At 35.0% G+C, this 128,222-nt stretch overlaps 8 protein-coding genes across 9 annotated transcripts; 7 read left to right on the plus strand and 1 right to left on the minus strand.

The window, feature by feature from the left end:
• Positions 1 to 731: 731 nt before the first annotated feature.
• On the plus strand, positions 732 to 4,154 carry LOC101895982 (uncharacterized). Its single transcript, XM_059121380.1, has 2 exons — positions 732 to 1,403; positions 4,143 to 4,154. Exons 1-2 carry the CDS (start codon positions 732 to 734, stop codon positions 4,152 to 4,154), a joined length of 684 nt encoding a protein of 227 aa, XP_058977363.1.
• Positions 4,155 to 11,233: 7,079 nt separating this feature from the next.
• On the plus strand, positions 11,234 to 11,983 carry LOC101896142 (putative gustatory receptor 28b). Its single transcript, XM_005191945.2, has one exon. It carries the CDS (start codon positions 11,234 to 11,236, stop codon positions 11,981 to 11,983), a length of 750 nt encoding a protein of 249 aa, XP_005192002.2.
• A 5,134-nt stretch (positions 11,984 to 17,117) lies between these two features.
• On the plus strand, positions 17,118 to 29,271 carry LOC101896313 (putative gustatory receptor 28b). Its single transcript, XM_059121381.1, has 3 exons — positions 17,118 to 17,815; positions 26,810 to 27,391; positions 29,212 to 29,271. Exons 1-3 carry the CDS (start codon positions 17,132 to 17,134, stop codon positions 29,269 to 29,271), a joined length of 1,326 nt encoding a protein of 441 aa, XP_058977364.1. The 5' UTR covers positions 17,118 to 17,131.
• Positions 29,272 to 29,436: 165 nt separating this feature from the next.
• LOC101901543 (putative gustatory receptor 28b) lies at positions 29,437 to 45,144 on the plus strand. Its single transcript, XM_005189886.3, has 4 exons — positions 29,437 to 30,072; positions 44,014 to 44,415; positions 44,538 to 44,696; positions 44,764 to 45,144. The coding sequence occupies exons 1-4, from the start codon at positions 29,443 to 29,445 to the stop codon at positions 44,887 to 44,889; spliced, it is 1,317 nt and encodes a 438-aa protein (XP_005189943.2). The 5' UTR covers positions 29,437 to 29,442; the 3' UTR covers positions 44,890 to 45,144.
• Positions 45,145 to 52,736: 7,592 nt separating this feature from the next.
• Positions 52,737 to 58,146, plus strand: LOC101901380 (putative gustatory receptor 28a). The gene is made up of 3 exons (XM_005189885.3): positions 52,737 to 53,564; positions 56,230 to 56,850; positions 57,807 to 58,146. The coding sequence occupies exons 1-3, from the start codon at positions 52,941 to 52,943 to the stop codon at positions 57,903 to 57,905; spliced, it is 1,344 nt and encodes a 447-aa protein (XP_005189942.1). The 5' UTR covers positions 52,737 to 52,940; the 3' UTR covers positions 57,906 to 58,146.
• A 2,122-nt stretch (positions 58,147 to 60,268) lies between these two features.
• On the plus strand, positions 60,269 to 68,442 carry LOC101901217 (U2 small nuclear ribonucleoprotein auxiliary factor 35 kDa subunit-related protein 1). 2 transcript variants are annotated; one of them, XM_011296825.3, is made up of 6 exons: positions 60,269 to 60,358; positions 60,450 to 60,535; positions 66,542 to 67,256; positions 67,315 to 67,418; positions 67,541 to 67,676; positions 67,735 to 68,442. In XM_011296825.3, exons 1-6 carry the CDS (start codon positions 60,339 to 60,341, stop codon positions 68,252 to 68,254), a joined length of 1,581 nt encoding a protein of 526 aa, XP_011295127.2. In that variant the 5' UTR covers positions 60,269 to 60,338; the 3' UTR covers positions 68,255 to 68,442. The 2 variants fall into 2 exon arrangements, with proteins under 2 accessions (XP_011295127.2, XP_058977165.1); XM_059121182.1 differs by lacking the exons at positions 60,269 to 60,358; positions 60,450 to 60,535 and adding an exon at positions 64,510 to 64,883.
• Positions 68,443 to 71,434: 2,992 nt separating this feature from the next.
• LOC109613894 (brachyurin) lies at positions 71,435 to 72,480 on the plus strand. The gene is made up of 2 exons (XM_020039057.2): positions 71,435 to 71,823; positions 71,889 to 72,480. The coding sequence occupies exons 1-2, from the start codon at positions 71,435 to 71,437 to the stop codon at positions 72,478 to 72,480; spliced, it is 981 nt and encodes a 326-aa protein (XP_019894616.2).
• Positions 72,481 to 75,084: 2,604 nt separating this feature from the next.
• LOC101901048 (uncharacterized) lies at positions 75,085 to 101,617 on the minus strand. The gene is made up of 3 exons (XM_059121183.1): positions 101,460 to 101,617; positions 89,567 to 89,711; positions 75,085 to 75,663 (listed from the first exon to the last, which is right to left on the minus strand). The coding sequence occupies exons 2-3, from the start codon at positions 89,709 to 89,711 to the stop codon at positions 75,101 to 75,103; spliced, it is 708 nt and encodes a 235-aa protein (XP_058977166.1). The 5' UTR covers positions 101,460 to 101,617; the 3' UTR covers positions 75,085 to 75,100.
• Between the last annotated feature and the right edge of the window lie 26,605 nt (positions 101,618 to 128,222).

The raw sequence follows: 128,222 nt of genomic DNA on the forward strand, positions 1-128,222 counted from the left end.
CATTCCTTATAATGCATATTTTGGTCTTTGGAAAAATTTTTTAAACAGGGCCTGGGCCACCTAAAAATCCACGCCTTGTGTTTGAAAAAGTTCCCCCAAAGGTTTTATGCTTGACCTTTGAATAAAGTTAAAATCTACTCTAGGATAATGAAAAATGTCGGGTCCTTATAAAAATTATTACAAAATACCAGCCTAGTTCTTAAAAATTTGCCTAGAGACTCATTCCTGTTTCTTCAAAAGAATTCTTTACAAATCAAGATTCATTTAACTGATGGTTATTAAAGGAAATCCTGACAATTCCTGGTTTATTAGATTGATGCTCCTTGAAAAAAACATTATTAACTTCTTCACGTTCATTTAACTAATGGTCCTTCAAAGTCCTTAAACATCCAACTTAATTAAACTGATGGCCTTTTGAAAAAAATTTTTCGTTTTTGGAATCCTTAAAGCAGTATTTTGATATTTATTTGGTCAACTGATTTCGCTTGTAATTACATTTTTCCCACAAATTAATCCAAAGAATCTGTTCGATTATTGCAAAAAAAGCCTGACTCGTCTAGCTCCAAAAATAAATCACAAAAATTAATTAATTCATTATCCAAACGATAAATCTAGCCCCAATTGAGCCAATTAAGATTAATGTCCTTCGATAACACACTCACCAAAAAAAAGGACACTGAGCACTGAGCAAATCCTTTTGCCGGCAAACAATGTTTGGTTCATTCGTGAAAATGTCGTTTGCGGTACCGGTACAAAAAACGCCATGGCACAAACGGCTCTTTCGCAAACTGTGCACATCGCCCAACTACTACAAGTCAATGCAACCGATGTTCTGGACAACCTTTGTATCGGGCGTAACACCGTTTCGCATCGCCAGTCTCCCGAATGGGGCGAAATATTTGAAAACTTCCTGTTTTGGATATCTGAATTTGTTCGTCCATTTAATTTTGATGGCCTACTGCTATGCCTATACCATGCTCCACAATGAATCTGTTGTCGGATACTTGTTGAGCACAAAGGTATCGAAATATGGAAATTATTTGCATGTCTGCATTGGGGTAATGGGCGCTACCATCCTCCCCGTGGCCGCCATAATTCGCAAAAAGACACTGGAGAAGTCATTCAACATCTATTTGGAGGTTGATCGTCATTTCGATCAAATCCATGTCGGTTTGGACTACTCGCAAATTTTACGTTACGTCCTGTTTGTGTTGAGTCTGGTGGCCATATTCGATTGTACCATCACCGTGATTTGCATTTATTGTTTGAATTCGATAAGTGTTTATCCATCGCCATGTTTGATCTTCATCGCCGTTGCTGAGGTGTTGGGAATATCGGTGACAATATCTCTCTTTTGCGCCATGGTCAGATCGGCTCAGAGACGTTTGCGTCGCTTGAATTGGGTGAGTAAAAAAAAGGTCTTAAAAATGAAAAATTCATTTAAAAAATCCACGGCCTTCAAAAAAAGTCCTTTTGGTTCGGAACGTCATTAAAAAATAATGTTAAAAAAATCGTATCCTGAAAAAATTGTCTTAGCAATCCATGTCCTTTTGAAAATATTTTAAAAAATATTCTGAAATTACTTGGAAAATATACGTCCTTTGGATAATATTATCTTAAAGCTCCACTGCCCTCTACAAAAACTATCATAATATTGAAAATATTTTTGAAATATACATTTTTATTTTCAAATAAAAAATCTTAAAAGCAGCTATCCTTCTAAAAAAAAATCCTTAAAAATTCACGAGCTTCTAATTATAAAAAAAAATCCGATAACCCATATCCTTCCCAAAAATACAATTGGAATACAATGGATTTAAAAATCCACGTCCTTTCTAAAAATAGTATTCTAGAAAAATCTACATCCTTCCCCAAAATAATATTCTACGAAAATTCAGATCCTTCTCCAAAAAAGATTCTTCGAAAATTCACATCCTTCCCGAAAATACAAATGGAATACAATGGCTTTAATAATCCACGTCCTTCCTAATAATAAAATTCTTTGAAAATCCAGGTCATTCTAAAAAAATTATTTGAAAATGTACGTCATTTCCAAAAATATCTTAAACAAGTAAAAAAGCTGTACATTCGGCCGGGCTGAACTTTGAATACCCTCCACCATTTGGTACAAATTTAACAATTTTCAAAAAAATAAAAATCGTTAAAAATTCAGTTAAAATCTTAAAGCCGTATAATGTAGCTAAAATCATCAAAATATCGAATATAGGGAGGTACCAAAGGGGTTTTAAAATGCATAAACAATTTTCCGTCATAGGCTGTAGTATCCATTACGAACTTCAAATCCGAAATTGGAAACAATTCCGGTAAATAATGTCGCTAAAATCATCAAAATACCGAATATCGGGGGGTACCTTTATATAGAAGCTATACGAAGACGTGGACCTGCATGACCCCTTTTCTGTCTTAATCCGTATTAATTTTGAAACAATTCCGGTAAATAATGTCGCTAAAATCATCAAAATAAAACATATCGGGAGGTACCGTTGTATGGGGGCTATACGAAGACGTGGACCTGCACAGAAAATTCTTTGTCTTAGGCTGCAGTATCCATTACGAACTTCAAATACCAAATTTGAAACTATTCCGGTGAATAATGTCGCTAAAATCATCAAAATACCGAATATCGGGAGTACCTTTATATGGGGGCTATACCAAAACTTAGACCTACATGGCCCATTTTCAATACCAAAAGTCCTTCAGACATAACATACATTTGAGCAAAATTTTATCAATCTACGGACATCGCTAAATCGACATAGAATTTTATGCTGATCAATAATATATATACTTTGTGGGGTCTAAAATGTATATTTCGAGGTGTTACAAACGGAATGACAAACTTAAAATACCCTCCATACTATGGTGGAGGGTATAAAAATGCTTTGAGAGTCTTTAAAAATCCACGTCCTTCAACAATTTTGTTGAAAATCAACATTCTTCTAAACCTCTTTCTAAAGAATCCTTACACGTCCTTCTAAAATAAACTTGAAAAATTCTTGTCCCCCTAAACATATCATTTAAAAAAATTCGTAAAAAAATCTTATTTTTTACTCAGAGTTTTTCCAAAAATTAAAATAGATTTCTAAAAAATACACGACCTTCTTCTGAACTTATTCTTTAAAATCCGCAACTTTCTTAATATTTTTTTATAAAAATCAATTTTTAAAGGAATGAAAACAATAGTCAACTTACCCCACACCTCTTCAGAGGAGATCAAATAGACTCTTCGCCTGTCCATTACATACCAAAAATCAGTCGTTATTAAAACGAATTAGATTTAAAAGACGAACTGGAAAATAATTAATTCTAATATAAAATTTCATTGATAGTCTGCATTTTTTTTTTTTTTCAATAAAATCCAAAAATATAGCTCTAAGTCTTGGCAAAAAAAAAACCTTATTAGACTCATAACTTTTCTCCTCACGACTAGACCTTGTGCGCTTACTCCTTACAAAACCATGCCATAAAAATTCCATGTTTAGTCCACTAAAAAAATCTCCAAAACAATCAATCTTAAAAAGAAAGAATCTTAAAAAGAATATCATTAAAAAATCTCTCAATGCTGAGAATTTGCGAAAATTCCATATGGTTCTCACAAACTCCTTAAAAAATCATTGAAAAATTCCATAAAAACTGATGGCTGGCCCTAGGAGAAGGCCTTAAAAACCTTTCAACAAGTTACAAAGTAATTGTCGTTTTTGCCGACAGATGTACGAGTTGGGTATACATTTGTTCGATTATTTAAATATATCCTAACTTCTGTTATGATTATTGAAATTGTTGACCCCCTATGGAGTAGGTTCTGAAGGCAAGGGCCAATATTGTCGGACCTAAATAAATATGATATAAATATTGCGCCTGGCCAGTTTTGGACTATTGTTAGAAAATGTTAAAATATTCGTGATGTGCCAGATATAGTCGACCGAAGTATTCCATTTTCATACTTCATCTATTACAAATAAAAAAATTGATATGAACAAAATTACAGGAAAAACGAACATTTATATCCAATTTTCTGCGAAATCATAAATTCCGATAAATTCCATATTCATCTCAGGTTTCTGGTTGAGAGAAATATTTACCTATAGCAAATTGTAAGGAATTGCTGTCTTGCTTCGCAGGTTGTGACATAAAAGTATTGAATATTGTGACCCTTTGTGGCTGAAACATATCTGGAAGAGGTACCAGAACAAATTGTCCTATTTCTCCTAACTTTATAACAGATCTTGTGTTGATAGAAATATTGAGATTTGCCAAGTCTGAATGGAATCGGATGTTGATTTCGCGTTATTGATATTCAAAAATTTGATCTTTGTTTGGGAGGTACCAGAAGGAGTGGTCCGATATATCTCTTCTTCACAGTAAAGCTTGTGAAAGTAGAAATAATATAATGTGTGAAATATGATAAGAACCGGATGCTTATTTCGAATTTTATAATAGTTTTGGTTATTCAAAATGTTGACCCTTTGTGGAAGAGGTACCAGAAGAAATGGTCCGATTTCTACCATCTTTATTACAGATCTTGTGTTGATGAAAATATGATGATGCAAAGTCTGAATCTGGAATCTGATGTTAATTTCGTGTTTTATGAACTTCATGAATATTTAAAATTTTGGGGTCGGTACCAGAAAGAGTGGCCCGATATATTCCATCTTCACACCAGACCTAGGGTTAATAAAAATATTGTGAAGTGTGTAATTTGAAGACAGTCGAACACTTACCTCACAATTTATAAGAGTTATAATTATTCAAAATTATGACTGTGGGTCACCCAGCACTGGCGCAAATATTAGGATTTGCACAGTTAGGCCAAAATCTGCTTAATCTTTCTCTTTCTGTGCAGTAAATTATTTTCTTTGAAAATGATAATATTTTGTGGGGGAAGTACCAGAAGGAGTGTATTGCCCATCTCCGAACTCGATCTAATTTTGACAATAATATTACGATGTACCAAGTTTGCACCAGATCGTATACTCCCTTCGAGAGTTATCGCACGCACCAGACAGACGGACGGACCTCGCCAGATCGACTCCAAATGTCTTGAAACGAATTTGGTCCAAAGATACCTAAAAAAACCGAAAGGTATAAAAATCACACCTGGTTCTTGAAAAATTTCTCTATAAAGCCCACGATTAAAGCTTAAAATCCATGCCCTGTTCCCGATAAAAATCTACGCGTAGTCCTTTCAAAAACACTCTAATAAGGCCACACCTGATTTTTGAAAAAAAATATATTCAACAAAATCAAATCCTGGGAACATAATTCTTTAAAAAATATTTAAAACATAGTCCTTCAAATATAAATTATAAAAAGTGCACGTCTGATTCTTGAAAAAATTGTAAAAAAAAAATCTTCAAAAGATCTACGCCCTTAGTGAAAAAAACTAAAACCCACATCTAGTCCTTTAAAAATCGTTTAAAATTCACTGAAGTCATCGAGAAGAAAATCTCCATAAAATTCATACCTAGTCCTTGAGGAAGATACGTTTTTTCCTCGAAAAGTTATTCAAATATTTAAGCCTAGAATTTGAAAAAAACAGTTCACGATTGGTCCTTAAAAAACCTAAAAAAGTCCTCGCTTGGTCCTTGACAATTTTTCAAGTTTTGTCCATAAAAAAAGTAATCCACTATTGGTCCATAAAGAACCCTCCTGGTACTTAAAAACAATCACTGACAAACCTTTACTTAGTCCTTTTAAAAATCGAACCCTCAAAATATTCTTAAAACAATAGATTCTTCAAAAATCCTCATAACATTAACCCTTTCAAAAGTCCACACTTAATCCTTGCAAAAAATACACCTTAAATACACTCATAGTCCCTAAAAAAGATCTTATATTACCTATACATGGCTGATGAAAAAAATATTAAAAATCAACTCCTGGGCATTGCAAAAAATCCGCACTAGGTTCTTTAAAATCTTTAAAAAATCACTCTTGGCTCATCAAAAAAAAAACAAAAACCAACTTGGTAGAGCTGTTGGTCCTTGGGGAAAAATCATTGAAAAGCCACGTTCAATAGGCTGAGAGTCCTTGAAGATTTTTTTCTGATAAAATCCAAGTTAATTAGACTAATGGTTGTTTAAACAACTTCCTTGAAATCCACGTTTATTGGCTTGATGATTTCACGATTGGTCCTTAAAAAACCTAAAAAAGTCCTCGCTTGGTCCTTGACAATTTTTCAAGTTTTGTCCAAAAAAAAAGTAATCCACCATTGGTCCATAAAGAACCCTCCTGGTACTTAAAAACAATCACTGACAAACCTTTACTTAGTCCTTTTAAAAATCGAACCCTCAAAATATTCTTAAAACAATAGATTCTTCAAAAATCCTCATAACATTAACCCTTTCAAAAGTCCACACTTAATCCTTGCAAAAAATACACCTTAAATACACTCATAGTCCCTAAAAAAGATCTTATATTACCTATACATGGCTGATGAAAAAATATTAAAAATCAACTCCTGGGCATTGCAAAAAATCCGCACTAGGTTCTTTAAAATCTTTAAAAAATCACTCTTGGCTCATCAAAAAAAAAAACAAAAACCAACTTGGTAGAGCTGTTGGTCCTTGGGGAAAAATCATTGAAAAGCCACGTTCAATAGGCTGAGAGTCCTTGAAGATTTTTTTCTGATAAAATCCAAGTTAATTAGACTAATGGTTGTTTAAACAACTTCCTTGAAATCCACGTTTATTGGCTTGATGATGATCCTTGTAAAAATCCTCAAAAATCCACACCCTTGGAAACTCGTCCCACCCTATTGTGAATCGAATATCCTATCAGACTTTAACCCTTCATCGATGACCATCACTGTGGCATTGTTACCTATGCTAAGGACCTTCGATAGAAAAAAGGATCATATTTCCAAAATAAATGACCATCACATCGATGATGAGCAAACCCACAAAACGGTGGAGTTGCGCACTGAAATATTTGGCCAAGAGCATTTCGAGACCGGAGAAAAACGAAAAAAATATGGAATGTTTAGAAAACAAACAAAACACCGACAATGATGACAACTAAAGCAATGTCGGTAAATTTTTGACCGGCCACAAAGTCAACACATTTTCGCACACTCACTAACACACACGCACCCAGACATATCGAAATCTTTGGAGACGCGTGCTACATTTAGGTGGGGTTGGTGGCAAATTATTCAAAATTTCGGTTTATTTGAACAACATTAGGTTTTTCGTTGTTGTTGCCAATTACCTGGCGAGGGACTCTATCATTTGGATACGATACGATGACGAACTATCAATTTTGTGTGTGAATAGTCAAAAAGTCGAGAATGCATAGACACTCACACACACGTGTGTTGACTTTCACCGGCCGAGTGTCATGTTCGTAATGTTGCCAAAGAGGTTCTGTGAGGAGGATGGGTAGTTTTAGAGTTGTCCATAATTTCATTTTAATACTAAAAATTCCATTTTAATACCAAAAGGAAATTCAATTAAATAACGAATAAGTAAAGCATTAATTATGGAAAAAATTGCACGACATAAAATGAATTAGTTTCAAAAGAAACTAGTATGTAGAAGACTGCTCAGATTCATTACTATTCTCAAGCGGAGTCATATTTTAAGATAACAAAAATTTCCTGATGAAGAATCCTAATAAAAATATTTAACCTTTGACATTTTTGCTCATGTTTAGCAATTAATGTCTTCCTTTGACATCTTATCTTACTTTGAACAAGTTAAAAAGGATCAGTTGGTTTTGCCGACAAATGTATCCCCCTTAGCCAATTTTCGATTATTTAAATATATTTTGACTTCTCTCATGATTATTCAAAATGTTGACCTTTTATGTAGTAGGTTACGAAGGAATGGGCTAATATTGGAAATATGCGTCTGGTAACAGATATAGCGGACCGAAGTATTCCATTTTCATACTTCACCTCATACAGGTAAAAGTATTGGTATGTACAAAATTTGAAGGAGATCGAACCATTATATTCAAATGTATGCGAAATCATAAATTCCGATAAATTATATATTCATATTAGATTTCTAGTTAAGAGAAATATTTATTTATTAAAATTGTGATCCCTTGTTGATGAGGTATCAGAAGGGGTTGGCAGATGTATATCATCTTCACAACAGATCTTGTGTCAGTAAAAATGTTTGTATGCAATTTGAGGAGGTGGATGGATGCTTATTTCGCTTTCGTTGAGCATTCTGTTTTTCAAAATCTTGAAAACTATGTGCGGGAGGTACCAGAAGAAGTGGTGCGGTCTCTTCCATATGTATAACTGATTTTGTGTTGATGGAAATATTGAGATGTGCCAAGTCTGAATGGAATTGGATGTTAATTTTGCGTTTTATGAGCTTCACGGACATTGAAAGGGTCAACATCCTTTTGTGAGAGAGGTACCAGAGGGAGAGGACCGATATACCCCATCTTCACAGCAGACCTTGGGTTAAACAAATTTGTGATGTATGTATCGGATTTTATTATTATTTTAGTTCTTCAAAATGTTAACCCTTTGTGAGGGAGGTACAGGAGAGAATAATTTGATCTCCACCATCTTTATAATAAATCTTGTGTTGATGGATATATTGAGCCTGAATGGAATCGGTGGATAATTTCGCGTCTTAGAAGCTTCATGGGTATTCAAAATGATATTCACATCAGATCTCGTGTTAGTAGAAGTAATGGGATGTGTTAAATATGAAGAGAACCGACTGCTTATTAGGAATTTTATAATCGTTTTGGTTATTCAAAACTTTAACCCTTTGTGGGGGTGGTCCCAGAAAGAGTGGACCATCTTCTCATCAGACCTTGGGTTAATAAAAATATTGTGATGTGTGTAAATTGAAGAGAACGGGACTCTTCCATCACATTTTATAAGAGTTATAATTATTTAAAATGTTGACACTTTTTGGGGGAGGTACCAGAGAGAGTGGACCGATATTGTCCATTTTCGCACCTGACCACGGATGCAAATATTAGGATTTGCAAAGTTGGAACAAAATCGGATTATCCTTTTCCTTTGTGTACCAGAAGGAGTGGACCTATATTGCTCATCTCCGAACTCGATCTAAGTTTGACAATAATATTACCATGTACCAAGTTTGAATAAAATCTGATACTCGCTACGAGGGTTATCTTGTGCACCAACCAGTCTTGAATCCGTTTCAAATGTCATAAAACGGATTTGGTCCAAATGGATATAGGGTATGAAACCGTTATTTGGATGAGGCACGTTTTGGCCGTATGAAATTTCATATACCCTTTGTATTCATATGGCTGAGGGTATAAAAATTCAGGTTTTATTCCTGCACTTTCTTCATAAATAGTTTTGAAGGTCTACAAATGTCGTAAAGTCCCTCAAGACCTCAGAAAATCCTTCTAAAGTATTCCCTAAAATACATATATATTCTTACATACATAATTTTTACATTTTTTCAAATTTTATTGAATGGAAGCAAAAAATGTCGGAAGTAGCATCACATTTTAGAATAAGTTTAGATTTGTTCGAATTGGTCACCTTTATCACGAGTTATGGCCTTCAAATGGCCAATGAAACCTTCACACACTGCCCGACTGTTGCTCTGCGGTATTTTGGCCCATTCACTTTGGTATTTTTTAATGCCAACCTTGCTTTCCAAAATACTCCAGGCGCAATAGTCCAACGGATTGGTATCCAGAGATTTTGGTGGCCATTGTGCGCTGGAAATGAAGAAACCACATTTTGTAAGCATTCTTGGGTAGCGCGTGCTAAGTCCGATGATTTTCGCTATAATATTCGGCATTTATTCTGATGCCATGGACGATTAATACGAGCGGAGAGCGACTATCGGGTGTTATGGCTGCCCACACCATCTCCATGGCCGGCGCTTGAGTTCTGATGGCCAACCGAAGGTGCACATTTTCAGCTGACCTATTTGTCAAGTAAACACGATCATTTTGATTGTTTACAAACTGCTGGACAACGAATGTTTTTTTATCGGAATAAACCAAATTTGGCAATTCACCATTTTCGGCCAGGTGAAGCAACTCTTTAGCACTTTTGGGTCTATTTTTTTCAGTTGCGGTGTAAGTTCTTGCACTTTTTGGAATTTCAATGGTTTTACCCCGAGCTCATTTTTTCAATGTTTGCCGAATGGTATATTGCGATATGTTCAGCTCACGAACCATTTTTCGACCACTGCGACGCGGGTTTCGATCAAGTCGCTTCTTTATTTTTCGAATCATTTCTGCTGATGTTGCTGTTTTCTTCCGTCCACTTCCTTGACGTCGGGCTGCGCTGCCAGTATCACGGTAACGAGCGATGGGACGAGACACAAAAGATTCATTCACATTTAAATGCTGGAGTGCTCTAACAATAGCCACTTGTGGTTTTCCAACCAAATATAAAGAAGTCACACTATCACGCTTGAATTCCATCACCAATCACCTTTTTTCTAGAAAATTCTCCCCAAAATGCTTGTGTACCCCTGTAAACAATATAATGAGCCGTGACTGGAATAATTTTAACAGCTGTCGGACGAGTGGCTTAGAAATGACATGAAGTTGGTTACAGTTTTTTCATCTCACCCTGTATTACTTGAAAATAAAACCATTTCTTAAAAATCCACGATTATATCCCTGAAAATGTTTCAAATATCAATTATATTAGAAGTGCGTGATTGAAATTCTGCAAGTCCTTCAAACATCATTTCAAGGTGATCCTTTAAAAATCCACGACATAAGGTTGAATACATTCAAAAATATATCTTAGAAATGCGCGATATAAATCCTGAAAGTCTTACAAACTTATTCCTTAAAAATCCACGCATAAAGTCCTAGAAGTAAAAAACAAAATATTCCTTAAAAAGCGACCCTAAAATCCTTTAAAATGTTCCTAAAAATTTGCGTCTTAAGTCTAGAAAATACTTCAAACCTATTCCTTAAAAGTCCGCCAAAAACTCATTTTTCGACCAAATGACAAACACATATGGCAACCCTAACCGACATGTTCATGATGATAACAATCACGATTATGATGGTAATGGTGATGATGTATTGTGATATGTTTTAAAATTGGCATGCTAGCTACATATAAGCCATCCGGCCAGTCAACCAGCCAGCCAGCCAGTCAGCTAGCAACATAAACCCCTGGCATATCCTGCCACACACCAACAAGGATTCAGTATTAATTTATAACTCTTTCGTTAAGGATCTTTTAAACGAAAAACAAAGAAGTCGGAAATCGAAAGCGTTTTGAAAAATGAATTCTGCATCGCGTTTGGAACGTTTGCGTCAGTGTTTTATTTCACATCAAGTTTTTGAGGCACTGCAACCGTTGTTCCTCATCACATTCCTCTACGGCCTGACACCGTTTCGGGTGGCTAAAAATAACAAAGGTGTTACGACGGTACAAATGTCCTTTTTCGGTTTCATCAATATCGCGCTCTACATCCTCCTCTATGGGGCGTGTTATATTGTCTCGTTGCTGCAGGATGAAACGGTCGTGGGATATTTCTTTCGTACCAAAATCTCAAATGTGGGAAATACTTTGCAGATTTGTAATGGCCTGATAACCGGGGCGGTTATTTACATCTCGGCTGTGACCCAGAGACGGAAGTTATTGCGCGTCTGTGAAATTCTCTATAACTTGGATGAGAACTTTGCCAACATTGGCATTAAAGTGAAATATTCGCGTATCTATCGTTTTTCGATTGTGATGATAATTTTCAAAATTCTGGTGATTGGTTGTTATTTTGCGGGGGTCCTGCATCTGCTGAAATCGCTGGGCATAACTCCGTCCTTTAGTGTTTGTGTGACGTTTTTCCTGCAACATTCGGTGCTGTCGATTGCGATTTGTTTGTTCTGCTTTGTGGCGAGGAGTTTTGAACGGCGTCTCGTGATTGTTAATAAGGTAGGTATGGATACTGAAGTGGACAATTATTACGGAACACAAAATTTTGAAAATAAAAATTTGAACCATATTAAATTGGTTAAAAATGTATTGTTGTAGCCAGAAATATATGGCGTTAGCTTTCATAAGATTGCCCGAGAAGAAAAGGGAGTTTGGTTTCAGACGCCTATTTTTTCAAACATACTTCGAAATTCTCATAATTTGCACATAGCCTAACTGAAGTGGCACTTAATTGACCCTAGAACAAAACTCTAGTTTGTTTGCCCAAATATTGAATGCGGTTAAAATGAAATGACAGGAACTTGTCGAAACATTTTCAATACAAACTATGTGAAGAAGACAAAACAATTGAAAAAAATTATCTGGCTTTTGGTTACAAAAAATTATTTATTAATTGTACCTTAAAACAAAAAAAAAAAGCAAAAACAAAGTTTTATTTCAATAAAAACGCCAATAAATATTTCAAACAACTTTAGTAGAGCACGAAATCATTTCAAAATATATGTATGTATAAGTCTCTGTAACTCAAACTCTATACAAATAACTAGTACAAACAAGCAGTAAATTCAGCCGGGCTAAAATTTGAATACCCTCCACCATTTGGAACGAATTTGGAAATTTCAAAAAAAAAAAAATCCGTTGACAAATCTGTAAAAATCTTAAAAATACCGAATATAGGGAGTTACCGATATATGGGGCTATACGAAGACTTGGACCTGCACCGACAATTTTCCTTCACAGGCTTTAGTGCCCATTATGAAGTGCAAATACGAAATATGAAACAATTCTGGTGATAGAACTGTCAACATATCGAATATAGGGATGTACTGATATATGAGGGCTATAAACCAAGATCAGAAAAATTGTTATATGAGGGAGATCATAACAAGTAAAAAAGCTGTAAGTTCGGCCGCGCTGAACTTTGAATACCCTCCGCCATTTGGAATGAATTTGGCAATTCTCAAAAAAAAATCTGTTAAAAATTATGTTAAAATCTGGGAAATACCGAATGTAGCTGTTATATTAGGGTCAATACGCTGACATGGACCTGCATAGGTAACTTTTATCATAACCCATTACAATTTTCAAATGCGAAACTTAAAAGAAAAATTTGTGAATAATGTAGCTAAAGTCTTTAAAATACCGAATATGGGGAGGTACTGTTATATGGGGGCCATTCGAAGACGTGGACCTGCACAGACAAGTTTCTGTCATGCTGTATTATTCAAAATACCAAATTTTAAATTTGAAATAATTCCGGTGAATAATGTCGCTAAAATCATCAATATACCGAATATCCGGAGATAACCTTATATGGGGGCTATACGAATATGTTAACCTACATAGACAATTTTCTGTCTTAGGCTGTAGTATTCATTACGAATCTCAAATACCAAATTCCAATTCCGGTGAATAATATCGCTAAAATCATCAAAATGCCGAATATCGGGAGATACCGTTATATGGGGCTGTAGTATCCATTTTGAACTTCAAATACCAAGTTTGAAACAATTCCGTTGAATAGTGTCGCTAGAATCATCAAAATACCGAATATCGGGAGGTACCGTTATATGGGGGCTATATGATAACGTGGACCTACATGCCCCATTTACGAACTTAACCTGCCTAATAAACATGTGTGCAAAATTTTAGCCTTCAATCTCAATTCATTCGAAAGATAGCGTGATTACAACAGACAGACGTACATCGCCAAATCGACTTAGAATTTTACGCTGAACAAGCATATATATACTTTGTTGGGTCTGATATGAGTATTTCGAGGAGTTACAAACGGAATGACAAAGTTAATATACCCTCCATAGTATGGTGGAGGGTATAAAAACGTATAAGTTTTTGTTGAATACAAATTATTTAGTTTAAAGTTGCATTCCAATAAAAATGGCAAACAATCAACTTTATTATAACAGGTTGGAATTCTCATGCTAATTAAGTATGAGTTCCATGACCTATACTGGCTCAAACCTTTTGGAGTCAAAAAAAGTGGTTCTCCCTCTCGCATATCTTATGCAATGGATTCAGATGTATATTAAAATACTTTCGGGGTGTTAAGCATTTCTTTTTTTTAAGGAGAATATTGTTTGAGAATTTGAGCGGAATTGGGATGTATCGTTATGTTGAGAATTGTACGCAAGACCATCGAAATAGAGAAGATCACGAGGTAAATTTTTCAGCGAAAAGGTTTTCTACTCCCTTAAAAATCAAAATGCTAAATACGGGGCACTTGAATTGAAAAATATGGTCAGACCACGGAAATAGCTGAAATCAGAGGATACATGAAAATTATGGCCAATATTTACCAATTCGTATCTGACCTAAGACTGATAACAAAATTACAACGTGCCAAATTTTGGACTATACGGCTACTTCCTATACTTTATATGAGATATGTGTAAACTTTTGGACCAATATGTGCAAATAGTTGAAGTATTCCATTTCCATACTTCTTCTAATACAGATACAAATATTGGTATGTGCAAAATTTTAAGGAAATCGATTATTCATATCCAATTTTATGCGAAATCATAAATTACGATAAATTACATATTCATATCAGATTTCCCGCTTGGAGAAATATTTAAATATAGCAAGTTGTAAAGAACCGCCGACTTGTTTCGCAAGTTATCACAGATTTATTGAAAATTGTGACCCTTTGTGGTTGAGCTACCAGAAGGAGTTCGCAGATATACATCATCTTCACAACAGATCATTCGTTAGCAAAAATGTTTGTATGTCTGAAATTTGAAGAGGGTCGGATGCTTATTTCGCTTTCTTTGAGCGTTTTGTTATTCAAAATCTGGAATTTGTTGCGGGGAGGTATCAGAAGAAACGGTTCGATCTCTACCATCTTTATAACAGATCTTGGAATCGGATGTTAATTTAATTTTATAAGCCTCAAGCATTATCAAAATGTTGATCCTTTGTGGGCGAGGTACCCGAAGGAGTGGATCGATATATTCCAACTTCACAGCAGATCTTGTGTTGGTAGAAATAATAGGATGTTTGAAATAAGAAGAGAACCGGATGCTCATTTCGATTTTATAATCGTTTTGCTTATTGAAAATTTTGACTCTTTGTGGGTCAGGTACCAGAAGAAATGGTCCTATCTCTACCGTCTTTACAACAGATCTTGTGTTGGTGGAAATATTGAGATGTACCAAATCTGAATGCAATCGGATATTAATTTTGCGTTTTATAATATACATGGTTATTCAAAATTTTGACCTTTTGTGGGGGAGGTACCCGCAGGAGTGGACCGATATATTCCATCTTCGCAACAGAGCTTGTGGTAATAGAAATAATAGGATGTGTGAAATATGTAGAGAACCGGATGCTTATTTCGGATTCTATAATCGTTTTTGTTATTCATAATTTTGACCCTTTGTAGGGGATGTACCAGAAGAAATGGTCCGATCTCTGCCATCTTTATAACAGATCTTGTGTTAAAGGAAATATTAAGATGTGCCAAGTCTAAATGGAACCGGATGGTAATTTCGCGTTTTATGAGCTTCCAAATTCTGACCCTTTGTGGGAAAGGTACCAGAAAGAGTGAACCGATATATCCCATATCCACAGCAGGTCTTGTGTAAGTAGAAATAATTGGGTGTGCGAAATATGCGGATGCTTATTTCGCATTTTATAATCGTTTTGGTTATTCAGACCCTTTGTGGGGGAGGTAGCATATCTTGTATTGATGAAAATATTGAGACATGCCAAGTCTGAATGGCATTGGATTTTAATATCGTGTTTTATAAGCTTCGTGAATTTTCAAATTTTGGAACATTTGTGGGGGAGGTACCACAATGCCTCATCTTTACAGAAGATCTTGTGGTAGTAGAAATATTGAGATGTGTGAAATTTGAAGATAACCATATGCTTATTTCGGATTTTATGATTGTTTTGGTTATTCAAAACTTTGACCCTTTGTGGGGGAGGTTCCAGAGGGCGTATACCTATACACCCCATATTCACACCAGATCTTGGCCTAATAAAAATATTGTGATGTGTGGTATATGAAGACAATCGGACTGTTACACCACATTTTATAGGATTTATAATTATTCTAAGTTTTGTGGGCAGGTACTTGATGGATTGGACCAAGGTTGTCCGTTTTCGCATCGGACCTAACACTGATGCAAATATTAGGATCAGCAAAATTGTAGCTAAATCGGATTATCCTTTCTCTTTCTGTGCAGTAAAATTGTGTCTTTGAATAGTTCGACCTTTTGTGGGGGAGGTACCAGAAGACATGTTCCGATCTCTACTATCTTTATAACAGAGTTTTTGTTGATAGAATCATTAGGGAGTGTCAAGTCTGAATGGAACCGGATGTTAATTTCGGATTTTATGATGAATGTCCCGAAAGGGATTTAGTCCAAAGAGACCTAGTGTCTAAAACCTTTATTTCGATGAGGCAGGTTTTGACCGTATTAACTGAAATATACCTTCTCTAGCCATATGGGTGAGGGTATAAAAAGTCTTTGTTCTATGAACAAATTATCCAAACTTCATACTTCTAACTTCGTCCGTTACGAAATATAGACTTTTATAACAAGAATCCCAATTTGTCCCCACTGTGCGAAGCCCTTTAAACAAATCTCTATTTTATGGAATGTTATGTTTTTGGTAAAAAGTCTTCATTACTTCCCGGAATATTAACATATTTTCGGAAGTAGTCCCAGTACTCCCCGGGGATATTCTATTTTTCACACCAAACACGCGACTTCTTAAAACACATAAAAACTTCTGTAGTTTCTTTCTTGTGAAAAAAAAACTGTCACATCCCAGGAGATCCAATAATGTCTAATTTGATGATAGCTTCTCGCGAACATATCATTTATAGCCAGTTCCCTTTAATTGCCACGCAAATGAATGGGGGGGCAATAATAGTCAAAGAGTCAAAACACTTGACATCAGCCGAGGTAAGAGATCATCCAAAGACGACACATTCAAATGTCTGTTATTAAATATTTATCTGGGGTATTAAAACAATTACATGGGGGGCCGAATGGCAGTCAAAGGAACAGCACATTCGTCATTGCCAGGCGAGTCGGCAAGGAGTAGCCTTCCACCCTTCGCATTTTACCAGACAACCAAAATGACAACAATAAAGAAAGCAACAGGTGACAGAAAACCAATTCGCTGCGATAGTGTTCGGCATGTAGTTGGCTTTTTTGTTTGCCTCAAATCAGTCAGTCGGTTTTAGTTTGTTGCTTAACCTCCGTCGAAATGGACACCGAAGAAGTTGTGGAAAGAATTCCTGTGGAAAGTCCGCTGAAAAATCGTCTTCGCCGTCTTTTCTCTGCCAGCCAGATGTACGAATGTATACAGCCTCTGATGTTCTTGCTCTACTGGCATGGCCTGAGTCCTTTCTACATAGCCAACGATAAAAATGGCAAAAAGGAGCTGAAGGAATCCATGTGGGGTTACATCAATGTCGGTGTCCATATTTTGGTCTACGGCGCCTGTTATATCCTGACTTTAACGAATGACCACGAAACGGTCGCTGGACATTTCTTTCAAACGGAAATTTCATTCTTTGGCGACTTCATGCAAATACTCAGTGGATTTATTGGCGTGACTGTTATTTACCTCTCGGCCATATTGCCGAAACAGTATGTCCAGCATAGCTTGGCAATTATCCAGTTTATGGATGACCAGTTGCGTGAGTTGGGCGTAAGGATACGTTACACGAAAATCATACGTTTTAACTACGTGTTCCTGGCATCGATGATTTTGGCAAATTTGTGTTATACGATTGGCTGTATCTTCATCTTGAGATCGGGTGAGAGGATACCGTCGTTTTCGTTACATGTCACGTTCGTAATGCAGCACACGGTGGTGTTGTATGTTGTAACGGTTTTCGGATGCTTCACCCGGATGCTGGATATGCGTTTCCATATGATGCAGAAGGTAAGTGGAAGGGAGGAGGGTGAAAATGGGGAACGTGAAAATTATTGTGGAAGTTCCGAAAAGTTAGAAAGAGTTAATCGGTTCCGACAGATATATATCCTCATAAAATGGAACCAGAAATTCACTTCTAGAAAATAACTTTTTCACCTAAAATTGTTCAAATGTGTCAAAAAAATACGTCCTATGAGAACTATTCAACCTTCTGTCAAATCTCAACTTTGCTTTAATTTTCATACCCTCCAACAAAGTATGGAGGGTATATTAAGTTTGTCATTCCGTTTGTAACATCTCGAAACATACATTTTAGACTCCACAAAAAATATATATTTTCTTGATCAGCTTAAAATTCTATGTCGATGTAGCGATGTCCGTCCATCTGTCCGTCCGTCTGTGGAAATCTCTCTAGCTTCCGAACGAAATGAAGTAGGAAGAAGAAGTAGTAGTGATAAATATTTACTTAAATGTGTATTATCTCTGCAGGACTTTTGGTATTGAAAATGGGCCATATAGGTCCACGTTTTGGTATAGCCCTCACATAATGCTACCTCCCTATTTTCGTTTTTGGTGATTTAAGCCACATTATTCACCGGAAATGTTTCAAATTTGGTATTTGAAGTTTGTAATGGATACAACAGCCTATGACAGAAAATTGTCGTTCCAAACGGTAGAGGGTATTCAAAGTTCGCCCGGCCGAATTTACAGTTTTTTTAATGGATATCAATATTTATTTGAAATAAAATTCTTATACATTTTTTAAGAGATAGTCCTCCAAAAAATCTATAGAAAATATATACAAATAATAGAAAAAATACCCGATTTGTGGCAATTAAGCTTTTAAGAAATATTTTTAGACGATTCTTGCCGCCGTTTTTCTGGCAAGGAAGGTCTTTAAAAAAACAACCACAAATATGTTTTTTTTTTTTTCAAAGGAGGCCCTTGAAGAAATTAATGTCTGGGGGTACTGTTAAAAGGGGTCTATAGCAAAATTTGGTCCTATATGTATAGTTCTCTGCAAAAATATTTCCTCACACTGGCAACACATACTGCCAAAGTAAGGTAAATTCGGTCTGTGTGGTAGAGTTATATGGGGACCTCTGCCAAAATGTGGACACAGATGAACCATTTTTAAACCAAAGATTCTACGGAGGACTTAAAAATCTAATGGCAAACTTAACATAACCTTCGCAATATGATAAAGGGTATAAAAATCTCCAATTATCTATCAAGAAGTCCTTAAAATATTCGAAAAAATCCGTAATTTTTTAAGAAATTCGTTTTTAATTTTTCCAATTTTTGTCTAGAAATCTTAAAAACTTTTTCCAAAGGATGGCTACATTGGGTATATGTTATTTAATACAGCCAAAACGTACCTCATCGAAATAATGGTTTTAGACCCTAGGTCTCTTGGACCAAATCTTTTTCAGGTCATTTGGAGTCAGAAAGGATATTCCGATTTTGCTCTAAATTTGCAAATCGTAATTTTTGCATTAGGTTCGAAACTGGACGATATCGGTCCACTCCATCAAGTACCTCCTCCACAAAGGGTCAACCTTTTGAATAATTATAACTCTTATAAAATGTGATGTCAGGGTCCGATTGTCTTCTAATTACACACATCACAATATATTTATTAACCCAAGGACTGGTGTGAAGGTGGGATATATCGGTCCACTCCTTCTGGTACCTCCCCCACAAAGGGTTCAAATTTAGAATACCCATGAAGCTCATAAAACGCGAAATTAACATCCGATTCCATTCAGACTTGGCAGATCTCAATATTTCCATCAATATAAGATCTGTTATAAAGATGGTAAAGATCGGACTATTCCTTCTGGTACCTCCCCCACAAAGGGTCAACGTTTCGCATAATCAAAACGATTATGAAATCCGAAATAAGCACCCGTTTCTCTTCATATTTCACACATCATATTACATCTACTAACACAAGATCTGCTGTGAAGATGGGATACATAGGTCCACTCCTTCTGGTATCTCCCTCACAAAGGGTCAAAGTTTTAAATAACCAAAAATATCATAAAATCCGAAATAATCATCCGGTTCTCTTCATATTTCATATATCCCATTATTTCTATTAACACAATATCTTCTGGGAAGTTGCGATGTATCGATCCACTCTTTTTGGTACCTCCCAAACAAAGGGTCAAAATTTTGAGTATCCATAAAGCTCATAAAACGCGAAATTTACCTCCGATTCCATTCAAACTTGGCACATGTCAATATTTCCATCAGCACAAGATCTGTTATAAAAGCGCTAGAGAGCGGACCATTCCTTCTGGTACCTCCCCCACAAAGACTCAAAGTTTTGAATAACCAAAACGATTATGAAATCCGAAATAAGTACCCGGTTCTCTTCATATTTCACACATCCCATTATTTCTACTAACACAAGATCTGCTGTGAAGATGGGATACATCGGTCCACTCCTTCTGGTATATCCCCCACAAAGGGTCAAAATTTTGAATAACCCAAAGTATAATAAAATCCGAAATAATTATCCGGTTCTCTTCATATTTCATATATCCCATTATTTCTACTAACACAAGATCTTCTGGGAAGTTGCAATATATCGGTCCACTCCTCCGGGTATCTTCCACACATAGTGTTAAAATCATCATAAAATCCGAAATAATCATCCGATTCTCCTCAAATTTCACGCAAGCTATTATTTTTACTAACACAAGGTCTGCTGTGAAAATGGGATATATCGGCGCACACCTTCTGGTACTTCTCTCACAACGGGTTCATTTGAAAATTTGAAAGACAAAACGCTTATAAAATTCGGAATAAGCAACCACCTCTATTCAAATTTCACACATCCAAACATTTTTGCTAATGAAAAATCGGTTGTGAAGATGATAGATATCTGCCAACCCCTTCTAGTACCTCACCCAAAAATGGACACAATTTTCAATACTTATATCTGTCATAACTTGTGAAACAAGTCAGTGATTCTACACAACTTGCTATATTTTAATATATCTCTTAACCAGAAATCTGATATGAATATGTAATTCATGTGAATTTATGATTTCGTATAATATTGGGTATGATTGTTCGATTTCCTTCAAATTTTGTCCATACCAATATTTATACCCTACACCACAAGGTGGTCAGGGTATTATGTCTTTGTGCATTTGTTTGTAACAGGCAAAAGGAAAGGATGATCTGCATAGAATCACATTCTGAGACGATTTATGCATGTCCGTCCGTCTGTCCGTCTCTCCATGTATTCTTTTGAACAAAATGCAGGTCGCATTTATTATCCGATTGAGATGATATTTTCCAAACAACATTTGTTTGGCCCAAGGGCGAACCCTATTGAAAAGGGAGATAATCGGTAAAAATTTAGATATAGCTCCCATATATATCTTCGTCCGATTTGCCTTTTATTGTCTGGCCTGAAAATAAGTATGCCAAATTTGATCGAAATCGATTCAGATATAGCTATAGCTCCCATATATATTGTTCATCCGATTTGTTAATTTTGTCCTCCGCAACCGTAATATGCACTCTGTAACAACAATATTTGGGGAAATATATCAAATGCAGCTCAGAAATACCTTTGCTAAATTTTATCGAGATCGGTTCAGATTTGGATATAGCTCCCATATATAAATTCGTCCGATTTACCTTTTATTCTGCACCAAACGTCTAATATTTGCACATATCTCATATAAAGTATAGGAAGTAGACGATATAGTCCAAATATGTATCCAAATAGGTCAGATACGAATTGGACAATATTGGTCAACTGCTTCGGAAACTCCCCCATAAAGGGTCAGCAGTTTGTGTAATCATAACTGAAGGCTGGGGGTATATATTTATCGGCAAAACCGGCTGATACTATTTAACTTTTTTTTTTTTTGATTCAGACTACAACAAAATTTCCGGCTCCGGCTTTTCTTAAGGCGTTGGTTTTGTTTTCTAAGTATTTTTCTCATATCAAACTATTAGCTATAATGTTGGTAATTTATAGAGACAAAGTAAACATGGAGTGATACAACCACACACACTCAATAATTTGCTATTTGTTTTGCCGTAGGACCTTCTAAGACCTTTCGAATTCTTTTTTTAACTCCATTAATGAAGTTTGCATACAATATGATTTTTAACTTTCAATTACTGCAATTTTGTCATAAACTAAAGGACTCAATTTCTACAATTATGGCAAACTATCATTTGTTCCTAAAATAAATACAATATTTTATTACAACTTTGGAAAGAAATACTACAATTCATAAAACTATAAATTATTTAATTTGGTTTCCACAAAACTTCTCAATTAAATGGGCCATCGGAGAGCAAAAGAGAGCCTATCGAGTCTATTAATCCAATCAAATAAACAACGCCACTTATTATATTCCTCAAAAACAACAATAATTGTGTTTAACCCATTCATCATCCATGAAACAAACAAGTGTCTTTATTTGTAACGAATACAGCCCATCCCCTACTCCTCAATTCTTGCCATGCAATTCTCAAGGGCATAAGTTAATCAGGTATTATGCTGGCAGAAGTAGTCTTCCATTCTCCCTCCCTCTTCGCTTAACTGGTCAAAGAATTGATGTATTGTTGTCAAAACAAAGCCGAGAAAAAAACAATAAAAAAGGAAACTAATTACCTGGATTGACATCAGGGATGGGAAGTTCAGAATTAAGGTATTATTTTCTGTGAGTTCTATTGATAGGTCTTGAAGTTTTCCCCCACTCATGGGAAACGATTTATAGGAATTCCATTCATGGTAGTACTCTTTGATACCTTTCAGGGATCTTCTACCTATACAGGGTGGGATAACAGGGTGGGTGCAACAAAGTCAAACGCCATAATTGGTGGCCATTTAGCGCTGGAAATGAAGCGAGGAACCTCATTTTGTGGCGCGTGCTGAGTCCTGTTGGAATGTCCAACACCATCACCATCCTACACCATCACCATGGCTGGCGCTTGAGTTTTGGTGTGTAACCGAAGGTGCACATATTCAGCTGACCTCTTCGGCAAGTAAACACGATCATTTTGTTTGTTTATAAATTACGGGACAACCAAATTCGGCAGTGCACCACTTTCGGCCATGCGAAGCAACTCTTTAGCTCTTTTGAGTCCATCTTCTTTCTGTTGCGGTGTAAGCTCTTGCACTTTTTGGAATTTCAATGGCTTTACCCCGAGCTCATTTTTCAATATTTCGCGAATGGAATATTGCGATATGTTTAGTTCACGAGCCATTTTTGGCCAATGCGACTTGGGTTTCTATCAAGTCGCTTCTTTACTTCTCGAACCATTTCTGCTGATGTTGCTGTTTTCTTCCGTCCACTTCCTTGACGTCGGGCTACGCTACCAGTAAAGGCAGCACAGTAACGAGCGATGGTACGAGACACAAAATAACTATTTAGATTTAAATGCTCTAATGATAGCCACTTGCGGTTTTCCAGCCAAATATATAGAAATCGCAATATCACGCTTGAAATCTGTCACGAATAACTTTTTTCTGGAAATTCTCATCAAAATGCTTTTGTACGCTTGTAGACAATATAATGGCCTGTTACTGCAATAATTTTAACAGCTGTCGGACGAGTGGCTTCGAAATGGCAGCAGTCTGAAATTGGTTGCAGTTTTTTTCATCTCACCCTGTATTAATAAAATAGTAAAGTAATTGACTGACTGATTTAACCATTTATCAACGCCCAGAAGAAACTGCTGAAGCTAGAATCTTGAAAAAGGATTCTTGGAAATTGTGGGAATCAAGGTTGAGGAGTAGAGTCGATGTAAGGAGTTATTTTTGGAAGTGTGTACTCATCTATACGAAAAGTATTAAAAGCTACTACATTTGGTACAATTCGAATTTGGAGGAACGAATGAAGCTGAAATCCTGAAATTTAAAATAAACATTAATGGTGGAGTGTATGATTGGGATATGATTGAGTTTTCGAAATATATATTTATGTTCACCAAAAGTACTAAATGGTACAAAATTTGGTACAATTTCGATTTGGGTGAATCGATACAGGTGGAATTCTAAAATTTAGAAAAATATTACTATTACATTCTAGGACTGAGGAACGTAGGTAGTCTTATTTTATTGTTTTCGTCTTTATGTGTACAAAATGGTACTAAATTTGGTACATTTTAAAAACTTTTGGGGAGAACTAACACAGTTGGAATCTTAAAATTTGGGAATATGATTACTCTTTCATTGTAAAACTGAGAAATGTAGATAGTTTTTGTAATTCGTACTTATGTGTATTAAATGGTACTAAATTTTGGTACATTTAAATTTTGGTGTGAACTGGTAGAGTTTGAATCCTTGAAATACCTTGAAATAAATTTTGAAATACGATTACCGTCGATTGGATTGGGATATGTAGGGGGTTATGAAATTTTGTACTTAAGTGTACTAAATGGTACTATATTTGGTACAATTTGGATTTAGGTGCACCAATAGAGCTGATGTGATGGAAATTGGAAATAAGATTACCGTAATTTTGGAAATTTGTACTTATATGTACTAAATAAAGTACCATTTGTATTGGGGCGAACTAACAGGGGTGGAATCCTAAAAATTTGGAATGGGGATTACGGTGGGACTGTAAGATTGGGGTATGTAGGAATCTTTGTATATTTGTACATAAGTGTACTAAATGGAACAAAAGTTTTGTTACAGATTGGAATTGTTATGAACCGCTGGAGCTGGAATTTTGAAATTTGGAGTGAGAGTCACTGATGGAGTGCAGGATAGATGCACCGAAAGTGTTTTAGGAAATCCGAACTTAAGATTTAGGAAATATTCTAAAATGTTACTAAACTTCTAAAACGGTGGCATTTGGTATTATGTGAACGGATAGAGCTAAAAACTAAAGATTTGTTATGAGAATCAAGTTAGGGAAGAAAGATTTATATATAATGGTGGTTTTGGAAATAAGTTATAATTTTTCGAACTGTACTAAATGGTACTAAATTGAAATAAGTTTGGTTTAGGGTGAACGGATGAAGACAAAATTTTCAAATGTTATATTGGGATCCCTGTGGGTATTAAGTTTGTGATAAAGAGGTGGTTTTGGAAATGTGAACTACAAATGCACGAATAGTACGAAATAGTACTCTATTTGGTACAATTTGGTATTACGGACGCTATTCATGTGTAGCCTGGACATATAAAGTTGGTTTCGGAAATGTGTACTATTATAGAAAGAAAAGTACCGAACGGTACTATATTTGGTATAGGGTGAAGGAATAGAGATAAAATTCTGAAATTTGATATTTAGGTTACTGACTGCATCTGTGTTTGCACTAAAAGTACAAAATGGTACTAAATTTGGTATTGAGTGAAGGGATATGGCTGGAATCTCCAGATTTGATATTGAGGTCTCTGTTGGTATCTGGAATTGATATATGAGGGGTGCTTTTGAAAATGTGTACTATAATGGTATGAAAAGTACTGAATGGTACTATATTTGGTATTGGGTGAAGAGATAGAGATAAAATTTTGAAATTTCATATTCAGATTACTAATGGTATCTGATTTTGTGTATGGTACTAAATTTGGTTTTAAATGATTGATTTTTCGGTCTCTGGGTATTTAGAATTGAGATATGAAAAAAGAAATAGAAACGTGCACTATCAGGGTGAGATGAAAAAACTGCAACCAACTTCAGACTGCTATCATTTCTAAGCCACTCGTCCGACAGCTGTTCAAATTATTCCAGTGACAGTTCATTATATTGTTTACAAAGTTTACAAAATTAAAGCCTTGGGTACGGAAACATTTTGGCCACAGACCTATGAAAATCTGTTGTAATCACGCTATCTTTCGAACGAATTGAGATAGAAGACTAAAATTTTGAAAACATGTATATTTTATCAGTAGGCAAGTTACGTTCGTAAATGGGCCATGTAGGTTCACGTTATCATATAGCCCCCATATAACGGTACCTCCCGATATTCGGTATTTTAAGTTCGAAATGGATACTACAGCCTAAGACAGAAAACTGTCTGTGCAGGACCACGTCTTCGTATGGCCCCCATATGAAGGTTCCTCCCAATATTCGGTGTTTTGATGAATTTCGCGACAGGAATTGTGTCATTTTTGGTATTTGAAGTTCGCAATGAATAGTAAATCCTAAGACAGAAAATTGTTTGTGCAGGTCCACGCCTTCGTATAGCCCCCAAGTAACGGTACCTCCCGATAATCGGTAATTTGATGACTGTAGCTACATTATTCACCGATTTTTTTCTAAGTTTAGCATTTGAATATTGTAATGGCTTATGAAAGAAATTACCTATGCAGGTCTATGTCGTCGTATTGACCCTAATATAACCGCTACATTCGTTATATTTAAGATTTTAACGGATTTTATTGTTTTTGAAAATTGCCAAATTCGTTCCAAATGGTGAAGGGTATTCAAAGTTCGGCCTTGCCGAACTTACAGCTTTTTTACCTGTTTTGTATATTTTACATCCCATCCCTGATGGTAATAATTCCAAAGCAAGAAACCTATGGAGAAAGGTAGCCAGGGTATGGAGGCCAGTCGTCCATCCAGCCAGACTATCCATGTCGACACGAACTTACACACACATACACACACTCTTGTTTATGTGATTAAATATTTAAACGGGTGTCGCGTAATTTTCAATAAAACAAATGACCACCTTCGACACCAAACCAGTTCCCTGATGGCGGAGGCGCACGCAAGCCCCCCAACCACCCAACACCCGCAGGACTAAATCAACAGGTTCATTAGCATTGCGGTGAAAATAGATTATTTACATAACCTTCAATAGGGAAATGATACTTGTGTGTGTGCGTGTTTGTGTGGGGGACAAGAATTGAGAAGAATTTCTTGCGGTTTCCACAAGTGGTCAGTTTTCTTTTATCCTTCAAACGAAATGGATGTTGAGCTGCAAGAAACGCCGGAATTGGAACATCCTGTTATCGGTCGTTTTCGGAGATTTTTCACAGCCAAACAATTTTTCGAATGTCTGCAGCCTTTGTTTTTCCTACTCTACTGGCATGGCCTGGTACCCTTTTACATCGATAGCGATGCGAATGGCGAGAAACGAATGAAACAATCCGCATGGGGTTATGTCAATGTAGCCCTCCACATCGTTGTCTATGCGGCCTGCTACACCATGACGTTGTTGAATGATTTCGAAACTGTGGCCGGTTACTTCTTCAGTTCGCACATCTCACATTTTGGAGATTTTATGCAAATCCTAAGCGGATTCCTGGGCGTAATGGTAATCTATTTGACGGCAATTATTCCAAAGCAGTATGTCCAACACAGCATGGCAGTAACGCAGGAAATGGACCATCTGCTCCGTGGCATGGGCATCAAAATAATGTATAGTAAAATATTGCGCTTCAGTTATATTTATATTTTGACTATGGTCACGGCGAATTTGGCCTATACCACGGGAAGTTTCCGACTGCTAAGGAAGATCAATGAGCGGCCATCGTGGTCGCTGCATGTCACTTTTATACTGCAACATACTGTAGTGCTGTCGGCGGTGGCAATGTTTTCCTGTTTTACGCGAATGATTGAAATGCGTTTCAACATGATGAATCAGGTGAGTGGAGGGGATAAAGTGGGAGGAAGGAGGTTAGATTTAATAGAATTAAAAGGGGAAAATTGAGTGAAATACTGAAAATGGAAGAATTCAGAACATCGGAAAGGCTTTCTGACCCTCGAGAAGAACTTAAAAAGGTCTTCTGGCTTCAAAAGACCCCAAAAAAGTCTTCCTGCTGTAGAAGACCTCGAAAAGGTTTTCCGGCTATAAAAGACCTTTAAGAGCTCGTTCGGTTATAGAAGACCTCGAAAAGGTCTTCCCGCTATAGTAGACCTCTAAAATGTCTTCTGGCTATAGACGACCTCGGAAAGGTCTTCTGGTTATATAAGAACTCTAAAATGTTTTCTCGCTGCAAAAAAGATATTCAGGCTATAGAAGACCTCGATCTTTATCCATAAAATACCTCGAAAAGGTTTTCTGCCTATAGAAGACCTCTAAGAGGTCTTCCGGCTATAGAAGACCTCTGAAATGTCTTCTGGCTACAAAAAAGATATTCAGGCTACAGAAGACCTCGACCTCTAAAATACCTCGAAAAGGTCTTCTGGCTGTAGAAGACCTCGGAAATATCTTTTGGCTATAGAAGAGGTGTTTCGGCTATAAAAGACCTTGACCCTGCTGGCTATAGAAGATATCCAAGAGTTTTTCTGGAAGGTCCTTTAAAGGTCCTCTGACTATAGAAGACTTCGAGAAGGCCTTCTGTCTATAGAACTCCTCCAAAAGATCTACTAGCTACAGAAGACCTCCAAATGGTATTCGATCTATAGAAGATCTCAAAACGGTCTTCTGACTGTAGAAAACCTCGGGAAGGTCTTCTGGCTACAGAATACCTCCTAAAAGGACTTCTGGCTATAGAAGACCTAAAAAAGTTCTTCCGGCTACAGAACACCTCGAAAAGTTCTTCCGGACATAGGAGACCTTGAAGAGGTCTTATGGCTACAAAAGACTTCGAAAAGGTCATATGGCTGTGGAAGACCTCGAAAAGATCATATGGCTATAGGAGACCACTAAGAGGCTATAGAAATCCTCGAAAAAATCTTCTGGACTTCGAAAAGATCTTCTAGATATATATGACCTCGGAAAAGTCCTCTGGCCTTAAAAGTCTCTTAAGAGGTCTTCCGGCTACAGAAGACCTCGAAAAGATCATATGGCTATAGAAGACATCAAAAAGGTCTTCTGGTATTCTTTTGGCTATAAAATACTTTGAAAAGGTATTCTGGTCATAGAAGACCTGAAAGAGGTCTTCCTGCTATAGACGAATACTAAGTGGTCTTCCGGCTATAGAATATCTCGAAAAAGTTTTTTAGCTTCAGAAGACTTCGAATAAGTCTTCTGGCTACAGGAGACCTCGAAGAGGTCCTCCGGCCGCAAAGGAAGACCTCCAAGAAATGTTCCGGCTATAGAAGCCTCCAAACCGTCTTTTGGCAATAGACGATCCCATAAATGTTCTCTGGATATAGATGCCCTTCAAAAGTTCTTCTTCAATAGAGGAGTCCTCAGGAAGGGATTCTTTCTATAGAAGACCAGGGAAAAGTGTATTTTTCAGAAGAGGAGAAGACGAAGGGGTGTTATTTTAAAGTGAAAAAAACGATAGGTCTACCATTTGACGAGAAGACCCAAAGGGAAGACCAATTTAGACCTACATCAACAGAACATATTAGATCTTCGATTAATTGAGGCTTTAAACAGTTCGGTCCAAAGTAAACTTTTTAAGGTCTTCAGAGGAACCTTGTAGTCTTTGTAAGGCGTCTTTCTCTAATTTTTACTCCTTCTATTAGTCACCATTCCTTTTCAATTTTTTTTCCTTTCTTCCTGTTTTAAAGGTAAGAGGGGGGTTGAAAGAGAAGACAACAATTTTTATTTCCCAAAAATCGTCCTATTAGGAACTTGTGATGAGTTTAACTGAAATGAAATGTCAATTAAACCACAAACGGGCAACTAAAGTGGTCAATCATTTTTAAATGAAATATGTCAATCATCTGAATCCACCCTCAACTATAAAAGCAAAAGGATACGAAATGAAATTCCACAGTATTTTCTTAAATCGCACCACCATGGCATTTTGGTTGGATTTCCTAAATCCGCAGGACACCTATGCCGCCGAGAAAACTCTACTCTTCGTGACCTTTATCCTGGGTCTGACACCGCTACGCATTGCCGGTCCATTTGGCAGGCGACGCATTTACATATCCCGTCTGGGCCTAGCCATCACCCTGCTGCAGAGTACCTTCTTTGTCTATTGTTTCCTGCATTCCTTTCTGCTGGAAGAATCCATTGTGAGATTCTTTTTCAAAACGGAAATTTCCAAAATCGGTGATATTTTGCAGAAATTCATAGGTCTGACGGGAATGTTGATTTTGTTTGGTATGAGTTTGCGACATAGCCGTGATTTGGTGGAAATGTACACGACAGTGGCCCAAATCGATTGGCGTTTTCGAAATTTGGGTGTTGAATTCAAATATCGTTATATTATGAATTTTCGCCACACCAAATTGGTGATGATGGTGGTGGTCTGTGGCAGCTACATGACCAGTTGTATGTGGATATTGTTCCATAATCAAATCTGGCCCTCGTTCCAGGCGGTGGGAGCGTTTTTTCTGCCGCATGTCTTTATTTTGAGTGTCGTGGTGTTGAATGTCTCATTTGCAATGCGTTTTGGTCAGCAATTTGATCTGCTCAATCGGGTGAGTTTCATATTTTTTTTTTTAATTATATGAAAATGATTCGAGGAAAATCAAACCTTGCTTAATCCGGCAATTTTTCCAAAGAATTGCGAAAGATAGTTGTCAGAAGTCTCTATAAAGTGATGTGGAAGTGAAATTGTTTTGGGATTTTAACAAATTTCAATCCCAGATGATGTTCGTCGATGCCGATCGAAATACTGGAAATAAAATGATGAAACCAAATATTTTTTAATACTACTGACCTCGGGCATAATTAAAAAAAAAGAAAAACAAAGCTTACAAAAAAATCCGAATAGTTTGCATTTAAATGTATTTATGATTATAATTTTGAAATAACTGTTTTTAAATCCATCTCTGATAAAACCCAGATTGTCTGTGACCAAATACAAATTCGTTCAATCTCTTTGGTATCCTAAAGGCAATAGCCTCAATTAATTTAATATGCAAAAATATTATAAAAAGCAATTAGTTAAAACTAAATAAGCTGAGGGTGCTGATGCCATAATAAAAGTAATATTTTTAAAACACGTGAATGGTAATAGCGTAGGACTTAACTGACTGTCCTACAGACTACTCAAATACTCAGGACTTTATAAGTTTGGTTTGGTTCCTCTTCTATGAAAAGCGATTGCTTTCCTCCTCTACGAGGGGTCTCCTTAATTTGCTTGTTTATCTATATTACAAGATCAACTAGTCTTCTTCCTTTCAATAAGTCAATCCTCTCCCAATTAGAATTTAACTATGAACAGAGCCACTGATATTTTCCTCTATGAGAGAACCCACACTTGACTTCTCCTATCTCTAGAGAAGAACCATTGTTATTATACTCTAGAGGAGAACCAATGAAGAAGACCCAATGGTCTTCTTTTGTAGATCTTCTTCTCTTTGATAGAACTGATTCCCCTCCGACCTCTACCATCTTTATAACAGATCTTGTATTGATTGAAATTTTGAGATATACCATGTCTGGAATTGAATCGGATTTTGATTTCGCTTCTTATGAACTTCGTGGATATTCAAAATGTTGAGCGTTTGTGGGGGAGGTACCAGAAGGAGTGGACTGATATATTCCGTCGTACTACCAGATCTTGGGTTCATAAAAATAGTAGGATGTGTGAAATTTGAAGACAATCGGACTCTTACATCATATTTTTTAAGAATTGTAATTATTCAAAATTTTGACCCCTTGTGGCAATGGCATTTGATATAGTGGAACCAATATTATGCATTTTGGCACAAGACCTAGAACCGATGCAAATATTAGAATTTGCAAAATTAGAGCAAACTTAGATTATTGCTTCCTTTTTTTTGTTTTAAATATTTCGAACTTTAGTGGGGGGGGGGGTACCAAAAGGAGTGGACCGATATTGTCCGTCTTAACACCTGACCTTGGGTTAGTATAAATATTGGGATGTGTGAAATTTGAAGACAATCGGCCTCTTACATCACATTTTATGGGAGTTGTAATTATTTAATATTTTGACCATTGTCCATTTTCACACCTGACCTAGCACTGACGCAAATATTGGATTGTCCTTTCTCTTTCTAGGATTTGCAAAGTTGGAGCAAAATCGGATTATCCTTTCTCTTTCTGTGCAAAAAATATATTTTTTAAAAATTTCGACCTTTTGTGGGTGAGGTACAAGAAGGAGTGGACCGATATTGCCCATCTCCGAACTCAATCTAAGTTTGGCAAAAATATTACGATGTACCCAGTTTGGGCCAAATCGGATACTCCCTTCGAGAGTTATCGTACGCACCAGCCAGACTGACAGACGGAGGAAGGACGGACATCGATCGACTCCAAATGTTCTGAAACGGATTTGGTCCAAAGAGACCAAATCAAATTGTACCGTATCAAATTGTATATACCCTCTGTAGCCATATGGCTGAGGGTATAAAAATCATGCATTCCTTCTCTATGTGAAAACTAATTTCCTCTCTCAGAGGATTTTTGGTGTTATCCTCCATGAAAGTATAAATTGGCCTCTTGTACAGGAAATCCCATTGCCCCTCTCTTGTATGAGAGGGTCTCTCTTTATATTGTGAGCAGGACTGCTCTATACTAATTTGAGTAAACCCGTTAGTTTCTTCGTGTTTAAGAAGACCCATAGAATTCCTTTTTATAGAAGATCTCCTCCTGATTGGGAAGACCGACTGGCATTTGCTTCTATTAGAAGATCCACCAGGAGAACAATCATTGGCATCCTCCTCAATAAAAAAAAACACCGGTCGTCTCTTCTATGAGAAGATTTGTTAGACTTCTTCTCTCCTTAGAACTCTTTCATATGGGGACACCCATTGATCTTCTCCACTTTGAGCGAAGGTCTGCCAGAGAACCCATTGGTAGTCTCTTAGGGAATTTTCGTTAGTCATATATTTTTCTTTCACATGGGAAGATATCTTCTTTTCTTGTCTATGAAGGAGCCTACTGATCTTTCAATGTTCTGCTTTATGAGAAGAATTATTTGCATCTTGAAAATCTGTTACTCTTCTCTTCTACAGGAAACCTGCTAGTCTTCCTATCAATGAGATAAATCATTTGTCTTCCCCCAATTGGGAGAACTCATTGGTCTGTGTACAAGAATCCGTTTTTCACCTTTATGGAACGACATTAAGGCTTTTCCTCTCTGAGAAAACCCTCCCTCTTGAAAAGGAGGTTATATTAACTTTGTCATTTCGTTTGTAACATACCTTAATATTCGTCGTAGAACCCATAAGGTATACATACAGGGTGAGACAAAAAACTGCAACAATGTCAAAAGCCATAATTTTTACATTTCTTTATAAATCTTATCGAATAAAAGCAAAATGTCAGAAATAGCATCAAATTTTGGAATAAGTTTAAATTTTTTCGAATTGGTCAGCTTTGGCACGAATTATGGCCTTCAAACGACCACACGTTGCCCGAATATTGCTCCGCGGTATTTTGTCCCATTCCCGGCGAAGTGCTTGCTTGAGGTGATCGACACTTTGTTATTTTTTAGAGCCAACCTTGGTTTCCAAAATACTCCCGACAAAATAGTGCAACGGATTGGTATTCGGAGATTTTGGTGGCCATTGTGCGCTGGAAATGAAGCGAGGAACCTCATTTTATAACCATTTTTGGGTGGTGCATGCTGAGTGCGATGGTGGTGAGTCCTGTTGGAATGTCCAAGGCCAAATTGTTTGCGTGCCCAAGGCTTTAATACACCCTTCAGAATATTTTCGCGATAATATTCGGCATTTATTCTGATGTCACGGTCGATTAATACGATCGGAGAGCAACAATCGGCTGTTATGGTGGCCCACACCATCACCATGGCCGGCGCTTGAGATCTGGTGACCAACCGAAGGTGCACATTTTCAGCTGACCTCTTTGGCAAGTAAGCACGATCATTTTGTGTGTGTACAAAATGCTGGAAAACGATTGTTTTCTCATCAGAGAAAACCAAATTCGGCAGTTCACCACTTTCGGCCAAGCGAAACAACTCTTTAGCTCTTTTGAGTCTATTTTCTTTCTGTTGCGGTGTAAGTTCTTGCCCTTTTTTGAAATTTCAATGGCTTTACCCCGAGCTCATTTTCTAATATTTGCTGAATAGAATATTGCGATATGTTCAGCTCACGAGCCATTTTTCGGCCACTGCGACGCGGGTTTCGATCAAGTCGCTTCTTTACTTTTCGAACCATTTCTGCTGATGTTGCTGTTTTCTTCCCTCCACTTCCTTGACGTCGGGATTTAAGATTTATTCACATTTAAATGCTGGAGTGCTCTGATATAATGAGCTGTCACTGCAAAAATTTTAACAGCTGTCGGACAAGTGGCTTGGAAGTGACAACAGTCTGAAATTGGTTAGAGGTTTTCCATCTCACCCTGTATTTAAATAATCGATCATTGGCTGAGGGTATACGTCTGTCGACAGAACAGACTAATGCTTTTTAAATTCTTAAATTGTCTTTTTTAAAAGGTTTTTGGAGGAGAAATATTAGCTTTCTACCTTCTTTGAAAATTCTTCTCAAAATTTCCGTTAAAGACCGAATAGGAAGATCGCTAATAGCATACTCATTATCATATGAAATTGTAGGGTATAAATATACTCATTTAAACACAAAAAGGGCTCCATAGAAATCCCTTTCTGAATGTGTATCTGTTTATGAGTGTGTGACAATTTGTGAACCATCACAAAAAATTCCGCATTCATAGACCACTTATTAACACGTATATCCAATTAATTAAACATTCTGGCTAAGCACTGATGCTATCAACCCTAATGTAATGCCATTAAAAATGAAGTTTGAAGTGCTTTTGGCCACTGCACTGGGGCCACTTCATTAGTGGTGTCGTCAGTTGAGTTACAACTTTCAAAGCGCAATGTCCTCGGCAATACTTCTACCACGAAGTGTACAAATATTTTGGCGTGATGTGCAAAAACCCGGAGATATTTATGGCAGTTTGAGAATACTTTTCCTCATCACCTTTCTGGGAGGTGTTCTCCCATTGGAATATCGTTCGAAACCAAAGAATCATTTGAAGCCAACAATTCCCTCCTACTGCTATGCCATTTGTATTTTCGTTTTCTTCGTTTTTATCTTCCTCTACGTGAAGACCACCGGCGAATCGGTAATGGAACATTTCCACGAATCGAATGTGTCGCGTTTTACGGATAACATGCGCAAATTTAATGGCATGATTGGTCTGTTGATTGCCCTCGGTCTGGGGCTATGACGTGGTCGAGTGTTCGTTAAACTCCTACAGCAGTTGGAGGATTTGGAGTTACGTTTATCCCATTTGGGATTGGCGTTCCATCAGAGGAATAATGCATTTTGGATAAATTTGGTGATTGTATCCCTGAGCTGTGCAAATTTGGCATTCATTTTGTATGGTTCGATTGTTTTTACTTTGAGTGAGATTTTCGTATCTCCCTGGGCTTGGATCTCATTCTATTCGCCGCATTTGATTGTCAGCTGTATTGTGATGTTGTTCAATGCTATCATGCAAAAAGTGACGATGTATTTCAAGAGTTTCAATAAGGTAATTGTGAAAATATTTTGAAAAATTATACCAATGTAATCATTACTGGTTTTCGGACTTTTATATACAATTTTTTATAAAATTTTGAAATTTGTGTGAGGTACCAGGTATAGTCGACCGTAGTATTTAATTTCAAAATACTTCAAATAATATTTTAGAAATATCCACTTCCAAAAATTATTTAATGTTTCTGTTTAGTATGGGTTTTTAAAAAATTATTTCCTTATTTTTGACCTTACCAGGAAATACTGGATTAAAAACCAGAAGAGTTCCTAGTCAAAAATATGGACTTGAAGCGAAGATTTTTACGTTTTTCAATTTAAAAAAAAAATAGACGATTAAAAATATTATATTTTTCGATCAAAAATTCCACATTTTTAAAAATTGTTTTTACTATTTTATGGGATTTAAAAATTATTTTTATAATTTTTTTTTTTTATAATTTCCTTACCAAAAATTGGGGAAAATAACCAAAAAAAAAAAATAGAAAAATATTTTTGAGGTTTCCTTACCATAAAATGGTGGATTTTTAAAAATTATTGTTTAAATAATCATGAATTTTTAGAGATGAACATTTTCTGACCAAAATTGTAAAAAATGGGTTGGGATTTATTTTTCTTTAAATATTTACGATAATTAAAATATGAGTTAAAAAAGTTATTAAAACATCCACGATTTTTAGCACGAGTTGCTTGAAGAAATTTTGTTAAATATATGATTAATTTGGTTATGAGTTCTTTGAAAAAAAACATTGAAAAATTTGAGGAGATCATTCGATAATTTTTGATATTAAGGTCGTGAAAAAAATCACGACTTTGGTCAGGAGGACCTTTAAAGACCTTATATTTTTGATCGATAGAACCTTGAAAAGATTTTCTGAAAAACAATCCACAAGTCTCGAGATGTTTTAAAAGATTTTATTAAAAAGAACAAGTAAAAAAGCACGGCCGAACTTTTTATACAATCCACAATTTGGAAGGAACTTGCAATTCCAGTGAAAAATATTTTTAAAATACAGAATATAAGGAGGTGCCCTTATATGGAGATTATATACTTAAATTTAGATCTATATAGAAAATTCTTTTCAGGGATGTTTCCTACATATATACATAACAAACTGCCAATTTACAGCAAATAATCTTCAACAAGAGGATTAAAGCTGCCAAAACACCTTAAATCTGGCGGTACAGTTATATGGGGGCTATATCGAAATTTGACCTATTATTAATACGGAAAACTTCTGCGGAACTAAAATGCATCTCAACAAAATTTAATCTACTTCATTTCGATCGTAAGCTAAAGTGATTTCCACAGATAGATAGACAGACGGACGGACGGGCATTGTTAAATCGACATAGAATCCTATGCTATGCTTTTTATGACGTATTAAAAACGCAATGACAAACTTAATATACTCTTCATAGTATGGAGGAGGATATACAAATACACAGATTATCGTTAGGAGGGATGTTGTAGTCAGAAGGTATTTGAAAATAAATTTTAAAAAATCAACACTTTTTGGTCAGGAGCTTTTTTATGTTTGCACTAATTTTCTTAATACACAGCTTTTTAATGAACGCTCCTTGAAAGAATTCTAAAAGTTCAAGTTATTTAGCCCGGAATTCCTTAAGAAATGTTCTTTACAAATCGTAGATTTTTTGTCAGCTCGATCTTAAAGGTTTTTCATTAAAAATCGATCCAATGTTTCATGGCTCTTTCAAACACATGGTTTTTGGACAGAGAAAAAAAAATCATGCATAAAAATGGAAATTAATATATTTTTTACGAGTGTCGGTTACTTCGTCAACGAAAAGCCTAGATTACAATTTTAGATTAGTTCCAAAAGTTCGTGTTAGGCTTTTGTAGTACCCAAAATGCACAATTTGTTCAGCTTGAAAACTTTTTAATAAAAACTTCATATCATTCTAACTTTTCAGACTTTCAAAGCTTTAATATATTATTCAAGTTGTTCAAGTTAACAAGAAAATGTTTGCCTTTTACACTAAAATCTTTAAAACCGTTAATTTTGAAGTTTACCGAGAGAGCTATATTTTCTTACCCAATACCATATTTAGTACTTATACACCCCCCCCCCCCCATGTCTCAATTCAAGATATCAACAGAGGCCACAATATTAAATTTAAAGTTTCCAGCCCTAACTATTCACCCAATTCCAAATTTAGTATTTAGATACCATTAGCAATTTAAATATCATATTTCAGAATGTTATCTCTATCCCTTCATCCTATACCAAATATAGCACCATTCAGTACTTTTCGTACAATAATTCTAAAGATTTCCAAAACCACCTTCATATGCCAACCACAGACACCAATCCTTCCTTCCTTCATCCAATACCAAAATTTTTTAGATTTTAGTACTTTCCGTACAATTACAGTACACATGTCTAAAGCCATCTCCATATCTCTATTCAATATACTAACAGATTTCAAAATTTCAAGATTCTAACTGCAACCATTTCGTCTGAACGTTGATTCTATGTCAGTCAGTTATTTCACTACTCTATATATATATATATAAAGATATTGGTCTCCGGTTTAGGCAAGACCTAACTATTCAATTTTTTATGACTCCAGATCCTAACAAGTTTTATACACATTTTTTTACTAGTTTCAGATTGCAAAAGACATCCAAACCCTGATCTCAATCGGGTTGCTTCTTGATATTTAACAAGTATATTAATAAGAGTTGTAAATAATAATAAACAAGTTAAAAAGCAGTAAGTTCGGCCAGACCGAACTTTGAATACCCTCCACCATTTGGAACGAATTTGGAAATTTTCAAAAAAAAAAAAAAACATCTGTTAAAAAATCTGTTAAAATCTTAAAAATACCGAATATAACCATTATATTGAGGTCTATACGACATGAACCTACATAGGCATTGTTTGTTATAAGCCATTACCATATTATAAACGGGTATAATGTAGCACCTTCAAAATACCGTATATAGGGAGGTACCGTAATATCGGAGCTATACGAAGACCTGGACCTGCATAGACAATTTTCTTTCACAGGCTGTAGCATCCATTCAACAATTTTGGTGAGTATTGTACCTAAAATCGTCAAAATACCGAATATAGGGAGGTACTGATATATGGGGCCTATACGAAGACCTGGACCTGCATAGGCAATTTTCTGTCACAGACTGAAATTCTCATTACGAACTCTTAATACGTAATTTGAAACTACTCCGGTGAATAATAACGCTAAAATCATCGAAATACCGAATATTAGGAGGTACCGTTATAGGGGGACTATACGACGACGTGTACCTGCACAGACAATTTTCTGCCATAAGCTGTAGTATGGACTACGAACTTCAAATGCCAAATTTGAAACAATTCCGGTGAATAATGTCGCTAAAATCATCATAATACCGAAAGTATAGGGAGGTGCCGTTATATGGCGGCTACACGAAGACGTGGGCCTGCACAGACAATTTTCTGTCATAGGCTATAGTATTCATTATCAACTTCAAATGCCAAATTTAAAATAGATGAAATCACCAAAATACCGGAAATAGGGTGGTAGAATAATAGGCTGTAGTATCTATAACGAACTTCAAGTATCAAAATTGAAACACTTCCGGTGAATAATGTAGCATAAATCGCAGAAATACCGAAAATAGAGAGATACCATTTTATGGGGGCTATACCAAAATGTGGACCTTCATGGCCCACATTCAATACCAAAAGTCGTGCTGACATAATATACGCTTTAGTAACATTTTATTAACTTATCTCATTTCGTTTGAAAGCTAGAGTGATTTCCACAGACTGATAGAGGACGGACATCGCTAAATCGACATAGAATTGTATGCTGATCAAGCATATATATACTTTGCGAGGTCTAAAATGTATATTTCGAGTTGCTATAAAGGGAGTGGCAAACTCCATACTATGGTGGAGGGTATAAAAAGGCCTACAACGAACTTTTAAAATGAAGCCAAAATTGTAGGGTGGATTTTTTGCTGACGAAGTAGCGGGCACTTGCTAGTATTTTTAGATATGAGGTTTCCAATTTAAGAATAAATTTCAGTATTGGTCCAATTTGTTTCTACATACTTTCAAATTTAAGTCAACAACGTCAAACATTACTCTCAGTGCCTAGGGACTGAATACTCTATCCCTTAGGACCATTTGAAAAAATTAAACAATAAAAACGTCCGTATTCTGTGTAATAAAAATTAGTACAAAATACCTCGTTTATTGTCCTAGAAATAAAAACAATGGCAACATTAAATATTTACCCTGTGCTAAGACCTGTGCCTTCAAATACAAGTAACGGTCGTTGAGGATAAAAACCATATAAATAACAAATGTCATAAACTGACAACAACAATAAAAACGATTAACAACTGGGTATTCAAATTAATTAATTAAGAACATTGATGACGATACCATCTTCGCCATAACTCATGACCATTAAAAATAAAAACAAAAAAAGAAAAAACAGGGAAAAACGGCTTTGGATCAACAGGACGACAACTTCTTTTAATGGTGTAAAACGCTTTAGTTTAACTTAACAACTTTCCCGTGTAATAGCCACCAATTTGGGTTAAATGTCATTTCTGCCGTTTGCGTTGCGCGTGTTTCTTCACGATTTACATAGGCCGGGTGATGTCTATGCCTGCTACCGTCTGATGTTCCTACTCACCTTCATGGTAGGGCTGGCTCCATTCGAATTTCACTCGCATCCGAGAAGACATTTGAGCAATACCCTTTTTGGCTATGGCAATACCTTGGTGCGCATAATCTTTTACATTTTGGTATTCGGCTATACTATGGGCCATGAACAATCCCTGCTCAGCCACTTTTTTGAAACCGAAGTGTCCCGCCTGACAGATAATCTGCAAAAATTCAATGGCATGTCTTGTATCCTGATGATACTGCTCTGCAGTTGGGTCCAAAGTAAATATTTAATGCGTTTGATGGAACAATTCGAATGGATCGAGTTGCGTTTATCTCGCCTGGGTGTGAAATTTTTGCAGAAGAATTGCTCCGCATGGATTAATTTGAGAATCCTTTTGACCCTCAGTGCGAATGTGGGATTTATTCTCTACGGTTCGGTGGGTGTGTTTTGGCGAAACGGTGTTGCAATATCACCGGTGACAACAGTGGCGTTTTATTCACCCCATTTGGTGGTCAGTACTGTGGTTGTGCTTTTCAGTTCGGTACTGAAGAAATTGAAGCCGTATTTGAGGGCCAACAATAAGGTAATTTATGGAGAACGAAGATTCCGGATTAAAAATTAAATTTTATAAACTATTGCACTGACGTATTCATAAAGGCGTTTCGAAACCAATAATTTGTATTTTTCAACGTTAAATTTGGAAAAAAAATATAATTTCGGGGGAGAAAAAGCTTGAGTCTTTCTGGTACTCCACACAAACTGATAAGATTTTGAAAACCCTGAAGCTATCAAAAAGTAAAAAACGAGGTACTGACTGATTCATTAACGCCCAGGCGAAACGGCTGGAGCTAGAATCTTGAAATTTTGCACGTGGGTCAATGTTGGTGGGCAGGGGTTAGATAAGTTTGGGTTTTCGGAAACTCCGACTAGAAGTGTATGAAAGGTACTAAATTTCGTACTTTTTGGTATTTTGTGAACGGATACAGCTAAAATCCTAAAATTTCGTATAAAAAATAAGTTTGAGAAGTAGAAGGTTTTGGTAATGCGTACTAAGTGTAACAACTGCACTAAATTGTACTTAATTGGGTACAGTTTTGTTTTTGTTGAACGGATTCATCTGGAAATTTAAAATGTTGGAATTGGGGTATTTGCTGGTGGGTAGGGTTATGATTAAGAATCGGGTTTGAAAATGTGTTCAGCAAGCGTACGAAAGGTACTAAATGGTACAATTTGAAAGTTGGTTTTGGAAATGGAAATGTGAATTTGACATTAGGGTTCATATGTAACTTAGACATTTGGAGGTGGTTTCAGAAATGTGTACCATAATTTTACAAAAGGTACTAGATGGTACTAAATTTGGTGTTGGGTGAAAGCATAGAGCTAAATGTCTGAAATTTAATTTTTAGCTTACTGTTGGTGTTTGAGCTTTGGCGGTGGTTTTGGAAATACGTACTAAAAAGTGCCACATGGTACTAAATTTAGTATTTGGGTAAGGGATTTAGTTGGAAGTCTAAAATTTGGCATTAGAATCACCTTTGGTGCGGTTTGGTTGATACATGGCAAGGAATTTGAAAATAAGTACTAAAAAGTACGAAAGGTACTAAATAGTAATAACTTTGGTGTTTGGGGAAGGAATAGAGCTGGAAATCTGAAATTGTGGTTGAGAGTCTTTAGAGTCCCATAGTGCGAAACTCTAGGATATACAAATTAAACGGTTTTTCGAAATTCTAACAATTTGTGTGCCAAATGTACTTAAATGCACTAAATTTGGTACCATTTGGAATTATGTGAACGGATGGTGGTAAATTTTTAAAATTTGATTTAAGAATCAATTCTTAGTAATGAGGGCGAATGTAAGGAGGTGGTTTTGGAAATATGTACTAAGAGTGTAAACTGTACTAAATGGTACTAAATTTGGTAAAATTCCGTTCTGGTGAACGGAAGAAGCTGGCAATTTGAAATGTGTGAACTGGGTTCCCTGTGAGAGTTAGACTTATGATAAAGAGGTGGATTTGGAAATGTGTACTACAAGTGCACGAAAAATGCTATATAGTACTTTATTGGGTATGTGTACTATTTCGGAAATGTGTACTATGATAGTGCGAAACGTACTGAATGCTACTATATTTGGCATATGGTGAAGGGATAGGCTGAAATCCTCAAAATTGGTCGCTCTCGGTATCTAGAATTGAGATATGGAGGTGGTTTTTAACTTGATACTATAATTGTACGAGAAGTACTCAATGGTACTAAAAGTACTAAATGGTACAAAGTTTGATATTGGGTGAAGGAATGGGACTGCAATTCTTATGGAAGTGATTTTGGAAATGTAAACTAAGAGGTACTAAATTGGGTATTGGATGAAGGGATGGAGCTGAAGTCCTGAAATTTGATATTGAGGTCTCTGTTGATATCTGTAATTGAGATATGGAGGTGGTTCTTGAAATATGTACTACAAGTGCCCTAAAAGTACAAAATAGGTGAACAGATAATATGGAAATATAAAATTTGATACTAAGATAGGTGTTCATATTAGCCTGGACATATGGAGATGATTTCGAAAATGAGTATTATAATTTTACGAAAAGTACTAAATAGTACTATATTTGGTATTGGGTGAAGGGATGGATATAAAACTCTAAAATTTAATATTTAGATGAGTGACGGTATCTATGTTTGAGATTGGCGGCGGTCTGTAAATGGACCTATATTTGTACGAAATGTTTTAAATGGTACTAAATTAGCTAGTAGTTGAATGGATAGTGCTGGAATCCCGAATATTGATATTGAAGTCTCTGTTGGTATCTGGAATTGAAATAGGGAGATGGTTTTGGAAATGTGTACTATAATTGTACGAAAAGTACTAAATAGTACTAAATTTGGTATTGGATGAAAGAACGGGACTGGAATTTTCAATTTTGATGTTGGTGCACGAAAAGTAGTAAATAGTACAAAATTTTGTATTTAGTGAAGGAATAGATCTGATATCATTAAATTTGATAGGGATGTCATTGTTGGTGTCTATGGTTAAGATAAGGAGCTGGTGTTGTGTATATATACTATAATTGTACTAAATGGTACTAAATTTGGTATTGCGTCAAGGGATAGGGCAGGAATACTCTAATTTGTTATTGAAGTCTCTGTTTTTGTATCAGGGGTTGAGATATGGAGGTGGTTTTAGAAATGTGCACTATAATTGTTCGAAAAGTACTAAGAGGCACTAAACTGGGTATTGAATGAAGGGATTGAACTGGAATCCCGAAATTTGATATTATGGTCTCTGTTGGTATCGCGAATTGAGATATGGAGGTGGTTCTTGAAATACAGGGTGAGATAAAAAAACTGCAACAAAGTCAAACGCCATAACAAGAAAAAAATGTCGAAAATCGCATCAAGTTTTTATGACTTTCAAACGAAATAGTCATACGCTGCCCGAATATTGCTCGGTGGTATTTTGGCCTATTCCCGGCGAAGCGCTTGCTTGAGGTGATCGACACTTTGGTATTTTTTAGTGCCAACGTTGCTTTCCAAAATACTCCAGACACAATAGTCCAACGGATTGGTATCCGGAGTTTTTTGCCATTGTGCGCTGGAAATGATGCGAGAAACCGAATTTTGTAACCATACTTGGGTGGCGCGGGCTGAGTGCGATGGTGCTGAGTACTGTTGGAACGTCCAAGGTCTGAGTCCAAAATGTTTGCGTGTCAAGGATTTAGTACACCCTCCAGAATATTTTCGCGATAATATTCCGCATTTATTCTGATGCCACGGTCGATTAATACGAGCTGAGAGGCGCTTGAGTTCCGTTGACCAACCGATTCGATCAAGTCGCTTCTTTACTTATCGAACCATTTCTGCCGATGTTGCTGTTTTCTTCCGTCCACTTCTATGACGTCGGGCTACGCTACCAGTATCACGGTAACGAGCGATGGTACGAGACACAAAAGACTGTCACTGGAAAATGACAGCAGTCTGAAGTTGGTTGCAATTTTTTTCATTTCACACTGTATATAGCGATATGCCAAGTTTGGACTAAATTGGTTACTTCCTTCAAGAGTTTTCATGCCATTAACAAATTAATCGACTCCAAATGCCACGAAACAAATTTCGTCCAAAGAGACATGAGTCAATCGCTCACTTATCTTTTACAATTTTATATAGAATATATTTATCCATCCAACACTAGAGTGGATCGACTATTATCAGATCAACAACCTTCTAAACAATCCTTCATTTAACATAGAAATTATTTTCCCTTCTTCTTCGCCTTTACAGGTTCTCAAAAATCTCAGCCATCAATGGGATACGCGCAACATCAAGGCCATAACACAGAAACAACGTTCGCTTCAGTGTCTCGACTCATTCTCCATGTATACGATTGTTTCGAAAAATCCCTCCGAAATTATACAAGAATCGATGGAAATTCATCAGCTGATTTGTGAGGCAGCATCGACAGCGAATAAATATTTCACCTATCAACTGTTGACCATCATTTCGATAGCCTTTCTGATTATTGTTTTCGATGCCTACTATGTCCTGGAAACCCTGTTGGGCAAGTCGAAGCGGGAGAGTAAATTTAAGACAGTCGAGTTTGTCACCTTTTTTTCGTGTCAAATGATTTTGTATTTGATTGCGATCATCTCGATTGTGGAGGGCAGTAATCGGGCTATTAAGAAGGTGAGCTTCAAAATTTAATTTTAATATTTTTAAAAACAATAATTTCGAATCTGTAGAGTAGCCAGAAGTTGTCGTTTACAATTTTGTTACAAATAAATTAAAAGTTCTTTTTATTCTTCCAGAGCGAAAAGACCGGTGGCATTGTCCATGCCCTGTTGAACAAGGCCAAGACCCCAGAAGTCAAAGAGAAGCTGCAACAATTTTCTATGCAGCTGCTTCATTTGAAAATCAATTTCACTGCAGCTGGTCTCTTCAACATAGATCGGACGTTATATTTTACGGTAAGACCGCATTTCCCTCTCAATTTCATTTATGGAGTTCAGAATAACATTTTGAATTTTATTTCAGATAAGTGGTGCCCTAACAACCTATCTCATCATTTTGCTTCAATTCACATCGAGCAGCCCTCCAGCCGTTCAGGCTGCCTGCGAAACTGCAAATTCAACGAATATTGCCAATCTAACGCAGCATTAGTGGAGGAGATTCTTAAGTGTGGAGCATCTAGTGGTTGTTTAATGAACTACAACCAATTTGGAATCTTTCATGTTTTTGAAAATGTCTCAAATATACATTCTCAAGTATACAATTTGAAAAATTTTTAATATGCAACCCATCCAAAACATTGAAGCCATAGTTCGATAATCAATCTGTAGATGAACTACCCCATATAAATATATCATTATTTTATATTTTATTTGTTAAATGTGATTTAAGCTATAATTATTAATAAATAAATATATACAACTGAATATTAACAATAACCTTATTAAGGTTGTGAAGTAAATTTAATCTACAGAAGAAGTCATGAAATGGTAAAAAATTGCCGAGTAGCAGGAATGTTAAAGCGGGTCAAGGGGACGGCTCAAAGGAAACTTTCCGAAATAGGGACTCTTGGGAATAATGTGTATTCTTTCTACCTGTTGGAAAGATTTCCCCTTTTAAATTTTTGCCTTTTAAGCAGAACACACAGAGATATTCAATTTTATATCAAACTAGCTGACCCAGACGGCGTCGCTGGCCCCTAGTTATACCCTCCAATCCCTACATATTCGTCATAGATGCCCGTGAAGATAAATTTTAAAATATAAATGCAAAGACACAAGTCACTTGTATTTTGTGTTGGTGCGCAAGGGGTTAATTGAAAAATAGTTTTTTTAATATTAATGATTTTTACCATTTTTTTGGATAAATCAACGTATTTTTAAATTAAATTAAATTAATTAATTAAATTAATTTAACAGGAAAATGACACAATTTCCCGACAAGGAGGAATAACCAGAGTGGTGTTGGCGGTAGGAAAACTGCATGGAAAATGCTGAATTGCACAAAAACTATGCTAGCATTGAGGCGGGTCTTAAATGAAAGGTCTCGAGGAGTACTTTCTGGCTATATATGCCTTATAATCCCAACTGATTTCAGATAATCGAATTTTTTCGATTTTCTAACCAAAGTGGGGGTTTCGGTAGGGAAACTGCATGGAAAATGCTGAATTGCACAAAAACTATGCTAGCTGCGTCATTGTATTCCCAACTGATTTCAGATAATCGAATTTTTTCGATGTTCTAACCAAAGTGGCGGTTTCGGTATACAATGCCTCAATGACGCAGCTAGCATAGTTTTTGTGCAATTCAGCATTTTCCATGCAGTTTCCCTACCGCCAACACCACTCTGGTTATTCGTCTTCGTCGGGAAATTGTGTCATTTTCCTGTTAAATTAATTTAATTAATTAATTTAATTTAATTTAAAAATACGTTGATTTATCCAAAAAAAAAATGGTAAAAATCATTAATATTAAAAAAAACTATTTTTCAATTAACCCCTTGCGCACCAACACAAAATACAAGTGACATGTGTCTTTGCATTTATATTTTAAAATTTACCTTCACGGACATTCGTCGTAGACCCCATGAAGTGAATATACTCATAATCGACATAAAATTTTAAGTCGATTTAACGATGTCCGGCTCTTTGTTTGTCCGTCTGTCTGTTGAAATCACAATATAGCCCACATTATGATGCAGAGCTTCAAAATTTGACAGAACAATTTGTATTTTGTCTAGGATGGTTGGTATTGAAAATGAGACATATCGGTCCACATTCTGGTATAGCTGCCATGTAACGGTACGATATTCGGTATTTAGATGATTTTTGCTACATTTTTTCAGGGATTTGTCTAAAAATTGGTATTTGTTGGTCATAATGGGTTGAAACTACGGTTGCGAAACATTGTATATATAGGTCCACGTTTTTGTATAGCCCCCATATAACGGTACCTCTCGACGTTCGGTATTATGATGATTTTTGCCACATTTTTTCACGGAATTGTCTAAAAATTGTTGTTTGATGGTCACAATGGTTTCTACCTCGTGTGACGAAACATTATATGTATAGGTCCACGTTTTGGTATAGCCCCATATCACAGTACCTCCCAATATTCGGTATTTTCATGACTTTTGTCAATTTTTTTTTTCACGGATTTGTCTAAAAATTGATATTTGTTGGTTATAATAGGTTCTAGCTCTAGTGCCGAAACATTGCATGTACCTCCCGATATTCGGTGTTTTTATGGTTTTTGCCACATTTTTTAATGGATTTGCCCAGAAATTGGTATTTGTAGTTCATAATAGGTTCTAGCTCGTTTGGCGAAACACTGTACGTATAGGTCCACGTTTTGGTACAGCCCCCATATAAGGGTACCACCGAATACCGAATTTTAATGATTTTTGCCACATTTTTTCATGGATTTGCCTAAAATTGGTATTTGTAGTGCATAATGGGTTCTAGCTCGTGTGGCGAAACATTGAATATTTAGTTCCACATTCACGCACATAATTGTTTCAAATTTGCTATTTTAAGAAGATTTGATAGGTGACAATCTTTGAAATTGTCTATATAGGTTCCCATTTTGGTATGGCCCCCATACAACGGCCTCACCCACTTTATGGTTTTTTGATAAGTTTAACTGCATTATCCAAACGGTCTTACTGGCATTTGTAGTTAAAAGTAGAACACGTTTGAATTCAGATATTTTTATAAAAAAAATGTTTTCTTTTCTTTCTGATTATGATGTTGCAATGATCTGGGGCTGAGATAGTTTGTACCCTATCTCAACCCCAGACCATGTCAAAATCATAATCAGTAATAAAATATTTTAAACTCTATTCATAATCTATTTCGACCATGTCATGGATATACAAAAAGCAACACTATCGTCTGTTTTGCTGCTGCGGTGTGACGAAAACTAAAGGAGATTTACTCCCACTCGAAAATGAGCTGTAGAAAATAAAGTATACTTAATACTGCGGTTCGAATTTGATCGAGTTTCGCTCTTTACTCGAATTTTAGCGATCTACTTATTTTTATCGATCTACTCTTTTTTAGAACTTTTCGGAATAAGCGACCATATTCAGGAGGCAAAACAGCAGATACTTAATTGTTATTGAATGGGTCAACTTTCTGGTATAGGTTTCGGGCCGTTTGGTGTTACTGTAATCCTCACTATCACATGCATTGTTGGTAGAGCTTGGCGATTATACTCTTGAACTTTTTTGTTTTGGTTTCATTTCCAACTAAAGCTTAAAAAATCTGCCCCATTTGAATCTTATTTTGATCCGACTCGAAAACGAGCGAAGCATTATAGCTTCTGAAAGATAGGGTATACAACTTTTTCCCTGATCTCTGGAAAACTAATGCTCGAATTTGAGAGTGAAACTCGCTCTCTGGTCTGACCATAGCTGACCACCACTTCCATTTCCGTATACTTTATGTATTTAAAATTTATTTAATATTACGTATACGACCGTTAGGCAATATCAAGATAACTTTGCCACAATGGAACTATAAGCTGATGACTTACTGACTTACAAAATAAATACAGTCAATTCCATTAAAAACCAATAAAGTCGAGTGGGGACCGACTTTATGATACCCTACACCACTTTACACATAACACAAAAGTTTTTAAAGGCAATTTGTGAGAACTAAATCATACCAAATTATGATTATAGTTATAACTTAAAGTCCAAAGGAACTTATATATGAGAAGAATATCCTCCACTGAATCGATTTCTACTAAATTTGCCGAAGCATTTGTGCCTTCTCAAATTGGGCCATTTGGGGCACAATTAACTTGAAATCGGATAAACATATATATGGGAGCTATCTCCAAATCTGAGCCGATCTCTATACAATTTGCATTTACGAGCTGTGTGTGATATATTTCCCCGAATATCGTTACTAGGGAGTGTATATTGCACAAATCGGATAAGAAAAATATATATGGAAGCTATAGCTATATCTGAACCGATTTTCACCAAATTTGATATAAATGTTTCTTGACTAAATTAAGTAAGTGCCAAATTCCATTCCATTGGGGTTAATATTACACGTTTGGTGCACAATAAAAGGTAAATCGGACGAAGTTTTATATGGGAGCTATATCCAAATCTGAACCGATCTCGATAAAATTTAGCAAAGGTATTTCTGAGTTGTATTTCATATATTTCCCTATCGTTGTTACCGTGTGCATATTACGGCTGCGGAGGACAAAAATAGCAAATCGGATGAACAATATATATGGGAGCTATAGCTATATATGGACCGATTTCAGTAAAATTTGTCATACTTATTTTCAGGCCTAATTTGGAAGTATGTGCAAAATTCCACACTATTTGGGCTGATATTACACGCTTGGTGCACAATTAAAGGCAAATCGGACGAAGATATATATGGAAGCTATATCTAAATTTTGACCGATTATCTCCAATTTCAATAGGGTTCGTCCTTGGGCCAAACAAATGATTTGTGCAAAATTTCATCTGGATAGGGAAATAAACTGTATTTTGTTTACAAAAATACATGGAAATACGGACGGACGGACGGATGGACATGCAAAAATCGACTCAGAATGTGATTCTATGCAGATCATCAAAAGGAACTATTGGTCTATCTCGTTTCCTTTTGCCTCTTACAAACAAATGCACAATGACATAATACCTTGATCACCTTGTGGTGTAGGGTATAAAAATAGAGTTAATTCCGTTAAATATTAATGTTCCAGTGTACCCTCGTTAAAACCAAAATTAAAGGAGGAAATGCTGTTTGTAGAACCTACCTTTAAAGAAAACTAATAATCCATCATTTCCATTTCTTGGGAAACTAGAGCCGGTGGGAAAAGATTGGAGTTGTCATTTGAAGTAGGGAGGCACCCAAACCTTTATTATAATTTCCTCACAAACAAGAGATAAACATCCGTTTTATCATTGGTAGGCAACACTACCCATCAAAAAAGAGTGTCGATTTTTATCTAAATATACCAAACCGAATAATCGAAAACTTTTCTAGTTCAAAATTTCTAGACTTCGTTTTAAAGGGGTCCAGTATCGTCTAAATTTATGTATTTTGTGGCATAGAATATTCTTCGACAAAACAAGGATCAAAGTTCAACCAAGATCTTAGATCTACGTACATCGAATTCAAATGCATTTCTGGACATCAAATAGGCATATCCCATTAAAAGGAGTCCTAAAGGGGACAAAGATGGGCGGTGTTACTTTTTTTGGCCTCCAAGACCGACAATTTGGGCAGCATTTAATAATAATTAAAAGGGAGTAAATTATCCATTTCTCATCCTTTTGACAAATAGTCTACACCATCCAATTTGTTATTTCTTCCCGATATTTTCAATCCAACTACTTAGAAAAAAATCTAAAATACTCATAAAAATTTCGAATTATAGTTTTTCAAGAATGTGTAAAACGTCACTTAACACTTTTTAATCATTTGGTATTTCAAGCGACTTGGTATTATTTTTTCAATTGGTTTTTCCTTTCCTTTCATTTCATTCCACCACATCCAATAAAAAGTCCATCGGTCACATGTTGACCTCTGTCTCGCTCTTAGCATTAAGTGTGTTAGTGTGTCTGCCATGGTATTTGTTTGATAGCGTAATTTAATAAACAATGCATTTAATGTGGCGGCATTCATTCTCAGAAGTATTTCATTTGTGGCAGAACAGTAACATAATACAATAGAAATATTTACCGCAGGAATGTTGTGATACCCATACTCATGCATTTGCACCACCACCACTACTACACACTCAACACACCTACATCGACACATCGACTTTTGTTGTTGGGAAAATTATGATTGTTTTTCTGTTTTTGCGTCTTCCTGGAAATTCTATTTGCCAGGGGTTAATGGAGGCAATTAAACGGCAGGCTATAAGTAGTTGTAGATTTTCTTGCAGACCAACAGTGTGGGAGGAAAAAATAGCAGAGGAAAAAAGTAACTCAATGGGGAAAACCTTGACCTTGTAGCCTTTCTGGCCTTCAGGAAGAAGACTTTCTGACCTCCTGGGAGAACACTTTCTGGCCTTCTGGGAGAAGACTTTCAAGCTTTCTGGAGAGGACTTTCTAGCCACCTAAAAGATAGAAGAAAATGTTCTAGCCTTCTGGGAGAAAACTTTTAGACTTTCTAGGAGCAAACTTTCTGACCTTCTGAAAGAAGACATTCTGGCCTTGTAGGAAAAGATTTTCAGGCCTTCTGTGAGAAGACGTCATGACCTTTTGGGAGAAGACCTTCAGGCCATCTGGGAGAAAGTTTTCTGGCCTTCTGTGAGAACACTTTCTGGCCTCCTGAGAGAACACTTTTTGGCCTTCTGGAGTAAAACTTTCTGACCTTCTGGAAGAAGATTTTTCCGGCCTTTTAGAAGAAGTTTTTCTGTCTTTCTAGGAGAACACTTTCTGGCTTCCTAGGAGAAGATTTTCTGGCCTATTGGGAAAAGACTTTCTGGCCTTCTGGGAGAAGGTTTTCTGGCCCTCTGTAAGAAGTCTTTCTGGCCTTCTGGAAGAAGGTTTTCTAGCCTTCTGGAGAAGGTTTTCTGGCCTTCTGTGAGAACACTTTTTGGCCTCCTGAGAGAACACTTTTTGGCCTTCTGGAGTAAAACTTTCTGACCTTCTGGAAGAAGATTTTCCGGCCTTTTGGAAGAAGTTTTTCTGGCTTTCTGGGAGAACACTTTCTGGCTTCCTAGGAGAGGATTTTCTAGCATTTTAGAGAAAGACTTTCTGGCCTTCTGGGAGAAGGTTTTCTGGCCCTCTTTAAGAAGACATTCTGGCCTTCTGGTAGAAGATTTTCTGGGCTTCTGAGAGAAGGTTTTCCGGCCTTTGAAGGAAAGACTTTCCGGTCTTCTGGAAAAAAGTCTTTCTGGCCTTCTAGGAGAGGCACTTAAAGTCTTTTGTGGGAAAACCTTCTGCTCTTCTATGAGAAGACCTGCTGCTCTTCGATGAGAAGACCTGCTGCTCTTCCATGAGAAGACCTTCGGCTCTTCTATGAGAAGACCTTCGGCTCTTCTGTGAGAAGACCTTCTGCTCTTCTATGAGAAGACCTTCGGCTTTTCCATGAGGAGACCTTCGGCTTTTCCATGAGGAGACCTTCGGCTCTTCTATGAGAAGACCTTCGGCTCTTCTATCAGAACCTTCGACTCTTCTATGAGAAGACCTTCGTCTCTTCTATGAAAAGACCTTCGGCTCTTCTATGAGAAGACCTTTGGCTCTTCTATTCTGGTCTTCAGTGGGAGACCTTCCGTTTTCTTTGAGAAGACCTTCATGTCTACTATGAGAAGATCTTGACGTGTTCTCCTATAAAAAGGACCTTCTGATCATTGAAAAGAGCTTCTTTTTCAACAAGGAGAGCTTCTAGTCTTCTATCAGAATATGTCTGGTCTTTTATTAGAAGACCTTCTGTCCTTCAGTGAGAAGTCCTTCTTGTCTTGTATGACAGAACCTTTTAGTCTTCTAGGAGAAACCCTTTGAGTGATCTTCTTCTTTCCATGTGCTATAAAAAGTATTCTGGTCTGCCATGAGAGGACCTTGCGATTTTCTATGAGAAGTTTTTTTTTTGGTTCTGTGTGCTAAAATATGAAACACTTCTTTACAAAATATCAATAAATATTTCAATTACTGTCTTACAAATTATAATCGTTCTTCTTTGTCATCTTAGAAAAAAACTCAGAAACTGATATCCAATTCCAAAATTATTTCTCCAAGTTTTTGTTGTTCATTTCGCTGTTGGCCAATTAAATAATTGGTCAAAATGTTGTCGTTTTATTCACTTACAATTCATCGGCAAAATTATTCGTGGGCTGAAGATAACAGGAACTAGCTAAGCAAATAATACATTGTAGCAAATACCGATATTAATAATAAATACGGAATTACTACGAGCCGCGTCCTTTCATTCACTGCTCCCAGCCACATGGGTGTGATGTTTGATGAGGAACGGGACACCTCCCCGTGGCCGTGTGTTGATGAAATAGCTATACCTCCCACTCCACAGAATACATTAACCGGTCACCAGCCATCTCCAGATATTACATTGTCGACTGACAGTGACATAGTGAACCATGCCGGGTCTTTGAAAGGATATCAACAATTAGTTAACAACAAGTGGCCTTTGGCAGCGGACGTGTCGTCTCGTTTTTCCAAGTATTTCCGTTCGAAGCTAATTAAAAAGTGGAAATAAAATGGGCATTAAAATCTGGGAACGTTTCACCAAAGCCGACAATATCTTCCAGTCGCTGAGACCCCTGACGTACATCTCAATAATTGGCTTGGCTCCATTTCACCTGAAGTCGCAGAATGAAGTTCGCACCTCGGCCCTGTCTTTTGTGGCCGGCATTGCCCATTTCCTTTTCTTCGTTTTGTGCTTTTTTATGTCGCGTCGGGAAAACGGTTCCATTATTGGATATTTCTTTCAAACGAATATCACGAAGCTCGGAGATGCAACGCTATCGCTTACGGGAGTTATTGCCATGTTTACGATTTTCGGTTTTGCTATTTTCAAACGGGATCGCTTGATTGGAATAATACAAAATAATTTGGTTGTCGATGAGATATTCGTACGGCTCGGTATGAAGCTGAATTATCGGAAAATATATTGGTACTCCTTTGCAATGTCCTTCGGAATGCTGCTATTCAATTTCATCTATTTGTGTGTGAGTTATATGTTGCTCCGTTCGGCTGAGATAACACCGTCGTTTGTGGTCTTCACCACGTTCGCCCTGCCACACATCAACATCAGCATAATGGTATTTAAGTTCATGTGCACCACCCACCTGGCGAAGAGTCGTTTCCACATGTTGAACGAGGTAAAGCGCAATTTAGGGTGAAAAATCGAGATATCTTATATTTAAACAAACAAAAGAGGGAGACACATAAGTTGACTGATTTAGGATAAGTTCTGCACCAATATAAAATATCCTGAATCGAAATTCTTCTAAAACGACCCAAGGTCATTCGATAAAGGCTGAGGGTATAAAATCGGGTAGCAAATGACCAGGGGAGAATATATACCTTAACAACTATGGATGCAGTGGAGGGCTATGCAGACACTTCGGATAGGCCTGTTAGTCTACAGAAGTGTTGGTCTGCAGAAAAAAAGGAATTTGTGGCTAGAGGCTCAGATTTGCAACACAGGACATTTCTCTCTGAATCAAAACACCACTCCTACCATGTCTTAGTAGATAAACGTATGAGAGGGGTATTTCCGGTGGTAGTACTCAAACACTTCTTTGGTCAAAAGAAGCCATTACTAGCACTGCCGACTAAAAAGGTGATATTTTGCTGTAATTTGTGATCAGAATGTTATAATCGGTATTTGAGTGTAGCTGCGGAATTAATGGAGGAAATTGACATATTCCTCAGAGAGAAATATGTGATTTTTTAGAAAAGTTAGGCGAGTAGGACTATCAGATTAATTCTGTACAAATTCCGTTGAACATTTTGAAGGTATATCTCCACCAGCCGAATTGTTATACGAGAAGTCTTTTTGGTCTTCTGTGAAAAGACCTCTTTTCTAGAGAAAACCTTCTGGTTTTCATTGAAAAGACCCTTCCGCCTTCAGTGAGAAGACTCTCGGATATTAAGAGAAGAGCTTCTGGTCATCTATGCAAACCACGGCCTCCCATGAGCAGACATTCTTGTCTTCCATGAGAAAAACTACAGATCTTCTAAAAGAGGACCTACGTATCTTTTATGAGAAAACCTACGTATCTTCAATGAGAGGACCTACGTATCTGCAATAGGAAGGCCTATCTTCTATGAGAAGACCTACCGATCTTCTATATCATTCTACGAGAAGACCTATTCTGCTCTTCTATGAGAAGACGTATTCTGCTCTTCTATGAGAAGACCTATTCTGCTCTTCTATGAGAAGACCTGCTCTGCTCTTTTATGAGAAGACCTGCTCTGCTCTTCTATGAGAAGACCTATTCTGCTCTTCTATGAGAAGACCTATTCTGCTCTTTTATGAGAAGACCTGTTCTACTCTTCTATGAGAAAACCTGTTCTACTCTTCTATGAGAAAACCAGTTCTGCTCTTCTATGAGAAGACCTATTCTGGTCTTCTATGAGAAGAACTGTTCTGCTCTTCTATGAGAAGACCTTCTGCTCTTCTATGAGAAGACCTTCTGCCCTTCTATGAGAAGACCTTCTGACCTTCTATGAGAAGACCTTCTGGCCTTCTATGAGAAGACCTTCTGGCCTTCAATGAGAAGATCTATTGCTCTTCAATGAAAAAACCTGTTGGTCTTCCATGACAAATCCTTCTGCTATTCTAAAAGACAATCGTAGGGTCTATTTAGGGAAGATCTTCTGTCCTTCTATGAGAAGATATTCTGTCCTTTTTTGAGAAGACTTCCTGTCGGAAAACCTTATGGTCTTCCATGAGAAAACTTTCTTGCCTTCTATGAAAAGTCCTTATGGGCCTTCTCGGTTGTTCCTTGATTATCTTCCGTTTTCCATGCTTTACAATTTCCAGTACACAAAATGCTTGCTTGCCTGTTATCCGAAAAATTCTTTGTGAATTCCTCGTTCAACCTTCTTCTTCATCGCCTTTGCGGAATAATCGTCTAGGTATTCTTAAAACTTTTCTTAACTACTAACTTCAGAACAGTTAACTGTTGCGTTCCCCGAAACTTCTTTTTGGTGGAGTCCTCCTTCAACTTGCTCCTCTTATGCTTTGAATATTATACATTGAATTTTTCGCCTATCTTCGAATCAAGGTGGTAAGAACCGTCAAATTTTGCGGGATAATGCAGCATGCTACTCTAATTCTCTGCCGCTTTTTCATCGCAATGTTTCACATTTTTTTGGTTTTTCTTTTAGTTTTTTTTTTTTACAGCGTTTTAGGTTTTTTTTCGCATCTTCTATTCTGTTGCTTGATTCTCCGTCGTCTTTCTGATACTTAATTTCATTGGCAGTTCTATTTTTTCAATTCTCGGTTATTTGATTAGAAACGTTTCGTTTCATCTTCGTTTCCTTTTTTAGTCGTCATAAGTGTTTTCCGTTATAGAAGTGAAGGCTCGAAAGACCAAATATGAAAATGATGAAAGTAAAGAAATATCTCCGAATCGCAGGACTAATTTTCCGGTGTAGTGTGACTTCTAAAAAAGGATTATTTTAAACGAAAGGCAATACCATGCCTTGTACAGTCTGTTTAGTAAAACATTCGTTAGGACACACATGTTCAAAGCGAAAGAATGAAGCGAACTACTACAACAGCTAATTTTGTAAGTGTTCTATGAAAAATATTGGGCGCCAAAAAGTATGCTTCGTTACTTTAAATTTATATCAGAGTTGGATGTGCTTATGCAAGTGCTCATGAATGAAATACATATTCCCTTTCTATTTCGTTGGGTAAACTTAGTAAAAGATTTAAAAAAAAAACTCTCTTTCTCCCTCTTTCCCTGAGACAACTCATTTGTCAAGATTTATATGAGTGCCTTTGTGAATATTCCTTTCCTTTTTTTGCAGATCCTTCAGGACATTTTAGATTCCCACATAGAAGACAGTCATGCAGTCGAATTGTCCCCCCTGCATTCGGTGGTGCGCATTAATCGCAGTGTTCCACGACGACGGCCGACCACCATATCCATGGCCTCCAATCAGCAACAGCCACAACGTTACAGCGTTGCATCGATTATACGGCAAAATCCCGAATTGGCTCTGCGGCAAGTTACCAACATTCACAACCTGCTCTGCGACATCTGCAACACCATTGAGGAATATTTCACATATCCCCTGCTGGCCATCATCGCCATTTCCTTTTTATTTATACTCTTTGATGACTTCTATATACTGGAAGTGAAACTCAATCCGAATTGCGTTGAAGGATTCGAGGCGGATGAATTCTTTGCCTTTTTTATAACGCAAATGTTTTGGTATGTCATCATTATTGTTCTGATTGTGGAGGGTAGCAGCCGGACGATAAAGGAGAGTGGAAAATGTGCTGCCATTGTCCACAAGATATTGAATATAACCGATGATGGAGATATCAGGGATCGTCTTTTGCGTTTGTCGTTGCAGCTACAACATAGACGGGTTAGATTTACGGCGGCTGAATTGTTTAACTTGGATCGAACACTGATATTTACGGTAAGTTGAATTTTGGGGGGAATGTGAGGTATGTGCAGGTACAAGGGAAATGTAATACGATTGGTAGCAAATTCCAAACTACTGTAATTGGTATGATTTGTTATACATTTACTGAACTATCAGCTGATTGGGAATACAGCTGGTTTAGACAACAGCTGATTTCGCAAGAAAACAACTGTTTAAAATATCAGCTGATTGTAGAGGTCAGCTGTTTGACAAATATCGCATGAATTCGCTGAAATTTGCTGGATTTTTCGAAATAATATTAGGGGGTGTACGATAACATTTTCAATAAAAATTGCTGAAAGAAGTCACTCTACTTACAAATATTGCAAAAAGTTTTCGAACGACATTCAGTAAAATCTAACATGAAAACAACTAAATCGAATAAAAAATGGTTATATGATGATACAACACAATGTTAATTGCTTTTTATCTGATAATTAAATAAAATTTTCAATTCATTGCCTAAAATTTTAAAACATTTTCGCAATGACCACGGAACAGCTAGCTTTAAATCTAGATAATTTTTAGAGAAAATTTTCCTAGTAAGAATTTTTCAAACCCTCAGTAACTTAACTGTCAAAATCAACCTATTTATTAATCCAATTTATTGGACTATTAAGTTATAGAACTATTTGTAATAATTTGTACAATTATCAGGGTATCATAAACACCAATTATCGAAAAAGTAATGCTCAATTATCAGCTGATTGGCAGACGAACTTGTTAAGGAAACAGCTGTTGATGACATCAGCTGATTGAGAAATCAGCTGATCAGAAATATCAGCTGTTTTACAAATTTGCAATTTCCTGAATTTATTCGAAAAAAAAATAACCAGCAAATCACGAAATCTCTAGTATTACATAATTTCGAATACTTGCACAGATCAACATACATTACCATAATTAATATTTCTATAAGAATATCTTAATAAATTTATTTTTAATTTCAGATGACTGGAGCGGCCACATGCTATTTAATTATATTGGTCCAGTTCCGCACCACGCATCACACAGATCCCAATGCCAATGCAACAAATTGTGCATCCTAAAGCCAGTAATTGTTGTTAACGTGTGCCAAAACGTTCGTATTAAATTTTAACAAAATCTTGTTGTAATAATAAAAAAATAATAATAATTTGAGCGAATAAATAATGTGCCTTCCATAGTTCACACGGGTTCATCAAATGCAAATTTGGTTTTATTTAAAACTTATGGACCTACACATGAAAGAGCTCTGCTGATATACGGAAAGATATACAGGGTGTGATAAAAAATCTGCAACAAAGTCAAACGCCATTATTTTTAAAAATGTTTTAAAATTTATTGAATAAAAGCAAAAAATGTCAAAAATAGAATCAAATTTTAGAATAAGTTTAGTTTTGTTCGGATTGGTCACCTATGGCACGAATTATGGCCTTCAAACGGCCAATGAAACCGTCACACGCTGCCCGAATGTTGCTATGCGGTATTTCGGTCTATTTCCGGGGAAGCACTTGCTTGAGGTGATCGACACTTTGATATTTTTTAGTGCCAACCTTGCTTTCCAAAATACTCCAGACACAATAGTCCAACGTATTGGTATCCGGAGATTTTGGTGGCCATTGTGCGCTAGAAATTAAGCGAGGAACCTCATTTTGAAACCATTCTTTCAACTATTCATTTTGAGTGCGGTGGTGCTGAGTCCTGTTGGAATGTCCAAGGTCTGCGGAATATTGTTGCGGTAATATTCGGATTTTATTCTGATTAATACGAGCGAAGAGCGACCATCGGCTGTTATGGTGGCCCACACCATCACCATGGCCGGCGCTTGAGTTCTGGTGCACATTTTCAGCTGACCTCTTTGGCAAGTAAACATGATCATTTTGTTTGTTTACAAACTGCTGGACAACGAATGTGTTCTCACCGGAGACGGTGAAAACCAAATTCGGCAGTTCACCACATGTGGCCAAACGGAGCAACTCTTTAGCTCTTTTGAGCCTATCGTTGCGGTGTAAGTTCTTGCACTTTTTCGGATTTCAATTGCTTTACCCCGAGTTCATTTTTCAATATTTTCCGAATGGAATATTGCGATATGTTCAGCTCACGAGGCATTTTTCGGCCACTGCGACGCGTTTTTCGATCAAGTCGCTTCTTTTCTTTTCGAACCATTTCTGCTGATGTTGCTGTTTTCTTTCGTCCACTTCCTTGACTTCGGGCTATGCTACCAGTATCACGGTAACGAGCGATGGCACGAGACACAAACGATTTATTCACATCTAAATGCTGAAGTGTGGCTTAGAAATGACAGCATTCTGAATTTGGTTGCAGTTTTTTCATCTCAGTCTCTATATCTAATCCTATGACTTTTATGGGATTAAATGTTTTTGAAATCAGGACGAATTAAATCTATATTTCGCAAGTTTGATATGTTTGAGAAATCGTGGACAAAAGTGCGCATTTTATCGGAGATGTAATTGGTCAAATATGCTGAAAATCAGAAAAAAATATCTATCACTCGGAAATCAAACAAATGTTGATCGAACTCTGAACTCAAAGTCGCGTTTTTAACAACTTCGACTTTACTCGGAAAAAAATCTTATTTATTTCATGGGAAATAAAACTTTTAGCATTATATCTATCCCCATTGATTTGAAAAAAGGAATATCAATTTAGTCGTGGAGACTTAACTCTTTACTCCAATTACTCATTCTGGATGACATATTCGAACAACGGAGGGAAAAGAAAGAAAGTCATTTAGAGAGCTCCGAAAATGTGTATGAACTATCAATCAAGGTTACAAGATATTCAACACAGCCCAAAGAAATGTTGGTAGTTTTTCCAGCATTTGTGAAAGGGCAAACCATTCAGAGACAAAAGTGGATATTTATTTATTTTTATACAAAGTCTTATTTCTTATTTTTAGGAATAATTTTAGAAATTCTATACCGTCATCTTTGATTTATAGAAGGCTTTTAATATACTAGATCATGAAATCTTGCTGCAAAAGCTTCAATTTTATGGAAATGTAAACAAACTAATAGAGAGTTATTTGCAAAACAGGAAGTTATTTTCAAATGAATAATTGTTGTCCCACTACAACAATTCAGTAAGGAATTTCGGAAGATAGTGCCTTGAAACTCTTATTGTTCATAATTTATTTTAATGATATCGTAAATAAAATACTTAAATGTTCACTAATAGTATATGCTTACGGTAGGAGCCTTTTTATCCTTATTCTCAAGATGTCATTTTAAAATGTCAGATTGACATATCTTCCTGTATTCTTCTATCATGGTACAAAGCATTGCCTCTTTTTTGACCAACTCATTCAATAGTGTATACCCTACATTTAACATTTTCCAATTGACAATTCTATCTGGCAATGCCATCAGCTGTACTCTAAACAAATTTAAAAACTAGTTCAACAAAAGACCTCTAGGCAGACAGTTCCTTTCATTGAATAATTACCTTGAACTAGTTCGCTTCGAAACGACCCAGCTGTGATGGAAACAAAAAACAAAAGGTTGGTCGCCGGTCCGTGTATTTGTTGTTGCATTTCTGTCTGAAAAATAAATAAATATTACGAAAATAAACATTTTCTATTTTTAAAACAGACCATGGCGCAAATTGGTTAAGAAACTGCAACGAAAGCGGAGGCGACAAAAACTGGCAAAAGAAAGAGATCTCAAAATTGGACAAGGTAAGGAAAAAACGAAGGATATCATCGTCGTCATGGGTGTTGACTGTCCAACAGGATACTAAAAGAATATAACAGGTAATATTAGAATATCTCACAAGGTGAATATGTTGATCGAGTGCGGGACTTAAATTTAAATGTTATAAAAACGTGCAAATATACAAAAAACCAAACATTTTCATCTAAAAGGCAACAGTACTTTCAAATAATTTTACATATATTGAAATAAAATCTGCATTATCCTTAAAGGAAACATGTGTGCATAATGTGTTGTGTCTGTGTCCTTACAAAAATAAAAATTGACCTAAAACACATGTTTGTTCTAATAGAGCGGAGAGTATTAAATAAAGCAACGTCCGTCGGGAACTCAAGTGCTTAGTGCTAGGAGAAGCTGAAAAATATTTTGTGTTAGAAATAAATGTTAAACTAAACTAGCATGGCTTTTTTCATGACATCATAAACAAAGGAAGAAATACAGGACAACACCTATATACGAATCGGATTGCAAAGTGAGTAAAATAACGAAACATATGAATAAAAAGTTCAAAAACAATGCAATCGGTTGCTATTCAAAATCGGTCACTTTAAAAAAGAAACAAGAAACGTTGACCTTGAGAAGTCTTACCGCATTTGTGCATCTCTTTTGAAATTCCGGTAAATATCATCTTTATGAACCACTCCGGAATAAAATTTTTCATATGCAAACCAGAGCAGGTACGCAAGAGCTCCTTGCTTTCACTTAGGCGAAATCCACCATCTAATATAAATACTTTTTAACTAATAAAGAAGAAGCCTTGCCTTATGTCTCTCTGTTCAGAGTTAACATTAGTTCCTATTAACTATATTTGTTCAAGATAAAATAAAACCATGTAGCCATGAGCTATGGACAAGTCATATAGTAAGCACATATGAATACCAATATTGTTTTCAAAATACGTAAATAGATTTCAAAATTAACAAGTGAAAAAGCATTAAGTTCGGCAGGATCGAACGTTTAATACTCCCCACATTTGGGTAAAAGACATTTTTATAGAAAGGTGTCTGAATCCACTTTAAAAAATAAATATCAGTACGACCGTTTGTATAATGCTGTTGAATTTTTCAAAAAACCATAAAATGTGTGAGGCCGTTGTATGGAGGCTATACCAAAACGGGAACCTCCATAGACAATTTTATACTTCAAGGATTGTAATCTACCAAATCTTCCTAAATACCATATTTGTGCAATTTCTTGGGTAAATGTGACTAGGATTATCAAAATACCAAGTATCGGTGAGTATCGTTACATGTGCGCTGTAGGAAAACGTGGATCTAGAACCCATTATGAACTGCAAATATCAATATTTAGAAAAATCAATGGAAAATGTCGCAAAAATCATCAAAACACCGACTATGGGGAGGTACCGTCATATGGGAGCTATACCAAAACGTGGACCTATTTATACCCTGTTCCGTCACCGGAGCTAGAACCCATTTCGAATTACAAATACCAATTTTTAGACAAATCCGTGGAAAAATTTGACAAAAATCGCCAAACAACCGAATATTGGGAGGTACGGTTATATGGCGGCTATACAAAAACGTGGGCCTATACATACAATGTTTCGCCACCGGAGCTAGAACTCATTATGAACAACAAATACCAATTTTTAGAATTCGATCGGTAAATGTGGCACAAATCATCAAAATACCGAATATCGAGAGGTAGTGTTATATGGCGGCTATTCCAAAACTATTTCTAATTCTCAATACCAACCATCCTAATCTCAATACCAACCATCCCAACCATCCTCTATGTCAAATCATGTGACTGTATCGAGATTTCAACAGACATTCTATATGAGGTCTACGACGAATATTTAGGGATGTTACAAACGGAATGACAAAGTTAATATGCCCTCCTTTTCAATGTGGAGGGCATAAATATGTGTTACCCGGCCAAAATATTTCTCATGGAAATGACAGTTTTGAATCCACATGTTTCTTTGGACGTTTCAAAGTATTCACGTCCATATATTTCCGTCTAATTGCTTGACTGAAAAGCACTTTAATTCTTGAAGGGAGTATATTTTTCTAAAACTTAGATCGAGATCGTAAATGCACCATATCGGATTTCTCCTTCTGGTACAGCTTTCACTGACCAATTTTTCTGTCATCAATAGATGGATATATGCCCTAATCGGATGAACTAAAAATCTCTTTAAATTTGGTAGTCCCGTTATATGGCAGCTATGTTTATACTAAATATTTTAAGCCTTTAATTATTATGGACTCCTTTTCATCATTATTTATTATTTCAGGGCTGATTTGATTGAAAATAGGATTCAGAATTTCAAAATATTGAAAATCTTGAGGTGCAGTTCTATGGGCTTTACTAAAAATGGAATCCATTTTAAATATTTTTGGCGAGAAGTTAAACTATACACTGAGAGCCTGAAATGCCCGATTACAGCTCATTTGGGTGGAGAGTAAGGAACAAATACTCAAAATATCCAGACGTAGCTATCGAAATCAATAATTTATGGGGTCTCCGACGACTATTTCGAGGTTGTGTAAAGAAAATGGTAAATTGAATATACCCTCTTTTTTATGTAGGAGGAATATCTCATAGAAATCAAAAGGAGTGCATTTTCGGGTCAGTTGAGAAAATGACCAAAGTTAGCGCAACATAAATGAGAAATTAGTGACAGATTTTCTGCCAACTTCGTGCATTTCAGCATTTCAAGAAACTTCATGAAATGACAAATTAGCGCCCAAAATCTAAAAACGTCATATACCCAAGGGATAGACAATTTTCTGTCACAGCCTATAGCATCCATTACGAACGTCAAATACGACATCTTAAACAATTTCGGTGGGTATTGTACCTAAACTCATCAAAATACCGAATATAGGGAGGTACTGATATATGGGGCCTATACCAAGAACTGGACCTGCACAGACAATTTTCTGTCATAGGCTGCAGTATCCTTTACGAATCTTTTTGTACTTCTTTCCTTTAATGAAAAGCTGAGCATATAGCGTGGTGTAAGCACGATGACTCACAGGAATGCAATTCATTGTCCAATATAAAATTACAGCAGGAAATTAATATGAGGACATACATACCTTCACATTTGTTCGCTTAATTGGTCTCCATAATGCTCTTCACATAACTCCAATCAGAATTTCACATTGGTAGAAGATGTAACCCCCCTTTCACTCTTTTAACTTTTTGTTGATTGCCTTTTTCCACACACTTATTCATTTGAAATTGACTAAATTAACAAAATACACATTTCTTTCTTTTTATCACATTTTTCCCGCGAAAAACCGAAGTCGAACTTAGCTTTTTGCAAAAAGAAACAAGTCTTGACTTAACCGTAAAAGTTACCACTGAATGGCAACAACAACATTAACGCACACAAACATATACACACACGCAAGGTAATAGGCAAATGGACCACGGACAACAAGCAAGCAAATACGAATATTTTTCACAAATTCACTTCTTCTGATAGATAATTTCTTTTCATTATTACACATTTTTGATGAATTTACACTTTTTCCACATTTTTACTGCAAATATTTCCGCCAATTTTAACATTTGCCACAAACGAACACAATTTGCAACCGATAGCTTTTTCAAATGTTTGACAATTAAAGGAAAGAGAAAATAGTGTTGCCAATGATAGTTACAAAATAATCAGCTGCAATAGTTGGTTGTAGAAAAACGTTAAATCATTAGATTTACATTTCTGGAGACAATTTCATCATATAAATAATTTAAATTAATCAAAAATCATATTTTTATGCAAGTCTTCAATTTGTTATGGCCTTTCCATCATTATTTCTTTGTTTTGCTATACTCTATAAAATTAATAAAGTGTGTTATTACCATATAGAGTATTGACAACATTGTTTTTCGTTATTTCTTTTTCCGTCAGTTGTCAAACACTGAAAAGGCAGTCAGTTGCCAATTGTATTCCTTAACATCAACGTCTTGCTTAATAATATTAAATTATCATTTAAAAATGTGAAAAAGTGCAAAATCTAATAAACATATTCAATTAAAACATAATGAATATTAAGTAAGAGTGTTTTGATAAAAATTTCTGAGAAAAAATGTAGTGAGAATGCAGTATTTGTTCCTGAGTTCTCAATCGAAGGCGAGAGAATTTGCTGTTGTCTTTGTGTTGCATGTTTTTGGCGGGAAATGCCCATTGCAAAGTATGGCTGTAAGTTTTGTGTCAAGAACAATGTTTCGGGAAGAAATGTTTGTGAAATGGATTAACCTACTGTTTTCCTGAAATACTTATGATGTTTTTCTTATTGGACATTATCAGAGAAGAGGAAGAAGCAAAGGCAGTAGGTAAATATGCCCAGTAAACAATTGTAATCATGAAAAAACTACGTCTGTTCTTATAGAGTGGATATGAAGTTGGCAAAAATATTAAAAACTTGAGTTCCATACGGACTACTTTCTATTGTGAGTTAGATCTTTGGGATAAACAAGCAAGAAAGGAGACAAGTTCACCCTAAATGATCAGTTTACGCCTTCCAAAATGAGGAAAAGGTAAAAGGCATTCAATAAAATTAGAATAGTCCGCAACTTTTCTAAAAGTTATTTTCCAGCCGCTCAAAGGCAAACATTTTCTAAAAAGGATTATCCTATTGTTTCCCCCAAGTTCTTATGATATTTTTTAAATAAGACATTTCCAGAGAAGAGGCAGCAGCAAAGGCCGTAAGTAAATAAGCCTATTTATTAAGCAATTCTAAAGTTAATATAAATTTTGGAAAAAGATTAATATCCATAGGGACAACTTTCTGTTGTGAGTTAGATCTTTGTGACAAACAAACAAGAAAGGAGAAAAGTTCTCCCAAAACGATGAGTTTACGCCTCCAACATGGGGAAAAGATAAAGGACGGAATCAGAATTCAATAAAATTATGATTAGTCGGCAATGTTTCTAAGGGAAACATTTTCAAAGATCGGTTATCCAATTGTTTCCCCGAAGTTCTTATGATATTTTTCATATTAGACATTATCAGAGAAGAGGCAGAAGCAAAGGCAGCAGGTAAATATGCCTAGTTATTAATCAACCCTAATGATGAAAGAACTACATTTGTTCCTACAGATTAGATAGTAACTCTGCAAAAAAGTTAACACTTCTTGAATAAATTCTGCTGCCACAAGTTCACTTGAAACGAACAGTTTCCGCTTCAGAAAAATTAAGACGAAGGATAAACTCATCTTTTGAAAAATAAACCAAATCAGAATCATTGACTACACCAAAAAGCTGGAGGTCTTTCGATAGAGTCATGTGAGACACTTCCGTGAAAAATAAGTCTATGAATTTTTCTTCGGCAAATATTATATCTACTGAGAACCCTTGATTTCGTTTTATACCAAAAATGGAGAGGTACTGGTCAACAAAGTTTGAATTCCCTTTTCTTAGTTCGTATGAACTCTGGCATGATCAAGAGATAAGTCCGTCGGTATATGACGAACTTTCAAAAGGATTTTGTACTTTGTAGTAGCCGACAGGAGCTAAGCTTGAATATAACTTACCAAAGCCATTGGTAATAGTCGATCGAAAGATTTCCAAACACACGCAGCATACTTTTAGGCACCAAAGATGCTGGGAAAATGTAAATAGTTGTAAATACCATTTAAGTTGGTTTTATCAAAGAAACTGAAATTATAATATCGGAATATGACTCTGAAGAAATAATTTAGATAAAGGACAAGAAAATTGTCTTATGCTCCAGTTAAAAAACAGCCAATGTATTTCTATAGTGAATTCTTTTTAGGCTGAAAAACCGCTTGCTGCGGATTATTTTTTAAAATATTGCCATGAAAATGCTTTGAGACATCGCAATGTGTTACTCTGATGAGGTGGTCATCTCCTTTCTCAAAAACTGAGATCTACGAGTTCTGCGTATTTCGACAGCTTTTTATCAAGGATAAAATTAATTTTTTTATTTATAAATTTTGTTATTCAAGTAATATATTTCTTTACTCTTTCAGAAGAGCAAGAAAAACTCAGAGATCCCGCCTATCAACAGTGGTTGCAATACCAAGAAAAAATGGAAGAAATGAAGCGACAAGCCGAAGAAAAGGAACACAAAGAAATTGAGGCAATGTGGCTGAAACGGGAAGAACTTGCCCAAAAACAATTTCAAAAGGAGGAAGAACAACGCTTGGCACGGGAAAAAGCCCTCGAACAAATACGAGAATTTCAATATAAAAGACTCAGAGAAAAAGAAGAAATTGAAAGAAAGAAACGGGAAGAAGCGGAAAAGAAAGCAGAGGAGGCAACAAAATATGTGGCTGAAATTGCTTATCTATGTCATGAGTACCTGGAAAATCCTGAAATGAAAACCCCCGAGCAACTAAATGTTTTATCTGAATCTCGTCCGGGTGCATTAGGATGTGAATTTTATAAGAAAACACAATGCTGTCGTTATGAACCCAGATGTGGTCTTAATCACAGCCGTCCCTTGTTATCACATGTTATTCTTATAAGGAATTTCTTTCAACATGCCTTGTTCGAAAAGAGACAACATAAGGGATCCGATAGGCAGTTGGAGTTCAGTGAAGAGGATTTGAAAAAGGACTATGAGGAGTTTTGTAATGACGTGTGGCCTGAACTGGAACATTTTGGTAAAATCGTCAATTTTCGCACAACAAGAAATGCTCATCCAAGAGGTGGTCATGTTTTTGTGGAATATGCTGAAAAAAGGTAGTATTTTTTAAAAAGTAATTTTAAATTGTTTAAATATGCAATTTTTTCTTTTTAGATCTGCCCTGAAGGCCTTTACAAATCTGCAAAATCGTTTTTATGCTGGCAGACAATTGAGTGTGGAATTTAGCCATGTAACATATTGGCGTGGTGCTCTTTGTGGTATGCTCTAAAAGTATCCTTTTTTAAATGAAAAACGGAAAATAGGGTGCATGTAAATTGCTTTAGCTTGCTACCATTGTCTTCTTTCACAAATGTAATTCCTTAACTCATTTTGTTTAAAGGTTTGGCATTGGGACGTAAATGCAACAAGGGCGATAAATGCAATTTCCTACATATCCTTGCAAATCCAGGAAATAAATACAATACCAAACTGGAGAAAATAGGAAAACCAAAACCGCAAAACCCTGTGCCAAAGGGGTATGTCTTAAATTTAATTTCTTTACGTAAAGCTAAATAAACTTTATATTTGTTTCAGTGACAATTTTGAAAATGAGCCGGCCTCAAGCTCAAGACGTAATTGGCGTTGGTCTGAAAGTCCCGAAATGGAGCTAAGGCCCAAAGAGCCGGAAAAGCCGACAGCTCCTGAAAATAATAAAACCAAGAGTCCCATTGTTATTATCTCATCATCATCTGAAGACGAAGAAGAAAAAGTCAAAATAAAAATAGAATCTAAGCCACAATCTTCTGCAACAAATCATAAAACTAAGAGTGACATTAAACCTAAGCAAGAATCTGCTAAACATAGTTCTAAACGCCATAGGCAAGAATCGTCAAGTAAACGAAAAAGTTCTCAAAGTACCTCCGACATGATTATGATTTCGTCAACAAGTGACGATGATTCTGATATCATTTTAATACAAACTCCCCAGCGAAAGTCGGGGGATGGAGACAAATCGCCATATAAACATAAATATCACAAGAGAAAATCTTCTCATGAATCATCCAGTCGTTCTAATTCTGGTCGCAGCCGTTCTAGCTCTGCTCATAGAACTTGATGTGTGTGTTTTCGTTCGGATTGAATTTACAAATGTTAAGATTACACCTAATTGAGTGCCATATTATAATGTAAGTATTTTTAAGTAGATTTTGCGATTAAAATACTTAACTATACAGTATTTGAAATACAAACAAAAGATTGAATATATTTTGTAATAAAATATGTATTTGAAAAAAAGAATGGAAAATTACAAATTGTTATTTTGTAATTTTGGATAATTACAAAATTTGTTCACAAAAATAAAAGAAAAAAATGAAAATTATAAAGGACCGAGATAGTGGTGTTATTTTATCCAACAAGGCGAACAATTCTACACATCGTTGGCAGCAACATCTAATATTTTGAATCATTTTGTCCAACAACGTGGATTTTATTTCATGAAAGTGACTAGACTTATCCATGAACGTGTATAATTTTATCCACGATCGTTGATAATTGAAACCAACACCTGGGATAATTTAAGCCATGACCGTGGATAATTTTATCTATAAACGTGGATAATTTCAACCATAAACCTGGATAATTTTATCCATAAACGTGGGTAATTTTATCCATAAACGTGGATAATTTTATCCATAAACCTGGATAATTTTATCCGTAAAGGTGGATAATTTTATCCATAAACGTGGATAATTTTATTCATAAACGTGGATAATTTTATCCATAAACTTGGATAATTTTATCCATAAACGTGGATAATTTTATCCATAAACGTGGATAATTTTATCCATAAGCGTGAATAATTTTATCCGTAAACGTGGATAATTTTATCCATAAACGTGGATAATTTTATACATAAACGTGGATAATTTTATCCATAAACGTTGATAATTTTATCCATAAGCGTGAATAATTTTATCCGTAAACGTGGATAATTTTATCCATAAACGTGGATAATTTTATCCATAAACGTGGATAATTTTATCCATAAACGTGGATAATTTTATCCATAAACGTTGATAATTTTATCCATAAGCGTGAATAATTTTATCCGTAAACGTGGATAATTTTATCCATAAACGTGGATAATTTTATCCATAAACGTGGATAATTTTATCCATAAACGTTGATAATTTTATCCATAAACGTGGATAATTTTATCCATAATTTTATCCATAAACGTGGATAATTTTATCCATAAATGTGGATAATTTTATCCATAAACGTGGATAATTTTATCCATTAGCGTGGATAATTTTATCCATAAACGTGGATAATTTTATCCATAAACGTGGATAATTTTATCCATAAACATGGATAATTTTATCCATAAACGTGGATAATTTTATCCATAAACTTTGATAATTTTATCCATAAACGTGGATAATTTTATCTATAAACGTGGATAAATTTTTTTCCATAAACGTGGATAATTTTTTTTCCATAAACGTGGATAATTTTATCCATAAACGTGGATAAATTTATTTCATAAACGTGGATAATTTTATCCATAAACGTGGATAATTTTTTTCCATAAACGTGGATAGTTTTATCTATAAACGTGGATAATTTTATCCATAAACGTGGGACATTTTATCCATAAACGTGGGTAATTTTATCCAGAAAACGTGGGTAATTTTATCCATAAACGTGGATAATTTTATCCATAAACGTAGATAATTTTATCCATAAACGTGGATAATTTTATCCATAAACGTAGATAATTTTATCCATAAACGTGGGTAATTTTATCCAAAAAAACGTGGGTAATTTTATCCAGAAAACGTGGGTAATTGTATCCATAAACGTGGATAATTTTATCCATAAACGTGGATAAATTTTTTCCATAAACGTGGATAGTTTTATCCTTAAACGTGGATAATTTTTTTCCATAAACGTGGAGTTTTATCCATAAACGTGGATAATTTTATCCATAAACGTGGATAATTTTATCCATAAACATGGATAATTTTATCCATAAACGTTGATAATTTTATCCATAAACGTCGTGGAGGTACCACCACAGTTTACGATGGGTGATGTTGCAATTCTCATCCGAAACGCAAACGGGCTCTCTGTATACGCCGGAAGTTGAGTGCCTGATTAAAATTCTCAGACTGTCGCTAGCCACCCACATCGTTCGCGAAGCTTGGAACATGAGCCGGACGGTCCCGCTACTAAAACCAAGCAAGGATGCCAGCAATGGCGAATCAGGCAATGCCAATTTGGCTTTTGTCACCAGTAGCAAAGACTCTTGAGGCCTTACTCCTCCCAGCAACAGCCGAGGCGGTACCATGGAACAATAGTGGTGGCCCCCGACTTATCAAAGGCATTTGATACTGTCGGCACTTCGGCACTGTTTAACCTCTGCCTTTTCGGAATTTCTCAACCTCTAGACGGCATAGAGGTCGTTACGTTTACGGATGTTTGTACGATCATAGTGTACCGGGCCCCGGTGTTGATGACGTATGTGTAAGGTTGAACACCTGTCTCGCGGAGCTTACCACCACTCCAAGCGAAGAATATGAAAATATTTACCACTATATAAACGGCCACACTCTTTACCACATGGTCTGCGGAGATGAGAACAGAGCTTAATGTGCAGGTCAAGGGAAATTGAATTCTGTACACAAACAACCCCAAATTCTAGGGATCACATTCCAAAGCTTGTTCAAGTCGTACATGCAAGCCACAGCTATCTGTGGCAAAATGAAATGTAGGAACAAGGTTCTCAAGGCACTATCTGGCAGCACTTGAGGTGTGGACAAGGAGACCTTAGCTGTCCAGAAAAACCAAGGTAGTTGTGGCTCAACCACGTTCAGCATTCCGAATTGATGAAGACTGCACAATACGCTTTACCTTTTTATTAGCTGTGTCAAACCTACTCCGCTCAGCACAGATGTTCTTTGTTAACAGACCTGTTACAACAATAACAACAACGTGGATAGCTTTCCATCCATGGATAATTTTATTTAACGAAATCAATTTGCCCAAATTTTTGTGCGTCAATCTAGGGTTATCTGTATATTTTGTAACAAGTCAATCTTAGAGCTTATCTGGGATGTAGTTCCTTGATAAATATACGTATGTATGGTGGTGTGTGGTGACCACATAGAAAATTATGCGGTGAATCCGCAAGTACGGAGGTTGTTAAGTAGCAAAACAAAAATAATTAACAATTTTTCTATAAAATACTCCGGAACATCGGAGGCACAATGTTTAGTATTGTTCTTAAAACATGAATTGGTGCTGGTCTGTTATTCTCCTCTCGGTTACGGCGATACAAGGCAGGCGTTATGCAACGAATCAATTGCAGGGAAGAATATATGGACAGCAACAGCAATTGCATCGTCGCCATGGTCATGGTGAGGATTTTTTCGACACCGACAATTGGAATTGGCAATGGCACGAAGAGGATTATCTGGTCACAAATTGGCAGAGAAAATGTTCCAAATATCAACTGGGCAATTCGGTAAAGAGTTTCATTGCCAATGGTGTGGCAGCGGATATGGATAAATTTCCCTATCTGGTGGGTTTGTTGTTGTTCGACTCGCCAAGGATTTTTCAGTGTGGCGGCTCTTTGATATCGACGAAATTTATTCTTACTGCGGGTCATTGTTTGCTGAGGTAAGGGAAATAAATTTTACATATTTTTAAATTTATAAAAAAATTTGGTTTTTTTTTTTTAAAAGAGCTTCCGAGGGACGTGTCTATGTGGGTTCTTATGTCTATGCCAATGCTGCCTCCGCCGAAGCGGTCTACAATGTGACACGCAGTAATTTCATTATCAACGAACGCTATGATGGCCGCCATGGCTTTTTGGATGACATTGCTTTGATAAAATTAAAGGATCCGGTGGCACTGTCGCCCCGCGTAAAAGTAATACCCTTGGCTAGAAATTTCTTCAGCGAAGAGTTTTTACAAAATGAATTGGTGACGGCTGCTGGCTGGGGTCGTACCTCGGATAACAGCACTTCCTTCAATACGAAACTGTACTATGTGGTGACACCTGTTTTGAGTTATGACAAATGTATGTGCTACTATTTGCCGGGATTGGTCAATCGTCGCAAACATTTGTGTGCCGATGGCACGGGAGGACGTGGCGGCTGTGATGGTGATTCTGGAGGACCGTTGGTCTACAAATTTAGAGGAATGGATTATTTGGTTGGTGTCACTTCGTTTGGCAGTGCTGGGGGCTGTGAAATCGGCCATCCCACCGTGTATACCAAGGTGACCAATTATTTGGCTTGGATATACAAGAAGACGGGGATACGAGCTCCATAGTTGGGAGTTTATGAAATATATTTTTAAACAAAATATTGAAGGTGTTGTTTTAATTTTTGGATTTAAAATATTATTCTTCAAATGAGCCATCTTCTCATAAAAAGAGGACCGTCTTTTAATGAATGATTGATATTGTTTTTCCAGAAGCTACACATGTATGGTTTGATTTCTGCTAATCAGGTTCTAACTCCAGTTCCAATAATTCGCCTACCTTTACGGGCTGTAAGCAAAGATCTTTTGGAGTGAGACAGGGCAATTAAAGCCGAGCAGGCATTTCGCACATCTTTATCCATTCGTGCTGATCATGAACTGAGACAACTGCCCTGGTTTTTCTATGTAGCCAACGTTTTTTAGCTGCAAGAACGACAATCATACTGTACTTGTTGTTGTAGCAGTAATATATATTGGGGTTATATGCACTGCTAATCTGGTTCTGCTTCAATGTTTAGGAAGTCCGCTACTCTTATGGGTTGTAGCCAAAGATCCTCCGGAGTGGGTTGGGTATGTTTGATAAGGTAACAAAAGAGGTATCACGTGCCGGGCAGACGATCCGCACCTTTTCATCAATTCACGCCCAGTTCGAATTGATACGGCTACACCATCCTTAACGTAATCGCGCCAAAACTACCCTCGCCGACGTTCTTCAGTTGAAATGTAGTTGGACACTGAGGACGGCTGTACTGTAATTGTTGATAGAATCTGTAACCGCATCATTATGAATGCCACTCAGACCTGCCTGATAGGCTTCTTGCTCTAGAGGCTCTCTCTTATAGCGTTGGACCTCACTCTCTAGATCATGCATGTCCTCTGTAACCGAATCTTTATGAATGCAACTCAACCTGCCTGATATGCTTTTTGCTCTCTCTTTTAGCGTTGGACCTCCCTCTCTAATCAGCAAAATTTTGGCATTGTGTTGCATTCGTATTCGCAGACCACACTGCAGTCGCAAAGCTGACCACATAATGACTTGTCGTTTTAAAAGAGGTTACCCGAGTGGTGTCGGTTAGCGTCTTGATGAACTTGTTCTTGCGGCTCGGCTCGGACGACTTGAACGTCCTGTCGAATGTGACCCTTAGGATCTTAGTGTAGTTCGTGATCGGAATTTTATTTCCCTGCATTCATTTAGTTGTGTTCTCACCTCCGCAGATCATTTGGCAATGAGGGTGACGTTGATTTAGTGACGGAAATTTTCATATTCCTCGCGTGAACGTAGACGCCAAGCTCTGCGATGTAGGTTAGGTTAGAGTTACAAACGAGATTTTAATTACCTCACTCGGAGACCTTTCGGTCCACGGTGATCATCCAGCGTTAAAAAAAAGAAAGGAAGAGTTAAGAAGGATTGAGGGTGATAACTCCGGCGCCAAAGCCAGTAAAGCCTTTTTGAGAGATTATAGACCGTAACATCAGAAAAAATGTAATGCCGAATATTATCGCGAAAATATTCTGGAGGGTGTATTTAGACCTTGGGCACGCAAACATTTTGGCCGCAGACCTTGGACATTCCAACAGGACTCAGCAGCATCGCACTCAGCACGCGCCACTGAAGAATGGCCACCAAAATCTCCGGATACCAATCCGTTGGACTATTGTGCCCGGAGTATTTTGGAAAGCAAGGTTGGCACTAAAAAATACCAAAGTGTCGATCAACGATCAACACAAATATATTGAAGTTCTCCTTCTCATTGAAAGGGTCTTTTCATCTACAATAAGACCGCGTGTTTTTCTCAAGGAATACGAGTAGGTCACACAGAAAGCCAAAAAGTCAGCTTCCTATAGAAGACCAGTAGACCCTCCTACAAAAGACTATTGTGTCTTTTCATATTCCCCTTAATGGAGGATAGGTCTTCTATTCATTGAAAGCCAGAAAGCCAAGCCATGGAAGACTAGCATGTTTTCTTATAGAATCCAAACGGGTTTTACCCGTAGAAGACTATTGGACCTTTTCATATATAGGAGACTAATGGATCGTTTTATAATGAAGGACTGATAAATTGTTTTGTAGAGGACCAATTGGGACTCCTTAGAGAAATCCAATAGCTTCTCTTCAAAGAGAATACAATGAGTTCTTCCCATGGAATAAAGGCCTTCTTTTAATCGAGCACCGAGGGTTTCTTTATCATACTGCCTCATTTCTCAGCCCCACTGAGACCCCATTCGCCTTTAGACCCACCAAATAAATTAGAACCAAAGAATTTTTTTATAATACTTTTATTGATTTTTTTTTAAATTTTTATAATTTTTTTTAAAAAAAGAATTTCGAGTGAATTAAAATTTATTATTCGTTTCGAAGAAAGATAGATAGCACAGAGCTGGTGGCAGTTGTCGAAAGCAAAAGGATTGAATTCAAAATACATATGCGTGTATGTATGTATATAACTAGTTTGAGAGAGGGGATCTCCCTTAGAGAGAGACTTGGTGTTGTTGGTATGCAATAAAAAAAGAGTAGTGTTGTGTTTTTTTGTTGTTTTTTTTATATGTTTCTTTCTTTTCTTGGTTTTTTGTTTTTCTTTTTAATAAATTCTAAAGTCTATTTTGTTTTGTTTATAAAATAAAAAAAAAATTAAAACAAAAAAAAATTAAAATTAAAAAAAATGCGCTCTCCTGTTTCCAAACTTTAACTTTATAGACGAATGCCAGGATTGGTGGCAGCCACATAACGCAACAGCTCATCGTTGTCCTCGCAAATGAAGGGCTTCTCGTGATAGCAGGCCACATCGTGCCATGCAATGCCATCGTTGTAGACATTGTTCAAAACGGACAAACACTGTTCCTTGGTCTGGTTGATGTCATATTCGGCATTGTCGGGCTGAGGACGCTTCTTGTGACCAGTCTGGGACCAGGGATTGTAACCCCAACCTTGAGGAATGCGGTTGGTGGCTTGGATCTTCTCACGGGTTGCGGACCAGAACCAACCATAAATGTTCTTAGGTTCCAAGTCGGGACGGTTTTCACAGCCATTGAAATCGCAAATACGGCCAGCGGTCCAGATGTAGGGCACATCGTTTTGTTGGATCACACGGAAGATCAAGTTGTTCTTTTCCTGGGTCTCCAAGGCAACCAAGTCCATGCAGTATTCACGGCAAATGTTGCGACCATCCAACCAATCGACTTTCTTGTTGGCCAAGGCTGGGACGTGGGTGCTCAAGAACATGTTGCGGCCGCGGTACGAGAATTCCTTGGGACCTGAAATGCAGGAAGGGAAAAAAATCAGGGTGAGTTTGGCATTTTTTATTTTTTAATTTTGATTTAAAGTAAATAAATGAATAAAAAATGAAAATAAAATAAAAAAATTAGTGAAAAATTAAAAACCCCTTAAAAAATTAAAAACAAAAAAATCTATTTTTTGGAAATAAATAAAAAACAATCTAAAAAAATCAATTCGAAAATAAAAAAAATAATAAAAATTTACATAAAATCTAAAAAAATCAATTCGAAAATTGAAAAAAAAATAAAAAATTAAAAATCCAAAAATAATAAAAATTTACATAAAATCTAAAAAAATCAATTCGAAAATTGAAAAAAAAAATAAAAAATTAAAAATCCAATTCGAAAACTAATACAAAAAAATTGAAATACAAATAATAAAAAAAAAAAAAAAATAAAAAATCAATTTTGAAAATTTAAAAAAATATTTTTGTTCAGAAAATGTTTGGTGGAAAATTCCCAAAAAATTATATTTTCCCAACCAAAAAAAAAAAAAAAATAATAATAATAAAAATTAAAAAAAGAAAATTTATTTTAAAAATAAAAAAATAAAAATCTAATTCGAAAACTATTACAAAAAAAAAGATGAAAAATCAATTCTAAAATTTTAAAAAATATTTTTTAAATTTTAAAATTTATTTTTTTGGTGGAAAATTCCCCAAAAAGTATATTTTTCCCAACCAAAAAAATAATAAAAATTAAAAAAAGAAAATTTATTTTAAAAATAAAAAAATAAAAATTCTAATTCGAAAACTATTACAAAAAAAAAAAGATTAAAAATCAATTGTGAAATTTTAAAAAATACTTTTGTTTAAAAAATTTTTGACGAAAATTTCGAAAAATATATATTTTTATGTAACCCAAACCAAAAAAAATAAATAAATAAATCAAAAAAAAAAAAAATATTTAAAATTAAATTTTTAAATTAAAACAAAAAGATAAGAAATTCTATTAAAAAAAAACAAATATATATTTTTAATGTTCATAATTGAATTTTTTGTTTCAATTTTTTAGTACTTTTTTGTGGTTTTAATTTTTACATTAACTTTTTATTTATTTATTTACTTTTTTTTTGATATTTTTGGTTTGGTTTACATAAAAAATATTCTTCCTTTGGAAATTTTCCACCCAAAAAATTCTTAACAAAAATATTTTTTAAAGTTTTAGAATTGATTTTTTATTTTATTTTTTCTTTAATTTGTTTTCGAATTTAATTTTTTTTTATTTTTAAAATTAATATTTTAATTTACGAATTATATTTAAAAAAATATATTTTTTTGTTAATTTTGGGTGGAAAATTCCCAAAAAAAAAAAGATTTTTTTATCTAACCCAAACCCCATTTTTGTCATCATCAATTTTCAAATATTATTTTCACTTTTTCTATGGCGCAAATATTATTAATGCTTGAATAATCATTTCGAGCTACGATTTGAAGGCTCTTTGTGTCTGGCTATTAAGGCTATGATGCCAATTTCAATTTCATTCATGACTTGACAATTTCAAGTAACCTCAAAAGATGTATTGAAGATAGTTTTGTTGTTGTTGTTGCTGTGAAAAGCACAACAAAGAAGAAAAACAACAACAACAAGAAAATTGTGCTGATGATGATGATAACTTGCGCAACATCACCAACATTATTATTGCTGGTGGTGGTAGCGACAGCATCATTATCAAAAAACAACAACAAAAAAACCACAACGTAAGTGTTGGCCCATTAGATCCGTTGGGGGAAAAAGCCACAATTCGCCATGGTGATGCACCTATCGTCGTAATGATTATTTCATACTTGGATGGTTTATAGGTCTTTACGAACCAAGAAAAAAACGAACAAAAAACACAAATGAAGTTAATAATTTTGCACTTCAAAAAATAGAGGTAGATGGATTGAAAACAAAAGCCAAAGGCGGTTCAGAATTGTTTTGTTTTTTTTTTTTTCGTATTCTTCTTTTGTTTTCCAAAAGACCAACAACCTTTTTCCGTTTTGCAAATTTACACAATGTTTGCCAATATTTGAACAGTAAGACGAGAAGTAGAAAAAACAACAACAGCAAAACCAACAAAAGTAAACAGCCAACAAACTTGTTTTTACAGTTGGCCAACAGCAGCATCAATTTCATTAAATCATTTGCAATACCACACGACTGCACATCTCAGTTAACACAATATCAGCAATGAGACACATGCATACAGACAGTACATATCTACGTTCGTCCGTCCAGGTTCCGTCACGTCACCTATAATTAAGCTCAACAATACTTAACATATTTAACAACAACACAAATACCATGACAAATTGTTAAACATGCCATAGAGCATTGTTGCCCACCGAAAATAAACCCAGTATTAATTGATTGAGGAAATATTTTTTTTATATTAATTAGGTCGAAAGTATTATAAAAATAACAAATTGAATAATATAAAAAATAAACAAAAAAGATGTAAAAATTGACCATTTATTCTGGTCGAAATATCCTAAAGTGGCAACTCAGATCATATATTATTTCATTGTTATTAAAAAATTATAAATGAAAAATATTTATCAAAATTAAAAAAGTAACTATTGTTTTTTGGTCGAAACATCCCAAAGTGGCAACCCAACAATTTATAACAATATTATTGAAAAATTTATAATTAAAGAAAATTTTATAAAAATTAAAAAAATATACATAAAATAATTGGCTCAAGAATTTTCAGTCGAAATATAACAAAATGGCAACCCCAACAATTTAAACACCAAATTTCACAATAAATTTATTAAATTTTTCCAAATTGTCTCAATTTTTTTTGGTCAAAAAATGGTTTCGGACAATAAAAAATTAAAATTGCCCAATTTATTTTTGGTCGTAATATTCCAAAATGGCAACCCAACAGTTTGTAATTGTATAATGTCAATAATAATAACATTCAAAAAATTTTTTTGTTTTAATTTAAAATTATTTCCAAATTGTTCCTTTTTTTGGTCGAAAAAGGCACAAGTGGCAACATGGAAAAAAATAATAGATATTAACATGAAAATCAGTGACATTAGAAATTGTCCTGCGATTTTTAGACAAAATAATAAAAATAAAAAATATTTAAAAATTACCAAGTTATATTTGGTCGAAATATTCCAAAGTGGCAACCCCAACTATTTGCAATTTCATTATTATTATTTGGGAATTTTTAATTATTTTTTTTTTTAATTTTTATAAATTTTTTTCTATTATAATTGTTAATAGAAAAAAATGTATAAAAATTAAAAAAAAAATAATTAAAAGTTCCCAAATTTTTTGGTCGTAACATCCCAAAATGGCAACCCCAACAGTTTGTAGTTTTATAATCTCAATAAAAATAACAACATTCATAACAATTTTTTCAATTTTAAATTATTTCCAAATTTTCCCATATTTTTTGGTCGAAATTGGCCTGAGTGGCAACAATATTACCTGAAAATCAGTGATATTAGAAATTGCCAAGTGATTTTTAGACAAAATAATAAAAATAAAAAATAATGAAAATTGACAAAATTATATTTTGTCGAAATATCCCAAAGTGGCAACCCCAACAATTTTTAATTTCATTATTATTAAATAAATTATAATTGAAAAAAAATAAAACAATAAATAAAATTTTTCCATTTTTTCTTTTGTTCGAATTGTTCCAAAATGGCAACCTTTTATCATTTTAAAAATAATCATAAAACATTTTTTTCAATTTTAACAAAATTTTTCAATTATTTTTGGTCTAAATGACCCAAAATGGTAATTTGAACTAAATATAATAACGAAAAAATCGGGAACACTAATTGTTTTGTATTGTCATTATATGGCAACCCTAACAAATATTTACCTACAACCAGAATTATAGGCATTGTGTCATTGTTTAAATATGTGTCATTACTCTCTGTAACACAGTAATGTACGTTGCAATACTTATGGTCCATAAGTTATGGACCATAATTAGTGAGTAATACAGAGAAAGAGAGAGAGAGAAATTAAAGAGACCCCATTCAATAGGTCAGACACAAACAGCAACTAGTTGCATATCAAGGAAAAGTTTGTTTACAAAATGTAAGGAAGGAAAAAATTGGAGGGAATGGGATTAGATTAAAGGAGAGCTCCAATGGGATATTAAGAGAAAAGGAAAGTTCATTGGTGAGAGAGAAGCTTTGGGTATTTCGGAAAGTAAGGAAGTAATGTAAATTGTGAAACAGAGAGAGAGAGTTAGTTAGAGTTTCTGTGTCAACTAATACTTCTATTAATGCATTCCAAAAACGTCATTGCAAACTTTTGTTATCTCTTTTTTCTTTTCATTCAATCCCTCACTCACTGTTTGTTGTCGTTGCCATCCATCCTAATAATGTCGTTTGTAATTATGACTTTACTAAACTCATAATTTATTTATGAATAGAAAATGGGTAAGATGAGAAGGGAGAGAGGGAGGGTATGGCAGACTGGCAGTCAAAGCACACACTTCCAAACAGCTCAGTTACCTATTAACCTGATTTTTGGAATGTTGAGCGTTTATTTTTGTTTTCATCTCACAAATAATAAAAATAAACATTGTTAATATTTACGATGCCACATAACAATCATCATCATCGCCATTCGTCGCCGTCATCGGCTTAGTTTGTTAAATGAATGTTAACAGGTCATTGGGATGCACATATTTTTCGTCTGTTTCATTTTGGAGTCATGATCTTTGGTGAGTTTTTATATAAGTGTGTGTGTGTGCGTGCCTTTTTTCAAATGACTGCACCTAACATAATTTTGTATTTCTTTATTTCGACGGCGGAATGCTATTTTATTTGATTATTATAGTTTTTTTTTTTTTTTTTTTTTTTGAAGGGGGAAATTTAATCATTTTTATATTTAAATTTATTGTAATTAGTTTGAACTTGCCTGCGGTTCAAAAAAAAAATTGGGTCAAGGTAAAAGGTTATCTTGTGCATTTTAATTGATTTTTATGGGAAGTTTGTTATAAAAATAAAGATAACTAAATATTTTTGTCTTTTAATTAAGGTTTTTACCTTTTTTGAAATGAAATATTAGGGAACTATCAAATTTGAAGGAAATATTAAAAAAAGAGGGGAATAAATAAACCTTTATTAAAAAATTATTAATGAATGAATGAAACAGAAAACTGAACACCATAAAAATAACAATTTTTTGTCCTCAATTGTTTTAATAATTTAATAAGAGTTGATATTTAATAACTTCCTATTATTAATGTAGTGCTTGTGTCTTAAGTTTTTTGTTTTATTTCACATTTTTGGCAAAATTGAAATATCAAATAACCTGTTATTTTAGACAAATGACTATTTTTATCAAATTTTAAACTGATGGTAAACTATTTTTGAAAAAAAAAAAACTAGCTTATTCCGGTTTAATAACACCGGATATCCGCTTTTGGTAATGAGGCAAATTAATGATTTTAATAATTCAAAAAACCTTTTCTATTTATAATAAACATATCAAATTAAATGAAATACGAATTTTAAATAGTTTTGATATAAATAATGTTGTGTTTGTGTCTTCAGTCTTTTTATTTGGTTTCCTAATTAGATGAAAATTTTGGTGCTTGTTTCTTAAGTCGTTTGTATTATTTTGCAATTTTGTAAATTAAATCTAATTAAATGTGTCTCAATTTAAAACTGTAATGTGAAATATCGCATAATTTGTATATAGTGTTTGTATCTTAAGTCTTTTGTTTTATTATACAATATTGGGATAATTTTCCTTAAATTCTTTTTGATCCGTTGTGGGAGAGGTACCAGAAGTAATGGCCCGATATATTCCATCTTCATACCAGATCTTGTGTTTATATAAATATTGGAACGTGCCGAGTTTGAAAGGAATCCAATGATCATTTAGCGTTTTATGGGCATTTTTGTTATTCAAAATGTTGACCCCTTTGTGGGGGAGGTACCAGAAGGAGTGGACCGATATATTCCATCTTCACGCCAGATTTGGTGTTAATAAAAATATTGGAATGTATGAGATTTGAAGAGAATCGGACACTTATTTCGCATTTTATGAGCATTTTGGTTATTCAAAATTGTGACCCCTTTGTGGGAGAGTTTCCAGAAGGAGTGGTCCGATATATTCCATCTTCACACCAGATTTTGAGTCGATAGAAATATTGAGATGTGCCGAGTTCGAAAGTAATCGGATGTTCATTTAGGGTATTATGAGCGGTTTAGTTATTCAAAATTTGAACCCCTTTGTGGGAGAGGTACCAGAAGGAGTGGTCCGATCTTTACCTTCATTATAACTGCTCTTGTGTTAATAGAAATATTGAGATGTAACAAGTCTGAATGGAATTGGATGTTAATTTCGCGTTTTATAAGCTTCATGGATATTCAAAATTTTGAACCCCTTGTGAGGGAGGTGCTAAAAGGAATGGTCAGTTCTATTCATTCTTCATGCCAGATCTTGTTTTGATAGAAATATTAAGATGTACGAAATATGAAGACAATCGAATGAGTATTTCGCATTTTATGAGAGATATAATTCTTCGAAATTTTGAACTTTGGTGGGGAAGGTACTTGATGGAGTGGGCCGATATTGTTCATTTTCGCACCTGATCCAGGACTAATAAAAAAATTAGAATTTGTAAAGTTTGAACTAAATCGGATGGCTCCTTCGTGTCCTATAAACTAAAATATTTTCTTTGAATATTTTGACTTTTTGTAGGGGAGGTACCAGAAGGAGTGATCCAATCTCACCCATCTCCGAACTCGATCTATGTTTGTTAATAATATTATGATGTACCAAGTTTGGATCAAATCTGATTCTCCCTTCGAGAGTTATCGAGACTGCCCAGATCGACTCTAAATGTCCTGAAACGGGTTTGGTCCAAACTTGGTACATCTTAATATTAAAATCAAACTTAAATCCACCAATATTGCCCGGTCCACCCCACTTATTCGATGAGGCACATTTTGTCTGTATTAAATGATATATACCCTCTGTAGCCAAGTAGCTGACGATATAAAACAATGGAATCTTTTTTTGAGAATTTAAGAAGATTTCAAAACAACCTTCCTGTTTGGTGTTTTCTATATTTTAATAATTTTCAAACGAGAACATAATCCTCAAAATCTAACTTGTAGAAACAATTGTGGAAAGCATACACTATTCGTTTGTCAATTGATGTTTCTATTTTTGGCAGAGAATAATAGATACTCTCTCTCTCTCTATCTTACACTCATGGTTACAATCCCTATGAATAAAAAATATATTTTTTTTCAATTTTTGTTATAATTTTGTATTTTTGGCCATATTTGAATAATTTATATTTTCAAACATCCGAAAAAATAATTAAACCATAACCAACATCTCCTTTAAATCATTTAAAAGAAATAGAACCTATCTCTTCTTGGGCATGAATGCTCTACGACAGAGAAGAGCAAACTTGAAAGAGAGATAATTTAAGGGAGAATTAAAATTGCATTTTTCATTGATGATAAGAGCAATTGGCATCAATTTGAACAGCCCTACTCAAAACCGTGTTCTAGAACATGAGCCGAAAAAAGAGATAATTTAAGAGAAAATTAAAATTCCTTTTTTTATATTTCACGTTTTTAAACATGAATTAATTGTTTTTAAACATGAATGTTTTTTCTAAATAATTTACAAAGCAAATGGATAAAAAATATTTGTATAAATAATGATTGAACACTGTTTTATTCTTGATTTAAATAAGCAAAGAGAAATTTGACTGGAAAGAGAAATTTTTTCTTGAACAGCGCTGGTTAAGGCTTATGTCTGTCCTAGAGCAGAGGTGAGCGAAAGAGTAAAAAAGAGATTAATTAAATGAGAAAAAATATAAAAAATCGTCATATATTTCTCTTTTGTTATTAAAGAAACAAAAGACTTAAGACACATGCTCCCGGTTTTATTTTTCAATGTATAAATGAATTTTGGGATTATGTTTCTACTATTTCCTTGTATTCTATATTCAAAATCTAATATTATCTGTTCAAAAAATCCCAATTTATTTTTTTTTAATTGGAGTATGTTTTTCTAGAAAAATTGTTAAAATATTCAAATTCGTTGAAATTCTTTGCTTGGATACATTTTTTGTCTTATATTTTGTAACCAAAAAAATCCACAATACGTGTTTCAGATTTTATTTAATTGTTGTTTGTTTTTTTTTTTAGTTCTCTAAACCACATTTATCAAACAATCCAAGACAAAGCCAACAACCACAGGAAACCACTAACAAAATCAATCTAGTTTAATGACCATCTGACCATCTGAACTGACATAACGGTAGTTGTTATTGTCTGTCCATCCATCCGTCCGTTTTTTGTTTTTCCTCTGTTTTGTTTAACAAATTAAATGCTAATTTTTTTCTTCTATTCTCCTCCTCCCCACTGCCTTTTGTTCTAATACCATAGTTAGCTAATCCAAAATCTGCCTGCTCTAAATGTGATTTAACAATTTAATTTAATTATAAATATTTATTATGAAAGACCTGTTGATAGGCAGGCTGGCAGGCAACAACCAAACCAAAATTCATTCGTTTGTGGCATTTCAAAATCCATTTCAAGAACTGGTCTAACCAGGCCAGAGGAAAAAACCCCAAAAAGCCGCAACACAACCAGATTTGGTTCAAACCACTGCAACAATTGATGTGGTCCATTTAGAAAACCAAAAAAAAAAAAATCGGAAATTTAAAAGCCACATCACAGAACTAACTATTAAATACAAAATACAGATTCTTCTTTTTTTCTTTTTTGAAATTTGAATATTTAAATTTGCACATGTGGGGGAATATTAAAAAAAAAATAGAAATAGAAACTTGAAAATTAATTTATTTTTTATGAGAATCAGCTTTTTTTGTTGCCCTCGCTCATAAATAAAACACCCCAGCTTTAATGGCATACAAAGTTAATAATTCTTTGGAAATCATTAAAACAACACTATTACAACAACAAAGACAAGAAAAATGGAGGAGAAGAAGAATTTAACAAATAAAATATTTGCTTATCAATTTGCTGTGACTCTCTGGCTCCCTGCTTCCCATAACCCCATGCGAATTGTTTTTTGCTTTTTGTAATTATTATTTTATTAGATATGGGAAGCATCGGATGGGGGAAGCAGAGGGTACTTGCATTTTTAAGTGCATGCAATTGTTTTTTTTTTTTTTTTTTCATTTTTTTTCGAAGAAGAAGAAAATTTTTCGTTGCTTTGTTCGGCACATTGTCTGTTTGCTATTAATTAGCCAAGCGGATACGGTAGTATTCACAGCGTTCCATTACAGGTGGGATTAATAGGTTTTTGGTACTGGCGTTTGGTGTTGCTGTTGTTGTTGCCGTTGTAACTTATGTAACCGTAAATGAACTCTAACACTTGGCTCACATGACGGTGATGATGATCATCGGAGGGGGGAAATAACGAACATCGACGTCCAACAAATCAAAGTGAATTTTAGAAAACAAAAGTAAAGGGAGGAGGAAGATATTGAAATGTGCCCCATAGCAACGGAGATCTTTGATGCTATTGTTGTTGTTTTTGGTATTTCCAAAGAAATACAAATTACATTGCAATCTCATGTTTGCCATAGCTTTGCTTTGGTTGTTTCTAAAATTAGTTTCGATGTTAATCGTTTTTTTTTTTTTTGGTTTTTAGAAGTGCTGGGAAGTGGAAGGAGGGTGGGGCGTACATGTCTGGCGGATATTTATTTTAACAATCTCTTAGTTACTCATCGTTGCAGCGAAAATTATTAGATATTGTGAAATCGTCTATTTTTTCCATAAAATACAAAAAGACTATAAAACGGAAAGGTTTGGAATATGTTGGCAGAGAACATAACCCAGCAGAGATATCGCACAGCAGAAGAAAAAGGGAATATTGATTTTTCAAAAAAAAAAAAAAATAAAAAATAAGAAGGGCTATTGGTGGAGGAGGTATTCGAAGAATTACATAAATGTCATCGTCAAACTTGGTAAAAATATTACCATCCATTTGATTTGCATTCCTCTTGTGAGATTATAAAAATTTCAAAATTTTGATTACTTTCTAGCTGTATAGGTCAAGATCTTAGGGAAGATTAGGTAACCCCTGCTTTTGGTTGAAATTATAAAGGCCTAGACCAAATTCATTCTCAACTTTTTTTCAAAGTTTGGGTACAAAATCACAATTTGCAAAATTTCGAGTTCGAACTTGGACTTCCTTTTATGAGGTTAATGTTTTTCAGAATTTTGCTTCGTTTGGAGCAATATTTCGCATTATCTCAGGGCAAAATAGGAGGACACCTTTCGCTTTATACATACAGGGTGAGATGGAAAAAACTGCAATCAACTTCAGACTGCTGTCATTTCTAAGCAACTCGTCCGAAAGCTGTTAAAATTATTCCAGTCACAGCTCATTATATTGTTTACAAGCCTACAAAAGCATGTTGGTAAGAATTTTCCAGAAAAAAAGTTATTCGTGGTGGAATTCAAGCGTGATAGTGTGATTTCTTTCTATTTGGCTGGAAAACCACAAGTGGCTATCGTTAGAGCACTCCAACATTTAAATGTGAATAAATATTTTGTGTCTCGTACCATTGCTCGTTACCGTGATACTGGTAGCGTAGACCGAGGTCAAGGAAGTGGACGGAAGAAAACAACGAAATCAGCAGAAATGATTCGAAAAATGCAAAGAAGCGACTTGATCGAAACCCGCGTCGCAGTGGCCGAAAAATGGCTCGTGAGCTGAACATATCGCCATATTCCTCGGCGTAAAGCCATTGAAATTCCAAAAAGGGCAAGAACATACACCGTTACAGAAAGGAAATAGACCCAAAAGAGCTAAAGAGTTGCTTCTCTTGGCCGAAAGTGGTGAACTGCCGATTTTCGATTTTCTCCGATGAGAAAACATTCGTTGTTCAGCAGTTTCTAAACAAACAAAATGATCGTGTTTACTTGCCATAGAGGTCAGCTGAAAATGTGACCTTCGGTTGGCCACCAGAACTCAAGCGCCGGCCATGGTGTTGGTGATGTGGGCCGCCATAACAGCCGATGGTCGCTCTCCGCTCAGAATAAATGCTGAATATTATCGCGAAAATATTCTGGAGAGTGTAATAAAGCCTTGGGCATGCAAACATTTGGCCGCAGACCTTGGACATTCCAACAGGACTCAGCACCATCGCACTCAGAATGCGCCACCCAAGAATGGTTACAAAATGAGGTTCTTCCTCGCTTCATTTCCTGCCCACAATGGCCATCAAAATCTCCGGATGACAATCCGTTGGACTATTGTGTCTGTAGTATTTTGGAAAGCAAGGTTGGCACTAAAAAATACCAAAGTGTCGATCACTTCAAGCAAGAGCTTCGCCGGAAATGGGCATAAATACCGCAGAGCAACATTCGGGCAGCGTGTGACGATTTCATTGGCTATTTGAAGGCCATAATTCGTGCCAAAGGTGACCAATTCGAACAAATCTAAAGTTATTCTAAACACGCTACACATGCCTTCAATGAAAGTAATTCTCTCTGCACTTTCAATGAAAACAATTGATAAACAATGTAATTAGAAATTTAAAAAATGGGAGGACCTAAAAGCGTGACTCTCTGACCGGCCCATTTTACATTTGTTTACGTTACGGCTATATTTCCGTCTAATTTTTCAAAAGTTATTACAATTTTTTAATAGAAACCTCATAGGAATGCTTTTTTAGATTTCTCTTAAATAGTTTCTTGTACTCTTTTTGCTCAGTGCTGATGATAACCAAAGCTCATCACTGAATTAATATGTTTTATATGCCTCCTTATTAATTTCTTGTACTCTTTTTTGCTGGAATCTCTCTTTATTTTCTCTGTTAATAATATCAACGGTGCTCAAAACCGTGTTCTAGAACATGAACCGAAAAAAGAGATAATTTAAGAGAAAATTAAAATTCAGTTTTTCTTTATATTTTACGGTTCTATTAAATTGTTTTTAGACGCGAAATTAATTTATAAAGTAAATGGATAAATAATATTTGTATAAATAATGACTTAACACTGTTTTGTTCTTGATTTAAATAAGCAAAGAGAAATTTGACTGAAAAGAGATATTTCTTCTTGAGCACCGCTGATAACATTGATGTAAGCAGCGCTGCACAAGAAAAAATATCTCTTTCCAGTCAAATTTCTCTTTGCTTATTTAAATCAAGAAGAAAAGAGTGTTAAGTCATTATTTATACAATTATTTTTATCCATTTGGTTTATAAATTATTTAGGCAAATATTCATGTTTAAAGACAATTAAATGGAATCGTAAAATATAAAGAAAAACGGAATTTTAATTTTCTCTTAAATTATCTCTTTTTTCGGCTCATGTTTTAGAACACGGTTTTGAGCAGGGCTGCTAAATAAATATATTTTACATGCCTCGTAGTTAATTTCTTGTACTCTTTTTTGCTCGAATCTCTCTTTATTTTCTCTGACATAACATATATCTCTTAAATATTTAAAAAAAAGGTTTTTTTGGTATGTTTGCCTTATTTATTTTATGATTAGACATCATAAACTAATAAAATATTGTACAACTTGAATTTTATTACAAAAATTAATGGGAAAATCTAAAATAGAAACCATTGTTGAAAATTGGTCATATATGCCTGTTTTTTTGATGTTTTAGTGATGTCAGAGAATAAGAGACAAGTGCATTAATGTCCATCTATGACGTGAAGCTTTTTACTATGTTATTTAATATTATTGTATTGTATTGTTTTTTTTTTTTTTTTTTTTTTTTGCAAAATGGTCAGGCTTTATCCCTTTATTGTTGTTTTTATAAAAACAACGTTTGTTTATTAGTGGAGAAAGATGGTAATGTTTACCAGGGGCCTTTTGAGACCTCTCTTAAATCATTTGTTGTACTCTTTTTAATGTTTTCACGCCTAATATTGCTAGTTTCCTTTTGAAAATAAAATTGTACAATTGATAACTGACCGACCTCACTCTCAAATACCTTACCATACCTCACCAAGACTATTTCTTCTAGTCTTTTGGCTACGTGCACGTATTTCAATTATTTTCCTATTAAGGAAAAATTGTTTACAAATTGAATAGACTGGTTTTCTATTTTTGTTTCTGTTTTGTTTGCCATTGTCGTTAGCATTTCAATGACATTTGCATTTGTAATTAGTGAAAATAGTTAAACACACACTTTTGCCTTAGGCATACAAGTACATACATATGTACATACATTGCAGAAGAGTAGTCGCTGTAGACAATTTAAATGTCATTCTTAAGACAAGGTGAAACTACGATGTGAAGCATGCCAAGAAAAAATAGTGTAGAAATCATTACTAGCCAGAATAGGAAATTGCACGTTTGTTTTGAAAAAATGAAATTGACAATGAATGTGACGAGTTTGAAAGAGAATTTAATAGGCTTTTTGGGTTGTTGGGTAGTTGACAATTGGATGTTGTTACTCTTCCAATTTCAAATACCCACAGCCAAAGAGAGGGATTGCCTAATTTTACAGAAACAATTTTAAGGGACTTGGACAAATTAATTCAAATTAAAATTAGAAAAATATCAACTTTTTAAATTTGAAAAATTAAAAAAAAATATATATTCCAAAAAGTTAAAAAATTCATCCAAAATTGCATTTTTATAGGCCTATATTAGGATATCTATTCCGAATAAGGCAAACAACCTGTGGCTCTATTTTATCGAAGAAATAGAAATAATATTTTGTTTTTTTTTTTTTTTTTTTTTTTTATTTTGACCGATTCCTCGCCAATATATTTTTAAGAGCAAGAGCAGAATAGGATCTAAATTTTTGTATGCTTAGTTTTTTTTGGCTACAGGTATTTTATTTATATTTAATTTCACTTTATTTCTAACTTCATAATATCGAAACAAATTCCCCCTTTCATTTAAAATGTATTATAAAAAATATTCTTTAACATAAATACTTACGGTTGGCACATTTGGCAGGGTTGGGCAGTGACAAAAATCTGCCTGGTTTTGTGGAGGTGGTGGTGGTACCTCTGGCTTGACTAATGGCAGGTTCAGCATAGGATGCTGCCACACAGAATGCAGCTAATACCAAGGTGACTTTCATCTGCAAAGGAGAGAAAAAAAAAAACAAAAAATTAATATCAAAGTATTAATTAGATATTCACATTAACTTCAATTCACGCAAACAACAACAACAACACTTTGAAAAATATGTACGAAAATTAAATATTGGAAAACCCGGCTTTTGAATACCCAATGCACTACTCAATGCAGTAATTCCTTTCGAAGACAAAATATAACATTTGTGCCTTAAGTCTTTTAGTGTTTGGCTCTCTTATAAATCTCTAGAATTTCTTTTATTTAAAATGAATGAAAACAGAGAGAGATCTAGAAATGTTATTCCCATTGATATATCGATTCCAATATTTTTTTTATCTCAGCCACTTTCATCTCGTTTTTATGCCTCTCCAATGGAGAGTGCAAATAAACATAAGGTGCTGTTTCTTAAGTCTTGTATTATTATGAAGTGAACATTTTCAGAAATTAAACTCCTGTAATGGGAACAAAATAGAAATAAGGAGAGAGATGTAGCTAGAAATGTAGTTGAAGAGCAGCGGTGCTCAAGAAGAAATACCTCTTTTCAGTCAAATGTCTCTTTGCTTATTTAAATCAAGAACAAAACAGTGTTAAGTCATTATTTATAGAAATATTTTTTATCCATTTGCTTTATAAATTATTTTGGCAAGCATTCGTGTTCAAAAACAATTAAATAGAACCGTAAAATATAAAGAAAAACAGAATTTTAATTTTCTCTCAAATTATATCTTTTTTCTCTTCATGTTCTAGAACACGGTTTTGAGCACCGCTGTTGAAGAGAGGCCTAGCATAATATTTACTCCACAGCTGCACAAGAACAAGAGCTCTCTCTCTCTCTTCAGTCTAATTTCTCTTAGTTCTTTTAAATATCTCTTCTATAACTTTAAAAATTGTCATATATTGTATATTGTGAATAACAGTTGTCAAACAAGTATGAGAGAGTATTAATTAGAGAGTAGTGTCGTCTTATCACAGATCGAGGCTGCTCAAAACCAAGAGCTCTATCGTCAGTCTTATTTCTCTTAGTTATTTTAAAATCATCAACAAACCAAGTCTGAATGGAAACGGACGTTATTTTCGCGTTTTGTGAGCTGCATGGCTACTCAAAATTTTGACCCTTTGTGGGCGAGGTGCCATCTTCACGCCAGACCTTAGGTTAATAAAAAAATTATGAAGTGTGTAATTTGAAGAGAACCGGATGCTTATTTTGGATTTTATGAAACGTTTTGTTTGTTCAAAATGTTGACCCTTTGTGGAGGAGGTACCGGAAGGAATAGCTCGATCTTTATAACAGATCTTGTGTTCATAGAAATATTGAGATGTGCCAAGTCTGAATGGAATCGAATGTTAATTCCGTGTTTTATGAGCTTCATGAATTTTCAAAATTTTGAACCTTTTGTGTGGGAGGTACCAGAAGGAGTGGACCAATATTTTCCATTTTCACGCCAGACCTTGGAGTAAGGAATATATTGTGATTTGTGTAATTTAAAGACAATCGGAATCTTACATCACATTTTAAAAGAGTTATAATTATTCAAAATTTTGTCCCTTTGTAGGGGGGGGGGGGGGGGTACTTGATGGAATGGAATGGAATTGTATATTTTCGCACCTGATGCAAATTTTGGGATTTGCAAGGTAAGAGCAAAATCGGATTATATTTTCTCTTTCTGTGCAGTAAATTATTTTCTTTGAAAATATTGACATTTTGTGTGAGAGGTACCAGAAGGAGTGGACCTATATTGCCCATCTCTGAACTAGATTTAAGTTTGACAATAATATTACGGTGTACCAAGGTTGGGTCAGATTGAATACTCCATTCGAGAGTTATCGTGCTCATCAGCCAGCCAGACAGACGGACGGACATCGAAATGGATTTGGTCCAAAGAGATCTAGGGTCTAAAACCGTTATTTCGTTATTTATTTATCGAGATTATCTCATTTTTTTTTTCATTTTTCTGAACGCCTAGAGCAGCGGTACTCAAGAAAAAATATCTCTTTACAGTCAAATTTCTCTTTGCTTATTTAAATCAAGAACAAAACAGTGTTAAGTCATTATTTATAGAAATATTTTTTATCCATTTGCTTTATTAATTATTTTGGCAAACATTCGTGTTTAAAAACAATTAAATAGAACCGTAAGAAAAACAGAATTTTATTTTTCTCTTAAATTGTCTCTTTTTTCGGTTCATGTTCTAGAACACGGTTTTGAGCAGGGCTGGCCTAGAGTTTATTTCATTTCTTTAAGATAAGATGGGTAAAATAAGAGAGGGAGAGAGAGAAATACATTGAAATTGAATGCATATAGACATATCATCTCAGAGCATATTTCTATCTCCAGGAACTTAGAGTGTTTGTTTCTTAAGAAGTTTGTTAGAATAAGATTTTATCTATTATAGAGAGGGAGATAGAGAGAAATCAATAAAAATCAGAGTTAGAGGAAATTTCCCATTTCCATTAAAAATTCAAATTTTCTTCAAAAAATTATATTTTTGATAATACATTCAGCAATGCCACTCGATTTTTATTCCATAAAAAAGGCCGGATTTCTTTATCTCTGCAATAAATCTCAGTGTAACTCAGCCACTAAATATGCAAATTTGGGATGGGAATTTTTTGGGTTGCTTCTTCATTTTACTTGTTAACAAGAAAATAACCTCGCCAATCATTTTAATAATCAGTTTATGAAGGTGAAGCATCTATGAAAAAAAACTACACCACCAAACCAAAAATCTGGTAAAGAGGTGCTAATAAAAACCGGCAATAACAAAAACTCAGTCATATTTCCGTTTCAAATTAGTTTTTGGGGTTTTCTTTCAATGCCTGGTCAAAGCACCTGTTGCTGATGAGATAATAGAAATGATAAACGATGTTGATGAATAGAAAAAACGAACTAAGCTTGTCGTAGGGCATGGTTGGCTTCTTTGTTTGTTTTTTCAAAGCCCAATGCCGGCCACAGCAAACATGCAGGCTGGCAGGCAAATCAAAGCTCTATTAAAAATGCAATGTATGCGTGTTCCATCGAAGTTTACGCATTGGAATTAACAACATCATCGTCATTCACAAGGCACCATCACCATCATCATCGGCAGCAGAAGTAGTATTATCATCATTGCTTTTGGCCTTATTGTAAAAGTTAACGTTTGGCTACTGCTGCTGCTGCCGCCGTCGTTGCTGCTGCTGCTTCTTCTTCTTCTTGATCATCTTTTTTCCATTAAATACTAATAGCATTTGTAGGGGTTTTTGTGTCAAGGATGTTTTTATAACCGGTTAAGTGTTTTGTTATTTACAATATTGGCAACAGTAACCAGACAGACGGATTTGTTGCTGCTGTTATTGGAGGAGAAACAGCAGCAACGGCCAGAGAAGAAGCTCCAGTGGCGCTTCTTTGGCTATTGGAAGGCAAATTACATTACACGCTTAACCGGCAAGAAGAGGCTCTGGCACCAATACTGTTTCTTGATAATGTCGGTTTTTTTTTTGCTTGTCGACTTTTTTTTTGTTTTGTTTTTGGTATGCCATTCATGTTTAACCTCTACTTGGACACATTGGTCGGTCTGTCCACATACTGGGCCCATCGATTGACAGCAATGGTCGTCGGCCTTTTGTATCACATTATTTGCTGTGGCCATGTGTGTATGGCTGAAGAATTTTAATTTCAAGTTTTTTTTGCTGTTGTTGCTGCTATTACAAGGTGGACAATCCAATTGGATTTTGACAAGACTGTGACACCCAAAGTGACCTCTAAAATTTTATTTTAATATATTCATGCGTTGAGGAAGAGCAGTTACCGAGGGAGGGGTGGGGGTTAACAAACGACATTATAAATGTCATGTAATTGTATCGTTGATCAAAGTTTAACGTTAAACGTATGTGATCAGGACCAGATCAGCCGGTAAGCTAGGCCCATCAAGTTGTGGATGTGTAAGTACCGCATAAATTTAACAGGCCTTAATGTAATTCAGCGTAACGTCAGAAGGGCATATGGAAATTATTTATTGGGAATTTTTTGGAATATGAAATTTTTATATATTTTTGAAGGGGTTATGGAAAATTTTGTGGGATATTTTGGACATAAAATATAAAATATTTTTAAAAAGTGCATAAGTATCCTACACACAAATATATTTTTGGAAGAGTAAGAGAACTAGTGAGAGAGGTGGCAAAAAATTGTCTATTTCAGTAAACCGCAAGCAGTATTGTTTCTTAAGTCTTTTGATAAGAGGACAAACATTTTAAATGCAGAGAGAGGGAGAGAAGAAAAAATGTAGCGGACCAAGAGAGCTATCTTTAAATATTATTCGCATTGACTTGCCAATTATCATCATAACCAGGATGTGCTTTCTTCTTAGATCATTTGTTAGAACAGAAAACTCTCATAAATAGTCTCTATTGGAGATGTAAAAAAACACATTACCTACTAAAATCTCCTAAAAGGAGGCAGAGAAGTGGTATTCTTAAATTCAGAATCTAAATCAGAGCTGTTCAAAAACAAGAGCTCCCTCATTTATTATAAAATTTAAGAGAAATTAGACTGGCGGGAGAGCTCTTTGGTCATTAGAAATTTTCAGTGCTTTTTTCCCAAGTCTTTGGTTTGTAGATATTCAATATTTTAGTGGAAATAAGATGAGAGTTATCTTACAGTAAGAGAAAGAAAGAGGGAGAGACACATGAGGACCAAACTCTAACTGAGAAGTCATTTCGCATAGTCATTGGTCTTAAAGGAAAGTAAATCAATTTAAATGGTAGGAGAAATTGAGAGAGAGACTGTTTTATCAGCGGTGCTCAAGAAAAAATACCTCTTTTCAGTCAAATTTCTCTTTTCTTATTTAAATCAAGAACAAAACAGTGTTAAGTCATTATTTATAAAAATATTATTTATCCATTTGCTTTATAAATTAATTTGGCAAACATTCGTGTCTAAAAACAATTTAATAGAACCGTAAAATATAAAGAAAAACAGAATTTTAATGTTCTCTTTTTCTCTCTTTTTTCGGATCGTGTTCTAGAACACGGTTTTGAGTAGGATTGATTAAAGTACACCCTTGTGCAAATTAAGGGAGAGAAGAGAGAACAAGAGTCAGGAAATCTATTTGTGGGATGATACTTATTCTGCTAAATTTGAGCTGTCCAAAAAAAAGAGCTTTCTCGACTTTGAAATACCTAATAATTAATTAATCTCAGGTGATTTTAATTAGAAAATAGACAAATGGTAATTGATCATTTTTTTTTAAATTTGACAGGTTCTTGGATGTAATGTGAGAGTTCGAATTTCAATATCAAATCAATTATTTTATTTTTTTTTTTTTTTGTAATAATTTAAATTCTCTTAATTTGTTTATCAAATTTATTCTAAAAATGAATTAGTCTTGATATGAAATTATTTTTTATTTGGAATAGATTTCAATAAATCATATTTGCCATATCTATATCTCATTTTCCAATCTATGAACAGACGGTGCTTGTTTCTTTAGTTTTCTCATCCCAAGAAATGCACATAATCCACATTTCTCCGGCAATGAGACTAAAATTCTCTTTGATTCTAATTTCTTTAGGTCTTTTAAATCATCAACAAATAAGCGTAAAAAATATTATTTATATCTTGGTAAACATTCGAGTTAAAAAACAATTGAAATGAAGAAAAATAGTTTTTTTGTTTTCTCTTAAATTATCACATTTTTGGACAACGAGACTGAGGGAGCAGTTGGTGTTTGTTGCTTAAGTCTTTTATTAAAGTATACTTTTGTATAAGTTAAGAGATAGAGAGAGAGAAAGTCAGGAAGTCTATTTGCGAGATGATATTTCTTCTTCAGTAAAAGCTATTACCAGTAAATAGGGCGGGAGGCGAATTTATAAAGAGATGATGATTCTAACCATAAGTTTTACAATGTTTGTGTCTTAAGTCTTTGTTTTCATGAGAACAAAAAATATTCGGAGAGTTCTCTTATCATTTATATAGTAACGATAAATTACAAGGGATGAGAGAAAATTATGAGCGAAATATCGAATTTTTGATATTTTTGTTTAAAAAGGTTGAAATAAATGGCAAAATCCAATTTTAATTTTTTCTTAAACAATCCCATTATATTATTTTGCTCTGCTCTGCACTAAAGTAACAAAGTTACAGAGAAGGTAGTGAGAAAGAGACAGATATCCCATTGCAATTAATGGTTGCTTCAAGTGCTTGTGTCTTAAGTCTTTGGTCATGACACGACTTAAGACACAACAACATGTCTCTGGCCATGAGAGGAAAATTCTCTTAATGTTGTATTTATTTATCATTACTAACTTGGGAAGAGTTATTTGTAATGAAATAAGCTCTCCCTCTCTCTTTTACCAATGTTTCTCTTTATAAAATACATTGAAATTCCAAAGACTTAAGACACAAGAGTTCTATACACAATGAGGCATTGTATCTCCTCTTTGTATAGCATACTTTTAGGTAAGTTTTCTAACGTTTTTGAAATACAAGCAGTTTTTGATGACTGAGATTCTAGTTCAAGGGATTTTTTTTAATATGAAACTAGAAAAATATTTTCTTTTGTTAGAAAAATTTGAAAGAAATTAATAAAATATTTTATTTAGGAATAATTTGAAAATATTTTTTTTTGGTCATGAAGATTAAAAAATCAACATACCATATTAAAAAAATTGGTAATTATTTTGGGAATTGCTGTGAGTCATTGCATGGTTGTATCTATCAATGAAATGTCCATCAAAAACTATCAGTAATTGATTGATATTCTTAACTTGTCCATCAATATTACTCACTTAAAAACCCATAGCTAATATTTCTTAGCCTCTCTAGAAGCTTCTTTAAATTCTAAACATTGTTGGCAACTGGGAATACCATTAATAACAAATCAAAAAAAAAGAGAAACATTAACAATAATTCCCAACGTTTTTTTACAAATTTGGCAATGCCATTTTTTAAAACATTTTAAACATTGTATATTTCAGTGTCACTGTCAATCAAAAATAGAAAAAAAATCTAAACTTATCAAATGTACGACTATCAACTACATTTGTTTCTTCGGATTTTTTTTGCTTTGTGAAGACCAACATCAAATTAATTCATTAATAATAAAAAATGGAATTTATTGTTTTTTTTTTTTTTTTTGATATTTGATTGGTGCTGCTGCTAACGCACAATTAATAATTAAGATACTAATATTAAATCAATGAAATGAAGGCACAAAGTGAACACAGAAAACCAAAAACAAAACAAATAAAAGGTGTTAAAAATTAATCAGACACATAGATAGACAGATGTACATGTTTACACATACATACGATAGACAGATATCTATATGGGAATTTTTTTTGCTGCTGCTGCACATAAAAAAATATTGTTAATTAGTTTTTTTATTTCTGTTTTTGCCTTTAATTTTGAAGATTACTAATGATTTGTGTATAATTTATTATAATAATATGTGCTAATCACACACACACACATACACACAGCTATAGAAAATATTGGCTACTGATGAGGTGTATAAAACGATTTTTTTGTGGGTTACCAGTGTATTGCAGTGGACAGGTGTTTGAACTTGCTTAGAGGCCGTAATTTGATATTTGGCAGTGACATGAAGAAGACAAATGCGATGACTTTGAAATGCCCAATAATCGTCTAATTAATCTCAGGTGATTTTAATTAGAAAATAGACAAATGGTAATTGATCATTTTCGTTTCTTAAATTTGACAGATTCTTGGTGTTGGATGTGAGAGTTCAAATTTCAATATCAAATCAATTATTTAATTTTTTTTGTTTGTAATTAATAAGAGCCTTTTAATTTGTTTATCAAATTTATTTGAAAAAAAATTAATTAGACTTAGCTTGATTGATTTGAAATTAATTTATTTTATTTGGAATAGATTGCAAATAAATCATATTTGCCATTTCTATGAGAAGAGGGTTATTCATTTCATTATAATAAGACTTTATTTATTATATAAGGGTAAAGGGACCTTATATAAACAGAGAGGGAGACAGCTTATTCAAATGAGAATATAATCTCTCATTTTCTATTCTATGAACAAACGGTGCTTGTTTCTTAAGTCTTTCGTTTAAACAGCAATATGTTCTAAAGAGGAATGACATTACTCACCAAAATTCAATTACTTTCTTGTGTTTTAAGTCGTTAGTTTTGTTATCACAAGAAATACACATAATCTCTGGCAATGAGCCAAAAATAATCTTTAATTCAAAAGCACTGCTGTCTCTTAATCTCTTCGTGAGTAAAACATCAACAAACAAAAAAAATAATTTTTGAGCTTATTTTGATTAAATTTTTGCTTAAAAACGCAGTGAAGTTTTTTTTTTAAAATTCTCTTAAGAATATCTCTTTTATTATTTTGCTCACACTCTTTTCCTTTAAATAAAGGAAGGAACATAAAGGGAAAACGAAAGAAGGGAAGGAAAATTTATTTCCTAATTATTGCAGAGAGCAATAAAGAGAGAGAGTTGAGTTAATTGCAATTTTTAATTTTTATTATTATTTTTTTCTTTGAATTTGCATTTATTTATTTACCATCACGTGGAAGGAGGTTTGAACAAAGAAATTGTTAAAATTTTTTCATCTCATTCCATCTCTCATGCATCCCAGTTCCTACCATATGCCCTAGGGACATTTGTGTCTCTCTCAGTTTATTTCCAACAGGTAATACGTGAACGATTGTAAACTTTTTTCCATACTTTTAATAATTTATTTTGGGGACAATTTTAGATGCCTTTCATGTTCTGCATTAAAGAAGGCCTGAGCAAAAGAGTACAAGAAATTACTAAAGAGAAATCTTAAATTATATTTTTTCTTGAGGTTTCTTTATGTTTAATGCTTTTTGAACACAAATGTCATTTGAAATGGTACCCAAAAGAATTTTCTAAAAAAGATGTGAAAAAAAATTATAACCTTCAATTATTGCAGTTTAAGAAAAACTTGGAGAGACTTGCATGTCGCCAGGGCCTATGGCCCACTCTAATGATGAGCATTGTTGAAAGTTAACCACCAAACCACCAAATCAGATGAAACATTTATAGGAGGCTAAATTTGATTTACTTGCTTTTAGGCTGAATTCGATCGAAATCCATCCCATTTGGACGAATATTATACCTATAATGCACAATAATCCGAAAATCGGACAAAGATATATGTGGGAGCTATTAAACCGAATCCCACAAATTTCAATGGGGTTTGTCTGTGGAATCTGGAATAGGGAGAAAGATGTTTTACGAATATATTGTGGAATTTAAACTCAAAGAATAGTTCGAGTAACATTTTCTTAGATCTATTTGTAAACGAAGTATAAAAACGAAAGACTTAAGACACATGCACCCCTATGTCCAAAGAGTTGCATTGAACGGTTTGTGAAGGAGTCATAGAAGAGAAAAGAGAGTAATAAGCTATCAATAAATTATCAAATATCAAAATAATTTTTATAATGTTTTAAAAATTGGTAGAAGTATTCGTAGATGACTCTCTTGAAAATAAAATTCACAGGCATTGAAAACATTTTTTACAGCAACCCTGGCCTAGGGATTTTAATAGTACGTTTATATATATGAGGGTTAACCCACTGGATTTGGATTTAAATTGTCATATCCATTACTTTTACTTCAAATAAATCCTCTCAAAGTAGGTTAACCCTACAAAAAGTTATAACGTAAACATGGCATAAGAAGTCTAAAATTAGATTTCCTTGAAGTATTTTAATATTTTTGCAATCTAAGATTATATTCATATAAAGTAAATAATAAAGTATTGTCGTTTTAAAATAACATTTTTGATTACAAATTTAGAGAACATCTACTGAGCATAATTTAATAATGTAGCCCGAGGCAGATGTGATTGCAAACATTTCTATACATAAGTGTCTACAAAGCACCTAATTAAGTCAGCTTTTTTGTAATTCTGAAAACGTCTATATTTTTATCTGCAGCCGGAAAATAAAGGTTGCCAAAGATGGAGTAAATTTTTCCTTTTTTTTCTATAAAAGGCAGATTGAGTGATTTTTTTAATGATTAACGCTTTTAATAAAAATCAATAAATGAAGGATTTTCAATAGAAATCGTTTTGGGTTTAGGGCCAATAATTTCGAAAATATTCAAATAATTGTCTTATTTTTTATATAACGTTTCAAATTTTTACAAAATGTGTTGGTCTATTTAGAACGTGAATTTTTCTAAATTATTTTCAGAACAGTGTTGACATGTTTTTTTTTTCGGAATACCGTAGTATTTTGTTGTTTCAAAATAGTTAGGCTTAATCCAATTATTGTTATTTCTATAAAAACAACGTTTTTTTATTGGTGAAGAAAGATGACAAAAGGACAGACAAAAAGCAAGGGAACTGATGAGTATTGGAGGCTCTTTCCGAAACGTAAATTATTTTCTTTTTTTATAAAATAATTTTTATAAAATACTACTTTTTAATATAAATAAATTCTGAAATTTAGAGAATGCTCTACAGAAAAATTTAACCCATTTGAATACAACATCAAAAAATCTTAATTTTTCAATAAAGAGTGGTAGCATTAGTAGTATTTTTTCATTTATTTTTTAAATATTAAATATCAAAAAAATTTAATTTTGAAAATTCAATTCTTAAAAAATATTCTAATATTCAAAATTTATTTTTATTGAAAATGATACAAAACTGATGCTATTTCTCTTTTTTTTTCAAAATTAATTTTAATTTTTAAAACTTGTTTTCTGAATTCAAATTGTCTGCAATATCAAATATCTATAAAAATCCACCCAAATCCGGTGAATTTAAAGACCAGAATTTCAATTTTAAATTCAAATCATAAAAAGTATCACAAAAATCTTCCACTTCAAAAAACATTTATAAGAAAAATATCACCATTCCTGCTATTCGTGCAAATACACTCACATTCCCTCTTTGGAAAACTATTTATAGAACTAAAGTTCCGAATGCTATACGATTTCATAACTTGAATAAAACCAAAAAAAAAAGAAAAATCACCACTGTTTTTCACAACACTTTTCCAGCTTTGCAAAAAATATTTTAGTCGTTTGTAAGAAAAACCAAAAAAAAAAAATCAAACATGTTGCAGTTGCATCATCTGATAGTCCAACAACACCCAAGTTTTTACAATGTAATATTACTACACATGCCATCACTGAGACACACTCTCACACATATATACACAGCATGATTGACACTAATAAGTATTTGCTATTTTTTGTTACTTCTTCTTCTTCTTATTTTTCCTCCGAAGCACAGGCAGAAAATCTTCAGTTAAATGTCATTACAATTTTAGACACACTGCGAACCTGAGAAGGAAAATTTTTTTGCATTTTTGTTGGATTTCGTTTGTCTTTTTGGTTGTGATGGCTTATTTGGTTGACAGTTTTTCTTGTGATTTTTTTTCATGGTTTGGGTTTTCATTCATCTGGTGATGAAATCAAAAGACTTAGCAACAAACTTGTTTTCTGTTCTTTGAATTTCGGATTTCTTTGTGCTTAGATTTTTTTTCAACAACTTTTTTTTAAATGTTCACTTTTTTTCTCACACACATTGTCTTTTTTCAAAGGGTTCTATTCTTTTTCCAGAATTTTCTTTAATTTTTGTTTCCATTTCTTTTTTTAATTCACATTTTATTCTACGTTTTTTTAATGGTCATAGATCTCACTAAATTTCGTAGCTATAATCCATGTTACTGTTGTTGTTATTCGAGTGAGCGAATCTACTCTGTTATCCTTTTTTGAGGGGGTGATGTGCCAACTCCTTGCCTTACCTTGGATTTATCGATTCGAACGCTTTTGGGGATACTTGTCTTGTTTTTGTGGTAGTTTAAACCGGGGTTTGGCTCGACAACCAAACGCTTTAACTGGCAAACGAAAACAAAAGTCAATTGCGAGGTGCAAAGTATTTTATAGGCACTTATAATCGTACACACACCACCACAGCATGGAACGCACACACACCACTTGACCAAAACAAGTTAAGAGCATGCGGCGCATGCTCTTCATTGTTGGCTGACTTGATGGCTGGCTGGCTGAGTGGTCGGGCATTTGCCCCAATGACTTGAAGATGAAAAGTCCCCCACCAACGAAAATCATCTTCGTTTCAGTGTTTTTTTTTTTTTTCGTTTTTTTTTTTTGCTAAAGTCATTTTGTTGTTATTGTTGCAGACTCTCTTTGCCTTGGTATTGGTAGCTGATGTTAAAGCTCACAGACACGAACACATTGACAAGTTTTCTGAGTTTTATTTTACAAAAATAATCTTTTCAGATCATTAGCATGATCTAAGATGATGCTGTAGAGATGCTCGCTGCGGATAATAGAGACTTCTTTATTATTAAGCTATTCGTTTTTTTATTTTTTATTTTTTTTTGTTTCCATATTCTATAGAATATCGTATTTATTTTTGAATTAGAAAATCACCAAATAATAAATGTTCATTAATAATCGAGTATTGTATGGATTGTATTTTTAACAAATCGAATCAATTTTTGATTTATTTTTAAACCAAATTTTTATTATTTCAAATAACGGGGAAATATTTAAAAATAAAACGAACAACAAATAAATTTGATTGTCTTTGAAATGAAAGGCAGTCTAGACCTTCGTGGCAATGGCAGTCTCAGAATAAAGCATTTTCTAGAAAACATATCAAAAGAACACATATTCTTGTATTAAAACCTAACTTGAGCGTTGTTTTTATTAATTTTTTGAAAGTCAGTCAAATTTATTGTATTTATCCCAGAACACCAGAAATGTTCTCAGTTTTTTTTTTTTCTTCATAGAATCTGAAAAATACCCCCAAAGTATAAAGTAATAATTTTTACAAAATTTTTTGTTTTTACAAATATTTAATAACAAGCAGGTGAATGACATTTTTTTGAGCAGAAAATTTGAGTATAATTGGTGAATATGTTCTGCGGTTGGTTCTGAAAATAACCCCAAATATTTTTTTTAAATACCCGATTATGGCCTGGAAGTTCTTATAAAAATTCATTCTTTTATCAGTAATTTTTTTTAAATATCCCTAGAAAATCCCCGTATTTTGGTCAGAAGTTCCTTTAAAAATTTTTCTTAAAATAACAAAGATTTTAGGTCAAGAGTTTCTTAAAAAACCATAAAAAATCCACAAATTAAAAAAAAACAATTTTTGACTGGAAAGTTAAAAAAAAATATAGATCCAAAATTATGGAAAATCAGGAAGTTTTTGAAAAACAAAATCTTTTAAATCAATTGGTTTGATACAAAAATCCAGATTTTTTTGTCAAGAGTTCTAGGCCAGTAGTTGCTTAAGAATTTCTTAAAAATCCAAGATTTTTGTACTTCAGAATTTTACGAAAAAACTCGATTTTAGGTCAGAAGTGTCACATCTTCGTCAGCAAAAAGTCAATCTTAAAATTTTTCGATTTGTTCCAACAGTTAATATTCGGCCTTTTTAGTACTCAAAATTCACAGCTTGTTTATCGAACTAAATTTTCAGACTTTCAATGTTTCTTATATTATACAATTTTTTCGGAAAGAAAAAAAGAGAATTTTTACTTATAACACCCAAAAATCTTCCAAATCTTTCATTTGGAAGGTTTTTCGAGGAGGATATTTGTAAAACTTTTGCTCAATGAACACACATCTAATTTTTCCGTTCAAATCTATTTCCAAGTCTCCATATGCAAATCCCAGAAACCAACGGGGACCTATCGGTTTCTCAAGCTCTACAGGGTTAATTAAAAAACTGCAACAAAGTCAGACGCCATTATTTTTACATTTTTTTTTTAATTTTATTGAATGAAAGCAAAAAATGTCGGAAATGGCATAAAATTTTAGAATACGTTTAGATTCGTTTGAATTGATCACCTTTGGCACGAATTATGGCCTTCAGACGGCCAAAGAAACAGTCAAACGCTGCCCGAATATCGCTCTGTGGTATTTGGGCCAGTTCTCGGCGAAGCGCTTGCTTGAGGTGATCGACACTTTGGTATTTTTTAGTGCCAACCTTGCTCTCCAAAATACTTCAGACACAATAGTCCAACGGATTGGTATCCGGAGATTTTGATGGGCAATGTGTGCTGGAAATGAAGCGAGGAACCTCATTTTGCAATCATTCTTGAGTGGCGCGTGCTGAGTCCTGCTGGAATGTCCAAGGTCTGCGGCTAACATGTTTGTGTACCCAAGGCTTTAATACACCCTCCAGAATATTTTAGCTGTTATGGCGGCCCACACCATCACCATGCCGGCGCTTGAGTTTTTGTGTCGAACCGAAGGTGCACATTTTAAGCTGACCTCTTTGGCAAGTAAACACGATCATTTTGTTAGTTTACAAACTGCTGGACAATCAATGTTTTTTCATCGGAGAAAACCAAATTCGGCAGTTAACCACTTTCGGAAAAGCTCTTTGGAGTCTATTTTCTTTCTGTTGCGGTGAAACTTCTTGCACTTTTTGGAATTTCAATGGCGTTACCCCGAGCTCATTTGTCAATATTTGCCGAATGGAATATTGGTATATGTTCAGCTCACGAGCCATTTTTCGGACACTGCGATGCGGGTTTCGATCAAGTCGCTTCTTTACTTTTCAGACCATTTCTGATGACGTTGCTGTTTTCTTCCGTCCACTTCCTTGATGTCGGGCTACGGTAGCGAGCGATGATACGAGACACAAAAGATTTATTCACATTTAAATGCTGGAGTGCTCTAACGATAGCCACTTGTGGTTTTCCAGCCAAACCACTTTCTTACAAATTTGGTACAAATTTCCGAAACCACCTCCATATATTGACTACATATAAAAAACTACTTTGAAACAACATTTTAGATTTCAATTACTGTATGCTCACCCAACACCAAATTTACCAAATTTAGTTCTTTTCGTACAATTATAGTACACATTTCCTATCCCTATCTCAATTCTAGATACCAATATAGACCTCAATATAAAATTTCGGGATTCCTGCTTAATCTCTTCACCCAATACCAAATTTAGTACTTTTCATACAATTATTGTACACATTTTCAGAACCACCTCCACATATCAATTCCAGTTACCAACAGAGACCTCAATATCAAATTTGAGAATTTCAGCCCCATTCCTTCACCCAATACCAAATGTAGTACCATTTAATACATTTCGTACAAATACAGTACGCGTTTCCAAACCACCGCCAAATCTCAAACACAGATACCATCAGTAATTTAAATATCAAATTTCAGAATTTTATCTCCATCTCTTCAGCCAATACCAAATTTAGTACCATTCAGTACTTTTCGTACTATTATAGTACTCATTTCCGAAACCACATTCATATGTCAAGGCTACACATGAACAGCTACCCTAATACAAAATTTAAAACTGCAATCAATGTCTGTTCACACAATACCAAATTGTACCAAATTTAGTACCATTTAGTAAATTTCGTACACATTTTCAAAAACAAATATTATTTTCAAACCTAAAACCAACACGGATCGCAATACCAAAACTTCGAAATTCCAACCACATCTCTTCACCCAATACCAAATTTAGTACTATTAAGTACTTTTTGTACAATCATGGTACACATTTCCAAAACCACCTCCATATCTTAACCACAGACACCAACAGTAACAGTAACATCTACATTAAATTATTAAATTTAGTACTATTTAGTACTTTTCGTACAATTGAGAGATATGTACTTTATATCTCCAAAACCACCTCCATATATTAATTCTAGTTACCAACAGAGACCTCAATATCAAATTTGAGAATTCCAGCCCCATTCCTTCACCCAATACCAAATTTGGTACCATTTAATACATTTCGTACAAATACAGGACGTCAAGCCTCAGCAAAATGTCAAACACAGATACCATCAGTAATTTAAATATCAAATTTGAGAATTCCTTCATTCCTTCACCCAATACCAAATTTAGTACCATTCATTTCATCATTTCCGAAACCACCTTCATACGTCTAGGCTACACATGAACAGCGACCCTAATACCACATTTCAAGCATTATATATCCACCCAATACCAAATTGTACCAAATATAGTACAATTTAGTACTTTTCGTGCACTTGTAGTACACATTTCTGAAATCACCTCTTGACAATTGCAGCTTCATCCGTACAACCTAAAACATATTGTTCCAAATTTAGTACAGTTCGCACAGTGTACCTTAACGTAACTAAAGGTTCGAAAAAATTCTGAATTCTACCTCATTTCGTCATTCCATTAAATTTTGAGTACATTTTGATAATTTTCTTAATTATAATATTAATTTTCATATTTTCTAAATACTTTTAAAAAAAGCCCCTCCAAACCAGAATATGTCACAACAGAACATTTGGCTCATTTCTCAATGTACGGCATCATTCGGTCATCATATTTGTCAAACTCCCTTCAAATAGGTCAGTCGGTGACACAATTCTGCGGTGATAAAATATATAGTGGCTTCTACGAAATGTTAAATGTTTCAAAAGAACATAATTTTTGGATTTCCCATTCCCCTCCCCCTTCCATAATAAAAAAACTAACAAAAACATTTCAAGACTTGTTATTAAATTTCACATAGTTGTTGTTACTATTGTGGTTGTTGTCGCTGCTGCTGCTGCTGTTGTCATTGTTAGTCTGTTATATTTCTTGTTCTTCGCCGCTTATCCAACCAGGTAATGACTTTAATAAATTCATCAAATCCGGCCATTCCAGCCAGCCATCCAACCAACCAGCCACAGGCAAACACACGATCGACACGAGTCAGTCAGCCAGACATTACCTGCAATTCAGCGGTTTTTTTTGGGTTTTTGGGGCCAATATTGGAGATTGCAAATCGAATGTGGTGGCAGAGGCTGCTGTTGGCACTGCTGCTGATGCAACTGGAACCCATGAAACCCTTTAAGTGATTACTTCGGTCTGTTTTTTCGGTCGATGATGATTCTCTTTTTTCTTTGTTTTTTGAAAATTTTCCGTTAACACTTCCATGCTAACCTATTTGTAGTGGAATAAGTCAAACAAGTATATTCGTCGTGTGGCACATGTGTTACATATATATGTATGTGGTAAATGTACTTGGCAGAGATGATTGATAGAGATGATAGATGTTTGTTTCATCGAGAAAGAATTACTTCTTTAAAATACGCAATTACAAAAACATGTGGTTCTTGAATACGATATTTAATTGGTTTTGCAACAGAAAATTCCTTTTTTTAATTCAAAATTAATTGTCTTTTAAAATCGTTCACTAAATCTCTGATAGTCTAACGAAAATATTTTAAAATTCACTTTTGTTACCAGGGAAAACTTGAGAACTCTATGAACCGAATAACCCTTTAAAATATAGTTGAGATAACCATAAGTTGGTTGAGAACTCATTGTTTGGTAGTGAACATTTTTGTTGGGTAGTTTTTTAAAAACACTCCTAAACAAATTAAAAAGTATCAATCAGGTTTTTCGACAGAATTTAACCATCGACCTGCGTTTTTTACAAAAACTTTTATCGAAAATTTCAAGATTTTGAAAAAAATTGTACTCTTTTTAGTACCCAAAATTGCACAATTTGTTCAGTTAGACAAATTTTTTTTAATCAAAACTAAACGATTCTATATAGTATTCAAGTATTTTTTTTTTTTGGGAAGAAAAATTTTTCTACCCTAGAAACTAACAGTGACCTTAATATCAAAATTCAGAATTTTACCAAATACCAAATTTAGTAAAATTTAGTTCGCATATCTAAATCAATCTACAACTCTTTATCCTAGACACCAACAGTGATGCAAAATTAGTACCATTTAGTATTTTTCGAAAGATTATGGTACGCATTTGCAAAACCCCCAGCAGATAACAAACAGAGATCTCAATATCGAATTTTGAGATTCCAGCTCTATCCCTTCACCGAATTTAGTACCACTTAGTACTTTTTGTACAAATATAGGGTGTATTTCTTAAACCACTTCCACACCTTAACAACACGCATCAACAGCGACATCTATATCAAATTTCGGGATTCCAGCTCTATCCCTTCACCCAATACCAAATATAGAACTATTTGGTACCTTTCGCACAAATATAGTATACATTTCCAAATCATAATTTCCAACCGAAACTATTAGTAATCTAAATATACAATTTAAGAATTGTATCTCTATTCCTTTACCCAGTACCAAATATAATACTATTTAGTACTTGTCGTACAACTATTGTACATATTTCCAAATATTCATCTCTATTTCCAAAACCACCTCCAAAGCTCAACCTAAGGTACCAAAACTTATCTAAATATCAAATTTCAGAACTTTATCTCAATCCCTTCATCCAATACCCAATTTAGTATCATTCGGTACTTTCCGAACAATCATAGTACGTATTTTTAAAACCCCTTCTATATCTTAATTACAAGATACAATAGTGACATCTATATCAAATTTCAAGATTAATTTTCCATTCCTTCCCCCATTACCAGATTTAGTACAATTCAGTATTTTTCGTACAAATATATGACGCAATTCCAAACCACCACCAAAACTCAAACAATGGTACCCTCAGTAACATAAATATCGATTTTTAATTCAATTTCCATACCTTCACCCAATACCAAATATTGTACTATTCATTACTTCTCGTACAATTATTGTACATATCTCCCAAACCATCTCCATGTCTTATCAACAGAAACCAACAGGGATACAAGATTTCATCTCTATTCCATTGACTTCTTCCAAATTTAATACTATTTAGTGCTTTTCGTACAATTATAGTACACATTTCTAAACCACCACCTAATCTGAAACACATGTACCCGCAGTAATCTAAATATCAAATTTCATAATGTTATCTCTTCGCCCAATGCCAAATTTAGTACCCTTCAGTACTTTTCGTACAATTATAGTACACATTTCCGAAACCATCTTCATATGTCCAGTCTACACATGAACAGCGACCCTAATACCAAATTTCAGATTTCAAACACTATCTGTTCAGTTAGTACCAAATTGTATCAGATATACAGGGTGAGATAAAAAAAAAACTACAACAAAGTCAAATGCCATAATTTTTACATTTTTTTTTAAATTTTATTGAATGAAAGCAAAAAATGTCGGAAATAGCTTCGAATTTTAGAATAAGTTTAGATTTGTTCGAATTGGTCAGCTTTGACACGAATTATGGCCTTCAAACAGCTAATGAAATCGTCACACGCAGCCCGAATGTTGCTCTGCGGCATTTTGGCCAATTCCTGGCGAAGCATTTGCTTGAGGTGATCGACACATTGTTTTTTTTTTAATGCCAACCTTGCTTTCCAAAATACTCCAGACACAATAGTCCAACGGATTGGTGTCCGGAGATTTTAGTGGCCATTGTGGAAATGAATCGAAGAACCTTATTTTGTAACCATTCTTGGGTGGCGGGTGCTGAGTCCGATGTTGCTGAGTCCTGTTGGAATGTCCAAGGTCTGCGGCCAAAATGTTTGCGTGCCCAAGGCTTTGAGACACCCTCTAGAATTTTTTCGCATAAATATTGGGCATTTATTTTGATGCCACGGTCGATTAATACGAGTGGAGAGCGACCATCGTCTGTTATGGCGGCCCACACCACCTCCATCACCATGCCCGGCGCTTGTGTTCTGGGGCCAACCGACATATTTTCAGCTGACCTCTTTGGCAAGTAAACAGGTTCATTTTGTTTGTTTAAAAACTGTCGGACAACGAATGTTTTCTCATCGGAGAAAACCAAATTCGACAGTTCACCACTTTCGGCAAAAGCGAAGCAACTCTTTAGCTCTTTTGAGTCTATTTTCTTTCTGTTCCGGTGTAAGTTCTTGGACTTTTCGGAATTTCAATGGCTTTACCCCGAACTCATTTGTCAATATTTGCCGAATGGAATATTGCGATATGTTCAGATCCCGAGCCATGTTTTGGCCACTGCGACGCGGGTTTCGATCAAGTCGCTTCTTTACTTTTCGAACCATTTCTGCTGATGTTGCTGTTTTCTTCCGTCCACTTCCTTGACGTCGGGCTACGCTACCAGTATCACTGTAACGAGCGATGGTACGAGACACAAAAGATTTATTCTCATTTAAATGCTGGAGTGCTCTAACGATAGCCACTTGTGGTTCTCCAGCCAAATATAATGAAATCACACTATCACGCTTCAATTCCATCACGAATAACTTTTTTTCTGGAAAATTCTCACCAAAATGCTTTTGTATGCTTGAAAACAATATAATGAGCTGTCACTGGAATAATTTTAACAACTGTCGGACAAGTGGCTCAGAAATGACAGCAGTCTGAAGTTGGTTGCAGTTTTTTCATCTCACACTGTATGTAACACTTTGCGACAGTCCATTCCTAGCGAACTCCCTAACATTTCAAATGTGTTATAAATGAACTCTTCTCAAGTTGGCTGTCTATCTATCTCTCTGTCAGTCATTCTGTCTAACTGCCTGGCTGTCTATCGGCCTAACTCCCATGCAATTGTTTCGTTGTTTCTTTTTTAATTTTTTTTTACTTTTGTATTCTTCACTCTTAAAAACTTTATTTGCATACAATTCACTTGTTGTTGGCTGATATTTTCAAAAAATAAAAAAAAGAAGTGCTAGGCCAAAATGAAGACCCCCCCCCCTCTCCCCAGAAAAAAAGACACACACGCGGCTAAACCCTCGGCAAAACAACGTCACCAATGTCTTGGCAATTGTAATGCTGGGCATGTTTTATTGGCATATAGGTCGTTCATACGCTCACTGGCTCATCGTAATATTGGCATTGCTGTTGTTGTTGTTGTACAAATATTTGAAAGGTGTATGTGTGTGTGTGTGTGTTTGTCTTTAGTTCGTTTAGAAACCCTAACCTGGAGCAACATTCTTTTTTTGTTGCTGTCGTTGCTTCTTTGTTGTTGGTTTTATTTAAATGAATGTTATGTGAATTTGTTGTCAACATTATTATCATTTCCATTATTATCTATTGTTTATGGAATGGCCCATATTCGGTACGTGTATTGCATATCTTTTTTATTATTGGTAAGGTTTTGTTACAAGATGTCGTTGGGGCTTCAAGTCAATGCAAGGTAGCAGAGTGGAAACATAGAGCTCCGCTCAAAGAACTTGAAAGGTACGGGAAATTTGTCGGGACAGATGAGGATTTCAATTTATATTTTTCGGGACGATATGATTTGAAGTTTATTATAATAACTTCGAGGGAAAGATTTGAGTCAGATCTAAGTTTTTTACACTTCGTGTACTCAAAAATTAGAAAATGTTTAACATGTCTTCGAATTGATAACCAGCTACATTGTAGCTGTATGAGTCGAATAACCCATAACAAGCTAATGTATAGACCACCTGCTGTACTGCCAGTAGATGGAAAATAAAGGGTTATTCTCCTAAAATTTGCCAAAAGAAGTCGATTTGCTGATTACCAACTTCTTTTGCTTGCCAATTTTTGGAATATTATTTCTTGACTTATGATTCAAACTGTTGACTCTTATGTGGGAGGTTCCGAAACAATTGGCCAATACAGACCAATTCGTATCTGACCCAAGTCTGATATAAATATTACAACGTGACAGATTTGAACTATATCGAAAACTTCCCATACCTTATATGAGAATATTTTGGAAAATGTGGAAAGGCACGTGAGGTAACAGATATAACGGACCGAAGTATTCCGTGTTCATACTTCATCTAAAATAGATAAAAATATTGGTTTTGTGCAAAATTTGATAAATTATCAGGTTAAATATCAGATTTCTGGTTAAGAAAAATATTTTATGACAGATATATGAATTGGTTGGCAGACATATATCATCGTCAGAACAGATCTTGTGTTAGCAAAGATGTTTTTCAAAATCTTGCCAGAAGAAGTTACCAGAAAAAATGGCTCGAACTCTACCATCTTTACAACCGATCTTGTGATGGTGGAGATATTGAGATGTATCAAGTCTGAATGGAATCGGACGTTATTTTCGCATTTGAGCTTCATGGATAGTCAACATTTTGACCTTTTGTAGGGGAGGTACCAGAAAAAGGGGACTGATATATCCCATTTTCACACCAGACCTTGGACTAATAAAAATATTGTGATGTGTGTAATTTGAAGAGAAACGGATATTTAGTTCGGATTTTATGATCGTTTTGTTTATTCAACATTTTAACCCTCTTCGAGGGAGTCTGGTACCTCTGATCTCTACCATTTTTATAACAGATCTTGTGTTTATGGAAATATTGAGATGTGTCATTACTGAATGGAATCGGATGTTAATTTCGTGTTTTATGAGTTTCATGGATATTCAAAATTTTGACCCTTTGTGGGGGAGGTACCAGTAGTGGACCGATATATCCCATTTTTACACCAGACCCTGGGCTAATAAAAATGTTGTGATGTGTGTAATTTGAAAACAATCATTCTCGTACATCACATTTTATAATAATAATTTTATAAAGTTATAATTATTCAAAATTTTGACCCTTTGTGAGAGAGGTACTTGATGGAGTTGACCGATATTGTCTATTTTTGCACCTGACCTAGCACTGGTGCAAATATTAAGATTTGCAAAGTTGGAGCAAAATTTGATTATACTTTCCCTTTCTGTGCAGTAAATAATTTTCTTTAAAAATGTTGACATTTTGTGTGGGAGGTACCAGAAGGAGTGGACCGACAATAATATTACGGTGTACCAAGTTTGGATCAAATCAGATACTCACTTCGGGAGTTGTCTTGCTCACCACTCAGCCAGACAGACAGACGAACGGACGGACATCACTAGATCGACTTCAAATGTTCTAAAACGGACTTGGTCCAAAGAGATCTAGGGTCTAAAACTGCTATTTTATTTAGGGTCTAAAACTGCTATATTTTGGTTGTATCAAATGATATGTACCCTCTGTAGACATATGTCTGAGGGTATAATAAGTCGGAAGATAGATGTATTTCCTTAAGCCTATGACCTAAAGAGTCGCTTGGCCGAAATTGGTGACCTGCCGAATTTTGTTTTCTCCGATGAGAAAACATTCGTTGTTCAGCAGTTTGTAAACAAAAAAATGATCGTGTTTACTTGCCAAAGAGGTCAGTTGAAAGTGTGCACCTTCGGTTGACCACCAGAACTCAAGCGCCGGCCATAGTGATGGTGTGGGCCGCCATAACCGATAACCGATGGTCGCTCTTCGCTCGTATTAATCGACCGTGGCATCAGAATAAAGCCGAATATTATCGCGAAAATATTTTGGAGAGTGTATTAAAGCCTTGGCCGCAGCCCTTGGACATTCCAACAAGACTCAGCATCATTGCACTCAGCACACGCCACCCAAGAATGGTTACAAAATGAGGTACCTCGCTTCATTTCCAGCGGCGCACAATGGCCACCAAAATCTACGGATACCGAATCCGTTGGACTATTGTGTCTGGAGTAGTTTGGAAAGCAAGGTTGGCTCTAAAAAATACCCAATTGTCGATCACCTCAAACAAGCACTTCGCCGGAAATGGGCCAAAATACCGCAGAGCAACATTGGGGCAAAGTGTGACGGTTTCATTGGCCGTCTGAAGGGCATAATTCGTGTCAAAGGTGACCAATTCGATCGAAATCTAAGTTTATTCTAAAATTTGATGCTATTTCCGACATTTTTTGCTTTCATTCAATAAAATCTAAAAAAAAAAAATTAAAAACAAGTAAAAAAGCTGTAAGTTCGGCCAGGCCGAACCTTGAATACTCTCCACCATTTGGAACGAATTTGGCAATTTTAAAAAAAATAAAAGCCGTTAAATATATGACGACGTGGACCTGCATAGGCAACTTTAATCATAATATTCAAATGCGAAACTTGAAAAAAAATCGGTGAATAATTTAGCTAACATCATCAAAATACCGGATATAGGAAGGTGCCATTATATGGAGGCCATAACAAAATGTGGACCTGCACAGACAATTTTCTGTCATAGGCTGTAGTATTCATGACGAACTTCAAATACCAAATTTAAAACAATTCCGCTGAATAATGTCGCTAAAATCATCAAAATACCGAAAATCGGGAGGTTCCGTTATATGGCGGCTATACCAAAACGTGAACCTATACATGCAAAGTTTTGCACACGCGCAGGGACCCGTTATGATCTACAAATACAAATTTTCAGACAAATCCGTGAAAAAATTTGGCATAAATCATCAAAATACCGTAAATCGGGTGGTACCTTTATATGGGGGATATACCAAAACGTGAACCTATACATGCAATGTTTTGCCACACGCACAGGAACCCGTTATGACCTACAAATACCAATTTTCAGACAAATCCGTTAAAAAATTTGGCATAAATCATCAAAATACCGAAAATCGGGAGGTTCCGTTATATGGCGGCTATACCAAAACGTGGTCCGATATATCTCATTTTCAATACCAACTATCCTAGTCATAATACAAATTGTTCTGCCAAATTTCGAAGCTCTACGTCAAATAAAGTGGGCAGTATCGTGATTTCAACAGACAGACGGACATCGTTAAATCGACTTAGAATTTTATGCTGATCATAAATATATATACTTTATGGGATCTACGACGAATATTTATGGCGCCTATTGGCCTTATATAGGTCGCCTGCCCGCCCTCTGATATTGTTGAATTTTCAAAAGTTGAATTTTTCGGAACAACTTCAATTTGAACTGAATTTGCAATAGTGGCGTTGCATTCTGGAAATATTCCAATAGTCTATATTTTTTGGCTGCAGTCTACAGTCATAGAGCTATGGGTATCTTTATTTAAATTAAAATTTTGGACTCGGACAATGAAATAAAATTAATTATCTTGGCTATCAAAAATTCAAAATACTTTGATTATTTTTTGATCGCCAGGCACACACACTCACACACAACTGCACGCACACCTACAGACTTCGAACGACCTTGCCATATTTATATTAAAATTCCAATGAAGCGCCATATTTTGGGTGTTGTTGTATAATTAACTGCAGTTCGCCGTCACGCCAGTGAAGACCTCTGGCAATTAACTAACTGTCCAGTGCTGTTCTGGTGTATGTAAGGCGGTGTGTGTCTGCGGTATAATCAATCAAAATTGTAAACTTTTTGGCCGTGATTTGGAAGCGAAGAAACAAACAAACACTCACACTTTGTTGTTATTTTTTTATGATTTCAAACAAACATCGCTTACAAGAATATTGAATTTCCAAAAAAAAATTAAAACAACAACAAAAAAGCAACAACTTTTTTTTGTTGGTTTGTTAGAAGCATCTTCGTTTTCGGCCATAATGAAAAACAAACAAACGTCTGACTGACTGACTAAATGAATGAAGGCGAAAAAAAGCAGCAACGACGACGAATTTGAAAGCAAAACTTCAGCCAAATAAAAGTCAATGGCAACCGGCTGCAAATTTCAAGTATTTTTTGTTGTTGTTTTTTCAATTTAGTATATGTAATTTAGTAAATGTTATAAAGCTGCCCATCTTTAGTAAACCAAAAAAAATCGAAAAAAAAAATTATATTCTCTCAGCCACTTCATCAGAAAATGTAAACGCTTCGGCTGTTAGTCAGCCTGTGACCGATTACGATTGTGGTCAAGATCCAAACTGGTACACGCTGATGTCGCGGCCATTGTAATCATTTTTTTCTCGATTTTGGTTGTTGTTGTTTTTTATTGTAAAGTTCAAGAGTCGCCGCAATCATCCAACGATGGGGCTGACGTCGCCAGCAGTAGCAGCAGCAGATCATCATTTACAGCCGGTTAGCCGGCTCTGTTTTTTCTTCTTTTTTTTTTTTGGTCGAGAACATCCACTAAATTATGAACATCAACATCATTTTCATTTAATTTTAGTTATTTATTTGTTGTTGTGACTGTTTTGCTGTTGTTGTCTCCTAAAATTTATTTGTTTATTTATTCAAACAAAAAATATTGAGTTCAATCTGGTCTTCTCCGATATAAGCAATTTTGAATATGAAAAATGCCTTCCATCGGCAGAAGATCGATACAAAGCCCTTAGGAAAACATTAACCTGTTAAAAACTTGGAGCAACGTGTCTATCTGCAGAAGACCAAGAGGGCATTTGGTAGGCCCATTATTTGTAGACGACTCTTGAGAGGTCTTACAATCTATTGGAGACCTGTAAACGGTCCTTTATCAGTTTTTTCTCTGAGAAGACCTTCCCGTCTTCTATGAGAATACCTTCCCGTCTTTTATGAAAAAACCAGAAGGTATACGATTCGAAGACCTTCGGGTCTCCGATACGAAGACCTTCTGGTTTCCGATACGAAGACCTTCTGGTCTTCGATGTGAATACTTGCTCTGGTCTTCTATACGAAGACCTGCTGCTCTTCTATACGAAGACCTGCTGCTCTTCTATACGAAGACCTGCTGCTCTTCTATACGAAGACCTGCTGCTCTTCTATACGAAGACCTGCTGCTCTTCTATACGAAGATCTGCTGCTCTTCTATACGAAGACCTGCTGCTCTTCTATACGAAGTCCTGCTGGTCTTCTATACGAAGTCCTGCTGGTCTTCCATACGAAGTCCTGCTGGTCTTCTATACGAAGTCCTGCTGGTCTTCCATACGAAGTCCTGCTGGTCTTCTATACGAAGTCCTGCTGGTCTTCTATACGAAGTCCTGCTGGTCTTCTATACGAAGTCCTGCTGGTCTTCTATACGAAGTCCTGCTGGTCTTCTATACGAAGTCCTGCTGGTCTTCCATACGAAGTCCTGCTGGTCTTCTATACGAAGACCTTCTGGTCTTCTAAACGAAGACCTTCTGGTCTTCTAAACGAAGACCTTCTGGTCTTCTATACGAAGACCTTCTGGTCTTCTATACGAAGACCTTCTGGTCTTCTATACGGAGACCTTCTGGTCTTCTATACGAAGACCTTCTGGTCTTCTTCTCCAATACTAAGACTTTCTGGTCTTCCATAAGAAGACCTTCTGGAGAAGACCTACTGCTCTTCTATGAGAAGACCTCCTGCTATTCTATGAGAAGACCTGCTGCTCTTCTGTGAGAGGACATTCTGCTCTTCTGTGCGAAGACCTTCTGCTCTTCTCTGAGAAGACCTTCTGCTCTTCTGTGAGAATGTCTTCTTGTCTTCCATGAGAATACCCTTCGATCTCTACAAAATTTCTGTTGCAACAGTGTCGATATAGCGATGTCCGTCCGTCTGTCGGTATGGCTGGAGCGCACGATAACTCTCGGAGGGAGTATCAGATTCGATCAAACTTAGATCGAGTTCGGATATGGGTAATATCAGTCCTCTACTTCTGGTACCTCCAACACAAAAGGTCGAAATGTTCAAAAAAAATATTTCTTTGCACAGAAAGAGAAAGGATGATCAGATTTTGCTCCAACTTTGCAAATATCAATATTTCCATCAATGCTACGTCAGGTGCGAAAGGGGACAATATTGGTCCACTCCAACAAGATTTTTTTTTATATTTTTTCATGAACCTTTTTACAATATTTTCTGAAGGACCTTTGATCTATTGCAATATTTCCCAAAAGACCTTCTTTTCTACAACAGAGGGCTTTTAGCAATATTTTCTCAAGGACCTATTATCTCTACTTCTTCTCTCAAAGTGAATTTAACAATTCTCTCTTTTACAAGATTTACCACGGAAAAGGCACGGAAACACCAATGATCTGTAAAGCCCAAAAAGGCAGAATATTTGAAAATTATAACTAAGGTGGTACTAAAAGGTACCATCTTTAGTCACTGGTGATGTGTAGCGGTGAAAGAAATATTAAATACCCATTTCCTCACTACAAACCTCCAACAGTAATCCCTCTTTACACATCGATATCCACAAATATATGATATCTCAGAATTCAACCTCTTCCAATACAATTAGTAAAATGAGAAAAATATTAAGAAAAGTCTATATCTTATTCCAATTACCGTCTATCATGACCATCAAACCGGATACGCACTTAGCTTGTTCCAATAAATTCCAAAAAAATTATCATGTGACATGTCTGGCATTTCGTGTTTGGATTTACAAATATTTGTTCTTGTTTTAAAACATCTTTTTTAAATAAAAAAAATACAAAAAAAAACAAATCAAACGAATATCTCGTGTGATATGTAAATGGCCAATAAACAGTTTTAATTCTAAACGGAACGAATCTTAAATACCATTTATTGAGGAAGGAACAAGACTCTGGTAGCGGGTTTTGGATAGACACGTCTGTTCAATAAAAAGTTTGAATGGAATTGTAAAATATTAAATAAAACGCTTTGGATTTAAACGCAGCCTTGTATTTTAGGTTGAAAATATTTGCTGTGTTTTAATTTAGGTGTGTTAACAACAATGAAGTGATACATAAAAATAAATTAATAATTTAAATGTAAATTGTAAATTTTATGTTGAGAATAGAATTGATTCGATTCGGAAATGAATATAAACTTTTCATAAGAATTGACTTTTAAGTAACTGGAATATCGTTTTTCAATAAAATCACTCCATTTTAAATAGTTAAACTTTTAACAACACCAACTCACTGTTCGACATTCTGGTAGTTTCATGGAGAGCGGGGATTTTTTTTTTCACATAGTTTGAATTTCCGGTTTTCACCGAATCGATATAGAACATATGCATATTTAATAATAAGACACTTTGATTAGCTGATTCCAAATCTGCAAGTCGACACAAATATGTTTCATGTTTATCTAATGAAAAGATCAATAGCTTTGTGAGAAAAATTTGCACCGAATCTAAACATATGTGTTCTTAGAAGATATGGAAGTCACTTTATTCGTCCCATCTAAGAGATTACTTTCACTTAGAAGATATTGGAGATAGAAATCTATAAAAACATGTTAAAGAGAAACATCGACAGATGTATATCCTCGCCAATTTTCGATTATTTATATAACATTTGACTTTTGTTATGATTATTCAAACGATTGACCCTATATTGAATAGGTTCCGAAGTAATATTGTTAATTTTATGTAGGACCTAAATAAATATGATATAAATATTGCGACGTTGCAGGTTCGGACATTATTGGTTACTTCTTTTATTTTATATGAAATATGTGATAATTTTTAGAAATGTTAAAATGTGCGTGGGGTATCAGATATAGTCGACTGAAGTATTTCTTTTTCATACTTCATCTAATACTGATAAAGATATTTGAATGGGCAACATTTCAAGAAAATCGAACATTTATATCCAATTTTATCGGAAATTATGAATTCCATATTCATCTCAGGTTTCTGGTTGAGAGAAATATTTAGATATATCAAGTTGTCAAGGAATCGCTGACTTATTTCGCAAATCATGACAGATATAAGCATTGAAAATTGTGACCTTTTTTGGTGAGGTACCAGAAGGGGTTCGCAGATAAATATCATCTTCACAATAGATCTTGTGTTAGCAGTATTGTTTGTAAGTATGAAATTTGAAGAGATTTGAATGCTTATTTCGCTTTCTTTGAGCGTTTTGTTTTTCAAAATCTAGATGCCCTATGTTGGGGAGGTACCAGAAGAAATCGTGCGATATCTACCATATTTATAATTGATAGAAATATTGAGATGTGCCAAGTCCGAATGGAATTGAATGTTAATTTTGCGTTTTGGAAGCTTCGTGGATATTCAAAATTTTGAACCCTATGTAGGGGAGGTACCAGAAGGAGTGGTCCGATACATTCCATCTTCACATCAGACCTTAGCCCAAGGTGGTCTGGTGTAAAAATATTCTGATGTGTGTAATTTGAAAGGAAACGGATGCTTATTTCGGATTTTATGATCGTTTTGATTATTCAAAACATTGACACTTTGTGGGAGAGGTACCAGAAGGAATGGTCCGATCTCTACCATATTTATAAAATATCTTGCGTTGATAGAAATATTGAGGTATACCAAGTTTGAATAGAATCGGATGTTAATTTCGCGTTTTATGAGCTTCATGGTATTCACAATTTTGACCCTTTGTGGTGAAGGTACCAGAAGGAGTGGACCGATATATCTTCTCAACAGGCCTTGGGTTAATGAAAATATTGTGATGTGTGTAATTTGAAAACAATCGAACACTTACATCACATTTTAGAGTTTATTCAAAATGTTGACCCTTTGTGGGGGATGTACTTAATGGAGTGCCCCGATAGTATCCATTTTCGCATCTGATGTAGCACAGATGCAAATATTAGGATTTTGTAAACTTGGAGCAAAATCAGATTTTCCTTCCTCTTTCTGTGCTGTAAAATATTTTTTGAAAATTTCGATTTTTTGTGTGGGAGGGACCAGAAGGAGGAGACTGATATTGCCCATCTCCGAATTCGATCTGAGTTTGATAATAATATTACTATGTACAATGTTTGGAGCAAATCGGAGAAAGCCAGACGGGCGGACGGCCATCGCTAGATCGACTCCAAATGTCCTGAAACGGATTTGGTCAAGAGAGATCTAGGGTCTTAAACTATTATTCAATGAGATACGTTTTGGCCGTATCAAATGATATATCTCTAGCTACATGGCTGAGGGTATAACTAGTAAAAGTTATTAAATGTGCGAAGAGTTGGAGCCCTGAAATTTTGTAATCAAACAGTCGTAGGAGTCGAATATTTAGAAATTCGTACAAAATAAATTGAAAGGTACTAAAAAAAGTCCTAGCAACTTTTTTTACATTTGCGATTCTCAAAAAGTAGGATACAAATTTGGAAATAAACTTACTTAATATATATAGCGAGCATTACTGGTCTAAATAAAAGTTCACACTATGTCGGGTGCGACCTTCTCTCAACATGAGATTTATATTTTTATACCCTCCACCATTCTATGGATGGTATATTAGCTTTTTCCGTTTGTAACTCCTCGAAATATTCATAATAGATCCTACAAAGTATATATATATTCTGGATCTGCGTACAATCCTATTATGATCTAGCGATGTCCGACTGTCTGTCTGTCCGTCCTTCCGTCTGTCTGTTGTAATCACGCTATCTTTCGAACAAACGGAAATAAAAGGCTAAAATTTTGCATACATGCATAGTTTATTAGTATTCAGGATAAGTTCGTAAATGGACCATGTCGGGCTATGTTTTCCTATAGCCCCCATAAAACGATACATCCCGATATTCGGTATTTTCCTGATTTTAGCGACATTACTTCAAATTTAATATTTGAAGTTTGTAATGGGTACTAGAGCCTATGAAAAATTGTATATATGCAGGTCTACGTCTTCGAATAGCCCCCACTTAACGGTACCTCCCGATATTCGGTATTTTGCACTTTTGTACTTCAAATCAATCCCCTTCAACCCAAATCCTTATAACATACAATTTTTTGCAACGATCAACCCCGACAATTGACTAAGTTCAATATATTTTAGTATATTTCTTTTTCGTAGTCAAATTTATTGTGAGTGGTAATTACAGTGGCAAATCGCTTTTATGCATAATTTCAGTCGCTTGGTTTTTTTTTTACAAAACCACCTTCTAATCTACTACCGAGTATTGGAAATTTATTAATGTCATAAAACGATCTTATCACTTGTCAAATGTTATGACAGTTTTTATGCTTCTAAAACAACATTGTTTTGACAAGCAAAACAAATTACGAATCAAGTTTATGGTGGGTCGGGGCAGAGTCGAATACCAAAAATGCTATAAATCTTCCAGTTGGCCAATTCGAAACGTAATTGTAGCAAATATTTTGAAAATTCAAATGGAATACCAATTCGATACGAATTGTTTGGGAATATTTATTCACAATTGACCATTTGAAAAAAAAATACTCCCCTTAGTTATTTCTAAATAAATTTAAAAATCCGACAACGGACGGACACCACCAGCAACAACAAAGTATTGAAATGTAGATGCATGTGATGTCGTATCTATTTTTTATTATTTTTTTATAATTTATGAATTTGTTTTTAAAGTGCACTTGTTTGACCACATCAGACGATCGAATGGACGGATGGATGGACGGATAGATGGATGCGCTAATCGGTGACAATAAATGGTGGAGAAAAAAAATGTAGCTGCCGATGCACTTACTCGCTATCTCGCCCATTGTCGTGTACAAAATACTTTGTACATACTTTTGAGTGCGGTTGAGGCGCTGGGAAAAACTAGCAATAAACAATAAATATTCAAAAATTACATATTTCCCAGCCGCCATAAAATACCACATGTGAACAATTCGGTGATCTTGTGCGCTGACGCATACGATAATGTGTCAGATAATAAAGGTTATGACCCACACGCACAGATATCGATGCGCTCAGTAGATGCACAAGATCACTTGAATGAAATGTAAAGCAGCCCTGCAATGTTCTCCATTCAATATTAGAATAGATAAGAACAATTGTGTGGCTGCGACTAGTTTAAGTAAGATTAGTTTCAGTAGTACGTAAGAAACATATTCCTTAAATAAAATTAGAATTGAAACTACATCCAAAGAATAAGGTTGTTCTTCTCACATTTTATGTTTGGTACTTCGAGCCAAATACAAAGAATTGAAATAACACCCTAACGCAGCGGTCGTGTTTCTCTTCTCAATCAGTCGTCTGTTGCAGACATACATCGCCAGACGACAACATTCGATGTTATTCAGACAACTGATGGACAAAGTGTTGGGGAATAAAAATGCACTGCTCGGACTGCCAGACATACTCACTGCAGGGACAGTTAGTTAATATCTGTTTAACAGAGTTCTCACTTGTCCACTGTCGCTTTTTTAATATTTTAATAATGTTTTGTATTATATAATACTTACATGGTAGGGATGACGAATGGAAAAAATAGAATTTGAAGTTAAAGGAAACAAATATTTTTGATTTGAAATCATTTTTGATTTATCTGAAAATTTTGCAAATTTCCAATACCAAATTTTGCCTACCATAGCTACTTACAAGTAAACCTTTGAACTCATTGAATTTACAAGGGCATGTCACACGATAAAAGTACTTCTTATTTGATACTAAAAGTCAACGCCTGGACTCGAATTCGTAGCCTTTGGTTTTATAACTGAAGACACAAAGGCTGTGCCAACGTTACACAAGTTAAGTGATTTCGCATTGTATTTTTAGGAATAGCGCAGTATTTTTTAAAATTGTAATGTTACGGCACGTTTCCGTTTGCGTTACGCTGTCATTAATCTTTTTCGATTACACTCGTAACCTCTAAGTTTTATCGATTTTATTAGTTCGATGTTGAATTAATCTCATTTCCAACAAATCTAACTGTTTTAACACCCTAAGCCATATGGCTGAAAAGGGTATACAGGGTGAGATGAAAAAACTGCAACAAGATGAAACGCCAAATTTTTACATTTTTCTTTTAAATTTTATTAAATGAAAGCAAAAAATGTCGGAAATAGAATCAAATTTTAGAATAAGTTCTGATTGTTCGAATTAGTCACCTTTGGTCACGAAATATGACCTTCAAACGGCCAACGTTTCCCAAATGTTACTCTGCTGAATTTTGGCCCATTCCCGGCGACGCGCTTGCTTGAGGTGATCGACACTTTGGTATTTTTTAGTGCTAACCTTGCTTTCCAAAATACTCCAGACACAATAGTCCAATGGATTGGCATCCGCAGATTTTGGTGGCCATTGTGCGCTGGAAATGAAGCGAGGAACCTCATTTTGTAATCATTATTGGGTGGCCACCCAAGGCGCGTGCTGAGTCCTGTTGGAAAATCTAAGGTCTGCGGCCAAAATGTTTGCTCGCCCAAGGCTTTAAAATGCCCTGCATAATATTTTCAGAATATTTGTTTACAAACTGCTGAACAACGAATGTTTTCTCATCGGAGAAAATCAAACCACTTTCGGCCAAGCGAAACAACTCTTTAGCTCTTTTGAGTCTATTTTTTTTCTGTTGCGGTGTAAGTTACTGCACTTTTTGGAATTTCAATGGTTTTACCTCGGGCTCATTTTTCAATATTTGCCGAATGGAATATTGCGATATGTTCAGCTCACGAGCTATTTTTCGGCCACCGCAACGCGGGTTTCGATCAAGTCGCTTCTTTACTTTTTGAACCATTTCTGCTGATGTTTCTGTTTTCTTCCGTCCACTTCCTTGACGTCGGGCTACGCTACCGGTATCACGATAACGAGCGATGGATCGGAACCGAGTCCCACAAAATGGAAACGTACGTCCAGAAATTCACTCCATTTGAGCTGATATTAGCCAAATAATGGCAAAATAAACCTGAAATCGGAAATCTTAGCCGTTCTCCATAAAATTTGGCAAAGGTATTCCTGGGCTCTATAGGATATCTGGTACCAAATATCATTCTTATGGAGTGCATATTACGCATGTGAGGAATTTAAAACCTCAAATCGGATCAAACATATACATGGGAGCTATAGCTATATATGAACCAATTTTCTCCGAATTCGATATACTTGTTTCTAGATCGAATTCGGTCGGATGTGCCAAAATTCAGGTCATTTGGACTTATATTGGTCATTTGGTCATTTTGTTCACAAAAATACATGGACATACGAACAGACAGACGGACTGACATGCATAAATCGACTCAGAAAGTGATTCTGTGAAGATCCTCAAAAGTAACTATGGGGGTCCATCTCGCTTCCTTCTCCATGTTACAAACAAATGCTCAAAGACATAATACCCTTACCACTATGTGGTGTAGGGTATAAAAACTCTTACCAAAAAAATTAATTAACTTTTTTCACAGCTGCGAACAGCTATCAAATGTTTACATTATTTCTGTGTATTTTTATGTAATTCTGAATTTTTTGATTTGAGAACATCGCATACCCTCATCCCTACTTCCATGTTATTGTAATTACAACAAGTTATGTTTACATTTACATTTTACGAGTAACTTATTAAAATGATAATAAGCGACATCAACCTTTTTGACATTTGTCAAGTCATTGATGGCTAAGGAGCCAGGAGAGGTTGATGTATGGGCTAGGCGAAATTCCAAATTCCAATTCTAATGAAAACATCTGATTATAAAAACATTAATCCTTTAAAGAGAATATTCAAAATGGAATTTAATAAAAGAAAACAAGTTAAAAAGTATTAGTCGGATTTGCCAACAGATGTATACCCTCAGCCAATGTTAGATTTTATAAATATATTTTGACTTGTGTTATGATTATTTATTAACAGTTTGATCCTCTGTGGAATAGGTTCCGAAGAAGGGGCCAATATTGTCCATTTCGTATCGGACCTAAATAAATATGATATCAATATTGCGACGTGCTAGGTTTTGACTATACGGACCAATTCCATCACTTTATATGAGATATGTGCAAATTTTTGGAAAATCTGAAAAGTAATACGACCGAAGTATTCCATTTTCACCCTGCATCTATTACAGATAAAAATATTAGCATGGGCAAAATTACAGGAAAATCGAACATTTATATCCAATTTTATGCGAAATCATAAATTTCATATTCACCTCAAGTTTTTGGTTGAGAGAAATATTTAAACATAACCAGTTGTTGCAAGTTATGACAAATATTGGTGTTGGAAATTGTGATCCTTAGTGGTTGAGGTACCAGAAAGGCTTGACAAATATATAACATATCTTGCGTTAGGAAAAATATTTGTATGAATGAAATTTGGTCTTATTGACCATTCTTTGTTGTTTGTTTTTTCAAAAATCTGGAACCCTATGTGGTTTGGTACCAGAAGAAATAGTCCGATCCCTACAATCTTCATAACAGATCATGTGTTGATGGAAACTTTGCGATGTGCCATATCTGAATGGAATCCAATGTTAATTTTGCGTATTTTGAGCTTCAAGGTTACTCAACATTTTGACCCTTTGTGGGGAGGTACCAGAAGGAGTGGACCGATATATCCCATCTTCACAGCAGTTATTGTGTTAGAAGAAATAATGGGATGTGTCAAATATCAAGAGAACCGGATACTTATTTCGGAATATATAATCGTTTTGGTTGTTCAAAAAATTTACCTTTTGTGGGGGATATTCAAAATTTTGACCCAGAATTTTACCAGAAGGAGTGGACCGACATATTCCATCTTATCACCAAAACTTGGGTCAATAAAAATATTGTAATCTGTGTAATTTGAAGGCAATCGAACTCTTACACCACATTTTATAAGAGTGATAACTATTCTAAATTTGGTCCTTTATGGGAGAGGTACTTGATGGGGTTGGACCGAAATTGTCCATTTTCTCACCTGACTTAGCACCGATGCAAATACTAGGATTTGTAAAGTTGGAGCAAAATCGGATTCCCATTTCTCTTTCTCGTTTTTATTTATTTATTTATTTATTTTTTTTTTTTGGAAAATTTCCACTTTTGTGAGGGAGGTACCAGAAGGATTGGACTGATATTGTCCATCTCCGAACTCGATCTAAGTTTGATAAAAAAATATTACGAAGTACCAAGGATAGACCAACTCGGATACTCCCTTTGAGAGTTATCGTGCACACCAGCCAGACAGACGGACGGACGGGCGGACGGACAACGCCAGATCTACTCCAAATATCTCGAAACGGTTTTGGTCCAAAGAGACCTAGGGTCTAAAACTGCTATTTCGATGAGGCACGTTTTGGCCGTATCAAACTATATCCAACCCTCTCCAGCCATATGGCTGAGGGTATAAAAATCAATACTTATTTTTCCTCAAAATTTCTCATCTCTTTATTATTTTAAAAGTTTAAAACCATTGTAAAAAAGTTCTTCACATATCTCAAAAAACGGATCGGGTACTCCGGTGTAATCCAAAATTGGTCCGTGGCAATATATGTATCAAATTAGAGGCACAAACGAAAAAATTTAACTCAACTGGAAAAATAATTAATTTGCCACGCAAAAATAAATTAAAAAATATCAGGAGTTGGCACGGACCCAGTGCCCCCTGCTTACGTCCCAAATATAAAGAAGAACTATTAAAGAATGGCCATAAATATGTATACAAGGTATGCTATTTAGAGACGACTTGTTGAAGGTCTTCAAAGTATGGAGAATATTTATTCGATTTTTATAGATTTCTATCTCTAAAGGACCTTCAGAAAGTCTTCTATTTTTATATTTTATGAAGATTTTTTTTACATATAGAAACCTATTGGAGAACCAATATCTTCTAAGTGAAGTAATCTCTTACATGGGCCGAATAATGTGACTTCCATGTCTTCTAAGAAAGGGTGGAGGATTTTCATTATTATCTAATATCTAAAGCACACATATGCTTAGATCCGGTACAAATTCTCCTCTCTTTAAAAACTCTTGATCTTTTCATTGGAAAAAACATGAAACATATTTGATTCGATTTGCAGAATTGGAATCAGCTAATCAATGTGTCTTATTAAATATGCATGTTCTATATCGATTCGGTGGAAACCGGAAATTCAATCTATGTGAAAAAAATTAAAAAAAAATCCCCGCTCTCCATGAATCTACCAGAATGTCGAACAGTGGTTTGGTGTTGTTAAAAGTTTAACTATTTAAAATGGAGTGATTTTATTGAAAAACGATATTCCAGTTATTTAAAAGTTAATTCCTATGAAAAGTTTATATTCATTTCCGAATTGAATCAATTCTATTCTCAGCATAAAATTTACAATTTACATTTAAATTATTGATTTATTTTTATGTATCACTACATTGTTGTGAACACACCCAAATTAGAACACAGCAAATATTTTCAATTTGGATATTGAGAAGTGGACCTGAAATACACGGCCGTGCTTACATCAAAAGAGTTTCATTTAATATTTTACAATTCCATTCAAACTTTTTATTAAACAGACGTGTCTATCCAAAACCCGCTACCCGAGTCTTGTTCTTCCTCAATAAACGGTTTTAAAGATTCGTTCCATTTAGAATTAAAACTGTTTATTGGCCATTTACATATCACACGAGATGTTCGCCTGATGTGTTTTTTTTTTGAACAACAAGAACAAATATTTGTAAAATCCAAACACGAAATGCCAGACATGTCACATGATATTTGATGGGATTTATTGGAACAAGCTAAGTGCGTCTCCGGTTTGATGGTCATGCCAGACGGTATTTGGAATAAGATATTGACCTTTCTTAATATTTTTCTCATTTTACAAATTGTACTGATTGAATTCTGAATTCTGAGATTTGATATATTTGTGGCTATCGATGTGTAATGAGGAATTACTGTTGGAGGTTTGTAGTGAGAAATTGGGTATTTAACATTTCTCAAAAAGGTACGAAAAATACTAGTCTTATTTCGCCGTGTCTCATTACCAGTGACTCACGTTAGTGCCTTTTAGTACCATTTTAGTTACAATTTTCAAAAATGCTGCCTTTTTGTGTTTAACATCCCCTGCCCCCTCGGTCGGCAGGGGTGGGAATGTGAGGCGTGGGAACGTTCGAAAAAATAAAAAAAAAACAGACCAGTGGTGTTTCCGTCCCTTTTCAATTGTAAAAGAGAGAATTGTTAAATTTTCTCCGAGAGAACTCTTTGCCTAGAAAGTATGAGAACGACAGCAGTTGCTGAAACACTAGAATCTCGAGCTTCTAGCTACACTCATTTGTCAAATATCATGGGATAGCATTAGGTAATAGGTCCTTGAGAAAATATTGTTGAAAATCCGCTATTGTAGGAAAAAAGGTCTTTGGGAAAATATTGCAATAGATCAAAGATCCTTGAGAAAGTATTGAT

The sequence above is a fragment of the Musca domestica genome, unplaced genomic scaffold (assembly GCF_030504385.1).
Source record: "Musca domestica strain aabys unplaced genomic scaffold, Musca_domestica.polishedcontigs.V.1.1 19, whole genome shotgun sequence".
Lineage (NCBI taxonomy): Eukaryota > Metazoa > Arthropoda > Insecta > Diptera > Muscidae > Musca > Musca domestica.

What these genes read in the sequence shown, in the direction of transcription:
- LOC101896313 (XM_059121381.1), top strand. Translation starts at nt 17,132, where the DNA reads ATGGACACCGAAGAAGTTGTGGAAAGAATTCCTGTGGAAAGTCCGCTG. An exon ending in GTTTCCATATGATGCAGAAG is followed by an intron (nt 17,816 to 26,809) that starts GTAAGTGGAAGG and finishes GAATGTCTGCAG; the next exon opens with CCTTTGTTTTTCCTACTCTA. An exon ending in GTTTCAACATGATGAATCAG is followed by an intron (nt 27,392 to 29,211) that starts GTGAGTGGAGGG and finishes CCTGTTTTAAAG; the next exon opens with GTAAGAGGGGGGTTGAAAGA.
- LOC109613894 (XM_020039057.2), top strand. Translation starts at nt 71,435, where the DNA reads ATGAATTGGTGCTGGTCTGTTATTCTCCTCTCGGTTACGGCGATACAA. An exon ending in GCGGGTCATTGTTTGCTGAG is followed by an intron (nt 71,824 to 71,888) that starts GTAAGGGAAATA and finishes TTTTTTTAAAAG; the next exon opens with AGCTTCCGAGGGACGTGTCT.
- LOC101901217 (XM_011296825.3), top strand. Translation starts at nt 60,339, where the DNA reads ATGGAAACAAAAAACAAAAG. An exon ending in AGATCTCAAAATTGGACAAG is followed by an intron (nt 60,536 to 66,541) that starts GTAAGGAAAAAA and finishes TTACTCTTTCAG; the next exon opens with AAGAGCAAGAAAAACTCAGA. An exon ending in GTGGAATATGCTGAAAAAAG is followed by an intron (nt 67,257 to 67,314) that starts GTAGTATTTTTT and finishes TTTTCTTTTTAG; the next exon opens with ATCTGCCCTGAAGGCCTTTA.
- LOC101901543 (XM_005189886.3), top strand. Translation starts at nt 29,443, where the DNA reads ATGGCATTTTGGTTGGATTTCCTAAATCCGCAGGACACCTATGCCGCC. An exon ending in GTAATCGGGCTATTAAGAAG is followed by an intron (nt 44,416 to 44,537) that starts GTGAGCTTCAAA and finishes TTATTCTTCCAG; the next exon opens with AGCGAAAAGACCGGTGGCAT. An exon ending in ATCGGACGTTATATTTTACG is followed by an intron (nt 44,697 to 44,763) that starts GTAAGACCGCAT and finishes ATTTTATTTCAG; the next exon opens with ATAAGTGGTGCCCTAACAAC.
- LOC101901380 (XM_005189885.3), top strand. Translation starts at nt 52,941, where the DNA reads ATGGGCATTAAAATCTGGGAACGTTTCACCAAAGCCGACAATATCTTC. An exon ending in GTTTCCACATGTTGAACGAG is followed by an intron (nt 53,565 to 56,229) that starts GTAAAGCGCAAT and finishes CTTTTTTTGCAG; the next exon opens with ATCCTTCAGGACATTTTAGA. An exon ending in ATCGAACACTGATATTTACG is followed by an intron (nt 56,851 to 57,806) that starts GTAAGTTGAATT and finishes TTTTAATTTCAG; the next exon opens with ATGACTGGAGCGGCCACATG.
- LOC101901048 (XM_059121183.1), bottom strand. Translation starts at nt 89,711, where the DNA reads ATGAAAGTCACCTTGGTATTAGCTGCATTCTGTGTGGCAGCATCCTAT. An exon ending in CCCTGCCAAATGTGCCAACC is followed by an intron (nt 75,664 to 89,566) that starts GTAAGTATTTAT and finishes CCTGCATTTCAG; the next exon opens with GTCCCAAGGAATTCTCGTAC.
- LOC101895982 (XM_059121380.1), top strand. Translation starts at nt 732, where the DNA reads ATGTCGTTTGCGGTACCGGTACAAAAAACGCCATGGCACAAACGGCTC.
- LOC101896142 (XM_005191945.2), top strand. Translation starts at nt 11,234, where the DNA reads ATGAATTCTGCATCGCGTTTGGAACGTTTGCGTCAGTGTTTTATTTCA.